Source organism: Balaenoptera physalus (assembly GCF_965194825.1).
Source record: "Balaenoptera physalus genome assembly, chromosome: 4".
NCBI lineage: Eukaryota > Metazoa > Chordata > Mammalia > Artiodactyla > Balaenopteridae > Balaenoptera > Balaenoptera physalus.
In genome coordinates, this window is record NC_138891.1 from 138,698,145 (window position 1) to 138,836,203 (window position 138,059).

The following is a 138,059-nucleotide window of genomic DNA, read 5'->3' on the forward strand; positions in this document are numbered from 1 at the left end:
AAAATACTTGCAAATCATATACCTGAAAAGAGACTTATATGCCAAATATACAAAGAACTCTCACAGCTCAATAGTAAAAAGACAAATAATCAAATTAATAATTGGTAAAAGATCAGCATAGATATTTCTCCAAAGATGATATATCAATACAAATGGCCAATAAACACATGAAAAGATGCTCAATACCATTAGTAATTAGGAAAATTAGAATCAAAATCACAAGATACCACTTCACACCCACTAGGATGACTATAATAAAAATGGTGGACAATTACAGGCAGTGACGAGGATGTGGAGAAGTTGGAACCTTGTGCATTACTGGTGGGAATGTAAAGTGGTGCAGATGCTTTAGAAAACATTTTGCAGTTCCCCTAAAGGTTAACCACAGAGCCATCATATCCTGCAATTCTATTCCTAGATGTATATCTAAGAGAAATAAAAACATATGTCCATACAAAACCTTGTACATGAATGTTCACAGCAGAATTTTTTCTTAATAGCGAAAAAGTGAAAACAGTTCAAATGTCTGTTAACTGATGAATGAATAAACCCAATGTGGTGTGTCTATACAATGGAATATTATTTTGCAATAAACAGTAATAAGGTACTAGGGAGATCAGCCAAGATGGTACAGTAGAAAGACCCTGAGCTCACCTCCTCTCATGGGCACGCCAAAATTACAACTATTTACAGAACAGTCATTGACGAAAAAGACCTGAACCTACCAGAGAAGATCTTCTACAGCTAAAGATATTAAGAGGAACCACAACAAGATGGGTGGGAGGGGCAGAGTTGCAATACAGTCAGGTCCCATACCCTGGGGTGGGTGACCCACAAACGTGAGAATAATTACAATTGCAGAGGTCCTCCTAAGGGAGTGAGGGGTCTGAGCCCCACAGTGGGCTCCGCGGCTCCTATGCTGGGAAAATGAGCCCCCAGAACGTTTGGCTTTGAAGGCCAGCAGGGCTTGCTTTCAGGAGTCCCAGAGGGCTGGGGGAATGGAGACTCCTCTCTTAGAGGGCACACACAAAAGCTCACACTCCAGAGGTCCAAGGCGGAAGCAGTATTCTGAAAGGAGCCTGGGTCAGACCCACCTGCTGATCTCAGAGAACCTCCCAGAGAGGCGGGAGGCAAGTGGAGCTCACCCTGTGGACACGGACACAGGCAGCAGCAGTCTGCGGAGCTCTTGCTGCCGCACGGATACTGCTGCTGCCAAGCGTCATTTCGCAATCCTCCCTCTAGCTTGTTAGCCTCAGAACCCAGCCCCGCCCCCGCCCAACAGCCTGTGAGACCTGTGACACCTCAGGCCAAGCAACTAACTGGGCGGGGACACGGCCCCACCCACCAGCAGACAGGCTGCCTTAAGTCCCCCTGACCCCACAGCCACCCCTGGACATACAGCCCTGCTCACCAGGGGGCGCAGAACCTGGCCCCATAAACCAGTGTGCAGGCACTACACTTGGGACCCCCCAGGACACAGCTCCACCTACCAAGGCACCAGCCCCAGAATCTCTGGCCTCTGCACCAGCGATCCTGCTCTAGCCTTGGGATGAGCCTTACCCACCAGCAGGCGGACAACAGCCCAGGACAAACACAGCCCCACAGACTGCAGACCCAGCCTGCCCACCAGCAGGATGGCACCAGCCCTGGGGCTGGCTGGGCCCTGGACCCACCACTGGCAGGCTAACACGAGCTTCAGGACACTCCAGATCCTGCAGCCAGCTGTTATCAGGGACTGGCCCCACATACCAGCAGTCCAGCATCAGCTGTGGAAGCCCTGGGCCCTGCAGCCAGACTCTAGACCAGCTCTGCCTGCCAGTGGACTAGTGCTAGCCCCAGCACCTGCCTCACCCACCAGAGGGCGAGCACCAGCCCTGGGCTCTCCTGGACCCCACCTGTGCCCACCAGTGAGCCAGTGCTAGTCCCGAGGCCTCCCGGGGTTCTGCAGCCAGCTGATTTATTACACTGCCCTGCCAACCAGTGGCCAGCAGCCTCTGCACAAGACAGGGCCTACAGCCAACCAGACCGGGGGCCAAGCAAGCCTACCAGATGACCCACAGTCATCAATCTGCCACAACAGGCCCCACACAGCCCACAGAGGGGTCACCCCTAGAGCATACAGCTCAGGTGACCAGAGGGGAGTGCCCTGCTGGGACGCACAGGATGTCGCCTACAAAAGGCCACTTCTACAAGGCTGGGAAACATAACCAACTCACCAGATACATAAAAATAAAAACAGCAAGTTAGGCAAAATTAGGAGACAGAGGAACATATTCCAAGCAAAGAAGCAAGATAAAATCCCAGAAGAACTAAGTGAAGTGGAGACAGGTAATCTACCCAAGAAAGAGGTCAGGGTAATGATCAGAAAGATGAGTAAAGAACTCTGGAGAAGAATGGATACACAAGGTGAGAAGTTAGAAGTTTTTAACAGAGTTGGAAAATATAAAGAACAAACAAACAGAAATGAACAATAACGGAAATCAATAATATAGTAGAAGGCATCAACAGTAGACTAAATTATAGAGGAACAGATCAGTGAACTGGAACACAAAGTAGTGCAAATCAATGCTGCTGAACAGAAAAACAATAAAAGAATGAAAAGAAATGAGGACAGTTTAAGAGACCGTTGGGACAACATCAACATACTACTACTTGCATTATAGGGTTCCCAGAAGAAGAGACAGAGAAAGGGACTGAGTACATATTTAAAGACATAATAGCTGAAAACTTCCCTAATCTGGAAAAGGAAATAGTCATCCAATCAAGGAAGTGCAGAGCATCCCCAAAAAGATTAATCCAAAGAGGAACACACTGTAACATATTGTAATTAAAATGGCAAAAATGAAAGATAGAGAATATTAAAAGCAGCAAGGGAAAAGCAACAAGTTACATAGAAGGGAGCTCCCATAAGGCTATCAATCAGCAGACTTTTCAAAGGAAACTCTGCAGGCCAGAGTGGAGTGTGGCATGATATATTTAAAATGATAAAAGGGAAAAACCTACAAACAAGAATACTCTACCCAGCAAGGCTTTCATTCAGAGTTGATGGAGATATCAAAAGTTTTACAGACAAGCAAAAGCTAAAAAAGAGTTCACCACCACCAAACCAGCTTTACAAAAATGTTAGAGCGACTTCTCTAAGCAAAAAAGAAAAGGTCACAACTAGAAATGTGAACATTACAAAAGGAAAAATCTCATTGGTAAAGGCAAATATGCAGTAAAGGTAGTAAATCATCCATGCACAAAGCTAGTAGGGAAGGTTAAAAGACAAATGTAATAAAATCATCTATATCCACAATAGGCAGTTAAGGGATACACAAAATAATTATATGTAAAATATGATGTCAAAAACAGTAATTGTGAGGGGAGAAGAGTACAAATGCAGGGTTGTTAAAATGCACTGCAATTCAGAGATCAGCAAATTAAAGCAATCACATACATATATAGATTGCTATATATAAACATCATGGTAACCACAAACCAAAAATAATAGATATGCACACAAAAAAGAGAAAAGAATCCAAACATAACACTAGAGATAGTCATCAAATCACAAGAGAAGAAAACAAAAGAACAAGAAAGGAACAAAAAAGGCCTACAAAACAACTCCAAGACAATTTAAAAAAACTGCAATAAGAACATAAATATCAATAATTACTTTAAATGTTAAATGGGCAAAATTCTCCAATCAAAAGACATATAGTGGCTGAATGGATACAAAAATAAGACCCATATATACGCTGCCTACAAGAGACTCATTTCAAATCTAAAGACATACACAGACTGAAAGTAAGGGGATGGAAAAAGGTATTCCATGCAAATGGAAATCAAAAGAAAGTTGGGGTAGCAATACTTTTTTAAAAATACATTTATTTATTTATTTATTTATTTATGGCTTCTCTTGTCATGGAGCACAGGCTCTAGGCACACGGGCTCAGTAGTTGTGGCTCATGGGCTCTAGAACACAGGCTCAGTAGTTGTGGCGCATGGACTTAGTTGCTCTGTGGCATGTGGGATCTTCCTGGACCAGGGATCAAACCCATGTCCCCTGCATTGGCAGGCGGATTCTTAACCACTGTGCCACCAGGGAAGTCCCAATACTTATATCAGTCAAAACAGACTGATAGAGACAAAGAAGGACATTACATAATGATCAAGGGATCAATCCAAGAAGAAGATATAACAATTGTTAACAATTGTTTATTAACAATTGTTAATAAATACACACAAACACACACCCACCCACCCAACATAGGCCACAGCAGTGGTCAGAAAAGAAAAAGAAATAAAAGGAATACAAATTGGAAAGGAAGAAATAAAACTGTCACTGTTTGCTGGTAACATGATATTATACCTAGAAAATCCTAAAGATGCCTCCAAAAAACTACTAGAGCTCATCAATGAATTCAGTAAAGTTGCAGGATATAAAATTAACATAAAGAAATCTGTTGCATTTCTATACACTAACAACAAACTATCTGAAAGAGAAATTAAAGAAACAATCCCATTTACAATCACATTAAAAAGAATAAAATACCTAGGAAAGAGCCTACCTAAGGAAGTAAAAGACCTATACTCAGGAAACTATAAGACATTGATGAAAGAAACTGAAGATGAAACAGATAAAAAGATATACGATGCTCATGGATTTGAAGAATTAATATTGTTAAAATGATCATACTACCCAAGGCAATCTACAGATTCAGTGTAATCTCTATCAAAATACCAATGGCATGTTTCACAGAACTAGAACAAATAAATTTAAAAATTTTATGGAAACACAAAAGATACTGAATAGCCAAAACAATCTTGAGAAAGAAGAACAGAAGAATCATGCTTCCTGACTTAAGACTATCCTACAAAGCTACAGTATTCAGAAACAGTATGGTACTGACACAAAAACAGACACATAGCTCAATGGAATGGAATAGAAAGCCCAGAAATAAACCTACTCACTTATGGTCAATTAATATACAACAAAGGAGGCAAGAATATACAATGGAGAAAAGACAATCTCTTCAATAAGTGGTGCTGGGAAAACTGGACAGCTACATGTGAAAGAATAAAATGAGGACATTTTCTAATACTACATACAAAAATAAACTCAAAATGGATTAAAGACCTAAATGTAAGATCTGAAACCATAAAACTCCTAGAAAACATAGGCAAACACTCTTTGACATAAGTCATAGCAATATTTTTTTGGATCTGTCCCCTAAGGCAAAGAAAAAAAAGCAAAAATAAACAAATGGGGCCTAATTAAACTTAAAAGCTTTTGCACAGCCAAGGAAACCAATAAAATGAAAATACAATGTACTGAATGGGAGTATATATTTGCAAATTATATGACTAATAAGGCGATAATATCCAACATACATAAATGGCTCATACAACTCAACATGAAAAAAACAAACAACCTCATTAAAAAAATGGACATAAGACCTGAATAGACATTTTTTCCAAATAAGACATACAGACAGCCAACAAGCACATGAAAAGATGCTCAATGTCATTAATCATCAGAGAAATGCAAATCAAAACTACAATGAGATATTACCTCACACCTGTCAGAATGGTTGTTATCAAAAAGACAATAAATAACAAGTATTGGTGAGGGTGTGGAGAAAACAACAATGAGGTATCACCTCACATCTATCAGAATGGCTATCATCAAAAAGTCTACAAATAACAAAAGTTGTAGAGGATGTGGAGAAAAGGGAACCCTCGTACACTGTTGATGGGAATGTAAATTGGTGCAACCACTATGGAAATCAGAATGGAGGTTCCTCAAAAAATTAAAAATAGAACTGCCATACAATCCAGCAATTTCCCTCCTGGGTGTTTATCCAAAGTAAACAAAAACACTAATTCAAAAAGATATATATGCCCCTATATTCATTGCAGCATTTACAAAAGCCAAGATATGGAAGCAAATAAGTACCCATCTATACATGGATGGATAAAGAAGATGTGGTGTGTGTATATATATACACACACACACATATATACGAACAATGGAATATTATTCAGCCATAAAAAAGAATGAATTGTTACCATCTGCAACAACATGGATGGACTTAGAGGGTATTATGCTTAGTGAAATAAGTCAGAGAAACACAAATACTGTATGTTAATCACTTATATGTACAATCTAAAAAGTAAAACTAGTGAATATAACAAAAAAGAAAAAAGACTCACAGATATAGAGAACAAACTAGTAGTTACCAGTGGGGAGAGGGAAATGGGGAGCGGCAAAAGAGGGGCAGGGGATTAAGAGGTACAAACTACTATGCATAAAATAAATAAGCTAGAATATAAAGCTTGATATATTATATGGCACAGGGAACACAGCCAATATTTTATAATACCTATAAATGGAGTATAACCTTTAAAAATTGTGAATCAATGTGTTGTCTATATACCTTAAACCTACATAATATTGTAAATCAGCTATACCTCAATAAAATCAGCCAACTTATAAAATAACATTAAAATGACTAATGAAAAAATAATATCTACTTTACAAGCTTCTGATAATGACAACATGAAATAAGCTATGTAAAGTTTATAGCATAAGACACCTGGCACATAATAAGTACTCAATAAAGTTATTAAACTTATTGTGGTAGAAGATTTTTCTAACTTCCATGTAGGCTATTCAAATATAAATAAAAGCTGCCATGGAATATATTTATATCCATATTCTAGAATGGATTTAGGTCTGCACGCCCAGGAATGCAGGCAGTTCATTTCCACTTGATAGTCCAAACAAAAACATCTGGCTCTGGTATCTGAAAGAAACTGCATGAATTTTTTTTTAAGTTAAGAGTGTTCTACTTGTAGATCACAAACGCTTATCTCCAGCTTTTTACTCTATAAAGAAAATGCATGTGTGAACTAACCATTTGGAATCCTCTCATAAAAGATGGTTGTTACCCACTAATTAAAAATACATCTAAACTATTAGGTATAAAATAAGCTACAAGGATATATTGTACAACACAGGGAATATAGCCAATATTTTATAATAATTATAAATGGAGTATAACCTTTAAAAATTGTGAATCACTATATTATACACCTGTAACTTGTATAATATGGTACATCAACTACACTTCAATAAAAATTTTTTTTAAATTAACAACCTATTGAGTGACAACTTAAGACTCTACAGTTTTTTAAATTCAAGTACTTTATGTATTCCTATGTATATATTCAAACACTATATAAATAAAATGCAGTAATATACATATATACATATATTACTGCATTTAATTCTCATGATGTTCTTATGAATAAGCAGTATCAGTGGTCCCATTTTACAAATGAGGAAACTGTGGCTTATGGAATTCAGTTATCTTGCTTAGGGTTACACAAGAAATAAGTATCTCAGTGCCCTAGTTCTTAGTACAATGCCTCACATATAAAACTATTTAATAAATAATTGTGGAATTAATGACTGTTAGAGTAAATTAATTTTAAAAATACATCTAAAAATGTAAAAAAAAAAAGAAAAACACTAATGAGGGAGGTGGAGGGAAAGAAAGGCCAAGACAGAAGGAGCACGAGGCGGCTAAGGGGCTGGTCCAGGCATGGCCGCTAGGAGGAGACTAAGAGGCGGCACTGCACTTGACAGCCAGCATGCCAAGACGTCAGCAGAGGCAGAAGTAGATGTGAGAGAGAGAGAGACTCAGAGAGACTGAGAGCCAAAGAGGGCAAGAGACTGGACTCTAAGAGACCCCTGTACTGACAGCTCCATGCAGTTCAGAACCAGAATGACTATGGCTGAACCCGGGCTCATGGTGACACGGCAAAGCACTGATACTAACCTCTTATTCACAATGTCCCAACAGGTATCAGTGTTAGGGTACCAGAAAGAACCAAAACCAAAGCCCTGCTCTAGACTCTGTGGAAAGACTTACTGTCTTGCTGTGGAAAAAACTGTAAAACCCCACGTTGTCACGTGGTAGTGCATTTGTATGTGGTGCACAGACAGGCATAAAGTGTGCACCTGTCCTTTGGCTGGTTGTGGGAACTCAGTAATTCATTTCTAGGTTTGTTGAGGATTTGTCAGTAGCTGCCTCAAATGCAATGAGCGTATGGATGGCTCATCTTAAAAAGGAATTCCCCATTTCAGGAATGTCAGTTTAATGATTCCTTACTTTGTAGCCTTTTTGCTCCTTGAGGGTAGTTTTTTGGTGAAGCTCAGTGTCATTCACTGGGAAACAGCTTGATTGATTCTTACTTTGTGAACTGCCATTTTAAACCAGGGAAAAACTACAGTTATCTTCATATGAGTTAGAACTAAGCTGGGATGGATATACTGAGATTGGACTGACTCAAACTTCAAACGTCTCATCATTTCCCTTCCCAACTGCTTCTCTTTAGTTTTCTTGGACAACTTTGGAAAGTAACTATGGGACTGAATAAATCTTAAAATATGCTACCCCCCCCCCAAATAAAGCAGTTATGAGGTAGTGACAAACGTTGCAATGCAAATGAACCTTAAATACATTATGCTAAGTGAAAGAAGCCAGTCACAAAAGACCACACAATGTATGATTCCATTCACATGAAATACCCAGAATACACAAACCTGTGGAGAAAGTAAATTAGTGGTTGCTTGGGGCTGAAGAGGAAGGGACTGACTGCTAATGGCTTCAGGCTTTCTTTTTAGAGTGAAGGAAATAATCTAAACTTAGATTTTGGTGATGGTTCCACATCTCTGTGAGTATACTAAAACTACTGAATTGCATACTTTACATGGGTAAATTTTATGGTCCATGAATTATATTTCAATAAAGATGTTAACAAATAGACATCTTTTGGGTATGATATAATCTATATGACTCTGTGCTTTTCTATACGTTTGAAATTTCCAAAATAAAAGGTTAAAATAATATATACCTTATGGCATCCATCAAGATGATCCTCAATAGAGTTGGTACTTGACCTTTGACCTTTTTTCACCTTCATCCTTTCTCCCATTCTGATGCCTGGAATGCAGATGTGATGGCTGGAGCTAGCTGCTATTATCTTAGAGCGTGAAGACAAGGGTCACACCCTAGAAAAGGCATCACAGTGAGCTGGAAGTAGCCTGGATCTCTAAGAACATCTTGGCTCTGAGCTGCTATACCAGCTCTGGACTACCTACCTGTGGACATTTATACGAGTCCTGTTTAAGCCACTCTTCACTTTGGGTCTCCCTTACTCACAGCTAAACCTAATCCTAACTGATAACGCCATATTTTTATATTAGGGCTATGCTGGTTTCATAAAATAAATTAGAAGGCTTTTCATCCTTCTCTATATCCTGCAAAAGGTTAAATAACAGAGTAACTATCTAATCTTTAAAGCTTTGATAGAAACCTGCTGTAAAGCCATCTAGGGCCTGGCACCTTTTCAGTGATACTTCTTTGGCAGTTTTTTCAATTTCTTCCATAGGCTACCATTTTATTCTGGTACCCCATCTTTTCTGGAGTCACTCTGCATTTTACCGACATTTGCAAATTAGCAGGAAATGCACATACTGTAATATTATAATTCTTATCAGGTTCCTTTTAATATGAAATTCTTCCTAGTGTTACATATTTTTCTCCCTTCACTTCATTTTGTTCTATTAAAGATCAGCCAGTTGAATTAGGCTTTTCAAAGTATAAACTTGTGGACTTATTTATAAATTTCCAGTGTTTTAAATTTCATATCAATATCAATTGGTTCCTGCTTTTATCATGATTATTTCCTATTTATTTTGCTTATCTAGAGTTTTAATGTGAATGCCTAACTCATTAGTTTTCATTCTCTCTGGTATAATAAAAACATTTAAGGCTATGAATTTTCCTCTGACTGCAGCACTGGCCATAGTACAAAGCTCTTGCTAAATAGTATACTCATTTTCATTAAATCTAAAAGGGTCCATAAATGAAGTTTTAGTTTCCTCTTTGAAGAATGTTATAAAATTTACATGTGGTTATACTGAATTTGATTTTCCTTTTAGTATCAATTTCTAATTTTATTGCATTATGGTAGAGTATGTGGCTTGGGCAATTTCTACATGTTAACATTTTACTGAGTTTTTTTCTTTGTGGCAAGGACGTATCATTGATTTTTGCAAATTTTCCATGGATTGAAAAGTATGTATTTTCTGTAAAATATAAAGGAACATGGTGGTGAACATTTTAGGAAGTAAATACTCAATTCTTAAACTTGTCTGCTCTTTCACTGTACTGGGTTTTGAATTTGAGTTTTCTTAATATATACTGATGTTGAAGCTATTTTAAAACAAAAATGAGTATTTAAGAATTTTATTTTTCTGCTCTTTTCTACCACTTTTCCACAGCTAAGTCTGAGCACACCCCTTTCTTGGTGTATCCAGCAGCAGTAGGTCTGGGTTGCTGGCCCAGCCTCCCCCAGGTGGCTGCTAATCTGAAGACAGAAAAGCTCCTCCCACTTCTGTCACATAAGACCCAGAGGCTGTGGTCTTAAAACTCTAATCCTTGATCGAGATGGGAGACAGTGATCACAATCCCCTGTCATGGGGCCCTTGCTGAACAAACCTCATCTCTCAGAAATCCTTTTCTCTGGAGCTGCTTCTTCGTGGACCTTCACGGAGCCTCCTGCCACTACTGGACTTTGTCAAGGGAACCAAACAGAGGCCTCTTTTGGAGAAAGGACAGTTGATCCAGATGACAAGCAACCAAACATTCTAGTGTTATCTCAGCCCTTGGTCTTCAATAAGCAGATGCTCCCCCAAATCTGATGAGTCTTGAAGAAGCAGGCACAAATTATGTCTTTGTGTCTTTCCATCAACCACAATCCCCTCATCTTTAAATGGGGATAAGAGTTCCCTCCTCATAGTGTTGCTACACAATTAATTAAGATAATACATGCATGGCACTCAGCACAGGGTCTGATCCAGAATAACAATGAACGCTCAGAGCTCCTGCTCTCGTTAGACGCACAGACATGGCCGGTATCTATCAACACTCCAGCAACTGCAAACCATCTGCGTGGAGCCCCCTGAGTGGGAGCGGCCCAGCCCTCAGGGAGGGCGGCCTCACTTGAGAAAGCAGTTCCTGCAGGTTTCAAGGATGTGTGGGAACCAGCACCAGACAACAGTAGCACCCTACTCGCCAGCCTGTGGCATCTCTCCTCCCAGAGCACAGGATGAAAGGGCTGCGTCACAGCTGTCATCACAGAATTTATCTTGGCATTGACACTTCTCCCAGGAAAACCTAACCAAATCTTTTAGATCTCTAGAACAGTTAGTGACAGTGAAAACCAGCCTGTTTTCCTTCCACTCTGGTCAAGGAGGTTTTACTGGGTAGGGCTGGGTCAGCTGGGTCCTGGGGTGGCTGGATGAGACCAGCAACAGCTCCGGGGAGTGCTGGTCTACACCCGCCCTGGTGTTTGACCAGCTGGGCCCGGGCAAGGTCCTGGACCCCTAAGAATCTTGATGCAGAGGGTGGGCATGAAGATGAAGGAGTATTTCTTCATCCTACATGCGTGTGGACCTCGGGCTGTACGAGAGGCACGGGTGGGACTGGACCCTACGTCACAAGCTCCAGGGCAGGAAAGGGCAGGGCTGCTGCAGCCCAGACACCTGGCAATCCCGTGCTCTGAAGATGACCCATTCCTTTCCCTCTCTGGTGACCGTGACACAGGCGGGAGGACAGCTGTTCTGCTCACATGTTCCTTGTGCTCGGCACGGTCTAGGTGGGGAGCAGGCCTGTTCCCGGCCAGCCGCGGGAAGGGGCCCAGGTCCTCCCTGTCACATGACCACACCCCACTGCAAAGGAGTTGGAAGTCAGTCCCCAGTAAAGTGGGCATGGCTCCACGGAAATGCAACTCTATTTCTGAACTTGGAAGGGAATCAGAGGGGGGGCTGTGGAAGCACTGGTGATCTGCCACAGCCCAAAGCGCCGCCGGCAGGTGGGGGTAGTCTTACCCCAAAGGTTTTAAAGGTTAATTCAGACTCAGGCTTGGGAATTATGGGCCTCAACGAAGAAGGCAGAAATGACACCAGGGACCCTCCTCCCTCCAGCTACCGGAGCAGGTGGGCTCGGGACATGAGCTCTGGGTGAAGTCAGGCACGATATTTTGGCTTCTTTTTTGAACGCTTTATTTCTGACTGACCTCTCACCTTTCCTGTGGAACTCACGATGTGGCTGAGAACCAGAGCGAGGCCCCATTTCCGCTGGAGCTCCAAGAGCCAGAGGTGCTCCTGCCTAACCCGGCATTTCCCAAAAAAATGTACTGTTTTAGGTTCACGGCCTCTTTCCTTCACCTCCCCTTGCCCCTGCTGTAACGGGAGAACCTGACAACGGACACCCCCAGCTCCAGCCAGGGCAGTAGTGGGACTGCTGCTGCCCAAGACACCCAAACGTCCAAGTTTTCCTTAATAACTGATGGTGGAAGTGCCCGTCCAAGAAGGGCAAGGAAATGGCCCTCGCCCGGGCCCCTCGAGGTTGAACAAAATGATAAAGGCGGCCGGGCTGCTGGCAGCTCTTCAGGTGATAGTTATTCCCTCAGGAGAGGAAGGCCAGGCAGCGTGCACAGTGCGCGGCTTACTTCTGAGGTTAATTGTGGGCCCAGAGAAACAACAGCAGGATGTGAAGGAAGAAATGTGTTGCAACAGACCCACCCTACACTGCAAGTCCCCACAGGAGGCGAAGGAGAAAATGGCTTCAGGCCAAACTACCTCCCCCCACCCCACCAACGCAGGTCCCTCAGGTGGGATGGAGGTGGGCCAAGTTCATCAGGTCCAGGTCCTGCCCAGCACAGAGGGGTCTTCACTGCTGGCCTGGGCCCGGGTCCCCTGCCACTCAGAACCCAGGCAACAACGACGGGCATGGACACGTGTTTTTATCCCCGACAGAACCTCGCACTTAAACGGACTCTGGGAAGACGGCAGCAGGCAACTTCCCACCAGGTCCTGAGACTCAGAAATACTCCAGCACCAGCCGTGGTCACCAGATCCCCTCACTCCCGGGAGGGCAAAGCACACTTTCCCCAGGTCCCCAGAAGTTCTGAAGTTATCACAACAAATGTTATAAAAGAGAACAGGGTGGGAAACACTCTGCGCATCTGCAGCGGGCACCACGGCGCCCTCCTTGGCGGGCGTCCGCCAACGTCATGAGCAACCAGCACGCCTGTCGCCACCCTGCGGGGTCGGGGAGCTGTCGGGAGCCCTGGCCACAACCGTCGGCCAGACAGGCGGTCTCCTTTGTCCCTGACCTCACTTTCCAGCAAAGTTCAGACTCTGTTACAACTGTGCTCTGAACCTAAAAAGGAGCAGGTTAGTCAGGAGTCACAGGAAATTTACTGTCTGGGATACAATCTTGCCAACGCCATGAAGAAATCCTGACGAATTTCAAAGGGAAGCTCTGACTAGAGGGGCCTCGAGGGAATGAGGAAGAAGGGTCAGACTCATTTCTGATACAGAACCATCAAGAAAGCAAGTTCGGTGCCGCCGGCTTCGGCTCCCGTAGGTCGGCACGGCTGCATTTCCACCTGTTCCCGGCTACACCCTGCAGAGCTTCAGCGGGAAGTTCTCTGTGATGAGGTGCTCAGGGTGAAGCAGCACAACGATGTTAACCTCGAACTCTGGGAAGAGAAAGGACAGGCTTTATGCCCACCGGCCCTGAGCAGCGGGAACCAAACACCAACCTCGCCACGGGCGCGGCGAGCTCTCGACAGAGAGGGAGCACCGGGGGCTGTGTGGGTTTGCACGTACATCACCCCAAGCGTCCGGGAGAGTCAGTGTAGACGGCCACACTGGTGGGACTGCCTAAGTAAGCTGGTCTTCTCACCTTGGAACATGCTGTAAGGCCTCAGCTTCCCCAAACACTCTCCTTGTCCTTCGTCTTTACTACAGAGAATCTTCTAGAATCCTGTCAATTCACGTGTACTCTTTGGCTTTATTTTTACATTTCCTACAGTTCTTAATGGAAGACTGGACTCCAAACTGGCCCGCCGCTGTCTGGGGACACGTCTCCCAGCCCAGGCAAGAAACAATGTTCAGAAACAGCAAGCAGTCTAACTGTAGTTCCTTTGGATACTGGTTGATTTCCCTACAACACCTGTTCAAACATTCCTCTTTTACCTTTCAGCAAACAGGAGTCTTCTCCCCAGCTCTCCAGCTGCTAAGCATTAGCTTACTGACAGAAAGAGGGGTGCGTGAGGAGGGAGCCCCCGAAGAGAGTCCAGCCGGGGTCCCTCCCCAGCATGAAGAGCGAGGCGGGCAGCACCGCAGCGCAGGGCTCAGCTGGGGAAGGGGCTGGGGTCAGCTCGTCCAGGACCCCGCCTGCGGCCCAAGGACAACGTCCCCGTGTGTGGCTGTCACCGTCGCCCAGTATCAGCCGGGGCAGGAGCTGTGCACCAGCAGCATGCACCCTGTCCCTTCCCTCTTTCCTCGATGACGGTCCCACACCGGAACAGCCCCTGGCCCTGCCCTGCACCGTCCCTCCCCAGGTCCTCTAACCACCTCGCTGTCCTCCCTGGGGGGGGGGGGCACCGTGAGCTGGGCCGGAGGACGCCGCGGGCCTGGCCGTGCACACGAAGGCCCCTGCGGTCAAGGTGAAGGGGCACACCCAGATGGGCGCCTAATGCGGGACGCGGGGCTCACCCCGCCCGCACCCGAGACCCGGAGCCTGACCTCGCCAGCCACGCGACGGCAACCCCAGGGCTACGAGAGGCTGCGGTGCTCAATGACCGTGGGCCACCTCCTCCCTGTGGGACCCCCCCAGCTGACGGGGCGGCCACTGTGCAAGCCCCCGAACAGACGAAACAGGAGCCACGAGGACAAAAGCATCAGTGATGTCCTGGCTGATGGACTGAGGGCGTTATTTCTATGGAAGAATCACAGGCACCTCATTATTAAATCTTATGTGGACACTTAGTAAGTCTGACAAATATAACACACAGAAAATAGAGGTGCCTAATGCATAGCATAGCAGAAAAAAATAATTTTTGGACCTTCTTTGAAGTTTAGGTAGGAAAACCAAGTTGAGAAATCAACAGACAAGCTCCTCCTCAACCTCAAATCAAAGTACAGCCGACCTCTGAACAACGCCAGCCCTGCACACAGTTGACCATCCGCATGGAGTTTATAGGCTGCCCCTTAGTCAGCAGTTCCTCCACAGCTGTGGTTCTGCATCTGCAGATTCAGCCAGCCACGGCTCATGTAGCGCTGCAGTGTATGCCCCCGAGAAAACACCCGTTTCAGAGCACGGTGGGCAGCGCGGCAGGGAGCACCTGGTGCCAGGGCGCACTCCCGGTGGGACGCGCGGGGCTGGCACGCGGCTGTGGCCGGGAGGATCCGGGTGGCTGCAGGCACTGACTCTGCGCTCGAGGCCCTGGTGCCTCTGGATTGTGCACAGTGGGCATATACTACCTATTCAATAACCATACACGGTTTCTGAGGGAAAACGTGGTACCTTGTTAGCTCGGGTCAAGTTTGACCCTATGTCATCTTTCAGCCGACCGTGCTGTGCTTTTCCGTATTCGGTGAACAGCTGGGTCTGTCGCCCTCTTTCCTATTGACAAGGGCGTCCTGACCCCATTATGTTCTCGCTACAACACAACGTTTCAGATAAAGCACTCGAGGGCTCCACTGGTATTAGACTGTGCTTCTAGCCGGCCGGGCCGGCGCTGCTCCGGGGCTCACGCTCACACGAGGGCACAGAAAGGTCCGAGCAGCACCCCGCGATGCCAGGTGTGACCACCTTTCCCTCTCGTAAAACAAACAGCATACACTCAACTTCGGTGATGAAACTCTACTTACTTCAATTTTGTTTTGGCTGTACCATGCAGCTCGCGGAATCTTAGTTCCCAGACCAGGGACTGAACCTGGGCCACGGCAGTGAAAGTGCCAAGTCCTAACCACTGGACCGGCAGGGAATTCCCTCTACTTTCTTCAATTTTAAATTACATTATTTGTAATTATTTAAAGTAAAATCACAGTCTAATTTAAAAAAAAAAAAAAAAAAGATTGTCTCTGGACTAGTAATGATGTATGTTAGAAGATTTAGGGGGAATATGACATTAAGAAAACACATTGGCCTTTGGGACTATGTTCCCATTTCTCAATGAAACGGGTATAAAAACAATCATTTACCAAAAGCTCCTTATTCTATCTATTCACCAGTGAGCCTGCGCATGACACAGAGCCCGGGGACACTTCTGAGGTCTTTCGGTCAGTCTGCAGAAGGTCGTGTCAGCCAGGGCAGAGGCCCGAGGGTCCATCCTGCTGTGTCTCTGTGGTGGGGAGTAAGCTCTCCACTGAACTTCGTAAGCATGAGCATTTTATTAGGATGAATGCACCATCAAAATACTTTATCAGAATACTTAAAACCATGGAAAGGTGCATAATATAAAGTGAAGGGAGGAAAAGCAGGATAGAAAACTGCATCTGTCACGTGATTCAGATCTTGTGGTCAAAATATCTACCCACGCATTCATGGAAAACGACCGACACACCCTCAGCTGCTGGAGCTAAAGCCCGCGGGAAGACTACCGTTCACACTGGTCTGTCTCAGGTCTTGCGTCTCCGTCAGATGCCAGCCCAGCAGGGAGCCGACCTGACCTCCTCATGCGCCTGGCCGGCTGGTCCCTGGCTTAGTGTCCTTCACAGAGCTCGTGGTCACCTACCCGGCCCACGCTGTCTCCCTGGGGGTGGCGACACAAGTTCCTCGGCGCCGGGACTGCTCACCAGGGACCCTCAGCGCCACACAGCTGCTCTGCCTGCGTTTTTGTTGAGTGACTGAAGGACTGGGTGCTCTGGGCTGCATCTGACCCCAGCGGACCAGCAGGCCCGTCCCCTCTGGTGGCTGCACCCCTCCTGGGGGCACCCCAAGGGCAGCACACGTACCCACTTTGAAGTTGGTGGTCTCCAGTGTCGGGCAGGTGAAGAGCCGGGGGAAGACCATGTATATGGGCACAGAGAGGCCCCGACAAACGTCCCCGTCGGCGATCTGAATGTTCTGAATCTCTGTGGCATCGCGGGCATACCCTTCTGCACAGCCTGGAGCAGGGAGAAAGCGTCACGCGGTCAGAACACAGCAAACGTCCAGACAGGCTGAGCCACAGGCCCTGCGTGAGTCTAGGAGAACCTGCATCAGCCCACTCACCTGCTCTCCCCCCGTCTCTGCAGGATCCTGGAGTCCTCCCTCCCTCCACATCCCACGCTCCTCAAACGTACGTTTCTTGGAGTCGAGAGGCGAGCTCGTGGCTAAGGGCTAGCGGCAGCGGGGGTGGGGAGGATGGAGGGGGAAGAACGGGAGACGGGGACAGGGTGGGGATCTTACCGCAGGTCTCCACGCGCACCAGCTGCAGCTCGATGCTTTTGATGGCGGCCTCCGAGCTCTCCACCACCAGCTCTCCCGTTAGCGGCTGTGTGATAACACAGTTGGTCGAGTTGAGATGTCCTCTGATGAGAAATTTGGGGAGCAAGGCTCTCTAAAACAAGACAAAAGCAGACACATCAGGAGTGGGAGGCGCCAGGAGAAGTCACTCAAGTCACTTTGGTATAAATAAAAACTGAAAACAGGGTCAGGTAACTTTTATAAAATCCACTGGGACCCTGGTTTACAAAATGGGAAAAAAGGTACAACAGTACTTACATTTTCTGTCAACTTGAGTAACAGACTGAATTATTCAACAGCTATCTACAGACGTAAGGCACCTGACGTTGCTGGCACAGAATGACCAGCTCTCTCACGGAAGCATCCTGATTGCCTAGGTCAGGTCTGGGACGCTCCTGCTCACCAAGGACACGACATAAAAATGTCTAAAGAAGTTGCTGATAGTGTTTAAGGACAACCAGTCACCAAAAGGAAAAAAAGAGGTTTTAAAAAGATAATCAATTTTCAAATGTTCCCAATTATGCAATTTTGAAAAACCAAGACATTAACTTTATTTCAAGGAAATTTAAAGAGAACAATTTTCTTCAATGCTTGACTAAAAAACCTATGAACCTTTTCTCTTCGGACAGAGGAAAATGGTCATGGGTGAGTGACGATGCCACGGGAAAAACAGAACTGAAGAGTTAGAGACATCTGTCCTAGCAGTCTTTCCTATGGCTGTGTCCCAGTTACTGCAGATAATTCAGAGTTTAGAACACCACTGTCCAACAGAAACATAATGGAAGCCACAAATGTGAAGCAACTGTGTAATTTAAAATTTTCGAGTAGCCACATTAAAAAAGTAAAAGGAGGGCTTCCCTGGTGGCGCAGTGGTTGAGAGTCTGCCTGCCAATGCAGGGGACACGGGTTCGAGCCCTGGTCTGGGAAGATCCCACGTGCCGCGGAGCAACTAGGCCCGTGAGCCACAATTACTGAGCCTGCGTGTCTGGAGCCTGTGCTCCACAACAAGAGAGGCCACGATGGTGAGAGGCCCGCGCACCGCGATGAGGAGTGGCCCCCGCTTGCCGCAACGAGAGAAAGCCCTCGCACAGAAACAAAGACCCAATGCAGCCATAAAAAAAAAAAAAAAAAAAAAAAGTAAAAGGAAACAGGTAAAATTAATCAATATATCCAAAATATTATCAATTGCACACATAATCAGTAGTTTACAGTTATGAGTGATGTTTTACATTCTCTTTTTCATTCCGATTTTTTGAAACCCAGTCAGTACCTCCCCCTGAAGCTCATCTCGATCCGACCAGCCCCACCTCAAGGGTCAGTGGTCATGCGTGGCTGGTGCCCTGTACTGGAGGTCAAGAGCAAGGGCGCTCTGTACCTGGTGGCTCCCAAAGGCAAAGAACTCTAAAAAAGTCTTGATTCAAGACAGAATTCTAAAAAACACTAAAAGAGGCTATTTGTTTAGAAAAAGGAAAAGCAGTAGCAGTTCCCAGTAAAATTCTCTTAGGCAACTGCAAGTTTCCAATCAAGGTTCAAATTCCTGAGAAGAAAATGTGACTGGCCTACTGGGGTCACTGCTCCAGAAACCAGAGAAGGGAGAGATGTTCAATGGACTTTCTGAAAGGCTCCCCATGACACACCCCCGCCTCAGCTGTGCCTCCCTCGAGATGAAGCCAATAATCCTCCCAAATTGGCCTTTGACCCGACCCCAGTCAGGAGGGTCCAGGGAGCAGAATGCAGGGTTAGGGTAGGGAGGAAAAGCCACGTCCACAAAAGACAAGTGACCAGGGGCCCAGCTGAGAAACCAGGGGCTGCGGCCCCCGTGACAGGCAGAGGCGGCCCTGGGGCTCAGGGGAGGGGGTCTCTGACCACAGTGCAGTAAAACTGGGAGAAGACAGTAAAAAATTATAAACATATACCCTCTCTTTTAAAAACCATCCTTCTGCTAAGTAGTTACTGAATTTAAAAAGAAATTAAAGTTGAAAATACAGACTATTTCAGGTAGAGACAAAAATTTCCTCTTGCTGATGACTTGATAGCCAAGTAAAGAACAGGTGGGCGACTGTCTGTCAGTGGGATCTGGTTACTAAGAAAGCCTCCCTGGCACTGGCGTGTAAGGAACACGTTACCTCTTTGACATTCTGTAAGGTTTCAGGTGTGACAGTGAAGTCCACGGGACTCGGAGTCAGTTTCCCCTTCTGAGGCTACAAGAGGAGGAGAAACCAAAATCAGTAGAGAGTCCACAGGTCAGACTTGCCTCTCCCCATTTAAGGAAACACAAGGTAGCATCGTGAACCAGGAAGACCTTGGCGCTAAGAGGCAGGATGCTTGGATTCTAAACACAGTTCTGCCAAGAAACAAGGAAGGCTGTGTGCTGTCCAAGGTCCTCATCCCTGTGACTCAGTTTCCTCATCTGTAAGATGAGGGGACAGGCTTCTTAGTCTCTAAGGTCCCTTTCAGGTCCAGAATTTAAAAACAGAGCAGTGTTGTTGGGAGACATTTATTTTGAACCTCTTTCTGAGAATAAAAGCCACTGAATCGGCACCGTGACCCTGTGCAGTGCTGTTACTGGCCCTGGTTCCACTTCACAGATGACAGTGAGGCACAGAGGGCTCAAGTGGTGGCTCAAGTATGGGGCAGAGCTGAGAGCCAAACCCAGGCAGCCCGGCTCCAAGGCCGGTGCTGTTAGCCACTCAGCTGTACAACTGTCTACCAGGAAGAATCACACCTATAACATAAGTAATTATATGTTAACATAATTAATTGCATGTTGCCGTAATTAGTTAACAAGGATCATCTCCGCATTACAGAAGAGCAGAATCCATCAATACAGCCAAGCTTCACGGGGCCTGCCCAGTGTCTTTTACTCATGGGCTGGGGCCAAAAGGCCACTGACGCCCAGATGGCAGCGGAGCTGTGGAGGAGAAAGGGCACCGACCAATTTGCCAAGTTCACTCACTCACCAGCAGCTTATTCTAGGAAATATTCTTCTTGAATATATCCTTTTTACTAATAGGTTCATGAACATATTCTTTAGGGAATAATATATTCTTCCTCACAGTATATAAAGGAATATTTAACTTCATGTACTACAGGTCACAGCATGGTTTGGCTTCTAGTGAAATCAGTCACGAAGACTCTTGAAGGCCGAGTGCGGGTGAACGCCCAGGAGCAGGGAGGAAGCCCGAGCTGGCCTATAAGTGGGCTCTGCGGTCATCAGTGGGCAGGGGGCCAGGGTCTGCGGGCCCAGCTCTGGGCGGGGGGCTGGATTTGGGCTCATTCTTCTTCACAAAGTTGGAGGCGCTTTTTATTTAGCACATAAAATGGTATGTGACTTTTTTAGGGGATTATCTACATGAGAAAAAGTTTTTTTGCTTCACTTTGAAAACCCTTGATGGAAAAAAGGAAAATATCCATCTAAATCAAGTTAACTTCCAAAAAGGATAAATATTTTCATCATATTTTACATAAAATACTGAATCGCTGAAAGAAATACTTAACGCTATGATTATTAAAAATTTATAAACAGGGAAACTACAAATATTGGAAATCCTAAAAAGTCACAAAAATGATGCAAGTGCATCAGTGATTTTGCCGATCTTATGCACATGAAACCTGTCTTACATTTTCACTTAATCATCACTAAAAGATACCCATGGACATTTCATAATAGTGTAAAAGGCCCTGCCCCAAAGGACCTGGAGAGGCTGAGACACAGAGGAATCCAGGGCCGTGGGCATGACTACTCACCACCACGTGTCACCTGCAGCACTGGCACGTGAGAGGGATCTTTAAGGACACTTTGTCACTGCAAAGTACTAGCAGAAGGTGTCGGGAGAGGCTCCCCAGCCCGGCCCGAGCATCCCTGCACGTTCTTGCTGCACAAGCCGAGAATGCAAGGCCCTGGCCTTCTTTCCCTGGGCTGGGCCATTTCTCCCAGCTGTTCGCTGAAGCTGCCTTGAGGGACGAGGTGATGTCTCCCTCCAGGACAGAGAGCAGGCTTGCTCACTGCCTGCTGTAACAAAGGCGGATTCCCCAGCTCGGGGCTCCGCAGCTGCGGCGCAAAACCCCTCAGGTGCAGCACCCCTTTGGGCCCGTGGCATCACCCCACAGGGCTCTGGCCCAGGGGAATGACACACATGCTGACACCGGCCACGCCGGGAGAAATACAGTCCCATCTCTAACCCAGGAGTCCCGAGTCTCTCCCCAGCATGCACGAAACACTACCAGGCTAACTTATTGCTTGTAAGTGGGGTCCAGTCCCAGACCCCACAGAAGATTCCTACTACTGAGCCCAGAGCCCCCGAGTGCAGCTTACAGCAGAGTGAACGATGAATTCACAGGTCTTGGTCAAGTCCTTGGCCAGCAGGGACCGCCTCATGTCACAGCGCAGGGTATACTGGAGGGAAAGGCAGAGGAGGATACATCCTTTTAGATGGTTTGCTTTCATCTTGGAATTACTTACAAAGAGGCAAGTCAGTCAACATATTTTAGGGAAACTTTGTCCAATTAATGTGTTATATGAAATTAATATACATAATAGGGGGAGTTAATGCTCAGAACAAAAACACTGCTATTAAAAAAACACTTTAAGGTTATTCCTCAGCCCATTCTCACGCTGTAGCTGGACCCCCTGCAACACAGGTGCAGAGTCTCACCTGGGACACAGGGAAGACCAGAGAGGCAGAGCAGGAAGAGCAGGCCTGCAGGAGCAGAAGCTCGCTCTCTTCCGGTCGCCGGCCTTACTGGGTGAGCCCAGACAAGTAACACAACCTCTCTGAGCTTCCGCTTCCTGCTCGCTAACACTACCTTAGTGAGGCCCCAACGAGGTAGCGTGTGATAAGCCAAGGCCCGGCACACAGCAGCTCTGGGTAAAACGGCGCTGTTTTGTAGTAAGGATGAGAAAACACAGGCAGCAGGACTGCAAAACCCTGGACGGCATCTAGACTTCACAGGCCCACCTGGGAGACGTGGGTCAGCCCCCAGGTCGCTCTCACTCGCTGGGTTCTCTGCGTGGGCAGCACCGCGCTGGGCGCCGGGGCAAGGGCAGAGCTGCGCGCCACGTGGGGAAGAGAAGCAGTGCTAGTGACAGGGCTCAGAGTCCTGAGCTCGGGCCTCCAGGGCATCTCAAAATGAGCTCTTCCTCACAGGAGGAAAAAAGAGGGGAAAGTCTTTGCAAAATTGTCATTTTAGAAAACTCAAACGTATGCAAACGTAAAGAGAAGCGTATAAGGAAGCCCCAGAGTCCGTTAGCCAGCTTCCCCAATGGCCAGTCCTGTTCCTCCCCTCGGCCCTCCCCCATCTGCCAGCACAGACGTATCCTGCGAGCAAGAGAACGTGGACAGCAAAGGGACAGAGCATCACGCTTGCTTTGAACTTGGCCGTATTCAGCTCCTCTGCTGTCCCTGTGCCGCCCTTCTAACTAGCCACTGCCGGTGCACCTGCTGCGATGGGCCCTGAGCCGAAAGCTCGGCTGCACCTGAGACTGTTCCTTCACAGCCCTGTCCGCGAGAGACTGTGCGGTAACCAACTTCTACAGCACGATCACCGTCTTAATGTTAATCTTAAACAAAAAGTCACAGAACGTATGTTTGATAAAGTGAGCTGTTGTTTTAATCATCCGAGAAAAACATTAAAATAATTTGTAGAACTGGAACTATATGCACAGTTGAGACAAGAAGCTACAACTATTATGACTAATCTGTCCACGTTAAACAAGAAGCTGCTATGTATTCAAGGTACTCCTGGGAGATTAAAACATTAAAGAAAAAAAAAAATCATCCTTTGTCTGCAAGGGCCTTCATATATATATACAGAGATATAGATATAGATATTCGCTATCGAGATTTCAATCTGGTCTCCCCAACCAGGCAAGCTCAGTGAGGGCTGTGCCATATATGTATATGCTATGTTTGTGTGTATAATGCACAATATATACATGCACATATGCATGTCCACTGTCTTTCTCCTGTACAGCCCACACACTGCCTAGAATGGGCAGCATTTTATTCGGGTTTTGGATGGTCTCCCCGATCGTTTTCCCAATGGGAACGTCCCTTCCTCATTTTCAGTCTCAGGGCTTTGGGCGGGGCTGATTTCTCCCCATCCCACGGGGGTGTGGAAGTGACCAGAAAGGCAGGACTGCTGCTGGGCCACGGGAAACAGTCCCTTCTGCTGGGGCTGCCAGGCCAGGAGAGTGTAAGCCTGCGGCCGCCGGCCAACAGCCAGCTTCGCCCCCGAGAACACCGAGCTGGGGGCCAACCGGTGTCCGTCCTGGCCTAGACGGTCCACTGGAATTGAGAGTTCCATGATCCAATACCCCTTTTTTGGCTAAGCCAGTTTGAGCTGGATTTCTATAACTTGCAGATGAGAGAGTGTGAGTAATGGGCACCAACTTTTGGTCACTGAAGGTTTTTAAGTGTGAAAGCAATAATTAGTAATATAAGGCAGCTGATGGTAAGTGGGGGGAAGGGGAGAAAGATGGAGAAAAGAGGAAAAACACTGAGGTTATGTTTTAGGAATTGTGTTAAGTTCTTAAATTTTTTTTCTTTTTTTTTTGGCCACACAGCACAGCTTGTGGGATCTTAGTTCCCGGACCAGGGATGGAACCCGTGGGCCCTGCAGTGGAGGCGTGGAGTCCTGACCACCGGACTGCCAGGGAAGTCCCACGTTAAGTTCTTTCACATGTACTTTCTCAATTAATTCTGATAATACAAATCAAATGTAAGAACTGCTGACAAAATATAAGGCTAGTCACCATTGATTCATTTATTTAATCATTCAGAAAATATTTACTTGGCATGTTCTAGGCGCCAGGCACTACGCTAAGTACTTCACACCAAGGCCTCATCAACCCCCCAGGAAGAGGGGTCATGAAGGCTGCCTGGAGTCACAGAGGTGGGATCTGAATTTATACCTGCCTGCCTGCCGCTGAAACCCATGCTCTGAATCTTTACGCAATACTGTAACTCCAGCCCAGATCTGTCTGCTGCAAAGCCCTGGATCTTTTCGCTCTATCATGATCCTTCCCAGTTATTAAGGAGTGATCTACATGGTGTGAGCTACAGGCGGTCAGAGGGGGTCAGGAGGGTCAGACTTGAGCAGGGCTCCAAGAGGAGGTGCAAGATTCGATCTTTTGTTTTTTTTTTACGGATGCGCAGCACGCAGGATCTTAGTCCCCCCCGACCGGGGATCGAACCCGCGCCCCCTGCAGTGGAAGTGCGGAGTCCTAACCACTGGGCTGCCAGGGAACTCTCAAGATTTGATTTTTTCGACTGTCAGTAAACACAGGACAGGAACGAGGAAAGAAAACGCGTGTCAACAGATTTAAAGCAGACTCCTAGAAAGGATATTTCTACTGTAAACAAGGAGGATGAGCATCTCTGTCATTTAATTCTGAATACACAATTTCAACAGACATGTTGGTACTGCTGTGTTTTGTGTTTTAGAGTATAAAACCTTGCTAGTATGGCCACAAGAGCAAAACAACCATAATAAAACTTCCCCGTGATTTAAACAACCTTTAAAGGAAAAAGTGGCTGCACAGAGGACGACCAGAAAGGCTGACAGCCTCCTGTGCGCTCTATCTACTCATAAGGATGAGAGATGGAGGCAACGTGGCTGAGAAGAAGGATCAGAGCAAACAGGATCAAGCCCTGTAAGAAGTTACAAGGAAACCAGCCCCTGCAAGTTGGCAATTTAATACTGGCTACATTTTAAATCCTTTATTCTGTCTTATGATTTTTCCTGTTTTTACATTATGTTACTATAACACAATTCAGAGGATAAACGTAAAATGTCTTTGCACCCGTATAATTTGAGAAAGATGTCATTAGGGCTGAACAACAACATGTTCTATCCCAAGTCACGCACCCGGGACTCTTCACGGGAAGCTCGATAAGCGATGGCACTGAGAAGGCGACGCCCCGTGTGGCACCTCTCTGCAGGGCACCTGCTCCACTGTCCAACAAGGAGGCTAGAAAAAGCACCATCTAGAGACTGAGTGAATGAGTGAACTGACGAATGAAAAAGAGATCAAGAAGCTATAATCCTAGTTTCTCTCAAGAAGTATATTTCTCGAAAGAAGCAATGACAATTTGAATAAGAGCTGAGAATTTGATGATATTGGGGAATTTTTATTCATTCTGATAGGTGTGAAAATAGTTAACTGGGATTATGTAGAAGAATGTCCCTATTTTTTGTTGATAGATATTGAAGTATTTTGAAATGAATTGTCAAGATTCTGTAACTAACTTTGAAATGATTCAGAAAAAAAATACAGATGAAACAAGGTGGCAAAATTCTAATAAATGTTGAATCTAGTGGTAAGTGTAAGGTGACAAGCTCTTATAAATCTGAGGTTGAGAAGACATCTCTACGTTTTCAGAAATGTATGAGATATTTGGGGAGGTGCAGAATTCCAAGTTGTAGCATTCTGAGGTTAACCCTCAAAGTGGTAAAATGTGATGACCAAAATAAAGGGGGTTGGGGTGATTATTCACCTTACTAAAGAATTAACCACATGTTAACTCTTCTTCTGCATTTTAACTAGTTTCCAACTTACACACAGCTACACAGGAACCCAAGTTTTGTATGTATATCTGTCTGGTTTCTTGGCAATATTTGGAAAAGCGTGAGATTTCCAATTTTATTTTAAACAAATTAATCTTTTAACAAGAATGATAAGCACAGGAAAAGAAAGTGGCAAGTAAGAAGTATGACCACAGAAAATCTGATGTTATTCTATTCAGTTTCTAATGAATATATGCTTCTTTTACTAAATAAGCAGCATCAAAGAACTACTGTGTGGGTAAAGCAGGTTGATGCTGATTCTGGCAAGAGAATAAAAATAATTTTGAAAATGCAACGTTTGAGATATTTTCAGTCTTGCTAAAAAGTAAAAAGGCAATATTTTCTTCCATGGTGAAAGTATTCCCAACCTAGAAAGCTGGTCAGAGGATGCGGGTCTCTACAGCAGCGATCTGTATGTCTATGCGAGGGGTCTCCTTTGAACCTAGACACTTTACTGTTACTTCTTATGAGCTGCCCAAAGCCTTCAGTATATTTATTGCCTGAAACAGGTGCACCGATAACAAAGGATTAGAAAAGTTTTTCTTTACAGAAAGGTATTTATTGCGATAGAGTACATCATACTACATGAGTTTCTTCTTGACCGATCTCTTAGGCCATACATAAAACTCACATACAGACAAATCTTTGGTTGAACTCTCACAAGTGTTTGGAGGATTTTTATTTTAAAAGTGCTATATTTTAAGCAGGGGAATGGTCTCTACCAAGACCAAATTATCAGCTAAAAATTAATAAATCAAAAAATTTCCTAACTGCCAGCCCTCTTGTACATACATAAGACAAAATACTTTTGTCTCATCCAGCAGGGGAACCGCTGCAAGGCTGATATCACAAAAGTACCTTTCTTTCTGCTGAATAAAGGAAAGGCTCTCTTTCTCTCGCTCTGAGTCATGACTCCAAACTGCGCCTGAGACAACAATAGGGACTGTGAAAGAACCCTGAACCAGCGGAGGTAGACGGGAAGTCATAAATCCACTTCCCCCTCATTTACAAGGTTTGTTCAATAAAGAATACAAGCCTATGTCAGAGCGGGAGCCTTTGGGTATGAAACAAAGAGATATTTATACGTATAAAATAGACGAGTTAGTGCGGGTGCCAGAGAGAAGTGAGAGCATGTCTACTACCAACAATAAAAGCACCCCTCACAGTATCAGTGTGGCCTGAACAGAGCCCCAAAGAAACAACGGAATTTTGGAAAGAAGCTACAGCTTGGGTCCTCCTAGATCCCCATCAAAGATAATGATCATACATAAAATATGTTCTGCAGGGCAAAGTGAGAAATCAATACAGAATATACATGGGAGGGCTCAGCAATAAATACAGTATTAAATTCTTGGGTCCAACTATGAACTTTCAGTGAAAGAAAGACCAAGCTGTTTTGCAGAAGAAAAGTTGTGAAGTCAGCTACACAGGATGAGGAAACTCTCACCTGAATGTTGACAAACACGCCGTGGTAAGTCTCATACAGAACTCTGTTACCCTTCACGTGCAGAGGAAATTCAAAAGGAATTTCTGTTTTGCCACTGGGAAATTTTCCTGGTTTCACCATTTCAATGGTACTGTTGATAATCTGGATGGGCTGTAAAGAAAACCCAAGTCAGTCCATCAACAAGCACTTCTGGATGCACTTTCTTTCACGTTACTGTGTCTATTAAATAATCTCCTGAGACACCACACCCCAGCCCTCGGCCGCTACCATCCTGGTGCCCTGTCAGCGGTGAGTCGGCCCAAGATCTCTGGTTCATTTGCAGGATTGGATGCTTAGGTGTTTGGTGCACAGTAGGAAGTGAACTGATATACTTTCCTCCCTTATTGCGAAATATATCAGTTGACTGTCCTAACGACCCTTCCGGCGGGCACCTCCACCTTCAGAGTGAAGCAGACGTGCACGGCACTTGGCAAGGTGCGGGGCCCTCGTGCAGCCCTGGGCACCCGTGCAGGCCTCCTCGGCTGGGCCCTGGGAGGGAAACAGTACTCACACTCGGAACCTGCCTAAAAGGCAGGTGTTGCACCTTACTTAGTTAAGGTACTCTAAGCCATTGATTTACAATCACTTTGAGAAAATCCACAGCTTCTGAAGTGAGTCTCTAAATGTCGATGGAAGAAAATAAGAAAACTGTGGAAAAACCTGGGAAGGCCCTGAATCTGAATACTCTTAATGAACCTTTCTTTCCTCTCAACTCTTTCCCCCTCAAAACTTAAAGAGTTAATAATGTCCTTCAGGAAAAGGAAACTATAAGTATAGAAAAAAGAGTTCACTTTCTAGAACACAGAACTTTAAGTGACAGAAAAGAATGGCTCTACCTGCATCTTACCTGAATGCCATATCCAACAGCAGCTGGATTAAAATAACAGTTAAAAAAACAGTTTTGTTTTAGGAAGGTAAGTGCCAGAAGGCCCAGGCACAACTTCTCAGAGAGCTCTGCTCTCTTTAATGGCTGAAATTAGTCCCCCCTAAAGTTCCCCTAATCCTATCTAATGGGAATAAAAACAAGCAGACTTTCAATAACAGAATATATTCAAAATCAAAACATCTGAATGTTTTTTCAGTTTGATTAGTAAATAGTAAAAGTATGACTACCACCATTCCTTGCAAAATAGCGACAAATAACGAGCCAGACAGCAAGTGAAAAGCACCACAGACATTTGAAAAACGAACTAAAAACGTGCAACGCAAGCATTCTTACCTTAACAGAATTATAGAATGCTTCGAACACACCCACACTCTTGGCGCTGAGTTGGAGGTTCACGGTTCCTTCCACTGTCAAGGAGACTCCCTGGTGCTGGACCGAATCCTTCCCAGATACGACCACCACCCCGGAGAGCATTTCCTGGGGGAGGGGAGACAGCCACCCAACACGTTAGCACGGCTCCTTCATCCACCTGGTTTACTAGCAAAGTCAGCCTCCGTAACCATCAATTTGTTCAAAGATGCAGACACTCATTGAGTGCTTATCACAGACCAGATGCCTGGATGCCAGGATGGGGAAGGGCCAGCCCTGGGGGGTCCCGGGGGTTCGGGGCGAGGAATCTCATCCCATCACCGCCTTCCAGACACACCTTCGTTCCCGCTGGAGAATCCAAACAAATGTCTGATTTCAAAAGGGCAAAGAGAAGGGCCTGGGGGAATGGCAGATTCACAGACCATTACACAGGGGCGTGTATGATGATCTCCTCAGAAGGAATATAACACAATAAGACCCTTTTCTTTAGGTTCTTTCTCAATTATGCTGACTAAGATGATAACACACTGTCAAACGCATGAGTAACTGAGCACGGCTGCTGGCCGGGTGTCCTCTGCCCAGAGAGCCTCGTGGGGGGCCTGGAGGTCGTGGACATACCACCTGACGGCCACACGGCCCTTCACTAAGCCCCCAGCCCCTCTGTGTCCTGCTTCCCGCTGGTGGACAGTCGAGCCCAGATTTCCCTGGTTCATGAATCATTTAAGAAAGACTTCACAACAGAGCATCCATTCACTTCTCTGGAGATAATCACTGAGTCACAGAATATGGACATTAACTACATTCTTCCTGTCACCGTGGACTTGATGGTCTCAAGTTGCGACTGGGGTTTGCGTGGAGCAGGAAGTTGAGGAGATTAACTAGCACCCACCAAAGGAAATCCACAATAAATACAAAACAATGTGTTTCTGAAATGACCTCGAGAAACGGTTTGTGACTGTTCTCAAATGGTAATGTGATGGCAGAACTGTTGACAAAAAGACGAAAAAAAGAAAAACAACAAAAATTAAAAATGGCCCCACAGATCAAAGCATTAAAAAAATCTGTCCTCCTGGCGTTTAAATCTGTTTACCTTTTATTTTCTCTAGTCATCTGGTGAAAAAACTATCACCAAGTTCTCACATTATGTGAAATTTTGGGAGCGGGGACTATTCTATGTCCCTTAAATATGCTAAGTATTTTGGCTTTGTTTCCCATTCCCCATCCTAAAACCCTGAAGTCTAAATTAAACAAACACTCTCAGCTCCCTTTTAAGCAGAAATCAAGGGGTAGAACTCATTTTGTTCTTAACATAAGAAGCTCATAAGAGAATTTAAATGAAAACCCTTCTGAAATACTAATTTTACTTTTAAATTTAATTAAAATTAATTCTATTAATTTTTGTACAACCTAAATGAAATATAGAAATTTAATTTTTAAGAATTTAAATCCACTAGTATATTTTAAGAAATATGCTTTACTAGTATGTCCCAGAATTAAAATCAGAGAAAACAATTTCATGAACTTTATCAATTAAACAACACAATAGTACTTGGTTCTGCTTCTATTTAATCGTAACGTATTCAGTTAATCTCATGGGAACAGGATCTGGGCTGACCACTGAATACCATATTATAACCACGACATCAATAGAACTGTTTCCTTCCTTAATCCCTATGGCATAAGAAGGAAAAAGCAGTGAAGTACCCTGGAAATTAGCAGAGTAAATATTTTATGATTCTTTTGTCATTCCTTGATTTCAATTAAGAAATATAGTAGGGAGAATAAAAAATTAATATAATATTTGCAGATAAATTAGGCATTCTAACAATACACAGGTCCATTCAATTCCTACCAACATAAGAAAGATAAAGAATTAGTCCAAGTACAACCCATGGAGCCAAGAATTTTAAAACAGATATTTCAACAAAGAGTTAAGACCCATGGTAAGAAGACGACTGACACTTTTTTGTTTTTTTTAAATTGAGGTATAATGGACATACAACACTGTATTTGTTTTAGGTGTACCAGACAATTCTTGGTTAATTCTGGTGAGAGAGGAGAGAATAATGTGTATAACTGAAATTAAGGAGAACCCAAGACCTCACCAAGAACTTCCCGCTCAGACTTCCACCTAGAAGGCTCAACAGGGAGAAAAGAAGATCAGGGCCGTGGAGAGCGAGGGTACCTCGCTGGTACCGTGACGTGATAAGTGGGGGTCCCTCACTGAGGGCCATGATTTCAAAGAGGAGCCCCTCCTGGACGTAAGGATGACAATGACCCCCGGAAACAATGTACAGTGTGTGCTGATTTTCGGGGAGAGAAGAGCCATGGCTTTTGTCACATCAGCAAGGAGGCCCTTGCCCTGAGAAAGGTTAAGGAACACAGAGAGACGCAGGCCCCGCACTCGTGTGCGTGCAGCCGACATGAGGAGACAGATGCCCGCCCGTGTGGCCCTCAGAGGGGACCCGCAGACGCCACGCTCCCACCAGCATCGGGAGAAGCCGGGCCCTGGGGCGGGGGGGGGGGGGGGGGTGCGTCCCGCGCGGCGCCCGCGGCCAGCCCGCAGCAGGGGGGCTCCAGGCTCTGCCGGAGGAGCCGAGTCCAGAGCAAGGCCTGGAACCCGGCACCAGAGCCAAACCAGATGCGGCGGCGCCCAAAGGCTCCGGGTCTCCCCGGTTGACGGGCCGCAGGCTTTCTCCGCAGAAGCCACCGCCGAGGCTTCCCGAGGGGGCTGAGAGGCTGCGGCTTGTAATTTTGTATTCTCTAAACGGAAGAGGCCGCTAGCGAACTCCACAGCTCTTTTCTTCTTTGTTCTCGGGAATCCAATGCCAAACCCACAATTAGGGCTCTGGGCTGCAGGACGGCGGCGTCGAGTCAGCAACGCCCCCGCCGGCCTCCTGGAAATCACCCAGAAGAACACGACACAAAACCACAAACGCCATTCTCGGTGAAGCAAGGAGACGGCTAAGTGCCGTGAAATAGGTGAAGACGAGCAGGGGCCGCGCAGTCAAAAGCCGCTTCTGGAAGGTGACGGGCACCTGGGAGGGAGCCTCGTGACGCCCCACGCGGCAAGCAGGAGACGCGACCCGCCCCCCAGCTGCTTCTCACCTACGGGGGGGCGGGGGTAAAGGTTAGAGAGACTCACACGTCAAACCTCAGCCCACGCGGTCCAGGAATAAATCATCTGCAAGAAGGAGGCGTTGAGAGAACCAGCAGAGGTGCTTGGACACACAAAGCGCAGACCACGTGGCTCTTCTACGTACAGGAACTCCACAGGGTAAAGGCCAGTCACTTCCACGGCCGCACCTGTGCGACCTCATCTCTAAGCCCTCCCCCAAGCCACTCCTCTCCACCCTCCTGGCCCCTCATCCAGCCTCGGGACGCGTGCACACACTCCCCCCCCACCTGGATGCTCTTCTTCCAGAACCCACATGGCTCGTGACAAAGACCCTCTCCTTGACCAAACTCTACTCAGCCTCTCTTGAGCTCTTTTTCAACTAGGCCTCAGCTTTTGATTTCCGTGTTCCTGTCTGCATTGTCCGATTGTAGCAAGAATTCTGCTAAGCCAGTTTAACCATCCTCCATATCCATCACCCTCAACACCTGACCAGGTTCCTCATTCTCCACCTCTCCTGGCCCCGGGGAGTGGCTGATGGACCTGGCCTGCCTTCAGCAAGAACCCTGTGAGCTGGTTTATTCCTTCACCCTCCTGATGTTTCTTCTCAGTAATTTTCCATCCAGCGACCCCCCCACCACTCTGCTCCCTGGCGATAATTCCCACTTGCCCACACAGCACTCAGAGTCGAGCCTCTTTTCCCCTCTGCAAGACCCCACTGCAGTGGTCCCTACATCTATCGCAACAGTTCCCCCCTGAATAAAGTCTGCTTTACCATCTTCAACAAGGGCCATGGATAATTTTTCTCTCACACTCGCTCCCTCCTCTCCATCAAGTTGGTGCTCAAATGACAGCATCTTCATGAGGACTCCCCGACCACTCCTATTAAAACTGCACTACCCCCTTTCCAACACTCACTTATCCCCCCCTCCCTAACTTTGCTCTGCAGCACTTGTCGCCTTCTAAAATACTCCGTAAGTGCTTATCTATTTTACTTATCATCTGTACTCCTGGAATGTAAACTCCACAAGGGTAGAGTGACAGCAAGAGCAGGCACTCGATGTTTACTGAACGAATAAATGACCACCCACCAGAAAAAAACAGCACCATCAAGCAGATGGAAACTCTGAACATGCATTTCACCGTGAATTTTTAAATGTAATGATGCAATTGCTTCTATGAGGGATGAACACAAGACAGAGCTACGAGAGTTCAGGGATAAGACGGTGAGAAAAAGATTAAAAAATATAAGAAAAGCTCAGAAAAGAAGTGGAAGGAAAAAATAAAACAAAACCATCACAGAAAAGAAGGTGAAACTGAAAGGGGCTCAAAATTTTCTCAGAAATGAGAAAATTCAAACAAATCTTGTGAAAATTTAAGAAAGAATTAAAAAGAATCACCAGAGAAAAAGATAAATACAAGAGACCATGAGGAACATCCAACATATGCACAATGAAGTTCCCAAATAAGAAAACTGAAATAATGGAACACAACATATTTACTGATGTAATTTTTAAATACTGAAAAAGCAAATGGATTAGGAACGGTTAAGAAAAAGATAGACTCTAGTAAAACTATTCTACTTAAAAAAAGAAAGAATCCTTTAGGAGTCAGGCAAAAGAAAAGTCACTTACGAGAGGGGGAAAAGCAGACTTCTTCACAGCAAAATACAATTCAAAATGAAAGTACAGCAATACTCATTACAATGCTCAAGGAAACAAAGTGTGATGATACTAGGGTTTTATACGTACCTAAACAGTTGCTCACATATAAAAGAAGTAGTAAATGTGCAAAAACAAACAAAACCCCAAGGAGCACTGCATAAAAAGCCTTCTTGAGGAACTGATTAGATAGCGAACTATAACTCTTCAAGAGAAACCCTGCATCAAAAGAACCAACTGTGGGGACTGGATCCATTCAACTGAAACAATAAGACTAAGAGGTACGTGATGATCATGGTGAGAGAGCAGAGTGCAAAATACACGTCCTGACACTGCAGAAACTACTTAAATAACACCAGGTGGGCAACTAAGGGGCTAGAAAGTGGGAGGCAGTACAATGTACGCGGTTTCCTTGTCCTTGACAGCTAGGGTTTAAAAACGCATCATTGAAACCATGCTCTCCAATACGGTAGCCACTAGCCATATGTGGCTATTTAAACTTAAATTTATATTAATTAATATTAAGGAAAATTTAAAGTTCAGGTCCTCAGTTGCCCTAGCTACATTTCAACTGCTTGCAAGCCACATTATGGCTAGCGGCTATCACAACGGACAGGGCAGATAAACAGCACATTCACATCTTCACAGAGAGTTCTACTGCACGGTGCTGATTTAAAGTTAATAAATCAAATAATGTTGTACAAATAAAGTTAACAAGTTGAACACCAATAAAGGTAATATTTGTAAATAACTAAGATCAGTTGGTAGAAGAGAAGGGAGAAGAAGAGGAACTATACTAATTTCATCATTGTTCATAGAAGATAATTAATAAATAACATCTAAAAGAGAAGATTTAGGGTACAATAAAAAGCAGTAAGGATAAGAATTATAATAAAACTCCAAATTATTAGAAGATCATACAAACAACATAAAGCAAGTAAGACTGTAGAGAGGCAGATGTTCTAAAAGCTACTTAAAAAACAATACCCCAGGGCTTCCCTGGTGGCGCAGTGGTTGAGAATCTGCCTGCCAATGCAGGGGACATGGGTTCGAGCCCTGGTCTGGGAGGATCCCACATGCCGCGGAGCAACTAGGCCCGTGAGCCACAACTACTGAGCCTGCGCGTCTGGAGCCTGTGCTCCGCAACAAGAGAGGCCGCGACAGTGAGAGGCTCGCGCACCGCGATGAAGAGTGGCCCCCGCTTGCCACAGCTAGAGAAAGCCCTCGCACAGAAACGAAGACCCAACACAGCCATAAATAAATAAATTTAAAAAAAAAAGAAAAAGAAATAACTGGCAGTGGAAAAAAAAAAAAAAAAGAAAGTCCTTTAAAAAAAACAAACAAACAAAAAAAACAATACCCCAAGGACTTCCCTGGTGGCACAGTGGTTAAGACTCTGTGCTCCCAATGCAGAGGGCCCGGGTTCAATCCCTGGTCAGGGAACTAGATCCCACACGCATGCCGCAACTAAGGAGCTGGCGAGCTGCAACTAAGGAGCCTGCCTGCCGCAATTAAGACCTAGTGCAGCCAAATAAATAAATAAAATAAATATTTTTTTAAAATGTTAAAAAAAAACCAATCCCTCAAATGATAACATAGCACCAGTGGCAGAATTAATGCCAAACATGTTATATTAATAAACAGGCTAAATTAATACCTATTAAAAAACAGACGTTCAGATTTTATCTCACAGCAAAACCCAATTTTATGTTGTACGACAAAGGAGCACCTAAAAACGGCAGGGGTGAGGGTGGATTTCGAAAGGTTGAGGAAGAAAGGATAAGCAAAGGTATATGAAGCAAATGGAAGAAATAAATCGCGGGCTGTAATCTTAATATCAGACAAGGCTGAGTTCTGAGAAAGAAGGATTAAATCAGACAAAGAAGGGCACTGTATGATTTTAAAGGGTACAGCCCACAGGAGAGACATGCGGCATCACTATCTGTGGATCAAATAACACAGCATCAACACTAAGAGCAAAAACCACAGGGGATACAAGGAGAAAATTGAGTAAAACACATTCATTGTGGGAAATGTTAATTTACCCCCCTTAGCCAGGATGGAAAAGAGGACAAAAAGAAGAAAAGATATAAGCACCTTAGTTACACATCAATAAAGTATAACTAATTGAACTCAATATACAACATGCTGACCTCCACACCCTGAATGGAGTAAGTCCAACAGGTCTTTCTTTAGGGAAAAAAATAGCAAAGCAAATTATTAATCTAATGGAGAAATAAAAAATATCAAAGATATAGCAGTAATTAAAATAAGAATAAAAGAACACATTGTTCAATTGCATATAAGTAAATTTGAAAAGTTGGTAAAGTGAATTACTTTTCTAGGAAAATGTAATTTACCCAAACTAAGTCCAAAAGAGACAGGAAAGCTAAGCAAATAAATCACCATAGAAAAATCAGAGAAATTTATACATAAGCCCCCCCCAAAGCACCAGGCCCAGAGACTTTCACAGATCATTTCCAAATGTGTAAAGTACAGAAAATTCCAATGTTAAACTACTCCAAAACACAGAAAAGTAAAGAATTTCTTTTTTTTTTTTTAAAGAATTTCTTTTAAAAAATAAAGCAAATATATCAGTGACACCACAGTAAGACAATATCTATACACACAACACACCCATACAAAAAGAAAACTAGATTTTTCTCACTTATAAATACCAGTGCAAAAGCCCTATATAAGATATTAGCAATACAATCCAGTAGCAACTTAAAGGAATATTACACCATAAGTATGTGGGATTTAGTCCAGGAATGTATGGATAGCTCAACTGTTGAGGAAAACTACTAATACAACTCACTATTAATAGCTCTCTAGAGAAAAATCGTATAGTCATCTCCATAGATGCTAAAAAGTCACTTGCTAAAATTAATATCCATTCTTGATAAAATTCTTATTAGTAAAATAAGAATAGAAGGATATTTCCTTACCCAGAAGCCAGCATCAAACTTAATGGGAAATGAAATACACTGCATTTAAGTCAGGAATAAAACAAGGATGACCACTATCATCACTATTAACGTACTATATGTACTAGTTAATGCGATGAAACCAGAGAAAGAAGTATGAACTGAAATGGAAGCAAAATTATCATTATTTGTAGATGACATGATTGCATGTCTGAAAGAACCCAAGAGAATTTACTGAAAACTATCAACATGAAGAGAATTTCACGAAGGAAGATAGCTGGGTACAAAATTAATATACAGAAATCAATAAGGCAACATGTACACAACAACAATCAATGAGAAGATACACTGGAAGAAAATACTTTCTTTTTAAAACCAACAAAAAGTTAAAACATTATAAATCAATTTAACAGGAAATGTCTAAAACCCTTAGAAGATGAAAACTTAAAACACAGTTGAAGGGCACAAAAGAAACAAATGGAAAGCCACACCATGTTTTTACACCCTTTATGTGTCTACTTTCAGTCTATAAAGGTAACATAATCCAAAGAAAACAACATCAGAATTGTTTTTTCTTTTTTAGAGGTGGGCTGGGGTGAGACAGACTAGACAAGCTGATTTTAAAACTCATCTGGAATAATAAATAAATTTTGAAATGAGGAGAAATGAGGGGGACTAGCCCTATGAGATATTATAACACCTCAATAACTTACAAAGTGTAGTGCAGGGCATGTACAGGCTGAAAGATCAATGGAACGAGGGAAACTCCAGAAATAAACCCAGATATATGGGAATTTAATAGATGATAAAGGAAGCATTTTAAATCCAGATGGAAAAGTTGGAATATTCACTAAATAATACTGGAAAATCAGCCAGAGATCTGGGGGGAAAAACTGTCCAGAAAAACTGGCAAAAAAAAAAATTAAGTTGGACCCATACTGCAAACCTTTGCAGGTAAAAAGTTCTAAATGCATCAAAGACTTAAATGTAAAAACTGAATAACCAAAATTTTAGAACCACAGAGAATGATTTTTATCATATCAAAGTGGGGAAGGCCTTTCTAAGAATGACTCAAAACTCTGAATAATAAATGACTACAAATACAACCAAAAATAGTTCGTTACATAAAAGTGATTACAAGCAACATCACTTATATGAATGATAAACTAGAAAAATAATGCAACTTAATATAACAGGTAAAAGGCTAATTTCTCTAATATTTTAAGAACTCCTAAAAAATAAACAAAACAAAAACCACCTAACAACCTAACAGCAAAATTGAATGATATGAAAACAGGTCACAGAAAAGGAAAAGCAAATTGCTCCTAAGCCCATGAAAAAATGCTCAATATCAATGATAACATGAGAAATGAGAATTAAAACTATCCTAAGTACCATTTTCCACCTATCAGATTTGCAAAGATCAAAATATATGATCATAGTATGGTAGGGGAGGGGGCAACAGGCACTCTCATACATTGCTGAGGGTAGCTGAGAATACCACACTCTTGTACGGGCCATTTGGCAAAGCCGAAAACATTTTACAAACACCTGGGCCCAGCAATACCACTTTTAGGAATTTTCCTCAAAGACATTTGCACGTTGAAATGATTATGAACAGTAGTTACTCATTGCAACATTGTTTGTAATAACAAAAGAATGTAAACAACCTAAATTCCAACAATAAGAAAATGGTGTTTTTTCCCTTTAATATCTTGGAGATATTCATATTAGTACATATATGTTCTTTTTTTTTTAAAGGCTGCATGTTGCACCATTGTGAAAAATGGGGAGAAAAAGAACATTTATATATATTTACTTGTATATGCACAAAATAACTTTGGCAGAAATGACAAGAAATCGAGAGCTTTTAGTTGCCCCATAGGAGAGGACCTTGATGGACAAAGGAGGGCAGACGCATCCATTCTGGAACTCATGAGTTTTAAACCACCTGCACTGATGTTAACTGGTAACATAACATATCAATTTTAAAATAAGATCAATCCCAGACTGGGTGACCTCTAAGTGTAAAAATGTACAAAGTTCTAGCCCCTTAAATGTTGATGACCCAAGGGCACAGTGGTCTTCCTCAGGAAAAGATCTAAAGATTGTACGCTAGAAAGTCCCATTCTCCGGATTACCTCTTACTTTGGACTTGAACAAAACTGCGAGCGAAGTAAAAGTCCCTGAGTTAATGCCTCAGCCGCTCTCTCTCTAATATTTTCCTTTCTGATGGTCCCAAGCAGCATGAGGAGCCTCGACAGCCACTGTTGTCCCCAGGAGTCCTCTGAGTCTCTGAACAAGTCCTTCCTTCCTAACGTTTCAGCGATACTCTTAGAACCGCCTGGGATTCTTATACCACGTTGGTCTAGAGATCCTGTACCCCAAGAGTGAGTTGCCCTTTCATCTACAGACAGTGAATCAAATGTGTTAAGCAGTTCACTAACAAAAAAAATCACAAGGTAAATCACTGAGCTAGGTGGGAAAACACAAGTGGACTTTTGCTTGTTGAAAGACTCTAGTCCTTCTTAGGGGCACTGAGAGACCCATTTTGGTTGGAAAAGGGAAATCAGACCCATTGGGGAGATTTCAACTTCTTAGGTGTCCCCATCTCCATTTTTCTGTAAAACAACTGCTTTCCATCTTGTTTTAAAACAGAATAAACAATCACCAGATATTTCTCCACATATTAAGTAATGGGCCAATACTGTGTGGTGTTTACTAAGGTTCTAGAAAGGAGAATTTTGAAGAGATGCATCATCTCCAATCTATCATTAAAACCAAGACAATGCTGTTGAGCAATCCCATTCCTAGATTTTACTCAAATGAAATCGAAGATTATGTTCACACAAAAATCTATATGCAAATATTTCTTGTAACTTCACTCATCATCACCCAAGTGTCCTTCAACTGGTGAATGGAGGAACAGTGGTACATCCATGAAAGAGAAGACAACTCAGCAATAAAAAGGAACAAACTACTGACACACACAGCAACTTGAATGAGTCTCAAAGGCATTATGCTAAGTGGTAAGGCCAGATTCAAAAGGCTGCGTGTCGTATAACCGTATTTATGTCACGTATGTGACCTTCTGCAAAAGGCCAACTATAGGGATTAAAACCAGATCAGTGCTTGCCTGAGGCTGGGGCGGGTGTGGGGGAAGAGGCTGAGTACAGAGGACACGAGGGAATTTGGGGGAGTGCCAGAACTGTTCCATATCTTGACTGTGATGGCAGCTAAGGTCTCAGAGAAACTTGCAATGAAAAGAGCAATCTATAGTATGTGATATACCTCAATTAAGAAACTCACAAAGATAATCAAGTATAGAAAGGAACACAGTTATCCTACCTTGTTGACAACAAGGTCATATTCTTAAAGTGATTAATATTTAAGTAAAAATCAAGCAGTTCATTAGCGATGGAACTGTAACAAAATACTAAGATACTAATTTGTGTGGCTTACATACACTTACTGCCAAAACAGTAGAAATAATATAATCATTCAGTCAACATATATTTTTAGCATGTGTACCATGCATCAGATACTGTTCCAGGCACCAGGGACAAGGCAGTGAACAAAAGAGGTAAAGCCCTTGTTCTCAGTGGGCTTACATTTTAGTACTGCATTCTGATGGCGTACTAATATGATAAAACAAAGCAGGTTTCTTCTATGTCAGTACAGTACAAGTATAGGTCTGAATACTCAGTAAAATGGGCTGACAAAAATCACAGCTATTGTCTGATGGAGCCACCTTTGAAATTTCTAGTTCTGAAATTTTCTTGAGAGTCTGGAAAAGAAACCTGAGCCCTTGAATAAAAGTTTAGATGAAAGGGGCAAAATGAGATTGCCAATACTAGTCAGAAAAGTAAAAATTAATAAGAGTAAGTAAATATGAGATCTTTAGCGCAAGAACATTAAAATCGAATCTTGGTGTGCTGTATGGTTTCAGGTGTTAGATACTACATATTAACAAAATTATGAGTTAATACAGATGACTAGATTTTAGATTTCAATAACATTAAAACTCACAGAAACTTTATAGTGTTGATACTCGTTTGGCACTATCGGCCTAAGTGAATGCAAAGACTCCAGACTATAAACCCAAGAGTTTAGGGGAGCTCTGACCGCAGAGGCGTCTGGGAGATGGCCTGATTACAGGCCAAAGTAATGACCGTGGAATACAGGCAGATGGCCAGAGAAAATGCTCTGAGTAGCCAGCCCAACACTTACATAACGAACCACCACCACCAAACTGAATACCAGTCAGAGGGAACTCAAGTATGAGTGAGACCGACAGTGCATCATCCAAATCCAAGGCACAGGCAAACTCCAGGAACAGAGGGCGAGAGGTGAGCCCTGAAGCAAACCAGGCCACGCCAAGGGCTGCTGAAAGCAGGAGCTCACAGAAGAGCTCAGGGCAGTCACGTGCTGCCCAGCACAGGTGCAGCCTCCCTGCTTCAGGCTGGCCCGGCAGCTCCCAGGGCCACCGCCCGGGGCCACCGTTCCATCCCGCAGCAGAGGCTGGGAGTGTGGAGCGTTAGTCCTGGGAAATGCATACAGAGCAGTGAAGGGGGGACAGAGAATATCACTTCTCATCTGATACTCCCTCCTATTACTTGAATGTTCTCAGCAAGTTAAAAGAAAACTTTTTTTAATGTACAAAACAAATATAAACTCTTTTGAAATATCCAAAACAAATGGACACTATTGTATCTTTTTTTAATTTTTAAAAAGTTTTTTTCCTGATTATTATTGAAGAGGGGAATTTCTGCCCATCTACCCCTTACTTTTCTCACTGATGGGACTTGTGCTCCTTTCCCAAAGATTATGATCTGCATTTTAGAGTAATGGTCTTAAACGATCTCTTCTGATGAAACAAAGGAAGGGCCAGTTTTTGGTTGACGTCATGCCTAGTGTGTGACAGTACAACTGTAAGCCTAAGTAAGAATATCATCATGGTGGGACAGGGTAGTGAGGATTAATGGAACCCAGTCGTCATTAGAAAGCATGAGTGCCAATGTCATACAACACAAGAACCTGCCAACAGCTGGGAGGACAGCTGGTGTAACCCTTCCAGTTCCTCAGGGGCAAGCTCTTTCTGGGCATCAGAAATCCAAGGCCAGAATAGATTAATTAGGTACAGGTTCCCATCAAGAGTTAAAGGCTACCTACAATCTCAGGACGAGCTTAAACACCAGGGAGAACAGTGAAGGACAGACTCCATCAGCTTCTGCTGGGTCTACTGGCCCGAGAACCCCAGGTGAGCAGGTTTCAAGGAGGAAACTGGCAGAAGCCTAACCAAGGATGGTCAGTCCATGGGTAACCTTGGTACTCATGGATGGTGGGTCTATGATCTGTATGGAGTTAGAAGGCTACCTTTTTCTGACTTAAATCCTCCAATAAATAAAAGCAAAATGTTTTAAGCCTGGTTACATGCACTGTTATATCAAAAAGTTATCAGAGCCTGTAAGTTTTGGCATAAAATCAAATAAAATGGGATGATATGAAAAACTTCAACCTTGTTGGCTCTGGCTAGTCATTACATCCTACAACTAGTAGTTAGTTTCAGTTAGTTTCAGATGTGTGCAGACGCCTCAGCAGCCACTTTGGGATTTGAGAAAGATTCAGGGAGGGCAGAGTGGGGGGATTACTTCAAATGAAAAAGTTCTGCTTTTATCTGCTTATAAAATGAACTATTTTAATGGATATTATATTTATTAAGATTAATATTTCAGAATGCTAACTGATAAGATTTCATTTAATAAAAGAGTCTCATTGCTTAGAATTGCGGCGGGAAGGAGTGGAATCTTTATTCTAAACAATGTTGTTCATTTTCTTGAGCTGTTTATGAGGAAACATTCACTGTAGTTTGTGAAATGAAGGATAAGATATAGTTTCCATCACCTTTAGAAAGGCTCCATTTCTCTGAGCCTGAATTTTCTCCTGCCTACGAGTGAGAGAGTAGACTGTCTCTTCAAAACAGACAATAAAAGACAAAGGAAATCCTTGTAAAAATTTTTTACTGAAATATAGTTAATTTACAGTATCATGTTAGTTTCAGGTGTACAGCAAAGTGATTCAGTTACACATATATATAAATATTCTTTTTTTACATTCTTTTCCATTATAGGTTATTACAAGACACTGAGTATGGTTCCCTGTGCTACACAATAGGTCCTTGTTGGTTATCTATTTTACATATAGTAGTGTGTATATTTGAATCCCAAACTCCTAATTTATCCCTCCACCCCTCCCCTTTGGTAACCGTAAGTTTGTTTTCTATGTCTATGAGTCTATTTCTGTTTTGTAAATAAGTTCATTTGTATCATTTGTTTAGATTCCACATATAAGCAATATCATATGATATTTGTCTTTGTCTGGCTTACTTCACTTAGTATGATAATCTCTAGGTCCATCCATGTTGCTGCAAATGGCATTACTTCATTCTTTTTCATGGCTGAGTAATATTCCATTGTGTGTGTGTATCTCACATCTTCTTTATCCATTCACCTGTTGATGGACACTTAGATTGCTTCCATGTCCTGGCAATTGTAAATAATGCTACAATGAACATGGGGAGCATGTGTCTTTTTGAATTATGTTTTTCTCTGGATATATGCTCAGGATTGGGATTGCAGGATCATATGGTAGCTCTGTTTTCAGTTTTTTAAGGAACCTCTATACTGTTCTCCGTAGTGGCTATACCAGTTTACATTCCCACCAACAGTGTAGGACGGTTCCTTTTTCTCCACACTCCCTCCAGCATGTGTAGACTTTTTGATGATGGCCATTCTGACTGGTGTGAGGTGGTACCTCATCGTAGTTTTGATGTGCATTTCTCTAATAACTAGTGATGTTGAGCACCTTTTCATGTGCCTTTTGGCCACCTGGTCTTATTTGGAGAAATGTCTTTTTAGATCTCCTGCCCATTTTTTGATTGGGTTGTTTGTTTTTCTGATATTGAGCTGTACGAGCTGCTTGTATACTTTGGAGACTAATCTCTTGTCAGTTGCATCATTTGCAAATATTTTCTCCCAGTCTGTAGGTTATCTTTTTGTTTATGGTTTCTTTTGCTGTGCAAAAGCTTTTAAGTTTAATTAGGTCCCATTTATTTATTTTTGTTTTTATTTCCTTTACTCTAGGAGATGGATCCAAAAAGATACTGTTGCAATTTATGTCAGAGAGTGTTCTATGTTTTCCTCTAGGAGTTTTATAGTAGCCGGTCTTACATTTAGGTCTTTAATCCATTTTGAGTTTATTTTTGTATATGGTGTTAGAGAATGTTCTAATTTCATTCTCTTACGTGTAGCTTTCCAGTTTTCCCAACACCTCTTATTGAAAAGACTGTGCTTTCTCTATTGTATGTTCTTGCCTTCTTTGTCATAGATTAATTTTTAAAAAAATAAATTTATTTATTTTATTTATTTTTGGCGGTGTTGGGTCTTCATTGCTGCACGCAGGCTTTCTCTAGTTGTAGCGAGCGGGGGTTACTCTTCATTGCGGTGCGCGGGCTTCTCATTGCAGTGGCTTCTCTTGTTGCAGAGCATGTGCTCTAGGCACGCGGGCTTCAGTAGTTGTGGCACGTGGGCTCAGTAGCTGTGGCTCGTGGGCTCCAGAGCACAGGCTCAGTAGTTGTGGCGCACGGGCTTAGCTGCTCTGTGGCATGTGGGATCTTCCTGGACCAGGGCTCAAACCCGTGTCCCCTGCATTGGCAGGTGGATTCTTAACCACTGCGCAACCAGGGAAGCCCTGTCGTAGATTAATTGACCATAGGTGCGTGGGTTTATTTCTGGGCTTCCTATCCTGTTCCATTGATCTATATTTCTGTTTTTGTGCCAGTACCATACTGTTTTGATTACTGTAGCTTTGTAGCATAGTCGACGGCAGGGAGCCTGATTCCTCCAGCTCTTGTTTTTCTTTCTCAAGATTGCTTTGGCTATTCAGGGTCTTTTGCGTTTCCATACAAACTTTAAAATTTTTTGTTCTATTTCTGTGAAAAATGCCATTGGTAATTTGATAGAAATTGCACTGAATCTGTAGATTGCCTTGGGTAGTATGGTCACTTTGACAATATTGATTCTTCCAATCCAAGAACATGGTATATCTTTCTACCTGTTCCTTTTATCTTCAATTTCTTTCTTCAGCGTCTTATAGTTTTTGGAGTACAAGTCTTTTGCTTCCTTAGGTAGTTTATTCCTAGGTATTTTATTGTTTTTGATGGAATGGTAAAAGGGATTGTTTCCTTAATTTCTCTTTCTGAACTTTCATTGTTAATGTACAAAAATACAACAGATTTCTGTGTGTTAATTCTGCATCCTGCAACTTTACTGAATTCATTGATGAGCTCAAGTAGTTTTCTGGTAGTGTCTTTATGATTTTCTGTGTATAGTATCATGTCATCTGCAAACAGTGAGTTTTACTTCTTCTTTTCCAATTTGGATTCCTTTTATTTCTTTTCCTTCTGATTGCTGTGGCTAGGACTTCCAAAACTATCTTGAATAAAAGTGGAGAGAGTGGACATCCTTGTCTTGTTCCTGATCTTAGAGGAAATGTTTTCAGCTTTTCACCAGTGAGTATGATGTAAGCTGTGCTTTATCATATACGGCCTTTATTATGTTGAGGTAGGCTCCTTCTATGCCCGCTTTCTGGAGAGTTTTTGAATCTTACCAAAAGCTTTTTCTACATCTATTGAGATGATCATGTGGTTTTCATTCTTCAATTTGTTAATGTGGTGTATCACAGTGATTGATTTGTGGATACTGAAAAATCCTTGCATCCCTGGGATAAATCCCAACTGATCATGCATGGTGTCTGATCCTTTTAATGTATTGTTGGATTCGGTTTGCTAGTATTTTGTTGAGGATTTTGCGTCTATGTTCATCAGTGATAGTGGCCTGTAATTTTCTTTTTTGCGTGGTATCTTTATCTGGTTTTGGTATCAAGGTGATGGTGGACTCATAGATTGAAAGTGTTCCTTCCTCTGCAATTTTTTGGAATAGTTTCAGAAGGATAAGTGTTAACTCTTCTCTACATGTTTGCTAGAATTCTCCTGTGAAGCCATCTGGTCCTGGACTTTTGTTTTTTGGGAGTTTTTAAATCACAGATTCAATTTCAGTACTTGTAATTGGTCTGTTCATATTTTCTATTTCTTCCTGGTTCAGTCTTGGGAAACTGTACCTTTCTAAGAAATGGATAAAGCAATCTTTTAAAGAGCTTCTCACCATATAAATGTGCCCAGAAAGTCCTGTGTGCAAGTAGAGGACAGTAGTTGAAATTGATAGGCATTCTTCACTTCACAAAAGTATTTTACAAAAAATTGTACCTTTACCTGACTGTGCCTATATGGAAAAGTATCTGAAAAGAGCCAGGACCCCAAGGCCAGAGAGCAACAGTGTACAGCTCGCTGGGTCTACCACCCCACGCAGGAGTTCAGACAGGCCTAAAGCAAGTCACTGCATGAACTGACCTCTCCCTAAACCCTCCATCCAAACAGGCCAAAGTTTATTTCTGAGCTTTGGAACGTTGTGCTTTTCTTGTTGGCATAATACCATCAGTTGTTGATTTGCTAATAATGCTCTTCTGCAACAGTCTGGGCTTCATGTGCTCACTGGGAGGGGAAGCAGGTCAGCCCACTTGGCCGATGGCTAACGAGTAAGTCTGTTCTCCCAAAAGAAGTCGAAGCCTAGAACCCTAACTGGGGGAGGGGGTGGTGTCACAGATTTGTCTGGTAAATGAAGTGCATTTACAGATAACAACTGCCGATTAAAATCTTTGAATGAAATGAAGACATATTCAGAGCGAGGGGGTTAAAAATTCCCAAAGTGGAGCTGAGATGAAAAAGGAAAGCAAATAGAAAACTGGCTTCAACTTACAACTTTTCTGGAACCTGCCTGTGCTAAGAGGGCAGATGACAATCCAAGAGGCCTGGAGAGCACACGGGGGCAGAGGTGCAGGGAGAGTGACAGGAGTGAGAGGGGGCCAAGGATGGATGTCAGGGAGGATATCAGAGAGTCTGGTTGGCTGAGCCCGGAGGATGGTGGGGAGGGAGAGGGCGCCGGTTTTAGAGTCGCAGGGCCAGGGAGGGGGAGGTAAGCAGGACAGTAGCAATTAAGCTCCTGGCAAGTTGAGAGCGGGGACCCTCTCTAAGGAGGGTCGCCTAGACTGGACATGTGTAGAAGAGAGCAGCTGGGCTCTGCCAAGTCAGGCTGGGGCAGCAGTGGGGAGGGGGTCAGAGAGGTGGAATGACGGGATGAGACGGGTGCTGCAGACTCCCCAGCCTGCGAGCAGCACAGCGAGCAGCTCAGCGCTGGGGGACAACCACTGCAGGGGTGGGTGGCGTCAAAGACTGCAGGCTTCGGCCCACGGAGAGGGCACTGCGGGCTGCACAGGCTGAACCCAGGACCACACAAGGCCAGAGGTCTGGACTGTGGTCTCGGCATCAAGAAGAAGGCGGAGGAAAACCCAACCACCCTGCCAGAGTCAGAGCAGCCTGCAGGGGGAGGGGAGTGTCAAGGGTGTCCCTGACATGCTGAGACTTGTCCCGAGTCTAGACATGGACACGCCCACAGGGGCCAGGCAGGCGTCACTAATGCTCAGGCCAGGACAGAATCTGCTGCAACAAACACCAAACGGAGAACTAACGAACACTCTGACTGCATCCCAGGGTTCAAACGGCATTGGACGACTCTGAAAATACTTCTCATGCATTATATAAGGGTTGGGCTATGACTGAGGGGACAAGCCTTTTCAGGAGTATTAGATAATTAGTGAGAAAAAACACCCACTTAAGGTTCAGATGACTGCGTTCCTTAATGGGTTCATACCTCCCACAAAGTTACCTTGAGATCCCTCCTAGCTCAAAGTTCTACCCTAAGAATTTGCACCAGCATTCAACTATAACTGACCGTTCATGTATCAAGAATCCAGCAGAACAAAGTAGAACAGTTAGGCTGCTTTTTTTCATACCATTCTAACTTTGCAATTTTTCTTCATAATAGTGAACTGGCATATAAAGGATTTTTCCTCTTTAAACTTTTCTTTTTTTAAACAAGAAATTACATGAAAGTCAAACAAGACAAAACGCAAACCTAGAAGTTCTTGTGGTAACAGTAATCAGCCCACCGTGCATAAATCCTTTATCACTGTAACCTGGCTATGCTGGACAGTAAATCTCCCGTTTATACTTTTCACGACCATAATATATAAGTGTCATTTTCGTGAGTACATGTGCCAGGATTTCAGAATGTAAAACATTCTGAATTTATAAAAACAAATGAACTATATTTACATTGCAAAAAGATTTACCGTAGGGTTCTTTTAGCCAATAAGCTCTAGTACATTGAAAATATAATGTAATTTAGAATGCATTTGAGTCAAACTTTTGGTTCAAGAACACATCTACTGCACCAAGCAAAGAAGTACATGACAAAGCCCAAGCCACACCCAGCCTGCAGTGCCCAAAATGCTGTCATCTCTATATGCTCTCCTGGGTCCCTGGCCTCCATTCTCCAAGTTCACCATGGGAAGACATCCAGCAATCTGTACAGCATCTGATAAGCCCTTACTATCTGTAAGGTGCATCATTTGTAAGGTGCATGAACAACATGATTAACATCAAGGCAGACAGAGCAATTCTAAGTGCAAACTGAGATCGTGGAAAAGCGTAAGGATACCACCACCTACCATTTGACCCCTACTTCAGGTCAAACCTATAGTAAATGTCTTGAAACTTTCTCTCGTTTAATTCTCGCAACAAAGCCTCTGAGCAGGTATCAGCCCCATCCTCCGGATGAGAATTAAGACCTGGAGAAGGCACACAGAGTTCCAGGCTTGGGAATAAAAAGACGTGATTCCAAATATTCACTCTTACATCAATGCCTTTGACATGTCACTGAATTCTCTGAGCCTCAGTCTTCTCATGCATAAAATGGGAGAGAAATGCCATCTCTTCAGTATTTGTGAGGATTAAAGCAGTCTGTGTGTTGGAAAGGGCTGTACTGGTACCATGTTATCATAAAACAGTAACAGTTAAGTGTTCTCTTCCTCAAAATTTCCAGGAATTTTCCCTGGAAATACTGAAGCAGGGAATTTTTTTTCACATTCCTGATTGCCCTGTATCATATATGGGGCTTTGGAAACACGAATTAACTTTCTGGATTCAATGAGTCGTCTCAGGGAGAAGGTGGCATTGCTCAAGCTCTGAGGAAGGTCTCCTGTCTCTGAGCTGTGCAAATTGTGACAAAGACTCTGGGGAATCAAATTTTGGACAATTTTCTATTTCTGAGTTAGAAGATAACCATATATACAGGAATTCTGAAGTCCCTGTTCCCACATTTATTTGAACCATTCTCTTATGAATGACCATCCTAGGGACTTCCCTGGTGGCGCAGTGGTTAAGAATCTGCCCGCCAAAGCACGGGACACGGGTTCGAGCCCTGGTCCAGAAAGATCCCACATGCCATGGAGCAACTAAGCCCGTGTGCCACAACTGCTGAGCCTGTGCTCTAGAGCCCATAAGCCACAACTACTGAGCCTGTGTGCCACAACTACTGAGCCCGTGTGCCACAACTACTGAAGCATGCGCGCCTAAAGCCCATGCCCCGCAACGAGAAGCCACCGCAATGAGACGCCCGTGCAGCGCAACGAAGAGTAGCCACCACTCACCGCAACTAGGGAAAGCCCATGTGCAGCAATGAAGACCCAACACAGCCAAAAATAAATAAATAAACTTATTTAAAGAAAAAGAATGACCGTCCTAAAGCAAATACAAGTAATGGGGGGGGGGGGCGGTCATGTGTAGCTGTGGGGATACATCAAAATAAGAATCTTACCAGCATCTGTCTAGAATTTATGTCTAGAATATTATTTATAATTACAAAGCAAAATCTGTACTATACCTATAAGACAATAGTTTTCCTTTTCTGATCAATGCATTCATAAAACCATTAGTCACAAATTTTGCTTAAAGTCTATGTTTTAAGTCTTCAACTATCATTTAATAAAGTTTCTGAGCACCTACCAAGTGGCAGGTTCTGAAAGGTCTAGGAATACAAATATAAACAAATTATTTTAGTTACGCCAACTCAGAGAACAAATTAATTACAACACAAGTTAATTAGTGCAATGATTGCGGTATATATAAAGTATGCTGGTAACCCATTATAGGTCACTATAGTTACAGAAAACAATCCCGTGTTAGTCTTTCTTTTCTCTGACCACTGGAATTTCCTGGCATTCTTTTTCATCACAACCTCACTTTCTGGTTAAAGTTACTTTTCTCATAAGGACTTTTCTAAAATTTAAATATTAAATTTGGGAATTACTATAAGCCTCTAGTGAGAGTTTTTATAACAGAAATTAGAACACACACTTCTAAGCAACACGTATGTCAAAGAAAAAGATCATAATGGAAACTAGAAGAAATTTAAGTTAACAATCATAAAAATACTATGAATCAAATAAGAGGGACAGGGCAGTGGAGCTTTTTTTTGGGGTCTTCCCACATTCCCACAGAACGTGAGGCTGCTAAACCATGAAGCCGCGGCACCATCTTTTGGAACAGCACCTTCTGCCAGCATCCAGGCAGTGATTCGACTTCTTCCAATCTCTCCCTCTCTCCTGGTCCCCTGCTCCTTTCCTGTAGAACCTGGGTGGGATTTCAAGGGTGTCTGCTTTATAATAATTCACCAACCTATTAAAAACAAAAACTTACAGGATGCAACTAAAGTTGTACTTAGAGAAAAGTGTCTGCATTTTAAAAAGATAGCTACCATTTAGTAAGCTAAACAGCCAATTTATGAAGCTAAAAAACGAAAACAGGGACTTCCCTGGTGGTCCAGTGGTTACGACTCTGCGTTTCCACTGCAAGGGGCATGCGTTCAATCCCTAGTCAGGGAACTAAGACCCTGCATGCTGCAAGGCTTGGCCAAAACAAAAAAACAAACAAAAAAACTGAAAACAAACAAACAAAAAACACAGGAGAAGAGCAGAATAAACCTAAGGCAAAGAAAATAAATATTCTGGGAAGAGAATATAGCAAAGTCACTTAAAAAAAAAAATCACAAAAAGAAAATTACAGACCAATATCACTGATGAATATAGATGCAAAAATCCTCAACAAAATACTAGCAAACAGAATCCAACAACACATTAAAAGGATCATACACCACGATCAAGTGGGATTTATCCCAGGGATGCAAGGATTCTTCAATATATGCAAATCAATCAATGTGATACACCACAGTAACAAATTGAAGAATAAAAACCATATGATCATCTCAATAGACGCAGAAAAAGCTTTCGACAAAATTCAACACCCATTTATGATAAAAACTCTCCAGAAAGTGGGCGTAGAGGGAACCTACCTCAACATAATAAAGGCCATATACGACAAACCCGCAGCAAACATCATTGTCAACGGTGAAAAACTGAAAGAATTTCCTCTAAGATCAGGAACGAGACAAGGATGTCCACTCTCACCACTATTATTCAACATAGTTTTGGAAGTTCTAGCCTCGGCAATCAGAGAAGAAAAAGAAATAAAACGAATACAAATTGAAAATGAAGAAGTAAAACTGTCACTGTTTGCAGACGACATGATACTATACATAGAGAATCCTAAAACTGCCACCAGAAAACTACCAGAGCTGATCAATGAATTTGGTAAAGTTTCAGGATACAAAATTAATGCACAGAAATCTCTTGCATTCCTATACACTAACGATGAAAAATATGAAAGAGAAATTATGAAAACACTCCCATTTACCACTGCAACAAAAAGAATAAAATACCTAGGAATAAACCTACCTAGGGAGACAAAAGACCTGTATGCAGAAAACTATAAGACACTGATGAAAGAAATTAAAGATGATACCAACAGATGGAGAGATATACCATGTTCTTGGATTGGAAGAATCAATATTGTGAAAATGACTATACTACCCAAAGCAACCTATAGACTCAATGCAATCCCCATCAAATTACCAATGGCATTTTTTACGGAACTAGAACAAATCCTCTTAAAATTTGTATGGAGACACAAAAGACCCCGAATAGCCAAAGCAGTCTTGAGGGAAAAAAACGGAGCTGGAGGAATCAGACTCCCTGACTTCAGACTATACTACAAAGCTACAGTAATCAAGACAATATGGTACTGGCACAAAAACAGAAACATAGATCAATGGAACAAGATAGAAAGCCCAGAGATAAACCCACGCACCTATGGTCAACTAATCTATGACAAAGGAGGCAAAGATATACAATGGAGAAAAGACAGCCTCTTCAATAAGTGGTGCTGGGAAAACTGGACAGCTACATGTAAAAGGATGAAATTAGAATACTCTCTAACACCATACACAAAAATAAACTCAAAATGGATTCGAGACCTAAATGTAAGACAGGACACTATAAAACTCTTGCAGGAAAACACAGGAAGAACACTCTTTGACATAAATCACAGCAAGATCTTTTTTGATCCACCTCCTAGAGTAATGGAAATAGAAACAAAAATAAACAAATGGGACCTAATGAAACTTCAAAGCTTTTGCACAGCAAAGGAAACCATAAACAAGACGAAAAGACAACCCTCAGAATGGGAGAGAATATTTGCAAACGAATCAACGGACAAAGGATTAATCTCCAAAATACATAAACAGCTCATGCAGCTCAATATTAAAGAAACAAACAACCCAATCCAAAAATGGGCAGAAGACCTAAATAGACTTTTCTCCAAAGAAGATATACAGATGGCCAACAAACACATGAAAAGATGCTCAACATCACTAATTATTAGAGAAATGCAAATCAAAACTACAATGAGGTATCACCTCACACCAGTCAGAATGGGCATCATCAGAAAATCTACAAACAACAAATGCTGGAGAGGGTGTGGAGAAAAGGGAACCCTCTTGCACTGTTGGTGGGAATGTAAACTGATACAGCCACTATGGAGAACAATATGGGGGTTCCTTAAAAAACTAAAAATAGAATTACCATATGATCCAGCAATCCCACTACTGGGCATATACCCAGAGAAAACCATAATTCAAAAAGACACATGCACCCCAATGTTCACTGCAGCACTATTTACAATAGCCAGGTCATGGAAGCAACCTAAATGCCCATCGACAGACAAATGGATAAAGCAGATGTGGTACATATATACAATGGAATATTACTCAGCCATAAAAAGGAACGAAATTGGGTCATTTGTTTAGACGTGGATGGATCTAGAGACTGTCATACAGAATGAAGTAAGCCAGAAAGAGAAAAACAAATATCGTATATTAACGCATGTATGTGGAACCTAGAAAAATGGTACAGATGAACCGGTTTGCAGGGCAGAAGTTGAGACACAGATGTAGAGGACAAACGTATGGACACCAAGGGGGGAAAACCACGGTGGGGTGGGGATGGTGGTGTGCTGAATTGGGAGATTGGGAGTGACATGTATACAATGATGTGTATAAAATTGATGACTGATTAAAAAAAAAACAAAAACACACTGTCAAGTGGGGGAGGGGCGTGAAGGAACAGAAGGGAACGTGGCCAGTGCTTTCCCCATCCACTTAGGCACCGGGGAGCCTCTTGGGCTCCTGGGCCTAAGCCTCTGCCCTGGGAGCCTCCCTCCTGCCAGGCAGAACCCGAGCTCCACCCCTGCACCCCTACCCGGGGCCCCACCCCTACACGCGGAGACCCCCGCTAATGTGCGGGGCCTAAACCCCACCCACACACCCCCACCAGGGCCCCACCTCCAAACTCTGGAAGCCCACACTCCAGAAGCCCTGCTTCCCACAGGCTGCCTCTCCCTTCCACGCAGGCCCTAAGCAGAGGCCCTGCCCCACGCTCGAACGTCAACCCCCACCTGCCTAGGCCCCGTCCCACCTTAAACCCCGCCCCTGCCTAAGTTCCACCCCCCGATCCCCCCACCCCCGCCTAAACTCTGCCCCCATAACCAAGGCTTTTTTCTTTTCTTTTCTTTTTTCCTCTTTTAGATCAGGGTTCTATTTTACCTTGTTGATTCATTGTTGTTGATTCTTTTATATTTTTATTCTCTCTAATAAGTCTTTTATTTTTCTAATTTTATTTTATTCTTTATACTTTGTTAGTGATCTATCTCTCCTTTTGGCTTGTTCCCCCCCCACCTTTTTTTCTTTTTTCTGCTGGGGTTTTATTTTACCTTGTTGCAATTGTTTCAACTATAGTTTTATTTTTCCTAATATATTTTTTATCTTTCTAATTTTATTTTGTTCTTTATTCTTTGATATCGTACTGCTCCTTTTTTCCTTTCTTTCTTCCTTTTTTTTTTTTTTTAACCACGCCACAAAGCTTGCAGGATCTTGGTTCCCAGGCCTGAGGTCAGGCCTGAGCTCCTGTGGTGGGAGCTCTGAGTCCAAACCACTGGACTAACAGCAAACCTCAGACCCCAGAGAATATCAATTGGAGTGAGGCCTCCTGGAAGTGCTCATCTCAGCACCAAGACCCAGCTCTATCTAACTGCCTGCAAACTCCAGTGCTGGACGTCTCAGGCCAAACCAGTAAGACAAGAATACAGCACCACCCATCAAAAAAAAAAAGAAACGACAAAAATACGTTACAGAAGAAGGAGCAAGGTAAAAACCTTCAAGACCAAATAAATGAAGATGAAATAGGCAACCTACCTGAAAAAGAACTCAGAGTAATGATAGTAAAGATAATCCAAAATCTCGGAAACAGAATGGAGAAAATACAAAAAACATTTAACAAAGATCTAGAAGAAAGAAAGCACAAACAAACAGTGATGAACAACACAACTACTGAAATTAAAAATATTCTAGAAGGAATCAATAACAGAATAACTGAGGCAGAAAAACGGATAAGTGAGCTGAAGATAAAATGGTGGAAATAACTGCCAGGAAGCAAAATAAAGAAAAAAGAATGAAAAGAATTGAGGACAGTCTCAGAGACCTCTGGGACAAAATTAAACACACCAACATTCGAATTATAGGGGTCCCAGAAAAAGAAGAAAAAAAAAAGGTCTGAGAAAATATTTGAAGAGATGATAGTCGAAAACTTCCCTAACATGGGAAAGGAAATAGTCAATCAAGTCCAGGAAGCACAGAGAGTACCATACAGGATAAACCCAAAGAGAAACACGCCGAGGCACAAATTAATCAAACTAGCAAAAATTAAATACAAAGAAAAATATTAAAAGCAGCGAGGAAAAAGCAACAAATAACAAACAAGGGAATCCCCATAAGGTTAACAGCTGAGTTTTCAGCAGAAACTCTGCAAGCAAGACGGGAGTGGCAAGACATATTTAAAGTGATGAAAGGGAAAAACCTACAACCAAGATTACTCTACCCAGCAAGGATCTCATTCAGATTCAATGGAGAAATTAAAACCTTTAAAGATAAGCAAAGGTAAGAGAATTCAGCACCACCAAATTAGCTTTACAACAAACGCTAAAGGAACTTCTCTAGGCAGGAAACACAAGAGAAGGAAAAGACCTACAAAAACAAACACAAAACAATTAAGAAAATGGTAATAGGAACATACATATCAATAATTAACTTAAAGGTAAATGGATTAAATGCTCCAACCAAAAGACATAGCCTGACGGAATGGATACAAAAACAAGACCTGTACATATGCTGTCTACAAGAGACCCACTTCAGACCTAGCAAACACGTACAGACTGAAAGTGAGGGGATGGAAAAAGATATTCCATGCAAATGGAAATCAAAAGAAAGCTGGAGTAGCAATTCTCACATCAGACAAAATAGACTTTAAAATAAAGACTACTACAAGAGACAAAGAAGGATGCTACATCATGATCAAGGGATCAATCCAAGAGGAAGATATAACAATTGTAGATACTTATGCACCCAACATAGGAGCACCTCAATACATAAGGTAAATGCTAACAGCCATAAAAGGGGAAATCGACAGTAACACAATCATAGTAGGGGACTTTAACACCCCACTTTCACCAATGGACAGATCATCCAAAATGAAAATAAATAAGGAAACACAAGCTTTAAATGATACATTACACAAGATGGACTTAATTGATATTTATAGGACATTCCATCCAAAAGCAACAGAATACACTTTCTTTTCAAGTGTTCATGGAACATTCTCCAAGGTAGATCATATCCTGGGTCACAAATCAAGCCTTGGTAAATTTAAGAAAATTGAAATCATATCAAGTATCTTTTCCGACCACGACGCTGAGACTAGATATCAATTACAGGAAAAAATCTGTAAAAAATACAAACACATGTTGGCTAAACAATATGCTACTAAATAACCAAGAGATCACTGAAGAAATCAAAGAGGAAATCAAAAAATACCTAGAAACAAATGACAATGAAAACACGACGACCCAAAACCTGTGGGATGCAGCAAAAGCAGTTCTAAGAGGGAAGTTTACAGCAATACAATCCTACCTCAAGAAACGAGAAAAATCTCAAATAAACAACCTAACCTTACACCTAAAGCAATTCGAGAAAGAAGAATTAAAAAAACCCCAAAGTTAGCAGAAGGAAAGAAATCATAAAGATCAGATCAGAAATAAATGAAAAAGAAATGAAGGAAACAATAACAAAGATCAATAAAACTAAAAGCTGGTTCTTTGAGAAGATAAACAAAATTGATAAACCATTAGCCAGACTCACCACGAAAAAAGGGAGAAGACTCAAATCAACAGACTTAGAAATGAAAAAGGAGAAGTTACAACTGACACTGCAGAAATACAAAGGATCATGAAAAATCACTACAAGCAACTATATACCAATAAAATGGACAACCTGGAAGAAATGGACAAATTCTTAGAAAAGCAGAACCTTCTGAGACTGAACCAGGAAGAAATAGAAAATATAAATGGACTAATCACAAGCCATGAAATTGAAACTGTAATGAAAAATCTTCCAACAAACAAAAGCCCAGGACCAGATGGCTTCACAGGCGAATTCTATCAAACATTTAGAGAAGAGCTAACACCTATCCTTCTCAAACTCTTCCAAAATATAGCAGAGGGAGAAACACTCCCAAACTCATTCTATGAGGGACCATCACCCTGATACCAAAACCAGACAAAGTAGTCACAAAAACAGAAAACTACAGGCCAATATCTCTGATGAACATAGATGCAAAAATCCTTAACAAAATACTAGCAAACAGAATCCAACAGCACATTAAAAGGATCATACACTATAATAAAGTGGGGTTTATCCTAGGAATGCAAGGATTCTTCAATATATGCAAATCAATGTGATACACCATATTAGCAAGTTGAAGCATAAAAACCATAGGATAATCTCAATAGATGCAGAAAAGTTTGTGACAAAATTCAACACCCATTTATGATAAAAACTCTCCAGAAACTAGGCATAGAGGGAACCCATCTCAACATAATAAAAGCCATATATGACAAACCCACAGCCAACATTATTCTCAATGGTGAAAAACTGAAACCACTCCCTCTAAGATCAGGAACAAGGCAAGGTTGCCCACTCTCCCCACTATTATTCAACATAGGTTTGGAAGTTTTAGCCACAGCAATCAGAGAAGAAAAAGAAATAAAAGGAATCCAAATCAGAAAAGAAGTAAAACTGTCACTGTTTGCAGATGACATGATACTATATATAGAGAATCCTAAAGATGCTACCAGAAAACTACTAGAGCTAATCAATGAATCTGGTAGAGTAGCAGGATACAAAATGAATGCACAGAAATCTCTTGCATTCCTATATATGCAAGAGATTTTTCATTCTTCATTCCTGATGAAAAATCTGAAAGAGAAATTAAGGAAACACTCCCATTCACCACTGCAACAAAACGAATAAAATACCTAGGAATAAACCTACCTAGGGAGACAAAAGACCTGTATGCAGAAAACTATTGCTGAACTAAGACACTGATGAAAGGAATTAAAGATGGCACAACCAAATGGAGAGATATACCATGTTCTTAGATTGGAAGAATCAATATTGTGAAAATGACTATACTACCAAAAGCAATCTACAGATTCAATGCAATCCCTATCAAATTACCAATGACATTTTTCACAGAACTACAAGAAAAAATTTCACAATTTGTATGGAAACACAAAAGACCCCGAATAGCCAAAACAATCTTGAGAAAGAAAAACGGAACTGGAGGAATCAGGCTCCTGTACTTCAGACTATACCACAAAGCTACAGTAATCAAGACAGTATGGTACTGGCACAAAACCATAAATATAGATCAACGGGACAGGATAGAAAGCCCAGAGATAAACCCACGCACAGATGGTCATCTTATCTTTGATAAAGGAGGCAAGAGTATACAATGGAGAAAAGACAGCCTCTTCAATAAGTGGTGCTGGGAAAACTGGACAGCTACATGTAAAAGAATGAAATTAGAACACTCCCTAACACCATACACAAAAATAAACTCAAAATGGATTGAAGACCTAAATGTAAGGCCAGACACTATAAAACTCTGAGAGGAAAACATAGGCAGAACACTCTATGACATAAATCACAGCAAGATCCTTTTTGACCCAGCTCCTAGAGAAATGGAAATAAAAACAAACAAATGGGACCTAATGAAACTTAAAAGCTTTTGCATAGCAAAGGAAACTATAAAAAAGACGAAAAGACAACCCTCAGAATGGGAGAAAATATTTGCAAATGAAGCAACTGACAAAGGATTAAGCTCCAAAATATACAAGCAGCTCATGCAGCTCAATATCTAAAAAACAAACAACCCAATCCAAAAATGGGCAGAACACCTAAATAGACATTTCTCCAAAGAAGATATACAGATGGCCAACAAACACATGAAAGGATGCTCAACATCACTAATCATTAGAGAAATGCAAATCAAAACTACAATGAGGTATCACCTCACACCAGTTAGAATGGCCATCATCAAAAAATCTACAAACAATAAATGCTGGAGAGGGTGTGGAGAAAAGGGAACCCTCTCGCACTGTTGGTGGGAATGTAAATTGATACAGCCACTATGGAAAACAGTATGGAGATTTCTTAAAAAACTAAAAATAGAACTACCATACAACCCAGCAATCCCACTACTGGGCATATACCCTGAGAAATCCATAATTCAAAAAGAGTCATGTAGGACTTCCCTGGTGGCAGAGTGGTTAAGAAACTGCCTGCTAATGTAGGGGACACGGGTTCGAGCCCTGATCCGGGAAGATCCCACATGCCGCGGAGCAACTAAGCCCATGAGCCACAACTACTAAGCCTGCTCTCTAGAGCCCGTGTGCCACAACGACTGAGCCCATGTGCCACAACTACTGAAGCCTGCACGCCTAGAGCCCATGCTCTGCAAAAAGGGAAGCCACCACAATGAGAAGCCTGCGCACCATAACGAAGAGTAGCCCCCGCTCGCTGCAACTAGAGGAAGCTCGCGTGCGGCAATGAAGACCCAATGCGGCCAAAGATAAATAAATAAATATATATATATTTTTTAAAAAAAGAGTCGTGTACCATAGTTTTCACTGCAGCTCTATTTACAATAGCCAGGACATGGAAGCAACCTAAGTGTCCATCGACAGATGAATGGACAAAGAAGATGTGGCACATATATACAATGGAATATTACTCAGCCATGAAAAGAAATGAAATTGAGTTATTTGTAGTGAGGTGGATGGACCTAGAGACTGTCATACGGAGTGAAGTCAGGAAGAGAAAAATAAATACCGTATGCTAACACATATATATGGAATCTAAAAATAAATGGTTCTGAAGACCCTAGGGGCAGGACAGGAATAAAGACACAGACGTAGAGAATTGACTTGAGGATACGGCGAGGGGCAAGGGTAAGTTGGGACAAAATGAGAGAGTGGCATGGACATATATACACTACCAAATGTGAAATAGCTAGCTAGTGGGAAGCAGCCGCATGGCACAGGGAGATCAGCTCAGTGCTTTGTGACCACCTAGAGGGGTGGGATAGGGAGGGTGGGAGGGAGGAGATATGGGGACATATGTATATGTATAGCTGATTCACTTTGTTATAAAGCAGAAACTAACACAACACTGTAAAGCAATTATACGCCAATAAAGATGTAAAAAAAAAAAAACATTAAAAACAAATCACTGTCAAATGAGATGAGCATGAGCCGCAGTGAAAGGCGGGGAAATAGAGTGAAAGAAGCCATTTCCTGGACTCAGACTGCGCCACAAACGTCTACCAGCTCCTGCTCACTTTGCTCGCACTGTCTGTTCCTTCCGATGGAAACAAACAGTGCCAGGTGGGGAGGGAGGCCCCGGCCCCGCACACAGCTTTCAAAAGTAGGCTGGAGCCTCACTTCCTCAATGAAGTTCCAGAAGGGCCCTCCCCCACCCCCAAACGACTACACCTTACTCTGAGCTCCCTCACACACCAGAGATGCACCCACTCGAGCACAAGTACGTTAGCACCTTTTGTTTTCTCTTTACCTACTTCTCTCCAGAACTGTAAGGAGATTCAGACACTGGCTGAATAAATCTGTTTTGATTAAATAACAGTCTGAAAAGAATGAGTTGATGAAGATGTGGTGATATGGAAAGGTATCCAAGGTAAGGATATACCGTTCAGCAAAAAGAACAAGTTTTGTGTATGTCTGCGTACGTGTCAGCGTACACGTGCAACTATTACTCACAGGAAATGTCTGGAATAGTACATAAACTGTCAGCAGATACGTCCAGGGACAGAAAAAGGGGTCAGAAAAAGGAAGAACTTGACTTTTCACTTTCCAGCCTTCTGTAAAATGTTATGTTTATATTTTTAAAAATTATTCAACTGTGATTTTTTTAAAAAAACACCACCACTTTGAATGAGCATCTTTTTCTAGGAAAAAACGCAAATGACAATTTTAAACCCAAGAATAACTTAGGGGGCTTCCCTGGTGGCGCAGTGGTTGAGAGTCCGCCTGCCAATGCAGGGGACACGGGTTCGAGCCCTGGTCTGGGAGGATCCCACGTGCCGCGGAGCAACTAGGCCCGTGAGCCACAACTACTGAGCCTGCGCGTCTGGAGCCTGTGCTCCGCAACAGGAGAGGCCGCGATAGTGAGAGGCCCGCGCACCGCGATGAAGAGTGGCCCCCGCTTGCCGCAACTGGAGAGAGCCCTCGCACAGAAACGAAGACCCAACACAGCTATAAACAAATAAATTAAAAAAAAAAAAAAGAATAACTTAGGTTCTCTGGTGTCCACAGAATCAAAACCATTTTCAAATGCTTCCACAACAACTAAGATACTGAAAAGCACAGGAACAGACTTGGCTGCACACGTTCCGAGGAGTCTCGTCACAGCAGCTTTTTAACTGAAATATTACAATGCTATTCATAGCACTCCTAGGAAACTAATAACTACTATTCCTACATAAAAAGCTCCTCCATTTCGCACAAAAATGGGCGCTCTAGGGCGGAGGTGTAATAAGAGTGTTGGCTGGACACGCTTTGCAATCTGATGAGCTGCGTTGGAATCCAGGCTGGGTGATCTGGGGCAAGTTCCTTAACTTGTCTAGGCCTCAGTTTCCTCGTTAGTAAAATGGGAGGGATGCTGCCAGGCTCACAAAGCCCTACACCAGTGTTTCCCGAGTCCCTCAGGTGGAACATAAGACTGTCGGTACATGGACAAACATGTTTCACTTGAATGACAAGCACTTAAAACCTGAGAACACAGGTGGCAGCCACCTCGAGCAAACCAGGACAATTACAGGTGCTGCGCTCTGGCAGGCCCATGGATGAGTCCGGGCTATAGCAACCGAATCTTTACCAATGCTGTTGAGATGTACTGAGAAAACTGAAAACTTGTATTTATTAGTCCCACCTGCCGCCAGCTGAGAGTGGAGAGGGTGAGAAAGACAGGACCCCCCTTGTACAACCATGGTGCAAGCTGGGCTTGAGACACGCGCTGTCTGCGGGCACTGAGACCTCGGAGGGTCCTTCCCTCTGGGGCTCCGGGAGCAGCCGACAGAGCTGGTTGCCTCCTCTGCCCATCCTTAACCACAGATGACGGAGTCCACCCAACACATGAGTCACGGCACGTGTTTCCAGGTGTATATTTTTGTCCAGTGATTAGATTTATTCATTTAATGACTTTTTTTGGCTTTAGAAAATATACAGTTGACCCTTGGACAACATGTGTTTACACTGTGTGGGCCCACGGTGGATTTTTTTCAATAAATATATTGGAAAAAGTTTTTGAGATTTGTGACGATTTGAAAAAAACTCACAAGAAAAACCATATAGCCTAGAAACATGGAAAAAATTAAGAAAAAGTTAGGTATGTCACGAATGCATAAAATATATGCAGATACTAGTCTATCTTTCCAAAGGCATAAGGTGAGTGAGTGATACTTAATATAAAATTAATGTGTAAGTTTTCTTACTGTTTCACAACTTTGCTTTCAAGCAATTACATTTCCATACAGTATGCCTCTGTGTAACTGAAGAAACTGTGTATCAGCCTATCATAACAGATAAGTTTTTTTAATGTAACAATGTTTCCAATACTGTATTGTGAATATGACTGTAATATTGTATGTGATAACAATTTTTTAATGATGCATTCATCGGTGTATAGGCTAGGCTACCACCAAGCAAACATACTGCCGCTCATTCATTATCAGGGCATGAACTGCTACACCTGTAAATAAATGTGAATTTATTTTTCATATTATCTCTTGATTTTTGATGTCTAGTGTTAGTAATACATATAGCATCTACAGTGTTTTGCATCATATAAGACAATATTGATGTAGGTACTGACAGATGAGTCACCTTGTAAAGAGACAAACTATGGTATTGATAAATACAGTACAATACTCTGTAAATGTATTTTTTCTTCCTTACAATTTTCTAAATAACATTTCCTTTTCTCTAGCTTACTTTATTGTAAGCATACAGTATATAATACATATAACACACAAAGTATGTGTTAACAGTGTATGTTATTGGTAAGGCTTCTGGTCAACAGTAGTCTATTGGTAGTCAAGTTTGGGGGGAGTCAAAAGTGGAACATAGATTTTCGACTGCACATGGGGTTGGCACCTCTGATCCTTGCGTTGTTCAAGGGTCAACTGTACACAGCAACCCTCTATTTAGGAGAAGTTACACAGGGTTTTCTTTCACAATAGCCATATGAGGTCTCCTTTTAAAATGCATTTAGTGTAAAATACATTAAGTGTAAAAGTGAAGACTGGGAAATACTGTCATAAGCCAACAGGTGAAGATTCTGTTCCTAATCCTGGCATGAAGGGATGTGGGCCGGATGGGCAGAGCTAATACCCCCTTCCACCCTGCCACCCACAAGGAGTGGTCCTGGCTGCGTTAAGACTTCCAGCTGGGTCAAATGGATGATTCCATCTCTTCAACTGTTTCGAATGTACTTTTCATTACTGGTACCATATATTAAACCACAGAAAACATTCCAGCATCTCAGCTGCTATAACATCTTTGAATGGAATCTGCTAACTTCTGAATGAAAATAATAAGTATTAAAGTTAAGTGTACATATCGCCTGTCACTGCCTCCCTCAATTCTTATTTTGATATTTTCCAAGCTACAAAAAAGTTATGAGAATACAAAGTAGAGGAAAAATTGGAACTGTCACACACCACTAGTGGAGTGTGAAGTTGTGCAGGTGCTTTGGAAAACAGTTTGGTAGGTCTTCAAAAAACTATACATAAAGTTACCATATCACCCAGCAAATCCACTCCTAGGTATATATCCAAGAGAAACGCAAACATATGTTCACACAAAAACTTGTACTAGAATGCTCATAGTAGCATTATTCATAACAGTCAAAAAGTGAAAACAACCCAAATGTCCATCAACAGATGAATGGACACATAAAATGTGACATATCCATACAACAGAATACTATTTAGCCATTAAAACAAATGAGGAACTGATACATGCTGCAACATGCATGAACATTGAACACATTATGCTAAGTGAAAGAAGCCAATCACAAAAGGCCACACACTGTATGATCCCATATACACGAAAGGTCCTAATTAGGCAAATCCACTGAGACAGAAAGTAGATCTGTGATTGCCAGGGGCTAAGAGGGAGAGGGAATGAGGAATGACTACTCATGGGTACAGGGTTTCTTTTGGGGGTGATAAAAATGTTCTAAAATTAGATGGTGGTGATGGTTGCACAACCCTGAATATATTAAAACCACTGAATTGTACACTTGAAAAGGGTGAATTTTATGGTATTAGATCTCAATAAAGAATACAAAGTAGACCCATATAACTTTCAACTAGAGTCACCAATTATTAATATTTTGGCACATTTGCTTTCTTTCTCCTCACATGTGCACACACACACAATATGGCTGGACCACTTAAAATTTAGTTATTGTGACACTTCACTCCTAAGCACTTCAGCATGTGGAGTATTCTCCCACATAACCAAAATATGAATATCACACTGGGGAAAACTAACACCAAAACAAAACTCATATTTAACATACAGCCCATATTCAAATTTATCAAAAATTAGGTACTGTATTTGGTTTTCAAATTCATCTCTTGAATCTAAAAAAATTCTTTTTAATGACACTGACATATTTGAAGAATCCAGGCCAATTACTGTACAGAATGTTTCTCAATATGAATATGCCTGTTTCCTTATGAACTAAGGGAAGTTAAGCATTTTTGGCAGGAAGGCTACATAGGTGAGTTGTATCCTTCTCAGTTTTTCATGGCAGAACCCTCTATTATTATGCCAGAACATGTCAATTTCATTAGTGGTGACAGTGATGGAAAGGTGGTATTCATTGTTGGTCTTGGTTAGGATGGTGACTATCAGATTCCTCCACTATAAAGGTAACTTTTCCCCTCTGTAATTAATAATCTGGAGATGACCAATTGAATCTGTGTAAGTATTAGGTTTCCACAAATATCTTGCACCGAAAGGCTTTAGCGTCCCTTTTGAGAGCTCCCTGCATTCACGTGACCAACCACTACTCTCAATTTTATTCCACAGAGTGTGAGAGCTGGCTGTGATTTCAACCCTGGCTGCACATCAGAATCACTGGTGTCTCTGGGTGTGAGACCCCAATTAGCGTATTTTTAAATTCCCCTGAGTGATGGATTCTGATGTACAGCAAGGGTTGAGATTCCCCGAGTTAGAGGTAAAGGAACCTTGCATCCTCATTTGGCAAATAAGGAAACTGACGCCCTAAGAGGTTAAGTAGCCAGTGGCACAAAACTTGTTAACGGCATAGTTAACATTATTTTGGACTTGCATTTTAATATGCTATTCCTTCTGTACCTTATGAAAACAACAAAACCAGAGAAATGAATAACTTTTGTATGGTGTTAAAGCTGAGCACGGCCTAAAGTGCGTATTTCTGCTTCCAAGGTTAATTCTGCCTTTCTGGCCTTAGACCTTTGCACTGAACTTAGAAATGAGGAACGGGGCGTTTGGTCATCAAGCTCCTCCGCCCTCAGTGCACATGGCGACAACTCAAGCCCGGGGGCCCAAGGCCGAGCTGGATGTTCAAGGGGCCCGACGGTTAGCGCTGCAGCCCTGGGGCCAGCCTCTCGGCCCTGCATGCCTCCCCAACCGCGGCGGCGACGCCGGCGGGGGCCGCTCTCAGAGCAGCCAGCCGCTAAAGCGAGACGCACCTGGCAGGGATGCACCTGGTTGGTCCGCACCTGACCGGGACTTACCTGGAGGTGCGCCCTGCCCCGCCCAGGAAAACCCAGAAGTATGCGGGACCTGGGAGACAACAGAACCTGCAGGCACACCCACCCCTACTTACCCCGGCGTGATAAACCTTGTTCGCTCTTTTAACCTTAATGTCCAGAGCGGTCCCCATCTCGAATACTCCGTTTCGGGAACCACTTCCTGCCGCGCGTGACCCAAGGGAAAGGAGGGCACCACCCCCCTCCGTCCGGGGTCCCGCCCTTTTCTTCTCTCCACCAGCAGTTGCGACACGTGACCCCGCGCCTGACGCCTGTTCGACTCCCCCGCCTTCCTCCTTCCGGTGCAGGGGCGGGCCTTAGCGCTTGCCGAAGAATGTCAGTCTTCGCCCCGCCGGCCAGGAAGGGCGGGACAGGATTAACCCCACCCCTTCCGTAAAGATAGTCGTTAACACCGGAAATACCCTTCTGCTCGCCCATTTACTAGAGGGAGGGGGAAACTCGGCTCTCCCAGCGTGCCCCGCGGCAGGGGGCGGTGTCAGGGACGCGTTGCGGGCGCAGCCCGTACCTAGAGGCTGAGGCTCCCGTCAGGCTGTGCGGTGCAAAGAGGCGTTGCGCTGTTGAGTTGGCTTTAAGGCGGTGATAACTGGGGGCTGCCTTCCCTTCCAATCCCTTCCTCTCGTCGTCTCTCGTCCTCCCTCGCTTTCTTTCGGGGGCTCTGAAGACGGAGGCCTTGTGTCCGTCCTCGGCTAGGCAGTTCTCCTTGCCCGTTCCGCGGCCCCGCGCTCCCTGCCTGCAAAAGCGTGGATTGGCGGGCGGCTCGGCCGCCCCGCCCCCGCCGCCGGGCCGGGGGCCAAGGTCTCGGGGAGCGCGGGTGACCTCGCCCAGCCTCGCAGGGCCGCGGGGGCTTGTGGGTACTCCCCCGGCGCGCGCCCTGGAATGGGGTGTTGAATATTCATATTCGTGCGCAGAATGTGGGGAGGCGCGGCTCGCAGGCCCTGGGTCCCGGCAGTGCATGGAAATGAAAACCTCAAAGCAGAAACGGTCCTACCTAGTGTTCCTTTTATTCCCAGCAAGAGCTGACTAGACACAAGGAGTACATTGCTTTGTGGGAGGATTGCCTCCAGACAGGGCAGCAGTACGGTGCTAGGCAACATGCTACGTTGATTGAAATAAAATCCCTTGTCAATGTTTTAAACAAGAACTTTTCTAATAAGCAGAGAGGTAAATTTTCATTGTTTTGGTAGCTGACTTAATACAGTGCTTTTTGTTTATTTAAAATTCTTTGATTCTGATATTTGTTTTTTTAAGTGCGTTACTTTTAGGATTACATGAGAATTTTTCCGTAAAACGGTATCCTGAATTAGTATCACGAGTGCCTCTCTTGGGAATGTAAGGTACTTTACAGGACAACAGTGATGGTGCTATAGCTACAATTGCTTTTGAAGGTTGATACATTGGTGTTTCCCAATATTCAGTTTTCAGTTCCTCTGTGCCCTCGGGGCTTCGTCTCGGTCTTGGATACCTTCCTGACAGCTCAAACTCAGCAATTCTAAAACAGTTCATTAGGGACTTAATAATCACTGTCTAGTCTTATTTGCAATTCAAGACGTGGATCCCTCTCCACCAGACTCACCCATCATTTCCAAATGGTAAAATGTCAATCTCAGTAGACAAAGCAGGGAGACAGGAAAAGAAACACCTTACAAGGAACCACATTCCAGACTTGTTTGCTTCAGCAAACCTGCTTTATACTTATTTTGTAACAGAACATTTCTTGTTCGTTGAGGACAAGTGTGCTGTATTTCACTCATCTATGTAGGTTGCACACAATCTTTCTGGAATGCTGGTGCACTGCAAAGAGCTTTAGTTCCGGCAGTTATAAGTGTAAACAGTTTGTTGACCCTCTCCGTGTGATGGCTTCCAAACATAAGAACAGTCCATTTTTCTCCAATCGCTGCTCTTTTGAATCTTTTCTATCCCTTCACCACACCTTAGGTGATACTGTTCTGGTCAATTCAGTTACTAAAACTCAGACCCTGTCAGAGTGTTGATCTCATGGCTTGAGTGGGGTCCTAGATTCTTAGGGTGCTAAGGTACAAGTCATGGTTCTGGCTCTCAGACACTTCCTCAACATCCTCTTGAAGGCCTGGCTTCTTCTGTGTTGAGGCAAGTTTCTCTTAACTGGCCACTGCTAGAGTTCTCTCTTAGTTGATCCCTGCTTCTCTGGATAACTGGCTCTTGTTTGAAACTCCTTTCATGGGGTACATATGGGAAGACCTGATGGGCCTTGTCCTCTCCATATGTTTTCATGGAAGATCTACCTTCAGCTTGATCTTTTCCATCACCCCACTGACAGCACCCAGCAGTATACCACGTCTTCTGGGTGAGGGTCCAGCAAGAAAGCTGGAGACGAATTATCTTCCACAGAGTCCACCTGACTCTTGAGAAACACGCACCCTTGCCGCACAAAAGGGCCAGACTGGAGGCTGCCCGCGGCCTCTGCTCTCCACTCTGCCATCTCTCTTCCATCTTCTTGCTCCCTCCTGAAACACAGACAGGAGTAAATCAGCAAGAATGCTGACTAGACAGGTTTGCAGGTAGGAAATGGAACACCAGTCTCTCCTTCCAGTAGGCCCTAGAATAGCGGAGAGATTATCGTACAGCTTCCCCACTACATCACTTCCCACCAGAAGCACTCCCCAAAGCCAACTACCTCCTTTCATTCCTTCGCCTGCCTTCCGATATAGACTGAGAGGGAGAGGATTGAGAAAGTATTCCGTGGAAGCAGGGCTAGATCTGCAGCTTTTATTAATCCGTGGGGAAAGTGTCTGTCTCCAATTGTGGCATCTTTGTTAGAAGATGGGATACTATATTGTTTTCAGCCTTGAGCTTAGTGCTTGTTCTGGGACAAGAGGAGAGGCCCCACTAAACATCTTTTAGTGGATGCTGTGATGCTCTGTTCAGACCTTCTTTCAGGACTGAAGGACATGTTCCCTGACCTACTCAGAGTATTGCTCTCAGCAGTTCTCAGTTAAGTCACTCTTCAAAATTTGCCCTCAGCTAAGAAAACTGCTTTGCCCAAAGGCATGGTCCCTTGGGGGGGGGGGGGCCGGGGGGGAGAGGGGGCGGGGACAGACTAGTCAGTTTAGGATATGAAGACCTCTTTCCCTCACCACAGTTTGGGACAGTTCCAGCTCCAAAGCTCCCTATATTAGTATCTACTGTGCATAACAAGTTACCCCAACAGTTAATAAAGTGGGTAAGACCTTAGGAGCAGCTTCACTGTGTCGTTCTGGCTCAAGGTCTCAGGTAGTTGCAGTCAAGATGTTAGGGCCACAGTCATCCAAAGCCTTGACTAAGGCTGGGAGATCCCAGATGGCTCCCTCCCGTGACTGTTGGCTGGAGGCCTCAGTTCCTCATCATGTGGGACTCTCCAAAGGCTGCTTTTTTTTTTAAATCAATTTTTATTGGAGTATAGTTGCTTTATAATGTTGTGTTAGTTTCTACTGTACAGCAAAGTAAATCAGCTATACATATACATATATCTCCTCTTTTTTGGATTTCCTTCCCATTTAGGTCACCACAGAGCACTGAGTAGTTTCCTGTGCTATACAGCAGGCTCTCATTAGTTATCTATTTTATACATAGTATCAATGGTGTATATATGTCAATCCTAATCTCCCAATTCATCCCACCTCCCCCCTCTTCCCCCCTTGGTGTCCATATATTTGTTCTCTACGTCTGTATCTCTACTTCTGTTTTGCAAATAAGATCATCTATACCATTTTCTAGATTCCACATATATGCGTTAATATACGATATTTGTTTTTCTCTTTCTGACTTACTTCACTCTGTATGACAGTCCACAGGCTGCTTGAGAGTCCTCACAGCATGGCAGCTAACTTCTCCCAGAACAGGCAATCCCACAGGGAGAGCAAACAGGGAGCTACAGTGCCTTGTGTGGCCTGACTTCTCACATTCACTTTTCTTCTGTTCATTAGAAGAGAGTCACTAAATCCAACCCATACTTGAAGGAAGGGGAATCTGGCTCTACCCTTAGAAGGGGGCATCAAAAAATTTGTGGACATATTTTAAACCACTTAGTTCCCATTGGATGGGGAGCCTTTGTTGTAACTGCATGACAGTTCAACTTCTCCCTCTGCCCAACCCAACCCTGGTTCTTCACCCTATCCCTCCACACCTGTTGCTCACCCCCTAATATGCTTCCTGAACATTAATCTCCATCCTGAGCCTGCTTCCTGCAACAATCCTGTCACGCTAGCTTCCTGACTTAACTTCTCTGAGCCTCAGTTTTCTTCATCTGTAAAGTGATCTCACAATACCTTCGTTAGAGGGAAGTTAATAGGATTCATAACAGCTCATATATCTATCAAGTACTTATTGTGGGCCAGGCACTGTTCTAAGCACTTTAAATGTTTTGATTTATTCCATCTTCATAACAGTCTTACGATACAAGTACAAGTACTGTTTACTCACTTCGTAAAAGGGAAAAACTGAGGCACTGGAAGACCATGTAGCGACCAAGTGGCAGCCACCCAGTTTGATTCCAGAGCTCACATATGCAATCACCAATCACCGTGCCACAAATGTGTGCTCAACAAAGGCCTGGGGTTATAGCAGAGAGGCACAGGATCTTAATGAAAAGACTGAGCAAAGGACTGCCAATCAAATGTGAAGAGCAAGCAGGGGTACAATGTTACAGTCAAAGGTGATTTTAAAGAAAGGACTAGGGGGTCGTTTATCAATTGATAGTGAAGACTATTAAAACTATGGCAGAATTTTATAGTGTATTAGTTTACTAGTGCAGCTGTAACAAAATACAGTACTACAAATTGGGTGGCTTAAAACAACAGAAATTGTTCTTTCACGTTAGGTTCTGGAGGCTGGAAGTCTTAAAACAAGGTGTTGGCAGGATCGGCTCCTTCCTAGGGCCATGAGGGAAGGATCAGTTCCAGGCCTCTCTCCTTGGCTTGCAGACCGCTGTCTTCTCCCTGTGTCCCTTCACATTGTCTTCTTTTTCTGTCTCTTGACTTTCACAGGGCGTTCTCCCTTGTATGTGTATATGTCTCCAAATTCTTCCTTTTTGTAGAGACACCAGTCTTATTGTATTAGGGCCTACACTAATGACCTCATTGTAACTCCATTAACTCTGTAAAGACCCTATTTCCAAATTCTGTCACATTCTGAGGTGCTGGGGGTTAGATCTTCAACATATGAATTTGGTGGGGACACAATTCAACCTGTAACATATAGTAACAAAATATATACAACAAAAATATTCAGGCATATAAAGATAAATAGGTACAGTAAGTAAAAGATTTTAACACAACACAGTGTATCAGAGATCAAGTAGATAAAAAACAAAGACATAGAGGATTTCAACAAAATAACTAAGAGGAGCAATTAGCAAATAAGATGGAATTACAGGGAATTCACTTTTTCGAGTGTCCATGATGCATTTATAAGCATTGATTGTACACTAGGCCACAAAGACACTCTCAAATTCAATTAACTAGGTATAGTACAGAAACTTTAACCACCAAAACTTTGATCACTTGGAGATTAAGACATACTTTCCCAAATACATTAGGTCAAGGAGTAAATAAAAATACAATAACCAGCTAAAAAAAAACAAGGTAAGAATGCTTCATATCAAAACCTATGGGATACAGCCAAAGGAAGAAAAATTATTAGAAAAAGAGTTTGAAAATTTATTTTAAAAATTCTTTAATGCAGCAACGAAGACCCAATGCAGCCCCCCCCCCACAAAAAAAAATTGTTTGAAAATTTGGCCGGAGTAAAATGATATGAAATCAGGGATTTGCTATAAAATAACTCCAGGACGAGGGGGAGCAGCAGGAAGAAGGGAGGAGTTGTGACTGGGCAGGATGATTGTTGAAACAGATGTTGGTAATTACTGAAGCTGGGTGATGGGAACATGGAGCTTTATTATACCATCTCTCTGCTCTGTATGTATCTTTGAATTCCATAGTAGAAGACAAGATAAATATATGCAGTGGGATAATATTTTTAAACAATTAGCTGAAGTATTTTTTATGCCCTGTAATTCCTAGTAGGGCCCTCCAACATTCCTCACATCAAATTTATACCCTGAATCAAAAAATGTGTGATAAAGAGCACTTTTCCAAAGATATGAAATGTGTCTGGTCTAGAGGAAGGGGTATGAACAGAGAATGGAGCAAAAAAGACCCTGGGGTGAGGTCTGGCTATCTGTCCTCTGAAGTCAACAGCCCACTTGGAGATGGGGATGGACAGGGCTGCAGAAAATGATGGAAAACTCAGAGAGGCTGAGTGAGCATGAAGGAGCAGCAGATGAGCAGATCCAGCCAGAGTGCGTTGTGGGCTGGGTGGAGAGAGCTCAAGCTTACTCTAGAAGCCCTCTAGCGTGGTGTTGCCTTTGCTGAAATGGACTGCAAATTACTGCAGCTGGGTCGCTGGCCAAGACACATGGCATTTTCTTTTCTTTTTTTTTTTTTTTTAAATTTTTATTGGAATGTAATTGATTTACAGTGTTGTGTTAGTTTCAGGTGTACAGCAAAGTGAATCAGATATACATATACATATATCCACTCTTTTTTAGATTCTTTTCCTGTATAGGTCATTACAGAGTAATGAGAAGAGTTCCCTGTGCTATATAGTAGGTCCTTATTAGTTATCTATTTTATATACAGTAGTGTGCACATGTCAAGTCCAGTCTCCCAATTTATCCCTCCTCCCCTTCCACCCTTAACCATAAGTTTGTTTTCTACATCTGTGACTCTATTTCTGTTTTGTAAATGAGTTCATTTGTACCATTTTTTTAGATTCCACATGTAAGCGATATCGTATATTTGTCTTTCTCTGTCTGACTTACTTCACTCAGTATGACAATCTCTAGGTCCATCCATGTTGCTGCAAATGGCATTATTTTATTCTTTTTTATGGCTGAGTAACATTCCATTGTATATATGTACCACATCTTCTGTATCCATTCCTCTGTTGATGGATATTTAGGTTGCTTCCATGTCCTGGCTATTGTAAATAGTGCTGCAATGAACATTGGGGTGCATCTATCTTTTTAAATTATGGTCTTCTCTGGATATATAACCAGGAGTGGGATTGCTGGATCATATGGTAGTTCTATTTTTAGTTTTTTAAGGAACCTCTATACTGTTCCCCATAGTGGCTGTATCAATTTACATTCCTACCAACAGTGTAGGAGGGTTCCCTTTTCTCCACACCCTCTCCAGCATTTATTGTTTGTAGATTTTTTTGATGACGGCCATTCTGACCAGTGTGTGGTGATATCTAATTGTAGCTTTGATTTGCATTTCTCTAATAATTAGTGATGTTGAGCATCTTTTCATGTGCTTTTTGGCCATCTGTATATCTTCTTTGAAGAAATGTCTATTTAGATATTCTGTCCATTTCTTGATTGGATTGTTTGTGTTTTTTGATATTGAGCTACATGAGCTCTTTGTATATTTTGGAGATTAATCCCTTGTCAGTTGCTTCATTTGTAAATATTTTCTCCCATTCTGAGGGTTGTCTTTTCATTTTGTTTATGGTTTCCTTTGCTGTGCAAAAACTTTTAAGTTTAATCAGGTCCCATTTGTTTATTTTTGTTTTTATTTTCATTACTCTAGGAGGTGGATCAAAAAAGATCTTGCTGTGATTTATGTCAGACAGTGTTCTCCCCTATGTTTTCCTCTAAGAGTTTTATAGTATCCAGCCTTACATTTAGGTCCATTTTGAGTTTATTTTTGTATATGGCATGAGGGAGTGTTCTAATTTCATTCTTTTACATGCAGCTGTCCAGTTTTCCCAGCACCACTTATTGAAGAGACTGTCTTTTCTCCATTGTATATTCTTGCCTCCTTTGTCATAGATTAGGTGACCATAGGTGCAGGGGTTTATCTCTGGACTTTCTATCCTGTTCCATTGATCTATATTTCTGTTTTTGTGGTACATGGCATTTTTGAGCCACACGACTTTCCCATCCCAGCCAAGAAGGAGAATGGGGATGTGAAAAGAGAAGGTAATATACTATCAGTTGAGTTCCAACTGAACAGTAAGATTGATTTTTTTTCCCCCACCCTCAGCAGAGATGATTGCTGGAGAGCTAAACTGGGTTAATTTATAGAGAAATGAAGACTGTTACTTTTTTGGCCATTTATATGTTGTGCCTGTAAATTTTAAAACAGCTACATATACAAAAATCAATAGGCATTTCTATTTAACAGTAATAACCAGTTAGAAAATAAAATGAAAATGGGGATTGTATTCTAAATAGCAATAAAAATCTAAAATACTTGGAGTAATTTGAATGTAACATATGCTTGAGTTACATGAATAAAGCTATAAGGCTGAATTAAGATATATGAATTATGAAAAATGGAGAGATGGACAGTATTTCTGAATAGAATATCTAAATACTTTAAAATGCCCAGTCTTATAAAATTAATTTTTAGGCTTCATTAAATCCCCTAAATATAATTTTTAATGAGGAAATTTAATGAAAGTATGTTAAAATTCTTCTGAAAACATAATGAATGCTAAAAAATGATGTATCTTTTAAAAAAGTTAATTGCAGGGAAAAGAGTCCTACTTAGCACAAAGTAGAGCTATAAGAGTTAAAAGCACATCATTCTGGCATAAGATCAGTTGGACAGGATAGCTCAGGACACCAATATATTAGTCTATAAGATTTTAATATATGATAAACGAGTTATCACAAATCTGTAGAAAACAGAGGATTATTCAGCAAATGATATTAGACTAAATGACTTGATAGTTAGAAGAAAAATTCATTTAGATTTTGCTATCTCACCATAAGCTCTCCTATCCCCTCCTCCCGCCAAAAATTAGTTGGATTAAGAGTTCAGGAAATGACAAAACAGGGAATTCCCTGGCAGTCCAGTGGTTAGGACTTGGCTCTTTCACTGCTGGGCCCAGGTTCAATCCCTGGTCAGGGAACTAAGATCCTGCAAGCTGTGCAGTACAGCCAAAAAATTAATAATAATAATAAAAGGAAATGATAAAACAAGTTAGGCATAGACTTTTTTTTTTATACAGTTGTTTTAAATGTTTATTTTATTTTATTTTTGGCTGCGTTGGGTCTTCATTGCTGTGCGTGGGCTTCTCATTGTGGTGGCTTCTCTTGTTGTGGAGCACGGGCTCTAGGTGCGCGGGCTTCAGTAGTTGTGGTGAGCAGGCTCAGTAGTTGTGGCTCGTGGGCTCTAGAGCACAGGCTCAGTAGTTGTGGTGCACGGGCTTAGTTGCTCCACGGCATGTGGGATCTTCCCAGACGAGGGCTCGAACCCGTATCCCCTGCATCGGCAGGTGGATTCTCAACCTCTACACCACAAGGGAAGTCCCATGGACTTTTTTTTAATGTGAAAAACCTGTATGAGAAAAGCTATTAATGTCTTGCAAAAGACTTAAAAGCAGATTTGAATGGAAGGAAGAGCATATCATGTTCATGGATAGGAAGGTTCAATGTCATCAAAGTGTTAATTCTCCCCTACTTAATTTATAACTTTAAGCATGCCAATAACAATACCATCTTCTCTTTATTCCTGGAGCCAGGCTAATTGATTATGAAGTTTATTTGTAATAATAAATAAGCAAGAATAGCCAGAAAAAGTCCCAACAAGGAATGAGCAAGTGGGAAGGAGAGGCCTAGGCCATATTTTACAGATATTCGCACATGTGACTCACTTTAACCAATAGCATGAGGTGAGAATTCCAGGCCTGAGCCTTGAAAGGCCTGGCAACTTCTGCTTTTGCACTTTGGGAGCTCTGAGAACCATATAAGGAGTCCCAAGGCCCTGGTGAAGAGACCATGTTGAGGGGCTACAAGGAGCCCCCAGGCTCTAAGACCAGCCTTCCTGCCATTCCCCCAAGGGCTCCACAGGTGCATGAAGCCATCTTGAATGTTCCACCCCCACTGCCATCTGACTACAGTCACATGAATGACACAAAGTAAGACCAGCAGAAGAACCACTCAGCTGAGCCTGTCAGCCCACAGAACTGTGACAAATAATAAAATGCTATTATTTTAAGCCACTAAGTTTTGAGATGGTTTGTGATACAGTAATAGGCGACCAAATCATGTTTAACTTCAATAAGGAGGAAAGACAGAACAGTGTTGGGGAGACAGGGGGGGAAGGTAAACTTCTCTGAATGTACCACAGAATGCCATAGAATTTTGACTTTGGGACCATGTAAATGTTTTAGTTCAGTAAAAAAAACAAAAAAACAACATAAAAACCCCCCCCACATTTTGGTTAAAAAAAAATTAAGCCACACAGAAGAGCTAGAAAATATAATTGAATTTTTTAAACTTTGATATGGTGAGAATAGATATGGAAAGATTTTCTAACTAGAGGTTGACTGATAAGAAAATATCACAAAGGGAAAAAAGATACATGAAGGGAGAAAACCCATAATAAAAAGGAAAGAACATATTGGGAAAGATATGTAACAAATATTATGGCAAAGATCGTATCTTGATTATAGAGATTGTATTAGTTTTCTAAAGCTGTGTAACAGATTACCACAAATTTAGGGATTTGAAACAACACCCATTTACTAGCTCACAGTTCTGTCAGTCATTAAGTTTTGGTGGGCTCAACTGGATCTCTGCTTAGAGTCACTCAAGGTTGAAATTCAAGTGTCTGCTAGGCTGAGCTATTATCTTGAGGCTCTGGAAGCATCTATGTCCAGGCTCGTTCAGGTTACAGGCAGAATTCAGTTCCTTGTGGTTGGAGGACTATGAGCAGGGACCATCTCAGATCTTGGCGATCTCTCTCCGGTCCTTGCATGGGGACCCCTCCATCCTGGAAGCCAGTAACAGTGCATTGAATCCTTCTCATGCTTTGAATCTCTTTGAACTCCGTTTCTGCTACTAGCCAGAGAAAACTTTTTGCTTTTAAAGGGCTTGTGATATTCATTTAGGCCCACCTGGACAATCTCCCTATTTTAAGGTTAACCGTATAATCCTGGGAGAGATATTTCATCGTATTCACAGCTTCTACCCACACTCAAAAGGGATGAAATTATACAAGGGTGAAGGTCATTGGGGGATCATTCTTAAGATTTTGACTGTCAAATCTATAAGAAAAACTTTAAAATGCCGGATATGAATAACATTTGCAAAAGAGGAAATTAAGTAGTAAGCAGACATATGCAAAAATGTTTAACTTAAAAGAAAAAAAAAAACCCAAAGAAATGCTAGTAAGAATCTTCCATTTCAGAGACTAATTTAGCAAAAAATACTCAATATTGGCAGATAAGAGGTGAAACAAACATCTTCATTCATTTATAATAGTAATGTGAATGGTACGACAAAGGTAGAAAAAGATTTGGCAATATATACTGAAGTTTCTTAAATGTTAATATTCTTTGACCCAGTAATTTGACTGTTGTAAATCTATCTAAACAATATAATCCTAAATTTGGAAAAAAAAAAAAAACTTAAACATCACAGTATTCACAGCAAATTATTATTCATGAAAAATTGGAAACAACCTACTTGACAAAACAGTCATGGTTTGGTAAACTATACCTTCAAATCAGTGAGAAATTATCAGCCACTAAAAACATGGTTATGCTTAAAGAAATAAAAGAAGACCTAAATTGATGGAGAAATATCCCATGTTTATTGAGTATAAGACTCAATATTATTAAGATGTCCATTCTTCCACTCAGTGCGATCCCATTTAGCAACCTCAGTAACGTTTTTGGTAAAAATGGACAAACTAATTTAAAAATTACACGATAATGCAAAGAACTCAAAATAGCCAACATAGTTTTGAAAAAGAAGAACAAAGTTGGAGGATTTATATTGTCTAACAAACAACCTTATTAATAAATGGTCAAGAGATTTCAGTAGGCACTTCACAAGAGAAAAAAATATGAATAGCCAATAAACACACTTAAAGATGATCAGCATCATTAACTATTATGGAAATGCAAATTAAAATTATGCTGAGATATACTACACACCACTAGCATAGCTAAAATGAAAGCGTTTGACTATAAAAGTATCGGTGAGGTTGTGGAGGAACTGGGACCCTCATTTGCTGATGGGAATGCAAAATGAAACAATCATTTTGTAAAACAGTTTGGCAGTTTCTTGTAAAGTTAAACATACCCTTATGATATGGCTTAGCATGATCACTCCTAGGTGTTTACCTGGAAAATGAACACCTATGTCTACACAAAGACTTGTAGTTGCATGCTCATAGTAGCATTATTGATAATAGACAAAAACTGGAAACAACCCAAATATTCATCAAGTGGTGAATGGACAAACAAATAGCAGTATATCCACACAATGGATCACTACTTATCAATACAAAAAACAAGCTATTGGGACTTCCCTGGTGGTGCAGTCGTTAGGAGTCCACCTGCCAATGCAAGGGACATGGGTTGTTCGATCCCTGGCCTGGGAGGATCCCACAGGCTGTGGAGCAACTAAGCCCATGCGCCACAACTATTGAGCCTGCGCTCTAGAGTCCGAGAGCCACAACTACTGAGCCTGGGTGCCACAACTACTGAAGCCCGTGCGCTCTAGGGTCCATGCTCCACAACAAGAGAAGCCACCACAATAAGCAGCCTGCGTGCTGCAATGAATAGCCCCCGCTCGCTGCAACTAGAGAAAGCCCATGCAGCAACAAAGTCCCAACGCAGCCAAAAATTAAAAAAACAAAACAGAAAAAGACTACACAATATTACAAGAAAAAGACAAAACAACAACAACTAAAAAACAAGCTACTGATACATACAACAGCATGGATGAATCTCAAGACACGCTGAGCAGAAGAAGCCAGCCATAAGACTACATACTTAATATAAGTTCCAAGCAGGCAAAACTAATCAATAGTGACATAAAATGGATCAGTGGACACCTGTGAGGAGGTTGGGGGAGGGACTACAGACAGTCAGGAGGGTACTTTTTAAGATGAAGGCAATAATCTATATCTTGAGTGAGAGTTAGTTACACAGTTTATCCATTTGTTAAAACTCATCAAACTGTGTATATATATGGTGGGTGTGGCTTATTTTATATAAATTATATTTGCATAAGTTGACTTCAAAAGTCATACAGTTACACAGATCATATTCTAACATAGAAAATGGTTGTGCTAAAATAAAAATTAAAAAAGAATGCAGAATTTTAGCTATAATATGATTACAGCTGTGAAAAACAGGCAAACAAAAAAATACATGCAACATAAGTCTCTAAGTTAAACAAACAAACAAAAAAGCACAGAAATCCTAGCAGAAAAAGAAATGCCCCCAAAATATTAACAGTGTCTGTACTGGGGTGATTAGGACTGAGTACCTTTTGTTCTTTTTTAGTTCTTTTCATAAACATGCATTATTTAAAAAATATTTGCCATCAAATTTAAAGTATTTACTATTAAATTTTAAAAAATAGTTACCATTAAATTTGAGAAGCGGAAAAAGGAATTGATAAGGGCAGAGTCAGCATTCTTTCAACTGCAAGAGCCAGAAACTGACTTAAATGATCCTAAGCCAAACACAGGTATGTTGGCTTTTGTAATTGAAAGGCAAGATGGAGTTAAGTTATACACAAGATTAATTTACTCATTTCTGGATAGTCTTCCTTAGAGAAGATCCTTACCATTTATGGGGGAGACATCTAAAATCTCTCTCAAATAGGCAAATTGAGGAATACTACACCATAAACACTTTTGGTATTAAAAAAGCTGTAAGGAAAGGAAAACTTGTTAAGACCATATATTTTATCTCCTACATTAATTTCATTCCCACAGCCTTCCAATAATTCAAATTGTGTAAAGTTAACATTTGGCGCCAAGCTTCTCCTTTCCTGGTTTGTTATTTTCTTTCCACTTACCTACCTGAAGTAGAGTGTCTGTTTACCATGTCAACTACCAAGGAGATATTGCTGATGCACCAACTGTAAACTTCATACAGTGTTTCAACAATGGACCATCAGGCCCTGAGAGTTAGTGTACTGGAGTTATCCAAAATTCTACAGTGTGAATCCACTAAGAAAAGAATAGAACAAGCTGATGTCTTGTAAAAGATTTTCATGAGGAAAATCACTGAAGTTAACTTGATTTCCTGCCGTTGCTCATGAATGCCTAAGGACCTGTCAGGGATGGAGGTTCTCCAGGTTTAAATATGGCAGTGGCCAGGTCCCCACTCCAGCTCCTGTATCCACTACAGGAGTGTGGTGTGCTGGTCTCCTCCACAGACTACTGGGTTTTCCTGGAATTCCAGGCAGGCCAGGTGGCAAGGAGATATCAGGTGCTACCACAGCCTTGTAGGTAAGTTCCACCTTTTGGTTCACCCTCTCTGACCCTAACTGAGCAGGCCAATGGCTGCCTCCCAAGGAGCTCATCCTCCAGATGAGTTATCCTTTGTTCTGTCTCGGTTATGGTGCCATCGGTTTATGATTTTTTACAGTTTTTTTTCCCTGTAATTGATTTCTAATCTCATAGCATTGTGGTCGGAAAAGATGCTTGATATGATTTCAATTCTCTTAAGTTTACCTAGGCTTGATTTGTGACCCAAGATGTGATCTAGCCTGGAGAATGTTCCAGGTGCACTTGAGAAGAAAGTGTATTCTGCTGCTTTCAGATAGAATGTCCTATACATATCAATTAAGTCTATCTGGTCTAATGTGTCATTTAAGGCTTGTGCTTCCTTATTAATTTTCTGTCTGGATGATCTGTCCATTGGTGTAAGTGGGGTGTTAAAGTCCCCCACTATTATTGTCTTACTGTCGATCTCCCCTTTTATGGCTGTTAGCATTTGCCTTGTATATTGAGGTGCTCCTATGTTGGGTGCATATATATTTACAATTGTTATATCTTGCCCCATTGGTTTATTTTCTCCATCATCATGGAGCTCTTCTTGGTTTTCCTGGGTAGTTTCCATACTAATCCTAAACTGAGAACAAAATGTTTTGTTAGATACTCTCTGCTAAATACACACCAAAACTGAAAATAGGTAAGGATCTGGAATAAAAGAAATGCTAGATAACTCTGCGGAGCTCCACTTTTAAAATTCCAATTTTAAAATTATAAATCCACATGATCCTAGCACTAGTGCAAAAGGCCAAGGATATAACTTTCAGGAAGACTGGTAGTCCGCTGTCCTGGAGCTATCTACTAAACTGAACAAGCATGTTTGCCAGGCACCCTGAAGGCACTTATGATTCAAAATTCATAATCATATGAGAGAGATTGATGGGTAGATAGATATGTGATAAAGCAAATCTAGCCAAGTGTTAATTCTAGAATCTAGGTGGTAAATGCCTGTTCACTGTACAATTTTTTCAGTTCCTCTCTATGTTTGAAAGTTTTAAAATAAAAGTTGGGGTGAAAATGGAAGTAGAGATACAATTTACAGGGAACATATATTACTCTTCCTTTTGGTGAGTTGTCTCACATCTATTTACTGGGTGCCAGCTATGAATTATGCTAAATCCTGAAGACAGATTTGGTCTTCCCTTCATGTAGTTTACAGCCTAGAAAGGAAGAGAGATGGTTGAACAAATAATTCCAGTAGAATGTGAAGAATTATTGTAGGGCTCACTCCGATGACCTCGTGTTACCTAATTATCTCTGTAAAGACCCTATTTCCAAATAAAGGCACATTCTGAGTACTAAGGGTTAGGACTCTAACATGTCTCTTTTGGAGGGACACAATGCAACCTCTAACATGAGGTGATCAGCTTCGCATTTTAGAAAGAGCCTTCTGACTGCAATGTGTGCAGCGTACATTGGGGAGGAACATCACACAAAGCATCTCAGGAGATGTCTGTAGTAATCTTAGCAAGAGACATTAGTAACGAGACAATGATGCTAGTAATAATGTAGGATGGAAAGAAGTGGGCCAATGGAGACAGTTTAGGAGCTGGTCCCGATGGGAGCTCACACAGGAGCTGGGAGCGTGAGAAGGGGGGTTCTCCCTATGCCTGAGGCGTTCAGGGTCCCACGTCTCACCCAAACCCGCATTCCCAGCAGGTATGACCATGTGGCCTCTGTGAAACTTGCAGTCATCACAGGGAAGAGTGCCCACTTCCTGGCTCTCCAGGCCCTGGAGCTTCCCTTGCACTCTGAGATGCCACGCCCCCATTCAGTAAGAGCGCAAATGATCCATTCACTGCTAATCACTAGATCATTCAGCAAGTTGCTGAAGGGGAAACTCCTGTTTACTTCTGGAACCATCAAACTTCCAGTTCATGTTCTTCCCTGGAAGGTATTTATGCGACCGTCTCTGATTTTTTTTTAAGGGAACATTGATGTCTGGGTGCTACACAAAGGATGCCTGTTACATTGCTCCAAAGATCTGCATGAGACTAGAAGCAACAAGGCAAAAACTGTCTTCCTTCTGGAACTGAGCACACCTGCATGTGAATTAAATTCACTCTCTGAAAATGTCCATGTAATCTTAGAGGTTTAGTCAGAAACTAGGAGGGAATGCTAGATGCCCCCAGTACATGTCCTCCCCTTCCTCTGGAGTAGTAAAAACTCCATTTTTTTTCCCAGCTGTGTATGTCGTTGCCCAGAAGAATTTGTACAAGGGTGTCTCCATCACCCTTGTAACTAGGTGTGGCCACGTGACTACGTTCTGGCCAAAGGGATGTTAGTGGAAGCCACGTGTGCTACTCCTGGGAAGTATCTTTAAAGAGAAGGTGCAAATCCTTCTTTTCCCCCTTCCTCCCACCGCTGGTTAGAACTTGGGATGTGTTGGTTACAGTTTGAGAAGTCCTCTTGGACCCTGAGATGGAGACTTCTTGCTGAGAATGCAAGAGGGACAGTTTAGAAAGAGTCTGAGCTCTTCATGACCATGGACCCTCCATCCTGGCCCTGACTGCCTACATTTATGTGTGAGAGAAGGAAACTTCTTTCTTGCTGTAGTAGACAGAATAATACCCCCTCTCCCCCCAAAAAAGATGTCTACATCCAAATCCCTGGAAACTGTGAATGTGTTACCTTACAAAGAGACTTTGCAGCTGTGATTAAGTCAAGGATCTTGAAAGAGGGAGATTATCCTGGACTATCCAGGTGGGCTCAAGTTAATTAAAGGGGTCCTTAGAAGAGGAACGTCAGAGACAGGAAAAGGGGATGCAGTGATGGAAGCAGCAAAGGTTGGAGTGATGCACCTTGAAAATGGAAAGAAGAGCCATAAGCCAAAGAATGCAGGTTCTAGAATGCCTCTAGAAACCGGAAAAGGCAAGGAGACAGAGTCTTCCCTGGAGCCTCCAGAAGGAACTTAGCTCTGATGAACCTTGATTTTAGTTGCAAAAGACTCATTTCAGACTTCTGAGCTCTAGAACTGTAACAGAATAAATGTGTGTTATTTTAAGCCACTAAGTATGCGGTAATTTGTTATAGCAGCCACAGGAAACTAATACACTTGCTTAAGTGCCTGTTATCTTGTGCTTTCTAACACTGGCAGCTGATCTGGTCATAACTAATACAGAGTTGGGTATCCAGAAATAGGAAGACGCACATGGCAGAACCTAAGTTGCAGCACTGCGGTAGCAACTGGACGGTGAGGGCTCAGATATTGCAGGGAGGAAAAATGACAACCATTACTAGGAAAAATGACATTTGGTGGCATGTTTCCAGTATTACTTTAGAAAGCATACTACCTGCTGACCAAGGCTGCACACTGGGAAAAATGATTGAAAAAAATCAGAATTTGGAGCACACTGGGCTGCCTCCTTCCACTTTCTGCAAAGTCCAAGAGAGAGGTGAACTTGGGGGGAAAGTCAGCCAGTCTGTAAACAAGGAATATTATTGTGTCAAGGAAGCCCTCTCTGCCTGGAGTCTACGATTTGATTTGACTGATAAACTGATAATCTGGGGTCTGCCTCCATACCCCAAGCAAAGGCAGCCCGCAAAGATGGCTTTACTGAGGTTTCCAAGTTTTACAAATGGCTTCCTATTTCAATTTTTCTGCCCGATGGTGAGAGCCGGTGCAGAGGTAAACCTTAGTGTAAGGGTGTTTTACTCCCCCAACCGAGCCCATCATTTCATATGTCCTCAAGGTATTAAGCTGAAGGGAAGCATAGTGCCCAATAGCTAAAAGACCAAAGTCTTCAGGCAAAAACTGTCCAGGCTAGTATTTGGGCTCTGGTTAATTGAACACGGAATAGAGTTGCCAAATAAAACACAGGATGCCCAGGTACATTTGAATTTCAGATAAACCATGAATAATTTTTTAGGGAAAATATGTCTCAAATATTTTAATTCTAGAGTATTTTTCATTGTTTATCTGAAATTTAGGTTTAACTGGGAATCCTGTGTTTTCTGTTTTGTTAATTTGCTCAGTCTGGCAACCCTAAAATGGAACAGACCAGAAACAAACAGATCAGAAGCCTACTAAATTTGTGAGGGTATTCATTATAACTGTTAAGGAAACCAGAAACTGTCTTGCAAACGCAGGTGACTCAGCAATCCGTAAAGCAACTCCTAGGACCCCGTATCTGTTCAGCTCCTGAGAAGTGTATTCCCTCTAATGCTTACTTCTGATGTGGTTTTTGAAGATAAGGGACAGGGAAGTCCTCCTGCCGGGCAGGGCCAGAAGGATAACAAGAAGAGACTTTGGGGGCTTCCCTGGTGGCGCAGTGGTTGAGAATCCGCCTGCCAATGCAGGGGAGACGGGTTCGAGCCCTGGTCTGGGAAGATCCCACATGCCGCGGAGCAACTGGGCCCGTGAGCCACAACTACTGAGCCTGCGCATCTGGAGCCTGTGCTCCGCAACAAGAGAGGCCGCGACAGTGAGAGGCCCGCGCCCCGCGATGAAGAGCGGCCCCCGCTCGCCGCAACTAGAGAAAGCCCTCGCACAGAAACGAAGACCCAACACAGCCAAAAATAAATAAATAAATTAATTAATTAAAAAAAAAAAAGAAGAGACTTTGGTCCAGAGCAGAGGGTATTCAGATGGGCTGACCAAGGAATCTACTCTGCTGGCAGAGGGGGTTCTCACCACTCCTGTTCCCACACGATTTGATCACTGCTATGGGCCAAGGACTTCCAGGTGTTTCCCATGAACCCCTTTTCCAAATGGGAGGTTTTACTGTAACTAGCTTTTCCTACTGCATGACCGTATATTGCTCATTTTGAAGCAGATAACTTTTCTTTTAGTTTGTGGGTTTCCAGACCACAAAGAGTCCCTTGGACCGATGGAGAGCTCTGTATACCACCCACAGCGCAGGTCTCTGAGCAGGAGGGACGTTGGAATCGCTGCTCTTGGGAAAGGTATACATCTGTATACGTGTGGGAAGAAAGAAGTGTATAGATATATGGGCAGAAGGGCAAGTTTGCTTTTGTGGCAGTTTTCCTTCCTCTTCCAACATCCTCCCCTTCTTCTAGAGCAGAATATCTTTTTCTGCAGCATGCTGGGATGTCACAACTAAGTTATAAGTTTATTCAGATATTGGTACCCTCACTTTCAGGGCAGATGAGTAAGTCCTCGAGCACATACAGCCTTTGGCCACAAACAGCCTGTCCTTTTGCTCCACTGGGCCATCACCAGGAAACGGTTGGGGTGCCATGAAATTAGAGACAGCATAATCCACGTAAAACCACTCTCACTTCTGAGACCAATTACAAGTTTGGGGGAGTCTCAAAAGCACCCTCAGATTCAATAATTCATTGGAGAGTCTCACAGAACTCACTGAAAACTGTTCTACCCATGGCTATCGTTTTTTACAGCAAAAGGATAGAGTTTAAAATCTGCCAAGGGAAGCAGCGCACAGGGCTGGGTCCAGGAAGGCGGCCAACATGGAGCTTCCACTGTCCTCTCCCTGTGTAGTCATGGATAGCGTTACTCTCCGGGCATCAATGTATGACAACACATGTGGAACATTGCCACCCAGGAAAGCCCACCCAAATTTCGAGGCCAGGGTTTTTATTGGGGCTCCATCATGTAGTAATGCTGACTTATCAGATGGCTGATCTCAGCCCCAAGCCCCTCTTGAAGCTGAACTAATACCCAAAGCTCCCTGCCTAAATCATCCTAAGTTACATAGACTTTCTGCCATGGCCAGCCCACAGCCTAAACAAAGACACATCTATTGAGCATGGCGACCTATCAGAAGCGGATGGCAAAGGTCAGTCCTCTCTGTGGGCAAGGTTAAATTCTTCACTACACAGATACACTCTTCTACAATAATAGAACCCCAATTCTTTTTCTCTCTTTTCGTTTTCAGCCGCGCCACGCGGCATGTGAGATCTTAGTACCTGCAGTGGAAGTGCGAAGCCTTAATCACTAGACTGCCAGGGAAGTCCCAGAACCCCAATTCTTAACTGAGCACGAGGCACCCAGAATCCAGAATCCCAACCTCCTGTGTGTCTAGTTGTGACTGTGTGACTAAATTCTAGGCAATGGGATGTAAGTGGAGGTGGTATTTGTCACTTCTGAAAAGTGTCCTTAAATGGAGACCATTTCTCCGCCCCTCTCTTTCTTCTTGCTGCCTAGGTGGGGCTACAGGAGCTGTCTTGGCCCATAAGGTAAAGCCTCATGTTGAGGATGGTGAGCAACAAGGTGGAAGGAACCTGGGTTCCTGTTGATTGAGGCACCCTTCATACGGCTGTTAAGAGAAAACATTAAATTATGTTTAAGCCAGTGTTACTTTAGATTTTCTGTCATTTGCAGCAGGATCTAATTTCAACATTTACTTGAAACTTACTTTCATACTGCTTACATCCAGGTTTGCAAAACTCTTTGCTCATCACTCACTGGATTCCATCTTTAATCCAACTCACCCACAGGCTGTCAGATGCTCCCCGGTCATTTCCTCTCTGTGGTAACTCTTGCCCCTCTAGGACACTGGCCCTTATCCCAAGCCTTTATCACATCCAGGCACTTCACTTTCCATTTTCAGCTGAGGCATGAGGACAAGAAAGTGATATTTTCTGATTATAGAATCATCATATTTTCCATGGCTAATTGACTGACTGACTTAACACCTAAACTTTATATTTAAACTTACAGGTCAATTTTCTTGATACACCTTTTAAAAATTGAAGAACAGATATTTGCTTAATCAGAATGAAGATTTATAAACCTTTCTAAAACCTAATATTTGAATCTTATCCACATTTTATCAAAATGTAGCAGTGTTCCCTATGCCCAGTTGCTTTGCATCATGTACACAGAAGGATACAGGAATATACAAGGATACAGCAGGATAAACACTAAAGTTTTAATTTTTATGATTTGGTGTTTTGTCATCCATTGTTCTTCATAAAGACTTCGTCGCAGCTTTTGCAGGCATCTAAAAAGTTAATCATTGAAACATAAAGGATGGGAGTTCCCTAGTGGCCTAGTGGTTAGGATTCCAGGCTTTCACTGCTGTGGCCCGCGTTCAATCTCTCATCGGGGAACTGAGATCCCACAAGCCGTGCGGCGCAGCCAAAAAACAAACAAACAAACAGAACCAACCAAATAAACAAAAGAAAATAAAGGATGAACAAATACTACTTCTTAGATTATGAAGACAGGGATTTTATCCTTCCCTTATTTAAGAACAGCAGGACACTGGGACATCGTGCAATCTCTGTCACCTTCTTCATGGTCTACCAGTCTTGAAACTGGGGGCGGGCAGAGTGACACAAACCCAAAAGCCTCACTTCTAATTTGCCTACATTAATGACCTGATTTTCTCATTTTCATGGTAGAAGGAGATATGTGTATATCTGAAATATAAAAGTTAATTTTCTCATTACTGCCCAGTCAAAATCAATATTTAAAACTTCAATATGTATCAATGATGTGATTCTTACTTTGCTCCATTACAAACTCAAGGACAGAGAAGATGTATAACACCTGAAGAATGGAAAAGTCATAAAGCCTTAGGAAGGTTACCTAATAACCTTAGGAAGGTTGTCTAATAATAATTATTAGACAAGGACTTGACAGGGATTTGTGCCTTCAGTGAAAAAGGCCTCATGGAATCTTCTTGCTGAAAGGAACCTAAGGACTTAATGACATGAGTTTCCTCCAGATGAAATAACCAAGGCCCCAGCGAGATCAAAGTAGATGCCAAAGGTCACCTTGCTAATAAGCAGCAAAGCTGGAATCAGCACCCAAGTTGTTCTCAACATCCTATGTGTCCTCTGTGATGGTTACAGAAGTTTCATATCATCAAGGTTAAGATGAAAGAGCTTCTCCTAAGCTGCAGACATGTTTAGATGCACCCTCAGAAAACAACTGGATCCACTTAACCTGTGCTCTTCTGATTGGAAAGAAACTTGTATTCTGGTGAAGCAAAATTTCTGTCTCCAGAATAATACAAAAACTATTTTCCTGCCGAACCAAATCAAACCAAACCAAAGAAAGAACATGTTGATGTCCAAAGTTCATCAGCAACACAAATCAGCTAAGGAATAACACTGAAGTTATATCTCCTCTTGTAAGTTGTTCACTCCTTGACGATGAGAGTCACTCAACTTTGTATCTCCTACCCCACTTAGCACATTGTTGGTGCTGAAATTTCTGTTTAATGAATGAAGTATATAAATCATTGCTTTGTTGCCCTAGCATTGTACCCCTTTCAAAAGAAGCACTTAGTAAATATGTGTCTAATTTCCTGTGCTGTCAGAAATATTGTTTAATCATACTGTTAAAAATAAAGACCTCCAGGGCCGACTGAACTAAATTCTCCAAACCACTAGATGCTCTTTCCTCTTTGGGCCACTCAGCTGTGCAGCCGGAAATGGATCGTGGTGAGAGAGCTGCAGCTCTTCCTCAAATACCCCGGAATGTTGGCTATGTCAGAAAGTGTTTGGAGAATGCCTCGGAAGCTGAGAGAATATTTCCAAAGCAATATACACACAAAGATATTTGAACCAGAGAATATGCACTCGAAAATAGATGCATGGGGCACATCCATAGAATATCAAGTTTTTACCAGGTTTAGGAGCTGCAGCCCATTACTGTGAACCCAAGAATTAAGGTAACTATAAAACATGTGTTTGCACTCAGACATGTAGTTTTACATTGATCTTCTTACAGTAAAATATGTATAAGATTGTGATCAAACTCATAGGCATATTATAAGTGATAAGACCTGATAAAGGACACTAGCATGTTTCAGGAAAAAAACCTGTAGAAATAATTATATCTTTTTAAAAAGACATACAATGATTTTTCACTGAAAACTAGGTATCTTTAGTTGAAATCTGGGAACACAGCTGAGTGTTGGACCCACACTAGGAAAAACATCCTCTCATATTCTCTGCCAATTCACACAATCAAAAGGATGTGCAGGTTTCCTCAACCGACAACACAGAGACAGGTAGGAATTGTCTAGGTTTGGAGTTTCTAGTCCTGAGAAGATTCCCACCATATCAATGTGAAAACATGCTGTTTCAGAGAGTTGAGAGCAAATCAAGACATTGAAGGGAATCGACCCTGTGGAATACTACTCAGCAATAAAAAGGAACAAACTACTGATCTACACAACAGCCTGGATGGATCTCAGAAACTTTTCACTAAGTGAAAGTTGTCAGACACAAAGACTGCATACTGAAAGATTCCACTTATGTGAAATTTCTAGCAAACACAAAATTATAGAGACAGTGTAGATCGGCAGTTGCCCGAGGCTACGGGTGGGAGCAGGGAGCAGACAGGCAAAGGTAGCTTTTCAGATGGATGGAAGTGTTAGAAAAACTGGATTGCAGTGATGGTTCATAAATGTATAAATTCACTAAAACTCACCAACCATACCCTTATAAGAGTGATGTTTAAATTGTACTTCAATAAAGCTGTTTTTGTAAAAAGGAGATATTAAAAAAGATGATTCTTTCAGGGCCAGCCTGTTGCACAAACAGGTTGCCTCACCTGTAATATTCATGGTAGCCACTGTACTTTCCAAATGTGAGAGGATCTCTCCAAAGGGGGTGCTTTGACATACACATCTAGATACTGTTATATCAAATCAGGTTTCCAAAATTAGAATGTACAATTTCTAAGCATAATTTTTATTATATTAGTGTATTCACAGTACCAATGCCACGTTCAAGAATGTTAGTACGTTAAATTGAGGGAAACAAACAAAAAGCTTCCCTGATTTGGGGGAATGGTGTTATGACTGGGATCCCAGCTTCACGGGCTTTTCTGGAAACAGGCAGCTGTTTAGGGCAGCTCCCAGGGCAGGAGGAAAGGTATTTAGGGTGTAGACTTAAATGCCTTCACTAACAACTGTGGTATGCTGGCTACACTCATCCCTACCACCACAGAAATGTGGGGCAATTATATCAGGAAAATTCATCCTGTTCAAAGGGCAAAGAATGGAACATTCTGGGGTCAACTTGACTGGTGTTTCTGTCCACAGCAAGTGGTTCTCATACTTGGGTGTGCATCAAAAATCTCCTCGCTTGTTAAGAAGTCAGGTTCCTGGGCAGGGGCCTAAGGCTGCCAAACTGGGCGTCTGGGAAGGAAGGCCAGAGTCTGACTCTTTAATGAGCCCCCAGGGGATTTTTATGCTGATGGTCCTCAAAACACAGGTTAAGGAACACTGAAGAAAGAGAAGAAAAGAAAAGAAGAGAAGGGAAAAGAAGAGAAAAGGGAGGGAGGAAGGAAGGAGGGGAAAGCGGGAAAGAAAAAGAAAGAGGGAAAGAAAGAAAGGAAGGGAGGAAGGAGGGAGGGAGGGAAGGAGGAAAGAAAGAAGGGAGGGAGGGAGGGAGGGAAAAAGAAAGAAGGGAGGGAGGGAGGGAGGGAAAAAGAAAGGAAAGAAGGCAGGCAGGAAGGAAGGGAGGGAGGGGAATAAGGAGTGCCCCATGAAGGAGGTGAAGATGAAGATGAAGATGAAGATGAAGCAGGTAAAGGCCTTGCTGCCTAGGTACCTCCGCTGAGTTTAAAGTCCTTCTAAACCACCAGCTGTGTTTCATCTCCACATCTTACACTGTGCCCTCTTTACCTGTCTCTTAGCCCTGCTTTCAGGTCGAGGAGTCTCACCTGTGTTGGACTGGAGACAAATAGTAGTTAAAGCATTTTCTCTTTCATGCCCCCCACCGACCCCCATGGGACAAGACTGAACTAGAGGCAGACTAAGCCTTTGCTCACTGACCGGCAGGGTGGTCTTCACCTTGGGATCCCTGGAGAGGAAACTGCAGGGGATTCTTTGTTCTGAAACGTTGCTGACGGGGAGGGAAGCAAGAGTCGACTGGGTTTGACGACCCAGCCCGGAACAGAACCCTTCCCCTGGGGAGGACACCTGTTGTCACGTGGGGAGAGAGGAATGCCCTCCTGCCTGCACACAGTGGTCCACGTGGGTCCCTTAGCTCTAGAGATGCTTCTGCTTTCCATCCTCCTTGGCAACAACCCAGCCCGTGGAGAGTGGCCCTTGGCTATCTCTGGGAGAGTCTGCCCACCCACCAGACCACATGGGTAAGCCATGTTTACAAACATGATAGCCATGTTTGTAACATGTGACCCACTGCCTCAGTAACTGGTGATTGGACCAAGAATGGACACTTTACCCAAACTGGCCCAATCGGAGCCCCTTTTCCTGGAAACTTGCAATTATAACTAAGATATTCCCATCTCAATGCGGGCTGGTTTCTCATACAGAGAAGGAGGAAAACTCAAGAACTTTAGCATTGCTTTTTTCTACTCATGAGGAAGGAGCAGCCTAGAAATCTAGGAGGGAGAAAGGAGAGTTGTGTGATGAAGAGGACACCCCTGGGGTGACTGCATTCATTTCCCAGTTCAGTCCCTTCTGGGGCCCAGCTGACCTCCTGAGCTTCATTCAGTCCCCTGAGATGCTCCAGTACTACTGGAATAAAGGGTCCTTCTATGGTTCTTTAATCCAGCTCTGCCCTGCATTCACAGTCCTCACGAATCCAGGTGCGATCATATTTCCCTTTGGCCATCGCTGTCTTTAACTCACATCCCTTCCTTCTGCAGACAGGAAGGCAGACCACATTGTCTTCCTGATGGTGCAAAATGAGAGCTTTCCTCAAAAACTGATGTGGTTTGAATTACTGACTATAATATGCTGACTGTATTTGAAATTATGAAATAATAATTAATTTTTAGGTGCAAAAATGGAACTATGAATATGTTTCATTTAAAAAACCGTCCTTGGGCTTCCCTGGTGGTGCAGTGGTTGAGAGTCTGCCTGCTAGTGCAGGGGGCACGGGTTCCAGCCCTGGTCTGGGAGGATCCCACATGCCGCAGAGTGACTGGGCCCGTGAGCCACAGCTGCTGAGCCTGCGCGTCTGCAGCCTGTGCTCCGCGACAAGAGAGGCCACAATAGTGAGAGGCCCGTGCACCGCGATGAAGAGTGGCCCCCGCTTGCCACAACTGGAGAAAGTCCTCGCGCGGAAGCAAAGACCCAACACAGCCAAGAATAAATAAATTAATTAAAAACAAAACAAAACAAAACAAAAAAAAACCGTCCTTGTCTTTAGAGTTACATATTGAAATATTGATGCTTGAAATGATATGATGTCAGGATTTGCTTCTAAACAATCCCACAGGGCAGGAAGTGGGTGAGGGTACAGATGAAACAAAGTTGACTTTGAGCTGATAATTGTTGAATCTGGGTGACTGGGGTTCATTGTACGAGTCTGTCTACTTTTCTATATGTTTAAAATTTTCCATAAAAAGAAATTCTAAAAACACCAATGGGAAGTTTTTCAGGGGATTACCTCTGAAATAACACAAAACTATCAACGTTCAAAAGTAGGAAGAAGCTTTTTAAATTAGAGATCTAAACGTGTCACTCCAAAGGCAGTCACCCCTAATGGGAGTGGGTCTCAAGCACCGTTCAGCTAGTGTGTGAATAAAAACACACCAGGTGTGTGTGTCCCCCCTTCCCTTGAATGGAAATAGCAACTTTGAGTTTGTGTTCAATTCATCTCTGATGATGCAATCCAAAATAAAATATCCAAAGATCTATAGCGTTTTTATATTAAAAAAACTACACACTTGACTATATACTTAGTGGTTTTTATTTTATTAAAAATTATTTGGTAGATTTAAAAGAAACATTATCCCAAAGTAGAATATTTTCCAAATAGGTTGAAAGCATGTGTGCAAGAAAATAAAGCATCTTGGATGCTCTCCAGTAGCTCCAAAAGGCTTCATGTATCTATGCATACCTTCTTATTTAGAGCAGTGAGTAGGAGGTGGAGGTGGAGGATGCTTGTTGAGTATTCCAGAGCATCTGATTTCATTCTTTACATATTCACTATGGTTAAGAGTGGTCTTTTCCGGGGGTGTGGATTTGCGGAGAAGTATTTAAAGTTTAAGTTGTGATTGTCCATTTCACCTCCATCCCTACCCATTTTCAAGGTGGCCAAAGTCAGTTCTCTGTAGGAAAACCCAAGGGGACCATCTGTTCCTTGTATGACCCATTGCTGTCCTGATTATATGGATGCTTTCGCGCTGTAGACACATTTTTGGATGTCCGCCTGAGGCCAGGAGCCCCAACTGCCCTTTTAGTATCTGCATGTCCATTTCTTTCCATTGGTCTTTTCCTCCATCAGCTTTATTTGCTCCTTCTATCCATTCAGGTTTACTTTGATCGGACTGTGCAACACTCCACTCCTGACTGGTTTTCTACTGTAGGCTTTTGTTCTTGTAGCACACGTGTACTCAGAGCAATTCATCCTACTGCCTTAGTTATGGCTCCTCTGGTTCCAAGCACTGAAGACCCACTCTACCTCATGGAAATAGGAGTTCATTGCAAGGACAGTTTTGTTTTTTGTTTTTTTCTTTAATTAATTAATTTATTTATTTATTTTTGGCTGTGTTGGGTCTTCGTTTCTGTGAAAGGGCTTCCTCTAGTTGCGGCAAGCGGGGGCCACTCTTCATCGCGGTATGCGGGCCGCTCACTATCGCGGCCTCTCTTGTTGCGGAGCACAGGCTCCAGACGCGCAGGCTCAGTAGCTGTGGCTCACGGGCCTAGTTGCTCCGCGGCATGTGGGATCTTCCCAGACCAGGGCTCGAACCCGTGTCCCCTGCATTGGCAGGCAGATTCTCAACCACTACGCCACCAGGCAAGCCCGCAAGGACAGTTTTGATCAAAACATACAGGGATCAAAAAAAGGAAAAAAAAACCCAACCAAACCCATTTCTACACTCAAGAGCTTGATGACTGCCTTCATTGCATCTCCAGGTGTTCATGAATTGAATGAGACTAAAGGTTTAGAATCATAAAGACAGCACCTAAAAATCTCCTTGTTAATATGAAATATTTATACCACCAAAATAAAGCTAATAATATAGCTGAGTCAATGAACCAGTTAATAGTTGACATCAGTTTTCCATGGAGCCATATTCTTTCACAGCGAGGGTGCTATTAACAAGAAATAAAAACACAGATGAGGCCTCACATCAATACATCCCCAACCCAGGCTAAATTTTAATTACGTTGCGTACTTCAGACCATAAAATAATATTTAATTTAAAATATTTTAAAGAAAAATGCAAAGGTCTTTCAAACTACAATTTCTTCTATGGATTGTACTTCTATAGATATGACTGACTATGAAATAAAGTATCATATCATATCATATAATTGTTTAAGACTAACACGGTAAAATTGCTTACGGTCAGGCATAAGAATTTAGTTCAACCTATTTAGTATGTTTGGACTATAACTTCGTATATTATATAAAGGACTTTTGAATATTTTTGTCCAGTACCCTCGGGAAGAAATATATTTTATACAGCAATACAGTAAACCCTGAATTAAAAGTTATCCAAAACAATATTTAACTTTTCCCGTAAATATTCTGATATTTTCTATTATGTTCTCTGTCTCTCTCTCTGTTTTGTTTCTTTTTGGCTGCACCGCATGGCATGCGGAACTTCCCCAACCGGACTAGACCACCAGGGAAGTCCTCTCTCTCTTTTTTTTTAAAAGGTGTTGTTATGAGCCACAAAGCTGATTTCACAAACCACTTATGCAAAGTGGCCTGAAGTTGGGAAAACATCGCTTTATTAACAAATAATGACATAGAGTATTTAGTGATAACAAACATCCATGTAGTCACTGCATGGATTTGAAAAATCCTAACATTTTGCTGTATCCACTTTAGATTATTTTTTAAATTAAAATATTGTAGCTGGAATCAAAGGCCTCTTTGTACCCCTCTCAGGTCCAGTGCATCTTCTGCCTTCCCGGGAGCAAGAACTATTCTGAATTTGGTGATTGTTGTCCCCATGGCAGGTTTTTATGTAATTACTACAAATGCATGGATCCATAGCAATATGTAACATTGATTTCCATGTTCATGAATTTAAAACAAATGTTATATTATGCTGCAACTTATTTTCTTTCCTATTATTGTTTTTAGGTTTCATCCATGCTGATGTAGTGTTCTAGTTCATTTAACTGCTATTATATTCTACTGTATGAATATCCTTGTGCCCTTTTGTCCCTCCCACCCTCCCAAAACTTTTTGAGACATTGATTAAGAGAATGGAATTATCAAAGTAGAATCTGATTTACATAAACAGGTCAGAGAAACCACCTGCTTTTCCAAACCCCTGTCTCATATATGTGAGGATCACCATCAGGCACACAGAATTACCAGGACTATATTTTCTTTTTTAAAAAATGTATTGACTGGGCTTCCCTGGTGGCGCAGTGGTTGAGAATCTGCCTGCCAATGCAGGGGACACGGGTTCGAGCCCTGGTCTGGGAAGATCCCACATGCCACGGAGCAACTGGGCCCGTGAGCCACAATTACTGAGCCTGCACGTCTGGAGCCTGTGCTCCGCAACAAGAGAGGCCGCGATAGTGAGAGGCCCGCGCACCGTGATGAAGAGTGGTCCCCACTTGCCGCAACTAGAGAAAGCCCTTGCACAGAAACGAAGACCCAACACAGCCATAAAAAAAAAAAAAAAAAAAGTCGTCAAAAACAAAATGTATTGACTTATAACTCACATACCATAAAATTCACCCCTTTAAAGTAAAAATAAAACAAAACAAAATAAAATAAAATTTAGTGTAAGTTCATAAAGTTGTGTAAACATTGCAACTATCGAATTCCAGAACATTTTTGTCATCCCCAAAGAGAAACTCTGCATCCAGTAGCTGTCAGCCCCAATCCGTTCTCCTTCCAGCCCCTGGCAACCACAAGTCGCTTTCTGTTTCTGTGGATTTGCCTATTCTGAACATTTCATATAAATGGAATCATACAAATATGGCCTTTTTGACTGACCAGCTTTTCTCATTTACCATAACGTTTTCAAGGTTCATCCATGCTGTAGCTTGTATTAGTACTCATTCCTTTTTATGGCCAATTAATATTCCACTGTATGGATATACCACATTTTGTTTATCCACTCATCAGTTGATGAATTTGGATTGTTTTCACCTTTTAGCTATTATGCATAATGCTGCTATCAATATTTGTGTATAAGTCTTTATGCGGACATATTGTTTTCACTTCTCTTGGCTGTCTGCCTAGGAATGGAATGGTTAGGTCATATGGCAACTCTATGTTTAACTTTTTGAAGAAATGCCGGACTGTTTTACAAAGCAACTGCTGCATTTTACACTACCAAGAGCAAAGTATGAGGGTTACAATTTCTCCAGACCCTTGCCAACACTTGACATTACCTGCCTTTTTTTTATAACCATCCCAATGATGTGAAGTGGTATTTCATTGTGGTTGTGGTTTTGATTTGTATTTACCTAGTGACTAATGATGTCATGCATCTTTTCATATGTTTACTGGCTATTTGTATATCTTCTTTGGAGAATGTCTATTCAAGTCCTTTTCTCATTTAAAAAAAATGGATTATTTAATTTTTTATTATTGAGTTGTAAGATTTCTTTACATGTTCTATATACAAGTCCCTTATTGGCTATATGATTTGCAGGTATTTTTTTCGAATCCTGTGGGTTGTCTTTTGACTCTCTTGATAATGTTCTTGGAAGCACAAAAGTTTTTAATTTTGATGAAGTCCAATTTCTCTATTTTTTCTTTTGTTGCTGGTGCTTTTGGTATGGTATCTAAGGATCCATTGTCAAATCTAAGATCATAAATATTTACTCCTATGGTTTCTTCTAAATGTTTTGTAATTTAGCTCTTACATTCAGGTCTTTGATCCATTTTGAGTTAATTTTTGTCTGTGGTGTGAGGTAGGGCTCTAACTTCATTCTTTTGCATGTGGCTACCTAGAGTCCCAGCACTATTTGTTGAAAAGACTATTCTTTTCTCATGCAATTGTTTTGGCACTTTTGTCAAAAATCAACTGACTTTAAATGTATGCTCTATTTCCAAACCCACTATAGCCTACAGCTGTACCTTGGTATCTGCGGGAGATTGGTTCCAGGACTCCTCTGCAGATACCAAAATCCAAGGATGTTCACATCCCTTAGTGGGCCCTCCATATCCTCAGTTTCCAAATTCGAGGATTCAACCAATCAGGGATCCTGCACTAAGCTTATGATCCTCGGGTTGGTTGAATTCGTGAATGTGGGCCCCACGTATATGAAGGGTGGTCTGTATTTCAATGAGACTTGGGCCTCCTCTGGCTAATAAACCAGCTTATTAGGGGGAAGAGAAGACAATCAAAACCAGAGGCAACATACACTGCCCTGTGAACCACTAGGAGAAAAGTGCTATCAGTACGACCATTTCACAGGTAAGAGGCTCAGGGTGAAGAAATAGTAGCTGTCGACGGAGCGGCGCGTTGCACCCAGCGCTGCCTTCTTGCAAAGCTGGGGTTTGTAACTCCTTTCCCAGGCTGCCTTCCCTCTCGAGGTCTAGGAGGACAGTAATAGAGAAAGCAGCTCACTTGGGTTGAACACTTTGTGCGCGCCATTCCTCACTTTGGGAGGCCCGTTGATTGGTGGGAAATGTTTCCGTACCCACTGTGCGAAGGAAGAAAACAGGCTCCCAGCGCGGAGAGTTCTCCTTCCCCAGCCCCTCGCCAGCCTCCACGCTCCATCTCTTTCCCCTCGCACGCCCACACTCACCTTCTTGAGCGTTTGCCTTCTTGGGTGCGATAACGCGACCACCCTTCCTTGGGCTCAGTTGCCCCACCGCCGAGGTTCCGCTGTCTGCCTGCCTCTGCGCCTGGAATTCGCGCCGCGCCTGCGCAGAGTCCAGGCAGGCACCGGAAGAGGCGGGGCCGTTGATTTTCGTCTTTTAAAGTCATACTTGGCAAAGTAAAAAAAATTTTTATTTTTATTTTTTTATTGAACTACAGTTGATTTACAATGCTGTGTAAATTTCTGCTGTACAGCAAAGTGATTCAGTTATACATACATACATTCCTTTTTTTTTTTTTTTTTTAATAACTTTATTTATTTATTTTTCGCTGTGTTGGGTCTTCATTTCTGTGCGAGGGCTTTCTCTAGTTGTGGCGAGTGGGGGCCACTCTTCATCGCGGTGCGCGGGCCTCTCACTGTCGCGGCCTCTCTTGTCGCGGAGCACAGGCTCCAGACGCGCAGGCTCAGTAGTTGTGGCTCACGGGCCTAGTTGCTCCGTGGCATGTGGGGTCTTCCCAGACCAGGGCTCGAACCCGTGTCCCCTGCATTGGCAGGCAGATTCTCAACCACTGCGCCACCAGGGAAGCCCTACATTCCTTTTTTAATATTCTTTTCCATTATGGTTTATCATAGGATACTGCATATAGGTCTCTGTGCTATACAGTAGGACCTTGTTGTTTATCCAGTCCACATATAATAGCTTCCATCTGCTAATCCCAACCTCCCACTCCAGCCCTCCCTCAACCCCCTCCCCCTTGGCAACCGCAAGTCTGTTCTCTATGTCCGTGAGTCTGTTTCTGTCTCCTAGATAGGTTCATTTGTGTCATAGTTTAGATTCCACATATAAGTGATAGGCAAAGTAAAAACTTAATAGCCATATACCAATCCACACAATCTGGTCAGTATATTTTACTGGTCTCTAAAGCAGAAAAGTTTGGAAAATGCTAGTCTAAATATCTCATGGTTATATGGGATTTCTTATCGTGATGTTAGATATTACTTATCTGTTGCTTATATTTAATTTCTAAACTTAATGAACAGTCAGAAAAAATGTGTGGATATGTATCATGTACACATATAGATGGAAAATCTGCAACTACCACCAAATAGAAGTCAGGACCACAATGACTACTTCGCCTCGGGAATGTAGTATGGTAAACTCCCACTTCCTCCATCCTTTGTGCTATTAGTGTTGTATATTTTACTTCTACATATATTTTTAATTCCACACTACATTGTTATTATTATTGTGCTAGAGCATACATTCTTGTCATGTGGGGTAATTAGATAATGCCTAAAAATGTTGCTTAGGAGGGTTATAATGAAAACCTTGAGAATCACTGCTCTCGGCAGTCAGTTATCTTTTAATGAAAATTTAATTATAGAGGAAAATCATATTTAACTCATAAACGCATATTTACCATTTCCAGTGCTTTTTATTCTTTTGTGTGGACCGAAGTTTCCATCTGGTGTCATTTACCTTCAGCCTGAAGAACTTTCTTTCTTCGATATTTTAGTGCAGGTCTGCTGGTGACAAATTTGGTCAGCTTTTACTTGTCTGAAAAAGTTTTATTTCACCTTCATTGGGGGGGTGGTGTGTATTTTTGCTGGATGTAGAATTCTAAGTTGACAGTTTCTTTTAATATTTAAAGATGCCTTCCAATTGCCTCTGGCTTTTCTAGTTTCTGACAAGAAGTCTACTGTAGTATTATCTTCTGACTTTTTCTTTTTTCCTCTGGCTACATTTAAGATACTCCCTCTATCGGCCAAGATATGGAAGTAATCTAAGTATCCATCAACAGATACATGAATAAAGAAGATATGTACAAACACACACACACACACACACACACACACACACACACACACACACAATGGAATACTACTCAGCCATAAAAAAGTATGAAATAATGCCATTTGCAGCAACATGGATGGACCTAGAGATGATCATTATTAAGTGAAGTAAATCAGACAGAAAAAAACTAAATATCATATGATATCACTTATATGTGGAATCTAAAAAAATGATACAAATGAACTTATTTACAGAACAGAAACAGACTCACAGACATAGAAAACAAACTTATGGTTATCAAAGGGGAAAGGGGGGGGGGTGAAGGGATAAATTAGGAAGTTGTGAGTAACATATACACAATACTATATATAAAATAGATAAACAACAGGGACCTACTGTATAGCACAGGGAACTATACTTAATATTTTGTAAAACCTATATGGGAAAAGAATCTGCAAAAGAATATATATATTCAGATATATATATATATTCAGATATTTGTATATCTGAATCACTTTGCTGTACATCTGAAACTAACAAAACATTGTGAATCAACTATACTTCAATTTAAAAAAAAGATATTCCCTCTATCATTTATTTTTAGTGATTAGATTTTGATACATTTGAATTGGTTTGTGTGTGTGTGTGTGTGTGTAAGTGAATTCTGTTTGGAGGTCATTGAACTTTTGGGGTCTATGTGTTTATAGTTTTCAAATTTGGAAAAATTTTCAGCCATTATCTTTTCAAATGTATTTTCTGCTTCCTACTCATTCCTTGCTTTTTGGGTCTCCAATTAAATGTGTGTTAAATCAGTCTATATTTCCTGTAGATTATAAAACCTCTTTATTTTCCCCGTCTTTCTCTCTATGTATTTTATTTTAGAGGGATTCTATTTCTATGCCTTCAAGTTCTCTGATATTTTCATATGCAGTGTCTAATTTTGTGTTAGTCCAAACCAGTGAAAAGTTAATTTCATATATTGCATTTCCATCTCTAGAAGTTTCATTTGTTTCTTTTTTATTTCTCACTTCATTATACACATTTATTCATTAAATTCTTAAATATAGTTATATTACTTGTTTTATTGTCCTTGTCTCCTAGTTCCGTCATATCCGTCATTACTGAGTGCCTCCCACTGCCTGATTTTTCTCCCGGTTATAGTCACACCTCCCTTGCATATCTAGCATTTTTCAATTGAATGGTGGACACTGTGTGTGTCACAAAGCAGAGTGTCTGGATTGAGTTTTCATCTTTTAAAGACTGTTTCAGCTGGCAGTTAGTTTACTTGAGGCTATCAGTTCTATAGTAGCCTCATTCCAGGACTCCTTCAGACCCTACACTGACCATTACTCCTCTTGGGTCTCCACTGAATGTTGCCCTTATTTCTACTCTGGCTGGACAGATGGAAATGTCTTCCTGCTCTGTGTGTGCTCTGGGTGTTACTTAGATTACAATTCTCTGGTCACTCTTTGTGGAGCTTCATGGGGATTCACTCTCCCCATGTGCAGTCGAGTACTCAGCAAAGACTCAGTGGCGCCTCCACACAGGTTGCAGGAGTTCTTTCTCTGCACAGTGCCTTCCTTTCCAGAACTCTTTCCTGGCTTCAGCCTTCCTGAACTATAATCTCTGTTTCCTTCAACTCAGCAAGGCTATCCTAACTTGCCTTACCCCCTTCTCTGCACCACAGCTCAGAACAAGTTTGTCTTCTTTCTCCACGGGCTCACAATTCTGCACTGTCTGTTGTGCGATATCTGACAGCATTTGGTTTATATATGTTTTAAAGTTTTCTAGTCATTTATGGGGGAATGGGAAAGCTAAACTGGCACCATTTACTCCATCATGGCAGAAAGCAGAAGTCTTATAGATTTTGATATACCATTTTAAAAAATCATAATTTATACAACACAGGGAATAAATCCAATATTTTATAATAATTTTTATTTTATTTTTATTTTTTGGCCACGCCACCCAGCTTGTGGGATCTTAGTTCCCTGATCAGGGATTGAACCCGGGGCCCTCAGCAGTGAACGTGCCAAGTCCTAACCACTGGACCCCCAGGGAATTCCCTACAATAACTTTAAATAGAGTATAATCTGTAAAATTTTGAATCACTATGTTGTAAACCGGAAACTAATATTTTATAAATCAACTATACTTCAATTAAAAAAATAAAAATAATAATAAAATAAGAAGCATGATTTAAATAATCATTCAGGGACTTCCCTGGTGGTGCACTGGTTAAGAATCCGCCTGCCAATGCAGAGGACATGGGTTCGAGCCCTGGTCTGGGAAGATCCCACATGCCACAGAGCAACTAAGCCCGTGCGCCACAACTACTGAGCCTGCATGCCACAACTACTGAAGCCCGTGTGCCTAGGGCCCGTGCTCCGCAACAAGAAGCCACTGCAATGAGAAGCCCGTGCACTGCAACGAAGAGTAGCCCCTGTTCGCTGCAACTAGAGTAAGCCCGCGTGCAGCAACAAAGACTCACGCAGCCAAAAATAAATAAATAAATAAATTTAAAAAAATCATTCAGTTTACAAGATTTTCTAATTTCCCTTGGAATTTCTTTTTTTGATCTATCTTTTAGAAATGTGTTGCTTAATTTCCAACATATGGGGATGCTCTGTTTACCTTTTTGTTACTGATGTCTAGGTAAGTTTCACTAGGGCCAGGGCGCATTCTCTTTATAATTACTAACCTTTGAAATTTGTTGAGATTTGCTTTATGCTCAGCATATTGTCATTTTTGATAAAGATATTGTGAACACTTCAGAAGAATGGATATTTTGTACTTAGTGTTATATATATATATATATATATATATATATATATATATATATATATATATACACACACACACACACGTGTATACGAATATGTATGTATATACAAATCATGCAAATAAACTGATGTAATTAACTTATGTGGATCACTGTATATATATTTGCATCATTTGCATTGTTCAAATCATCTATATTGTTACTAATTTATTATTTATGTCACAGATTGTATTTTCCAAAGATAGCTGCAAAAATATCTTCCATCCCACAGGGTATTCAACAATGTGTCCTGGCTACTCTTCCCATCCAGAGATGAGGTCTATCACTCCCTTTGAATCTAGTGGGTTTGGGATGACTTCAACAAAAGAGTATGGGAAAAATTTAACTGTATGACTTCCAAGGCTAGGCCATAAGTGGTGATTTAGTTTCTGTCTTGTTTGCTGGCACACTCGTGCTAAGATCCCTGAGCTGCTTCTGAAGAAGGGCTGCGTCCCAGGCCACTGTGCCATGGGGACATCAAGCCAAGGGGAAAGACAACATGCAGATGATCTGCTCAGCAGTCCTAGTCTTCTGAGCTTTACCAGACGTATAAGTGAGTGGGTCTTCAGATGACTCCAGCTCTTAGTCTCTGAATCCCTCTAGCCTTAACATCTTCCCAGCGGAGGCCTCAGACATCATGAGGAAGACACAGCCATCGTTACTGTGCCCCATCTGAATTTCTGGCCCACAAAATCTATTAGCGTAACAAGATTGTTGTTTTAAGCTGCTAAGTTTTGGGCTCATTTGTTAGACAGCAATAGTAACTGGAACAGAAATGTAGGGTCTGGAATTGGGGTGCTACCCATAACAAAAAACCTAAAACAGCCAGCATGGGCCTTAGGACCAGCACTGGGCAGAAGCTGGAAAGGCCCATGAGGAGATCATTAGTATAAACTTGAAGTCCCTTGAGGAGATATTGCTGTAGGTGGGAGACCAGGGAGGACATTATTAGTGGAGGATTAAAAAAAGGCAACCCTTTTTATGTTGCTATGCTGCAACCCTTTTTATGTAACTTCATGCTATGAAGTTTGGCACACCTATACCCTGTGGTGATATAGGAAACAGAAAATACATCTCATAAACTGAATGGATTTGTCTAAGGAGCTATCTGGGCAAAATATTTAAAGTGCCAAGTATTTTTACTTGGTCACAAATGATAGGATACAGATAGAGAGCAAAAAAGTTTTCAAGAAAATTTTTAAAAACTATAAAGGAGCCAGGATTATCAGAGCTTAAGAATAAAACTGTTTCTTATTCCAGTCTGAGCAAAAGATTCTCAAAGGCAGAAAGATAATTTAAAAAGATACATGCACCCTTATGTTCATAGCAGCACTATTCACAATAGCCAAGACATGGAAACAACCATCAACAGATGAATGGATAAAGAAGATGTGGTACATATATACAATGGAGTACTACCCAGCCATAAAAAAGAACGAAATAATGTCATCTGCAGCAACATGGATGCAACTAGACATTATCATACTAAGTGAAATAAGTCAGAAAGAGAAAAACAAATGCCATATGATATCACTTATATGTGGAATCTAAAATATGACAGAAATGAACCTATCTAGGAAACAGAAACAGACTCATGGACATAGAGAACAGACTTGTTGTTGCCAAGGGGGAAGGGGGTGGGGGAGGGATGGACTGGGAGTTTGGGATTAGCAGACACAAACTATTATATATAAAATGGATAAACAAGGTCCTACTGTATAGCACAGGGAACCATATTCAATATCCTGTGATAAACCATATGGAAAAAAATATGAAAAAGAATGTATATACTTGTATAACTGAGTCACTTTGCTGTACAGCAGTAATTAACACATTGTAATTCAACTATACTTCAATAAAAAATAAATTTAAAAAAGAATGTATATATATAAAAAATTTTAAATTGAAATAAATTAAAAAAGGAAGAATCTCAGGGCAGATATTAAATATAGGATTTTGTCAGGAAAACATCTCAAAATTTAGCTGTGATTTTATTAAATTCCCAATTGACCAGACTGCCTAAGGATTTAATCTTATGCCTAAATCAGTGTTTGTTTACAAATTAAAGCTCAATTTTAAAAATTAATGTTTTTTAAATCAAAGTTGTTAAATGTTTCCAAATTATGTTACTCATTTTTGTGTATGTACAAAAAATTTCTAGAGGCATACACACTGACATGTAAACAAAGGATGTCTCTGGGATATAGGATGAAGAATATAGGAAGGGGAAACTTTTCTTTATATATTCTGTATTTTTAAATTTTTTTCAGTGAGAATGTATTAATTTTATAAAGGTTAATTTAAAATCCTTAATGAATGTAGTAACATGTGTGGTTTTATGTTCCTGCCTCACCTGAACCTACCAAGTATAGTTTAACTTTTATTTCATGAATTGACACCTTATGCTCTTTATAGTTTCATTATTTGCTCAATAAAATGTATAGATATGTGACTGGACTGAATCTATTCTGATGTGCAACATAATATCACAGTATTTTTTGCAACCAAACCCTTTACATAATGTTTATTGATTTCCTATTTGTTTCTCTTCTAAACGTAGCATGAGTTGTTTTTTAAAAGAGAATGTAGGGACTTCCTTGGTTGCGCAGTGGTTAAGAATCCTCCTGCCAATGCAGAGGACACAGGTTCGAGCCCTGGTCCTGCAAGATCCCACATGCCGTGGAGCAGCTAAGCCCATGTACCACAACTACTGAGCCTGCGCTCTAGGGCCCGCATGCTGCAACTACTGAGCCCACGTGCCACAACTACTGAAGCCCGAGCGCCTAAAGCCTGTGCTCTGCAAGAGAAGCCACTGCAATGAGAAGCCTGCACACCGCATAGAAGAGTAGCCCCGGCTCGCAGCAACGAAGACCCAACGCAGCCAAAAAAAATAAAATAAATAAAATGAATAATTAAATTAAAAGTTTTAAAAAAATAAAAGAGAATGTAAAAATTTCCCAATAAAGTCGTGAGAACATGAAGGTGTCCTCTACTACGGGCATTATTTGAAATCATTTTGAAAGTTCCAACCAGTGCAAAAGGAGAAAATATATAAGAAGAGAAAACAAATGGTTATTTGTGGGTCATAGTGTTATCTACTCAGAAAATCTGAAAGAATAAACTAAAAATCTATTGGAACTAGCAGTAGAGGTCATTAAGGTAACCAATCCCTAGATAAATACATCCCCATACCAACTACTAAGAGAAAAAAATGCTTTACTTCATTAAAGATGTTTGTCTATACTAGCAGCAACTAACTAGAAAATATTCTCAAAAGGAAAGAAAAAAATCCATTCCCAATAGCAACAAAAAGCTAAAATATAGTAAAACAACAAATGTTTGCAACCTCTATGAAGAAAACTGAACATTACCAGAAGACATTCAGAATATATAACCAAGGTATTTCTGTACTTGAATACGAGGGTTACATTTATTTTTATTTTTATTTTTATTTTTATAGTGAATACAGAGAGATGTCAGAGGAGCTAGTTAGAGTAGCAAGTATTAAATTTATTTATTTATTTATTTATGGCTGTGTTGGGTCTTTGTTTCTGTGCGAGGGCTTTCTCTAGCTGTGGCAAGCGGGGGCCAATCTTCATCGCGGTGCGCGGGCCTCTCACTGTCGCAGCCTCTCTTGTTGTGGAGCACAGGCTCCAGACGCGCAGGCTCAGTAATTGTGGCTCACGGGCCCAGTTGCTCCGTGGCATGTGGGATCTTCCCAGACCAGGGCTCGAACCCGTATCCCCTGCATTGGCAGGCAGACTCTCAACCACTGGGCCACCAGGGAAGCCCCACGAGGGTTACATTTATTGAACACTTATGTGGCAGGCACTGTACTACTCACTTTATATGCGTTATCACATTTAATTCTCATAATAGCCCTATGACATGGGTACTATTATCATCTCTGCTTTAAAGATAAAGAAACTGAAGATTCACGAGATGAACTGACTTGCCAAAGCAGAGAAGCTGTCTTTGTCTAGTGCCTGTTTAACCATCATTGTCTCATGTTCCCATGTCATTTCTCCCCAAATGGTCATAGAGTCAATGCAATTCCAAGCAAAATCTTAAGAAGTTTTTTTTTTTTTTGGCTGCACCGCGCAGCTTGTGGGGTCTTAGCTCCCCAACCAGGGACTGAACCTGGGCCCTCCTCAGTGAGAGCGCAGAGCCCTAACCACTGGACTGCCAGGGAATTCCCAAGAGGAAGTTTTTTGAAACTTAAAACTTAATCTGGAAGAGTAAATGTTAAAAACTTCTAAGACTTCTTTGAAAAGAACACTAATGAGGAAGAAATTGCTCTAGTAGTTCTCAAAATGGACTACCAAAATAGTGTCATTAAAATAGTGTAACAGAGGCAGAGAAACAAACTTATGTATTGACTTGATAATGTTGGTATTTCAACTTGGGGGTAAAGTAAATTCAATAAGTGGTATGGGGATAATTGGATATCTAGCTGGGAACTGTGTAGAATAGACAGCTTCTTCAAAAATAATAAATAAAATGAAATTAAAGTGAATTAAAATTCTAAACAAAGTAATAAGAGTACCAACAGAAAATATAGGAGAATACACATAAGGATAGTCTTTCTAAGTGAGACGTTAAACCCAGAGACAAGAAAGAAAAAAATGTGACTGACTGGATGACATTATCATTTCTGGCTAAGAAAAAAAGCTCAACTTCCCTTCTGAACAGGAAAATGCAAATAAAAACAAGATACCACTTTCTCTCTTGTCAGGCTAACAATTTTTTAAATGGTACTATTTAGTATCAGAGATGGCATGGAGAAAACCCCTCTTTGTTGGTAGAAATGTTAACTGGCACAGCACTTTTCGAGGACAAACTGACATTTCTATCCAAAAATTTTTTTATTTTTTATTTTTTTTATTGACATATATTTGATAGACAATATTGCATTAGTTTCTGCTGTACAGCAAAGTGATTCGGTTATACATATGTATACATTCTTTTTCATTATGATTTATCACAGGATATTGAATATGGTTCCCTGTGCTTATACAGTAAGACCTTGTTGTTTATTCAAATTTTAATACTCAGTCCCCTTCACCAAACGAGCACACATTTAGGATGGTAGATTGACTATAGATAAGAATACTATACTGATGTATAGGGCAAAAAGAGAAACCTCTCTCTTACCTCATTCCAAAAGAGTTTTAAAATATATGTATATATATATATATATATATATATTTTTAATATTTATTTATTTATTTTGGCTGCGCTGGGTCTTATTTGTGGCACGCAGGACCTTTGTTGTGGCATGCGGGCTTCTTAGTTGCGGAATGCAAACTCTTAGTTGCGGCATGCATGTGGGATCTAGTTCCCCGACCAGGGATCGAACCCGGGCCTCCTGCATTGGGAGTACAGAGTCTTACCCACTGGACCACCAGGGAAGTCCCTATATTTTTAAGTATTTGTTTTTATTTATTTATTTATGGCTGTGTTGGGTCTTCGTTTCTGTGCGAGGGCTTTCTCTAGTTGCGGCGAGCGGGGGCCACTCTTCATCGCAGTGCGCGGGCCTCTCCCTATCGCGGCCTCTCTTGCTGCGGAGCACAGGCTCCAGACGCGCAGGCTCAGTAATTGTGGCTCACGGGCCCAGCTGCTCCGCGGTACATGGGATCTTCCCAGACCAGGGCTCGAACCCATGTCCCCTGCATTGGCAGGCAGATTCTCAACCACTGCGCCACCAGGGAAGCCCTAAAATAGATATATTTTGATAAGATGTGATAAGACTCACATCTGTCATACCTTTGTGAGAGACTGACTCTTTTATCAATGTACAATAGTCATTTATCTCTTTGTCAATGTGCTCTGTCATCAAATTATATTTAATCTTTTATTAATATTGCCACCTATATTTCTTTTTAGTTTGCATTTGCCTTTGATCACCCCTTATTTTCAATTTTTTTTTGTTAGTATGTGTCTTATGAATATGATATTACTGCATTAAAAATTTTTTTAATAAACTTTATTTTTTAGAACAGCAAAATTTAGCAGAAAGTAGAGAGAATTCCCACATACCTCCTGCCTCTGCACATGCTTAGCCTCCCAGCCATCAACAGCCTGCACCAGAGGGCTACATTTGTTACAACATGATGAACTTATACATGTTAATATCACTCAAAGTCCAGAGTTTACCATAGGGTTCACTCTTGTGTTGCACATTCTGTGGGTTTTGACAAAAGTGTAATGACATATACCATCATTACAGTATCATACAGAAGAGTTTCACTGCCCTAAAAATCCTCTGTTCTCCATCTGTTTATCTTTCCCTCTCTCCTAACCCCTGAAAATCACGGATTTTTTTTTTTTATTTTAATGTCTCCATGGTTTTACCTTCTCCAGAATGTCATGTAGTTGGAATCATACAGTAAATAGCCTTTTCAGGTTGGTTTCTTTCATTTGGTCACTCAGTTTGAGAATACTTTTTTTTAAAACAATTTTAATTGTGGTAAAATATGCATAATGTAGCATCTACCATCATAACCATTTTTAATTGTACAATTCAGTAGTGCCAAGTACATTCATATTATATATATATATTTTTTTGTTTTGTTTTGTTTTTTTTTTTTTTTTTTGGCTGCATTGGGTCTTCATTGCTGCACATGAGCTTTTCTCTAGTTGCAGTGTGTGGGCTTTTCATTGCGGTGGCTTCTCTTGTTGCGGAGCACGGGCTCTAGGCATGTGGGCTTCAGTAGTTGCAGCATGCGGGCTCAGTAGTTGTGGCTCTCGGGCTCTAGAGCGCAGGCTCAGTAGTTGTGGCACATGGGCTTAGTTGCTCCGTGGCATGTGGGATCTTCCCAGAACCCGTGTCCCCTGCATTGGCAGGCAGATTCTTAACCACTGTGCCACCAGGGAAGTCCCACATTCACATTATTGTACAAGCAATCTCCAGAACTTTATCATCCTACAAAACTGAAACTCTATATCCATGAAACAAGAATTCTTCATTTTCCCCTCCCCCCAGCTCCTGGCAGCCACCACTCTACTCTCTGTTTCTATAAATTTGACTGCTCTAGACACCTCATATGAGTGGAATCCTACAGTATTTTTTTTAAATGTCTGGATTATTTCACTTAGCATAATATGTTTGAGGTTCATGCATGTTGTAGCCTGTGTCAGAATTTCTTTTTAAGGCTGAGTTATATTCCATTGCACATATAGACCATATTTTGTTTATCCATTCATCCATTGATGGACACTTGAGTTGCTTCCATCTTTTTGTTATTGTGAATAGTGCTGCTATGAACATGGGTGTGCAAATAACTCTTTGAGACCCTGTTTTCAATTCTTTAGCATATATATGTGAAATAAAATTCATATTTTATGGCACGACAAGAAAAATTTAAACAGGAAAAAACTTTCTCTGCCCTTTGGCCTCCTCTCTCCCCTCTACTGTGAGTTGTGTATCTGCATTATGCTTTGACCAAACCTCCCTATTAGCAGAAATACCTGCTCGGCCATAACGAGCAACATTCTCTTAGTACCAACAAGACAATACCTTAAAGGATAACATTCCTTCTTAATCTTGTAAGGGGCCACTATGAACCATGACAGACTACTCGCTAGATTGTGTAAACTGTCAATAATATGTCATTTAATGTACAGCTCTCTGTCTCAGAAAACTTACGTAACTGTACATTGGCCCCTAACCGACAGAAAAGTTCTCAGAGCTTTCTGAGAGGCCGTTCCCAGGTTATAATCCTCAATTTGGCTCAAATAAAAATTTCCACTTCTTTCTTAGATCAACTGATTGATTTTTTGTCAACAATACCCAGAAGTGGAATTGTTGGATCATATGATAATTGCATTTTTAATTTTTTAAGGAACCTCCATAATGTTTTACATAGTTGCTGTACCATTTTACATTCCCAATAACAGTGCACAAGTGTTCTAATTTCTCCTCATCTTCACTGTGACATCGTAATTTATAAGAAATATATATTTGGTATTCGTCCACCTTTTCTGGCACAGAACTAAAATCTTTAGAACTTCCTAAGTGATGAGAGCAGTATAGGGGTCTTTTGTTAAGCTAATGAGGTGACTTTTGGACTCCACCTAAGGATGGGGGCTGGTTGCCAGTGGAGTCAACCCGGTGATTAGAGGGTTGGAACTTTCAGTTTCACTGCCCCCAACCCCATCTCCACTGGGGAAGGGAGAAGGCCTGGAGGTTGGATAGATTGCCAATGGCCAATGATTCAATCAATCATGCTTGTATAATGAAGCTTCCATAAAAACCCAAATGGATGGAGTTTGGAGAGCTTCCAGGTTGGTGAACATGTGGAGATTTGGGGAGAGTGGCGTACTCAGAGAGAACATGAATGCTCCGAGCCCTTTCCCCATACCTTGCCCTAAGCATCTCTCTTTCTTCTGGCTGTTCCCAAGTTATATTGTTTTATAATAAACAAGTGATCAAGTAAGTAAAATGTTTCTCTGAGTTCTGTGAGCTACTTTAGCAAATTAATGGAACCCAAGGAGGGGCGTGTTGGAACCTCCCATCTACTTAGCCAGTGGGTCAGAAACAGAGGTGACAACCTGGACTTGCAATTGGTGTCTGAACTGGGGTGGCAATCAATCTTGTGAGACTGAACCCTTAACCTGTGGGAGTGATGCTGTCTCTGGGTAAATACTGTCAGAACTGAGTTAATTGCTTGGTGGTCATGGTGGAACCAACTTCTCCCCTCCCCTGTTGGAATTGGATGCAGATCATTTCACTCACCAACACTTGTTATTTTCTTTTTCTTTCTTTTTTTTTTTTAATTTTAATGTGTGTGGAATCTTTCCCTTAAATAGTGAGTTTAACCCATTTGCATTTAATATAGTTAATGATTCCTTATATCTTATTTTATGTTTTTATGTAAATATACTGCTTTCTTTAACTTTTCTATTTTTTATTGGATACATTAAATTTTCTTTTTTTATCTCTCCCCTCCCACCATCCATAGTTTGGGAAGTTATGCATGCTATTCCTATTCCTCTGTTGACAGCCCTTAATTTTTAAATCCTTATTAAAAGCTCATATTTACTGAATGCTTACTATATTCCAGTCCCTCCGCAGATCTTTTTATATTGATTATTTCATTTAATTCTTACAATAACTCTATGAGGTTGTTTCTAATTTTTAAACAAATTTTTTTATTTTAGAGTACTTTTGGATTTATAGAAAAATGGCAAAGACAGTACAGAGAATTCCTGTATACTCCATACTCAGTTTCCCTTATTATTAATATTTTCCATTAATATAGCACATTTGTCAAAATTAATGAGATAATATTGATACATTTTATTAAATTAAGTTCATACTTTTATTCATATTGTAAGCAGATAGAGTAGGGGGTCCCGGGGAAAGAGAACCAGGCAAGCATGGCTTTCTTGACAGAAGAGAAGCCATTTTTGGCCTAAGCCATTTTGTGATCTAAGCCTGGCCACAGTGCTTTCCCTTGAACAGGATCAGTAATGAATGATCTTAAGGGAAATGAGAGAAGGCAGGAACTATGGAAAAGTAGTCAATAAACAATAGTTCAGGGACTTCCCTGGTGGTCCAGTGGCTCAGACTCCATGGCGTGCTCCCAATGCAGGGGGCCCGGGTTCGATCCCTGGTCAGGGAACTGGATCCCACGTGCCGTAACTAAAGATCCCGCACGTCGCAATGAAGATCCCGCGCGCCGCAACTAAGACCGGTGCAGCCAAATAAATAAATTTAAAAAAACCCAATAGTTCAGTGATTAGAACAGAGTCGTATTTCCTCCTCAAGGGGTATACGTAACAACCTGATACATACCTTTGAGGTCTGTAGGAGCTAAGGCCTGCATCCAGGTGGAGGATGGAAGGCTGATGTTGACCTTTTCTGACTTCAAACTACTAAAACTTGGACTCTGTGGTCCTTTGCCCCAATTCTATGCTGGATTCTCCTCTGCTCAAGCCCCTTCATGAATATGCATGTGCCCTTAGCTTAAATCCTCCCCAACTTTGCTGTTTAGGGAGACACTGCTTTGGGGAAGATCCCCGGTGTGCTCCTTACTTGCTGCAAATAATAATAAATCCTTCCTTTTCCTGATCTTTGCCTTGGTTGTGTCTTTTGGCTCAACACCCACCAATAGGCAAACCCAGGTTCTGGGTAACACTATTTCTTTAATTTTTGTCAAATGTCCTTTATCTGGTCCAGGATACATTACATTTAATTGTCATGTCTTCTTAGTCTCCTCTTGGCTGTGACAGTTTCTCAGCCTTTCCTTGTTTTTGATGACCTTGACCATTTTGAGGAGATGGCCCTTAAATTTAATAAAACCTTTTAAACATGCCTTTCTATAAGCATTTAGAATGAATCAGTATAACTTTTTCCTCTGGAGCAAGGTAAGATCTTAAGCATCTCATGTTTGTAGCAATACTATGAAATTTTAGTTTTAGTTTATCATTAACTTTCTTTTTACATTTTTCTGTTTTATTTCTTAAAAATCCTTTCTTAAATGTCTTAACATTAAGATTTAAGTATAAATTTTACTAGCATTTTTTTTTTCACCACTTTTATATGTTTTGAATTTCCTTATCTTTCTTGGATTCTTGTTTTTGCCTGAAGGAAAATTTTTCAGGAAAAATGAATGGGTGATAAACTTTCTGAGTCCTACATATTCATGTTTTTTTATCTGCAAAATGAAGATAATAATACCTATCCTGTAAATTGTTGAAGATTAAGTGAGGCAAGAGTTAAGCTTTTAGCAACGTCTGGCACCTTAGAAGCAAACAATTAATGTTAGCTTTTGTTACTATTGCAGTGAGCATGGATTATTTTGTATTATAAAGAAAAATATACACAGACATATGCAAATGAGGAAGTTAGTGGCAAGGAAAGTTATAATAAAGAAAGAGGTTTGATAGAGCAATAGAGTAGGTGACGCAACCCCTGTGATAAGCATGATAAGTATGGAAAAAGCCTCATCATTTTTGCCAACCACTTTAACCTGGGTTATGCTGTCAACTATAGTCCAGAAAGCCACGTGGGTGTTCAAAGCCACACAGCCCATCTGTCCCCCTCAGAGGTCACTGGAGTTTATCAGCTGTTGTGTACCCTTAGCATAAGTCAGGAGGGTTCTGGGGAAATGTCTTTCCAGTTACAAGGACTGACAATTTAGTTCAAAGATTAATAAACACAAAATAACACTTGAGAAGCATATGTCATGTCAAATGCAGAATGTGTCTTCCAGAGGGAGGAAAAAAGCATCAGAGAATTCTTTATACAAACCAAAATTTCTTCAATTGATTCTTTGTTATTCATGAGCAAGGAGAGAGAACAAATTGTTATGCCTGACACCAGATTTCAGGACTGGAATTTTGTAGTGTGATTCATGTAGCTATATTTAATATTTGCAGAGTCACAGAGTAACTTCTGTTGGAGCCCAGAGACGCCTTCACCCTGGGGATCCCTTCTCTTCCAGGGCTCTGCTTAGAGACCCTTATAGGATGGTCTTGGTACAGCATAGAAATTCATTGCCCCCTTCAATGGCTGTCCAGTGATTCCATCAAGATCAATGCTTGCAAAACACTTCTAGGTCTTTTGTATTAACTTAAGAATGTGTTGCCCTTATAAAGATAAAGTGTTTACCTCTCTTGATCTGTTAAAGGTCTGTGACCAGTCTGGAATTTTTAATACCAGGGCCTCTGGTAGTTTCCTGTGCTCAGTGGGTGGAATCCTGGAACGGGAGATATACACAGAAAAAGAGAAAAGAAGTCAGATTTTAAAAAATGTGTGGGTTTGTGATCATTAGGGTAGGATATTGTGCTTAAATCTTCTTATGATGTACTTGTAAATGTTGATGGAATAATATTTAAATAACAAAAGACATGGCTTCATCAATTGGTACTTTAAAAGCTTTCACAGGAAAGAGATAAAGGATAATGTGGCTAATAAAGGAAATGCTGATAAAGTATTAAAAAGAACAGAACACTTTTGATGGCTTCACACTCCAAATGGAAGCCTGGGAAATAAGCGAACACAAAATAAAACAGCTGGGTGGACTCAAAGAAAATAAGAAAGTTTCCCACCCACTCCCCCCACCACCGTACGTTCCTCCAAATAGAAACTAAGAGGAAAAATAAAATTGCTCCAAATTATTATAGGGGAACATTTAAGAATTCTAATACTGTAAATAGACATTCAGGCTGAGTTTTCCATGCAAAGCTAGAACAAGAAATAAATCCTTAGGTATCAACTAAGAGACTAATACCGCAATAAGAATATTTTCACAGGTTTAAAGTAAATCACTAAAAAGAAAAAATTGCAGAAACAACATAATGAAGACATTTTGTCAGATGTCACATATGACAACACATATACATACCTGGCTTTTTCTGAGATTGAATGAGATATAAAGTACTTTGAAACTGTAAAACGTTATTCAAATGTACGGCAATATTAGGGTTATGTGGGAAAATAAAAGCATCAGAACTCTTCTTCCTGCTGCCATTTCCCATTCCTTACATTTACCTTAAAATGCAAGAGTTTATTTCTACCTTGACGGGCTGCCTAGTGTAAAATGGGACACAAAATCTGGCTTTTCCTTATTCTCTTATTGTTCAGTTGTGAAAAGATTTGTTTTCCTGGTTGTCATTTAAAAATTGTTTTGGAGAAGTTCAAACAGATATAAAGTTAGAAAGAATCCTATCACGAAGCCCATGTACCCATCCCTCAGCTTCAACGCTTATTAGCTTTTGCCCAGTCTTATTCCATATATAACCCCCCCACACTCCCCCAACTCAGACTATTTTGAAGCAAACGCCAGACAGCATTATCATGTCAGTCAGAATTCCTAAAAGATTAAAAACTTTTCAAAGAAAACGTGAACCTTAACATCATGATGGAGGCTTAAAATAAGAGCAATTCTTTAATTTCGTCCCAAACCAGTCATTTCCTTCATTGTCCTGTAATTTTTTTTAACAAGTTGTTTGGATCAGGATCCAAAAAAGGCCCATTCGTTGTGGTTGATTGATGTATTTCTTAAGACTTAAAATCTATGGGGGCTACACAACATTGTAAATCAACTATACCCCAATAAAAATTTTTAAAAAATATCTATGAGTGCTGCCATTATCTCCCCCGCCCCGCTTCCTACAGGTATGACCTAGGACTCAGCATTCCACCCTCTGCCTGAAAAAGGGCTCTACCTCTGAGTACCGTCCTCTTCCCTTCTCTCCAGAATTCAAAGACTCTGAGGATCTAGCAAAGACGTTAGGATCTAGGAGTGAATGAGAAAACTGTTTTAAAAAACCCCTCCAACATTTACTTGTCTTTACTCCTTAACGAGAGCCTGTACTGATCACTGGTATAAGAAATGTGGGAGACATTCTAGGGGAAATTTCTGTGTAAATGTAGAGTGGTATTGTTGGTAATGTTATCATTGCAGAATGTTTTAGAGGGGAGAGCTTTACACAGGAGGTACAAGCAAAATTGAACCATGAGCAATGTTATTACCTTCAGGGCATCCTTAACTTAAAGCAGATAATTATTCACAGGCTGAGAAACCTCTGGGACAAGAAGCCATGGCTATAAGCCAAGAGAGAAAAAATTGAATATTTCCTTAATACCCATTTAAGAGAGGGAAACAATTAGGGAGTAGATCATTTAAGTAAAGGAAGATGGGGAAACACCATCAAGTCGGTATCCAGCCAGTTATTCAATAGGATGATGGTACAAATCATCATGCAACAAATATCGTCTCTTGCTTACCCCAAAGTTTCAGGAATTGGCTCATTGAGTTTTTAGCAGTAAAGAATTGGAGAGGTGAGTCAATCTACGCCTCCCACCTCTGTCCTTCTCACAAATGAGAAAATGGCAGCCTAGGGGGGCTATGAGATTTGCCTCAAGTTGACCCACTTAACTGCAGAGTTGGGGGAGAGGCAGGCCACCTGATGCCCAGTCCAGGGCTCTCTCCATCTCTTCTGCCTTCCTTCCATCAGGTTTTGAGAGAGAATTTACAAAGTGTTTGCAGCAATTTGAAGGAAATAACACCAGCACTGAAGGTGCCTGAGCTCACCAACAGTCTTGAATCTGAAGATTCCCCTGTAGGGGAGGAAGGCCTTTCCCCCCACCTTCCTAGGTTTGATAGCTGGGCCTTTGAAATAAACAGATAGCAGGCAGATTGTAAGCAGCAAAGCTGTACACACTTATTTATTTTTAATATTATGTGCATGGGGCATCACAAGAAAAAAGTGAATACTCAGTAAATTGGTGTGATTTGAGCTTAAATACCATCAACAGGATAAGGGGAGGGAGGATGTAGCCAACTTAGGCAAGAGCAAATGATTTTCAGGAGAGAGGAAGGGGCCCTTAGAGGAACAGATGGGAGATATGATAGTTTCTGAGGACGTTTGGGTGTGGTGTTGACTTTTGGTCTCTTCTCCTGGGATAACGGTCAGTCTTCCCTGCTGATGACACTTCTGGGGGGGGCACTTATGACATTTGAGTTTCTTTAGGAGAATCTGACTTTAGGCAGATGAGGGGAGTTCAGAGAAATCTCCCCACGTGAGCTGTCTTTCCAGTGGCTTCAGCTCAAAATAATCAATATCCCAAAGCAACATATTTTGGGGTGGTGTGTCCTGAACTCCTTCACTATTTAGTAAATATTTGTTGAGTACTTCTATGTTACAAGGATACTTGGAGGTTTCTTTTGCTTTTAACATCAGGCTTGTTTCTCAAAGTTCATGCCTCACACCTTATCATCAGATAGATTACTCTGGAAGGCAGGGGGTTTCTGTCATCCACTTTAGCACTCGTATTTGCATCATTGCCCCTTATTTGCTCTTCTCTGCACCATCCCCTACTGCCTCTTCTCCCCATCACAACCAAGGATCAACTTGTTTTGTTTGTTTGTTTTGTTTAGTTTTTGGCTGAGCCACGTGGCATGCAGTATCTTAGTTCCCTGACCAGGGATGGAACCCGTGCCCCTGCAGTGGAAGTGCAGAGTCCTAACCACTGGACTGCCAGGGAAGTCCCCAGGATCAACCTGTTTTCTACAGAGGGTGGTCACGTTTGGCTGGCAGGAAGGTAAAAAGAGACACCCACTGGGTGTGCAGACGGCTATCTGCCCGTGAGCTCTTTCTTTTCTGCTCACTTCAGAATCGTTGTTTGAAAGGTACCTTTCATTATCAACTTGGTCCAACCCCTTCTTTTTATAGATAAGAACACTGGAGCCTAGAGAGGCGGCCGTCTGGCTCAAGGTCGCCTGTAGCGTCAATGGCAGATCCGGGCCCAGAAGCCAGGCCTCCGCATTTCTCTGTCTTTGCATCTTGCTTTATCACACCGGAGAATCAAATCTATTCAGCTACTAAGGGATTTGTGCAGAAACAACTTCCATTTGTGGTTGAGATAACCGACACAAGAATTTTCAGTAACAGAATTTCTTGGGTAGATGAGGGGAAAAAAATCCCCACTGGGACAAGTTTAAAATGAAAAGCTGTGAAAACTATGCCTCTCTGAGAAAAGGTGTTTAACCTGCTTCCTGGAGTGACTTGTGTTGGGAACACTTAGTAAGCACATGCTGACCCAATTAACACAGGGAAGGCATCAAACTCCAGCTGAAGGAGACCTAAGAGAGAAGGAGTTGTCTTTTTCGTAAATGTACACAAATACCATCTTCATTTTTTCCGTTTTACTTCGTGTATTAAAGTAATATATGCCCATAGGAACAGTTTCAATAGGAAACTTAATCTAATCATGAGGAAAAACCTAGATGTGAGCCATTTTATAAGATAACTAGAGTTCTGTCTTCAAAAAAGACAGTGTCATAAAGAACAGAAAAGTCCTAGTGGGGCAGGGAACATTCTATCATTTAAAAGTCCAAAGAGATAAACCATCCAAATGCAAACTCTGCAATGTGATTAAATCCTGGCTGGAAAAAAAAGATATACAAACAACACTTGGGGGACTATCAAGGAAATTTGACTGTGGATTGTCTATCAATCCACAGAGGGGATCATTGTTAATTTCCTTAGATGTGATGATGATATTCTGTGTATGGAGGAGAATGTCCTTTTTCTCAGGAGACACCAGCTGGAGTATTTATGAATGAAGCTTTGTGATGTTTTCAACTCACTTCAAGTGGTGCAGAAAAAAATGAGGGAGCGATAAAGCGAACGTGGAATCCAGGTTAAGAGTATATGGATGCTACTTATTGTAGTATTCTTTAACTTTTATATAGATTTGAAAAATTTCAAGATAAAAGTCAGAGATAAAATTCTAATGGGGAAAAATCTCACTACAAAAAAATGTGGTCTCCTGTTTCTGCCCACTTCCTGCTTCCCAGGATATCTGCTTTCAACGTATTTAGTTGCTTATTCTGGTATGTACCTCCAAATGTAAAAATAAATGCAGATACTGCTATTTCCTGAGTCTACAATTTTAGATTTATCTAATAACTTTCTAGTATAGTAGGTGACACTTGTAGCTCTTTTGTGGTGAGATCCATATTTGACCTTTTCACTCATGACTAAATGACGTAAGGCCATATACTGATTAACAAGTGAGTATATAATGATGACAGTTCCTGATTTGTAAAAACGACCTGTTTTTAATTTGACTTAATTGCTTTCTTTCTTCAGTTGCTTTGCTCTTTATGAACTATTGTTAAGTGTTTTCTCACCTAAAGATAACAGCTCTGTAAGATCCCACTCAAAGCCATTTCCCCACACATCATCTGTAGTAGTTCCATTTTCTTTCTGAGGACACCTGATGTGGAACTCTGAGCACCTGTTTGGCTCTGGACTGTGTGCTCCTCAGGTTTGCTGCTCTGCAGCTAAATGGGACTTTCCTTCACCACCACCCTGCGAATTCCCACAGCATCTCTCTTGTGTTGCATCCCAGATTCCTGGATCCCATGGTTTTGTTTCTTCCTTATCTTATAGATATCTGTGTTTTGTTGAGAAGTTGAATTCCATTCCAACTCCTGACCCCTTGTAACCTTTTTCTCTCTAAAAATTCTTGGGATATCTCCTTCCATCTGATGTCCTGACATTGCAGCATGGTGTTCTTTGATGTTAGTCTTTTTCTATTCATCACGCTGGACACTCAGTGGAATTTTTCATTTGGAGACTTGTGTTCTTCACTTCTGGGAAAATTTATTGAACTATTTATTTACTAATTTCCTTCCTTTCATTTTCTCTCGTCTATCTTTCTGGGACTCCTGTCAGCCAGATTGGAGCTTCCACATTGAGCTTCTAATTTTCTTACTTTTTCTTCTCCTGTGGAACATATTCTTTTCCTTCTACTTTCAGAGAGATATCTTTCAGCTCTTTTACTATTTTTTCTTTTTTGCTATCACATGTATTTATATCTATCGTATTTTCAGTTTTCAAGGACTCTTTCTTTTTCTCCAATTAGTTCCCTTTTAAGCATCCTATTGTTTTTTTTTTTTTAAAGGAATTCCTTTATTTTTATTTTATTTATTTATTTTTGGCTGTGTTGGGTCTTTGTTTCTGTGCAAGGGCTTTCTCTAGTTGCGGCAAGTGGGGGCCACTCTTCATCGCAGTTAGCGGGCCTCTCACTATTGCGGCCTCTCTTGTTGTGGAGCACAGGCTCCAGACGCGCAGGCTCAGTAGTTGTGGCTCACGGGCCTAGTTGCTCCGCGGCATGTGGGATCTTCCCAGACCAGGGTTCGAACCCATGTCCCCTGCATTGCCAGGCAGACTCTCAACCACTGCGCCACCAGGGAAACCCCTAAGCATCCTATTCTTGATTCATGGCTACAATATTTCTCTTATTTTTCTGATATATATTATTATTATATTTTTTTTTGGCTGCACCACGTGGCTTGTGGGATCTTAGTTCCCTGACCAAGGATTGAACCTGGGCCTTCAACAGTTAGAGCACGGAGCCCTAACCTCTGGACTGCCAGGGAATTCCCCATCTGATGATAGATTTTTAATTAAGATTTTAAAAAATTTTTAATTTTAATTTTTTATTGAAGCATGGTTGATTTACAATATATAGCATTTCCCATCTTATACAATATATCCTTGTTGCTTATTTATTTTACACAGAGTAGTTTGTATCTCTTAATGGCCTACTCTTGTTTACCCCTCCCTCTTTCCCTCTCCCCACTGGTAACCACTAATTTGTTCTCTATATCTGTGAGTCTGTTTCTGTTTTGTTATATTCAATTGTTTGCTTTATTTTTTATATTCCACATATGAGTGACAACATAGAGTATTTGTTGTTCTCTGTTTGACTTATTTCACTTAGCATAATACCCTCCAGGTCCATCCACGTTGTTGCAAATGGCAGAATTTCATTCTTCTTTATGGCTGAGATATATTTCACTGTATATATATGTACCACATCTTTATCCATTCATCAGTTGATGGACACTTAGGTTGATTCCATATCTTGGCTATTATAAATAAAGCTGCTATGAACATTGGGGTGCATGTATCTTCTCAAATTAATGTTTTCATTTTCTTCAGTTATATACCCAGGAGTAGGATTGCTGGGTCATATGGTAGTTCTATTTTTAGTTTTTTTTGCGGAAACTCCATACTCTTTTTCCATAGTGGCTGCATCAGTTTACATTCCCACCAACAGTGTACTAGGCTTCCCTTTTCTATACATCCTCACCAACATTTGTTATTTGCAGACGTTTTGATGACAGCCATTTTGACAGGTGTGACTGATAGCTCATTGTGGTTTTGATTTGCATTTCTCTGACGATTAGCAATGTTGATCATCTTTTCATGTGCCTGTTGGCCATCTATATATATGCTTTGGAAAAATGTCTATTCATGTCTTCTGCCCATTTTTTAATTGAGCTCTTTGTTTTTTGATATTGAGTTGTATGAGCTGTTTATATATTTTGGATATTAACTCCTTATCGGTCATATCATTTGCAAATATTTTCTCCCTTTCATTAATTTGTCTTTTTGTTTTGTCAATGGTTTCCTTTGCTGTGCAAAAGCTTTTAAGTTTAATGAAGTCTCATTTGTTTATTTTTGCTTTTGTTTCTTTTGCCTTAGGGGACAGATCCAAAAAATATTACTATGATTTATGCCAAAGAGTGTTCTGTCTATGTTCTCTTCTAGGAATTTTATGATTTTAGGGCTTATATTTAGGTCTTTAATTCATTTTGAGTTTATTTTTGTATCTGGTGTGAGAAAATGTTCTCATTTCATTCATTCTTTTACATGTAGCTGTACAGTTTTCCCAGCCCTACTTATTGAAGAGACTGTCTTTTCTCCATTGTATAGTCCTGCCTCCTTTGTTGTATTTTAACTGACTATTAGTGGGTTTATTTATGGACTGTCTACCCTGTTGCATTGATCTATGTGTTTGTTTTTGTGCCAGTATCATACAGTTTTTTTTGTTTTTTGTTTTTTTGACTGCGTTGGGTCTTCATTGTTGCATGTGGGCTTCTTCTAGTTGCAGTGAGTGGGGGCTACTCTTCGTTGTGGTGCGCAGGCTTCTCACTGCGGTGGCTTCTCTTGTTGCGGAGCACGGGCTCTAGGTGCACGGGCTTCAGTAGTTGTGACACTTGGGCTCAGTAGTTGTGGCTCATGGGATTGGTTGCTCCACAGCATGTGGAATCTTCCCAGACCAGGGCTCCAACCCGTGTCCCCTGCAATGGCAAGCAAATTCTTTTTTTATAAATTTATTTATTTTATTTATTTCATTTTTGGCTGTGTTGGGTCTTCACTGCTGCGCGCGGGCTTTCTCTAGTTGCTGTGAGCGGTGGCTACTTTTCATTGCAGTGCGTGGGCTTCTCATTGTGGTGGCTTCTCTTGTTGCAGAGCATGGGCTCTAGGTGCACAGGCTTCAGTAGTTGTGGCTCGCAGGTTCTAGAGCACAGGCTCAGAAGTTGTGGTGTATGGGCTTAGTTGCTCCGCGGCATGTGGGATCTTCCTGGACCAGGGCTGGAACCCGTGTCCCCTGCATTGGCAGGCGGATTCTTAACCACCGCACCACCAGGGAAACACCCATACTGTTTCGATTACTGTTGCTTTGCAGTATAGTCTGAAGTCAGGGAGGGTGATACTTCCAGCTTTGTTCTTTTTTCTCAAGATTGCTTTGGCAGGGTGGGGAGGGATAAATTAGGAGTTTGGGATTAACAGGCACACACTACTATATATAAAATAGATAATCAACAAGGCTCTACTGTATAGCACAGGGAACCATACTCAATATTTTCAAATAACCTATAAGGGGAAAGAATCTGAAAAAAATAGATATATATGTATGTATAATTGAATAACTTTGCTGTACACCTGAAACTAACACAACATTGTAAATCAGCTATACTTCTACAAAAATAAATTAATTAGTTAAAAAAAATTGCTCTGGCAATTTGGGGTCTTTTGTGGCTCCATTGTTCTAGTTATGTAAAAGAATGTCACGGGTATTTTGACAGGGATTGCATTAAATCTGTAGATTGCCTTGCATATTATGGACATTTCAACAATATAAATTATTCCAATCCATGAACTTGGAATATCTTTCCAGTTCTTTGTATCATCTTCAGTTGCTTTCATCATTGTTTTATAGTTTTCAGAGTATAGGTCCTTCTCCTCCTTGTTACATTTATTCCTAGGTATTTTAGTCTTTTTGGTGTAATTTTAAACAGGATTGTTTTCTTGCTTTCTCTTTCTTTTTTCTTTTTAAAAAATATTTATTTATTTATTTATTTGGCTGCAGGTGGGCTCCTTAGTTGCTGCTCCAGGGCTCCTTAGCTGCTACATGTTAGCTCCTTAGTTGCGGCATGCATGCGGGATCTAGTTCCCTGACCAGGGATCTAACCTGGGCCCCCTGCGTTGGGAGCATGGAGTCTTATCCACTGTGCCACCAGGGAAGTTCTTGCTTTCTCTTTCTGATAGTTCATTATTAGCGTTTAGAAAAGCAACGGATTTTTGTTCATTGATAAAGTATCCTGCAATTTTACTGAATTCATTTATTAGATCTAATAGTTTTTTGGTGGAGACTTTGGGATTTTCTATATACCGTATTATGTTGGGGCTTCTCTGGTGGCACAGTGGTTAAGAATCCGCCTGCCAATGCAGGGGACACAGGTTCAAGCCCTGGTCCAGAAAGATCCCACATGACGCGGAGCAACTAAACCCGTGCGCCACAACTACTGAGGCTGTGTTCTAGAGCCTGCAAGCCACCACTACTGAAGTCCGTGCTCCTAGAGCCCGTGCTCTGCAACAAGAGAAGCCACCACAATGAGAAGCCCACACAATGCAACAAAGAGTAGCCCCCACTCGCCACAACCAGAGAAGAACCCACGTGCAGTAACAAAGACCCAACACAGCCAAAAATAAAATAAATAAATACATTATCATGTCATCTGCAAATAGTGACAATTTTACTTCTTCCCTTCCAATTTGGATGCTTTTATTTCATTTTCTTTTCTGATTGCTGTGACTAGGACTTCCAATACTATGTTGAATAAAAGTGGCAAGAGTAGACATCCTTGTCCTGTTCCTCATTTTAAAGGAAAGGCATTCAGATTTTCACCATTGAGTATCATGTTAGCTATGGGTTTGTTACAAATGGCCTTTATTATATTGAAATATATTCTTTCTATACCACCTTTGATGAGAGTTCTTTATTATGAATGGATGTTGAATTTTGTCAAATGTCTTTTCTGCATCTATTAAGTTGATCGTGTGATTTTTATCCTTCCTTTTGTTAATGTGGTGTATCACATTGATTGATTTGCGTATGTTGAACCATCCTTGTGATGCTAGAATAAATTCAACTTAATCATGGTGTATGATCCTTTTTTTATATATTGTTGAATTTGGTTTCCTAGTATTTTGTTGAGGATATTTGCATCTATATTCATCAGAGATACTGGCTTGTAATTTTCCTTTTTTTGTAGAGTCTTTGTCTGGTTTTGGTATCAGGGTAATGGTGGCCTCAGAGAATGAATTTGGGATTGTTATCTCTTCTTCAATTTATTGGAATAGTTTGAGAAGGTTAGGTATTAGCTCTTCTTTATATGTTTAGTAGAATTCCCCTGTGAAGCCATCCAGTATTGGACTTCGGTTTGCTGAAAGTTTTTTTATTATTATTTTTTTAAATTACAAGTTCAATTTCACTACAACTGATTGGTCTGTTCAGATTGTGTATTTCTTCCTCATTCAGCCTTGGAAGGTTACATGTTTCTAGAAATTCATCCATTTCTTTTAGGTTGTCCAATTTGTTGGCATATAACTGTTTGTAATATTCTTATGATTTTTTGTATCTTTGTGATATCATTTGTTATTTCTCCTCTTTTATTTCTTATTTTGTTTATTTGGGTTCTCTCTCTTTTTTTCTTGATGAGCCTAGCTAAGGATTTATCAATTTTATTTATCTTTTCACAAAACTAGTTCTTGGTTTCATTGATTTTTTTCTTTTTTTCTTGGTTTCTTTTTTATTTATTTTCTCTCTGATCTTTATTATTTCTTTCTGCTGATTTTGGGCTTTGTTTTCCTTTTATTAATTCCTTTAGAGGATAGATTATGTTGTTTGTTTGAGATATTTCTTATTTCTTGAGGAAGGCTTCTATTGCTATAAACTTCTCTCTTAGAACTGCTTTTGCTGAATCTCATAGATTATGAAAAGTTGTGTTTCCATTTTCATTTGTGTTGAGGTATTTTCTGATTTCCTCTTTGATTTCTTTATTGAACCATCGGATTTTTAGTAACACGTTAATTAGTCTCCATATGTTTCAGTCTTTCTCATTTTTTAATAATTGACTTCTAGTTTCGTACCACTGTGGTCAGAAAAATGCTTGATGTACTTTCTATCCTGTCTAAATTTGTTGAGACTTGTTTTGCAGCCTAGCATGTGATCTTTCCTGGAGAATGTTTCATGTACACTTGAAAAGAATGTGTAGGACTTCCCTGGTGGTGCAGTGGTTAAGAATCTGCCTGCCAATGCAGGGGACACGGGTTCAATCCCTGGTCCGGAAAGATCCCACATGCTGGGGAGCAACGAAGCCCGTGCGCCACAACTACTGTGCCTGTCCTCTAGAGCCTGTAAGCCACAACTACTGAGCCCATGCACTCAGAGTCCATGCTCCACAACAAGAGAAGCTACCACAATGAGAAGTCTGCACGATGCAACAAAGAGTAACCCTCGCTTGCCTCAACTAGAGAAAGCCCATGTGCAGCAACAAAGACCCAACACAGCCAAAAATAAATAAAATTAAATCTTTAAAAAAAAAAAAAGCTTAAAGTTTAAAAAAAATTAAAAAGAATGTGTATTCTGCTGTTTTGGGATGAAATGACCTGTAGTTATCTATTAAGTTCTTCTGGTCTAATGTGTCATTTAAGACTACTATTTCCTTATTCATTTTCTGTCTGGATGATCTGTCCATTGCTATAAGTGGGTGTTAAAGTCCCCTATTATTATTGTATTATTGTCAATTTCTCCTTTTATGTCTATTAATATTTGCTTTATATATTTAGGTGCTCCTGTATTAGGTCCATATATGTTAATGAGTGTTATATTCTCTTGTATTGATCCCTTTATCATTATCTAATGCTCTTCTTTGTCTTATAGACTTTGTTTTAAAGTCTATTTCATCTGATATGGGTATTGCTACCCCCACTTTCTTATAATTTCCATTGGCATGAAATATCTTTTTCCATCCCCTCACTTTCACTCTGTGCGCGTCTTCAGCTCTGAAGTGAGTCTGTTGTTAGCAGTAAATAGATGGGTCATTTTAATTCCATCAGCCATTCTATATCTTTTGATTGGAGCATTTAGTCCATTGACATTTAAAGTGATTATTGACAGGTATGTACTTATTGCCGTATAGTTACTTGTTTTCTGGTTGTTTTTTATAGTTCTTCTCTGTTTTTTCCTTCTTCTTTTAGTTTAGTCCCTTGTGGTTTGATGATTTTCTTTAGTGGTATACTTGTGTTCCTTTCTCTCTTGTTTTTATGTATCTATTGTAGGTTTTTGTTTTGTGGTTACCATGGGGTTCATATATGTTGACCTAAAACTATATCAACTTGTTTTAAATAGGTAGTCATTTAAGATCAAACACATTCTGAAAAATTTACATTTTTTACCCCCTCCTCCACTTCTTGTGTTTTTGATGTCATATTTTACATCTTCATGTTTGCCCCTTTATTAGTTATTATAGTTATAGTTGATTTTACAGTTTTTTGTCTTTTAATCTTTGTCCTAGCATATTTAAGTGGTTGATCCTCTGCCTTTACTGTATATTTGCCACTTTGATTTTTTAAAAAATACTCAATAAAAGTAGTAGATGGGTACTTCCACAATATGATGAACTTAAATCTCTACCTATATGCAACACGAAGCTTAATGGAGAATGCTCAAAGCATTGCCATCCAAGTCAGGGCAAGATAAAGATGTCCTGTATCATAACTATTACTTGACAGTTTTTTGAGGGTCCTATTTATGCAAATTTTTTTTGCAGATTATATGATTGTTTACAGAGGAAGCCCAAGAGAATCAAAAGAAAAAGTATCATGAAGAATAAAAGAATTCTGTGAGGTGGTCAGGTAAAATTTTAATATAAGGAAATCGGTAGCCTTCCTGTATACAAAAGATAACTTAGCTCAAAGTGGTTGCTATCAAATGCTTTTTCAAAATCTATAGAAATGGTCAATTATTTTTCTCTTTTAATATTTTAATACTGTGAATTATTTTAATAGATTTTAAAATGTTGACACACCCTTTAATTCCTTGGTCATTGTAATAGTCATGCAAGGTTTTATTTAGAATTCTTGTGCTGTCAGTCTTAAAAGGTATTTCTTTGTAGTTTTCTTGTTTATGCTATCATAGTTGGGTTTTTGTTTTACATTAAGCTAATATCACACACACAAAAAAAGACTTGAGATTTCCTTCATTTTATAATCTAACAATTTGGATAGAATTGAGTTATCCACTCCTTTAGGGTTTATTTGATTGAATCCCATGGTTAAACCTCTTGGCATTTTTCCTGAGAGGATTTGTCTGTTTTGGTTTCCTTTCTCTTATTAATTAACAAATAAACCTTTCTGAGTCACTGAGTTTTAGGTATGTCTCCTGTAGACAGTTTGGCTTAGTGATCCAAACTGAGAATATTTTTTCCGTAGATATCACACTGTTGACTCCATACTATAAGCATACTATAAGAAATTAGTATATTTTCACTTCATTCATCTCCCCTGTTCCTTCCACCATGTAATTCTACTTAAGTACAAGATTTTTAAAACATGTTTACTTTTATATATTTAAATATGCTTATACCTCATTTAATAGGTTTAAATGATGTTATCTTTTTATCTCTGGTTATAAAAAAATTTAAAAAACCTAGTTTCCATCTTCTTTCCACATTGCCCACACTTAGTTTCTAAGTTATTTCACTTCTATAGTCTTAAGATTTTTAGTGTTATTATTCAGTTTGTTATATACAATCTCTCTGTTATATTCTTAAATGGATTTAATGCTCATTAATGCTTTGTATGTGGTTCTGCTATCTCTTGGTTGGCTGAAGTTCATTCTGTGTAATTTCTTTAAACAGCACTCATGGGAATTACAGATCTAGGTGTAAAATTCTTAGGTTATGCATACTTTCCTTGAGAATGCTAGGAATGCTCATGGAATGTTACTGTGGAAAAGTCTGAGGTTAGATAGATACAGATATATATATATATATATATATATTCACCACCTGAGGACAACTCCAGTTTATGCTATTGTACCAATATAATGATGAATAATGCCCACCCACTTTCACTCACAAGTGTCCCAGTTAGGACAACAAATTATATGGTCACTCTACATATAGATAACATGATATTTTTACAGGATGTCTAAAGAATTATTTATCTTTGAAGACCAGAAACTTTAGAGATTATGTCTTCATAATTATCTTTTTTTGTGAGTTTTTTTCTGGAACAAGGTATTCCTTATAATCTGAAGGTTGAATTTCTCTTTTGTTTTTGGAAAGTTGTCTTGAATTATATCTTTAAATATTTCTCTACACTCCCTCCTCCCTTGTTTTTTTGTTTTTTCTAATGGTATGAAGGTTATGCAGGTTGGATCTTCTTTGTCTTCCATATGTAAAACATATTCTCTCTAATCCTTTTAAAATACTTATTCTTTTTTATTTCATTTTTTTCTTGCTTTTCTCTTTCTTATTCTCTATATGCTTTATTATATTTTTCATAGTGTTCATTCTCTTTTGTGTTGCTTTTAATTGGACCTTCACTTCTAGGATTACTTTTTCAATTTCTTTTCTAAGCTTTCATTTCTTTGGCTTGTATGGACACTTCCCTGAGCTCTTACATGTCTATTTGTGTTTTTGTATCACAGAGGAAACAGCCTAATTAGGCTTTTGTAATTCAGTTTCATCTGTTCAGAACCAATTTCACCTACTCTGTCACAATTTTCATCTGCTCCATGGCAATATTTTTCTATTTAATGTTTCATATTTTCCTTTTTTTTCTTTTCATCATGTACTTATGGCACTATAATTACATAGATTCTATTTTAATTCAGTTTTAAATTGTGAATTTTGCTTAAATAAACAGAAGTTTTTATGGACAACAAATTTCAGAAGGTTTAGATGGAGGAGGAGCCAGAGTTATGTTCCTGAATATTAGACAAAGTGCTGTGTGCCTGAATGTACTCTTTCAGCCTTTACTTCTCCAAAGCATCAAAGATCAGCTCTGCATTGCTGTTCACAATGCTGAGTCTCTCTGCTACACCATCCTCACCAACAAGATGGCTCCTACAAATTATATGACTTTTCCATGTGATTCTTTATTCAGTACCACACTCCTTGCTTATCAAGAATCTGTGTCCATTTAAACTATTAAAATCACAAAATGATGACACTGGAAAAAAAATCGAGGAAATACAATGCAGTTATACGTTTCTTTGATTTACCCAAAATAAATTAGTAAAAGGAAAAAAAGAAAAAGAAAGAAAGGGACAAGGAACAGACGGCATAAGTGCAAACAAATAGCAAGATGGAGGCATAAATTCAGTCATATCAGACATTAAATTAAAATGGATCAAATTATAATTCAAAGGCAAAGATCGTCAGGCTCAATAAGAAAAGATCCAATTGTATACTATTCACAGAGTTACACTTTAAATATAAAGGCAGAGTTAGGCTGAAAGTGTAAAGATGGAAAATTACATACTCTGTAAACATTAGCTAAATAAGGTTGGTCTGGCAAATTAATATCACAAAAAAGGTGGAAAGGCAAGAAGTTCTAGTGGTGATGAAGAGGGACATTTCACAATATAAAAGGTGAATTCAATAGGAAGACATAAGAATCACAAAAGTATGTGTATCTAATAACATAGCTTCTAGATATAAAAAGCAAAATTTGACAGAAATTAAAGAGCAACAAACAAATCCACATTCACAATAAAGACAAATCTACAATCACCTCTCTCAATAACTAATAGAACAGACAAAACAATCAGTAGGAACACAGATTTCAATGGCATTAATAGTCAAGTTGACCCAATTGATGTTTATAAAACACTTCACCTAACAATTGCAGAATACACACTATTTTCAAGTGCACATGAAATATTCACCAAAATAGACTATACATTGAGTGACAGAGCAAGTCTTAAAAAATTTCAAAGAATTGAAATCACACTGAAAATATTCTCTTACTATAGTGGAATTAAAGTTGAAATCAATAACAAAAACTAACTAGTTATCTGTAAATATTAAGCCACACATTCTTAAATAACCCATGTGTTAAAGAAAAAGCACAATGGATTAGAAATATCTTGACTTGAAATGATAATTAAAATATAATCCATCAACATGTGTGGGGTATAGCCAGAGCAGGGCTGGACAGGGAAATATATTGTTCTAATGTGCAAACTAGAAGACAAGGTGAAAGCTAATTACCTAAACTTCAATCTGAAAAGGCTTAGAAAAATAAGAGCAAATTTAACCAAAAGTAAGTAGCAGGAAAGAAATACTTTTAAAAAGGCCCTAAATCAATGAAATGGAAAAACAGAACTGCAATAGACAAGAATCAACACGACCACGAATCCACATGACCAATCTTTTTTAAAAGATTAAAAAAATAATATAATGTTTAGAAGACTGATGAATAAAAATGAGTGAAAACACAAGTTATCAATACCAGTCATGAAAACTTAGATATCACCACAGATCCTACAGATAAGAAAAGGATAATAGGAGGAAATTAAGAGCAACTTTATGTCAATAAATTTGACAGGTTAGATAAAATGGAGAAATTATTTGAAAAAATCAATTTATCAAAAACTGATACCAGAAGGAGTATAATATCTGAGTATTCTCATATCGTTTAAAGAAATGGAATCTGTTGTTAAAAACAGTCCCTCTACAAAAACTTCAGTCCCACCTGACTTCACTGGTAAATTCTTTTGAAAATTTAATTAAGAAATGATACCAATCTTATAAAACTCTTTCACAGGAAGGAGAAAAGGGGAATATTTCCTCACTCATTTTATGAGGTCAGCATAACGTTGAGAACAGAACCTGATGAGAACATTGTAAGAGAGTTACAGACTGATATCTCTGATGAACACAAAAATCTTAAACAAAAAATTAGCTATTATTAACAAACAATCACTAGCAAAATAAAGGAGGAAAGCCATACGATCCTCTCAGTAGATTCAGAAAAGTCACTCAGTGGAATTCAACACCTGTTCATCACAAAAACACTCAGTAAAGTAGGAATAGAAGGAAACTTCCTGCATTTGATAAAAGTGTCTGAAAAGCCTATGGCTAATATATGAAATTCTGAATCGTGAAATACTGAGTGCTTTTCCCTCTAGGATCAGGTGAGACAAAAATGTTTGCTATCACCACTTATATTCAACATTATACTGAGGTTCAAGTATGTACAATCATGGGAAAAAAGAAATAAAAAGCACCCAGTTTGAAAATGAAGAAGTAAAAGTATTATTTACAGATAAGAAGTTGTGTACACAGAAGATCTAAAGGAATTTACAATCTATTAAAACTAATTAATGAATTAAGCAAAACTCTGGGATACATGGTCAATATACAAAAATCAATTCTTTCCATATGTTTGCCACAAATTAATCAGAAAATGAAATGGTAGGGTTAGAAAACTGTTTTAAGGAGCCACTCAAACATAACTGAGGACACTTACTTGCCCTTATTCCTTGCTAAAGCCTGTATTGATCACTGGTGTAAGAAACATGAAAGATACTCTAGCAAAACTTTCTGTATAAATGTAAAGTGGTATTGTTGGTAATGTTATCATTGCAGATTGTTTTCTAGGGGAGAACTTTACACAGGAAGTACAAGCAAAATTGAACCATGAGCAAAGTATGTTATTACCTTCAGGACATCCTTAACTTAAACCAGATAATTATTCACAGGCTCAGAAACCTCTGGGACAAGAAGCCATGGCTATAAGCCAAGAGAGAAAAAATTGGATATTTCCTTAATACCCATTGAAGAGAGGAAAAGCAATAGGAGAGTAGATCATTTAAGTAAAGGAAGATGGGGAAGCACCATCAAGTTGGTATCCAGCCAATTATTCAATCAGATGATAGTATAAATCATGCAACAAATATTCTCTTGCTTACCCCAACGTTTCAGGAATTGGCTCATTGAGTTTTTAGCAGTAACGAATTGGAGAGGTGAGTCAATCTACACCTCCCACCTCTGTCCTTCTCACAGATGAGAAAATGGCAGCCTAGGGGGGCTATGAGATTTGCCTCAAGTTGACCCACTTAACTGCAGAGTCGGGGGAGAGGCAGGCCACCTGATGCCCAGTCCAGGGCTCTCTCCATCTCTTCTGCCTTCCTTCCATCAGGTTTTGAGAGAGAATTTACAAAGTGTTTGCAGCAATTTGAAGGAAATAACACCAGCACTAAAGGTGGCCCGAGATCACCTACAGTCTTGAACCTGGAGGCTCCCCTGTAGGGGTGGAAGGACTTTCTCCCCACCTTCCTAGGTTCGATAGCTGGGCCTTTGAAATAAACTGACAGCAGGCAGATTGAAGAAAAAAAGCATAAAAGAAATGCCAGCTCCACCGTTTTGTAGTATTCTTAAGGCACTAAAATGCCAGGATATTAAAGTAGAATAGCCAGGAGTTAATTCTTCCATCATACCCGTGACGTCGTATTAGAGTATATTTTCTGATCAATGGATCTCCAAAGGGACTGGAATTATTTGCCCTGGAGAGAGAAAAGCAAGTATGATATGCTGTTCACAACTTTGTGTATTAAAGGGTGTGCTTTTTTTTTTTTTTTAAAAAGGCGGTCTAGACAGTGAGTATTCAAACATAAGTAAATGGAACAAAAAACCAGAGATCTCAACTTATCAAACCAGAACTCATCTTCTTCCTTAACTGGCTCTCTTAGGTGACGCTTTCATGGATCCGGCCACCATTTTTAACAAATTGAATTATAAGTTACCTACAGTGAAGTGCATTATTATTAACTGACCCCACATGCATTTGAGTGTCTGTTCTGTGTCAGATACCCTGATCAGTGCTGGGGATACAAAGATGAATCAGACTGGGTTCCAATCCTGACAGAGTCTAAGACTGGTGGAGGAGACCAACAAGGAGACAAATAAACTATAACGTGATCAGTTCTGGGGAAGAACGGAAGGAGTAGATGAACCTTGTCTGGGGGAATCCCAGGTCTGTGGCCTGAAGCTTCTCACTCTGTATATATACTCTTTTGGGTTCATCCACCATTCCAGCTTTAATCTTATGACCTTGATTGCCTGGGAGTGAGTGCACAGGAGAATTGCAGGAGGAAAAATTTGTGTAAAGATTGTTTCTCATGAAGGGGTTCAGGACACACCACCCCAAACATGTTGCTTTCGGATATTATTTTGAGCTGAAACCACTGGAAAAACTGCAAATGCAGGGAAAAGCTTTCTCTGAACTCCCCTTATCTGCCTAAAGTCAGATACTCTAAAAGAAACTCAAATGTCATAAGTGCCCCCCCCAGGAGTATCATCAGCAGGGAAGACTGACCGTTACCACAGGAGAAGAGACCAGAAGTGGACACCACACCCAGACAAACGTCCTCACAAACTATCGTATCTCCCATCTGTTCCTCTAAGGGCCCCTTCATCTTTCCTGAAAATCATTTGCTCTCCCCTAAGTTGGCTACATCCTCTCTCCCTTTCTCCTGTTGATGGTATTTAAGCTCTCAAATCACACCAATTTACTGAGCATTCACTTTTTTTCTTGTGATGCCCCATGCACATAATATTAAAAATAAATGTGTGTACACCTTTTCTGCTTACAATCTACCTGCTATCTGTTTATTTCACAGACCCAGCTATCAAACCTAGGAAGGTGGGGGGAAAGTCCTTCCTCCCCTACAGGGGAGCCTCCAGGTTCAAGGCTGTTGGTGATTCAGGCCAACAGTGCTGCTGTTATTTCCTTCAAATTGCTGCAAACACTTTGTAAATTCTCTCTCAAAACCTGATGGAAGGAAGGCAGAAGAGATGGAGAGAGCCCTGGACTGGGCATCAGGTGGCCTGTCTCTCCCCCGACTCTGCAGTTAAGTGGGTCAACTTGGGGCAAATCTCATAGCCCCCCTAGGCTGCCATTTTCTCATCTGTGAGAAGGACGGAGGTGGGAGGTGTAGATTGACTCACCTCTCCAATTCTTTACTGCTAAAAACTCAATGAGCCAATTCCTGAAACTTTGGGGTAAGCAAGAGACGATATTTGTTGCATGATGATGTATACCATCATCCTAGTGAATAACTGGCTGGATACCGACTTGGTGGTGTTTCCCCATCTTCCTTTACTTAAATGATCTACTCTCTAATTGCTTTCCTGCTCTTAAATGGGTATTAAAGAAATGTCCAATTTTTTCTTTCTTGTTGTTGGAGCTGGTGTCTATCAGAGCCCCCTCCTCCCCCGCCCCCCCCCACAAATCAATTGCTTGGACAGAGCTGGAGGTACAGAGAAAGTCTTTTGTAACATGGAATCGAAATCCAGGCATAGGAAGCAGATGAAGGAAATTTTAATGAGAAGGGAGGATATGAGAATAGTTCTCAAGAACTTAGTGAAGTAAAGAAGGAAACAAATACTTGCTTGATGCCCGCTAGGCTCCTGGTATTCTGGGCTTACTGCCACATGTTTATTTCTGAAATGAGACGTGGGAAGAGGCCTATTTTATGATATTCCCAAGATTTAGAACCTGAGTCATTAGGTTAAAAACTATAGGGACATAGGGTCTATTTTTTTCTCCTAATCACCAATAATTCATTGTAGAAAATTTGAAAAAAGGCACAAAAAAGAGAAATATCACTTATAATTGTACCACAATATGATAAATATTACAAAAATTTATTTTAATATATATAATTTTAATTACAAAATTGAAGTCATACCAAATCTACTACTTTATTTATTCTTTTATTATGTGTTCTATTTTGACATGATTTTTAAAAAATATGTCGATTTATTGGGTGTGCAGGATCTTTGTGGCGGCGTGCGGGCTCCTTTAGTTGCGGTGTGTGGGCTCATTTAGTTGCAGCATGTGGGCTCATTTAGTTGTGGCATGAGGGATCTAGTTCCCTGGCCAGGAATCGAACCCGGGCTCCCTGCATTGGGAGTACAGAGTCTTAACCACTGGGCCACCAGGGAAGTCCCTATTTTGACATGATTTGCCACATTTTTTAGTCAAGCCCCCACTGCTGGACATTTAGGTTGTTTCCAATGTTTCAACTTAAGGATGCCCTCGAGGGGAGTTGCTTGAAGGGTGGTGGGTTGGCCAGGGCAAGTGCTGAAAGAAAAGGAGACGTTTAGCCTGAGAAAAACTAGATTCAGGTGGGAAAACCACAGCTTTCTTCCAATATTTGAAGGTTGGTATTTGGAAGAGGAGTGAGACTTGGTCTTTGTGGTCCCAAAAGAGTGGGTGGAAAGTGTGAGGGGGTCAATTCATGGTGTGTACAGTTAAGGGCAGCTTCAGGAGGTAGTGAGTTTCCAGCTCATGAAGATGTTTAAACGCAGACTAAAAATCACTTACACTTACAGTAGAAAGACCTGAGAGTTTTGAAAACACAGAAGAAGTAATTTATTCATTATTTTTTGAAGGGGAAGATGTCATGGAAAAGGCTTCAAAAGCAAAAATTTGGAGGCAAATCTCTTATTATTTATTATTATTTGTATCAGGGCCCAATATTTGTATAATTACTTACAGTTCACAAAGTATTAGAAAGAATCCCCCTTTTAACATGAGAGAACAAAGTTAGGGATGCAGGCTTCTTTTTTGGTAGTAGTAGCTTTATTGACGTATAAATACATACAATAAACTACACATACCTAAAAATAAATAAATAAAATTAAATAAAATGAGAGAACAGATTCAGAGAGGTTAAGTAAGCCACCCAAGTTTCTACATCTGGGAGGTAGTGGAGCTGGACCAGAGGCTCACATTCACAGTCTCTACAACCACTCACTTTTCCACTTGCTATTATTACTCTGTTAAGGTCAGCAGTCCCTTCTTGAAAGTCCAGACTCACAGGACTTTGCCTGTGCCCTGCTTCACTGCAAGGCAATGAAAATGTCCCCAATGACTAATGTGAACAGAATGTCGCTGTACAGCTAACAGGTAAGGTCTCCTGTGTGTCCTTTCTACACCACAGCAGCGACTTCACGATTAGGGGTCTGACAGGTGAGGGCGGGGCTCCTTCCCACTCTAACATCCTAGGATTCCATGATGTCTCAGGTGCCGTCTGCTCAGGACGGGGCCCCCGTCCCTGGTGGTCTGAATGACTATACCTGCCACATTATCCCTCTGTCTCATATATACCTTCGACCCTGTCAACTCAGACCCCCGGAACACTGGGCTTTGAGCCTCCACTCTTATCTGTCTAGCTGGAAAGCACATAGCCCAGGAAATTATTCCTGTTTCTGGCATCCACCCCGAATCCTTGCCTTCCTCTTAGTCTGTTTGCGCTTGGCGCACTGAAGTGAAATGTCAGGTTCCCTTTTGGCTCCAGGAAGTTGCCCAGCATCATCTTCCGGTGAGCGACTCCCAGCTGCACTCCTGGGGGACCCTCCCCACCTGGCCTTTCTAGCAAAGCAAGTCAGCGGGTCCCATGATATTGACCCACTTCCCTGGAAACACCTCTGGGTTTATAACTCTCCCACGCAGGCTCCCTCCCAAACTGCAGGAAGCCTGCATCCACCGTGGGACAGAGAGGAAGGCCGGAAGCAGATGGCCACCCCCTTTCAAGCCAAGAGTGAAGTGGGCTTCTCTTGCTTTTAACCATTTCCCGGTTTCAGCTGTTTCGCAATTCGATGGTGACTCCATTCTTAGAAAAAACATTTACTTGGTTGTCAGTATATTTCAAGCACTGGGGGTAAAAAAAAGCCAAGTGAGGTAGATCTCTGCCCTTGAAGAGCCTCCTTTCCTCCTGGCAGATGGAAAAGGAAACCTACGGTGAAGATGCAGGAAGAGAAATGCTTTGATGAGGGAATGAGACCCTCCAAAAGAGAGAACAGTGCTCTGGGGGCCTCAGTTTGGGGGTGCCTCTGCCAAGAAGGCCTGAGGGTCAGATCATGAGAGGACTGGGTGACAAACTGAGGAGTAGGAGTCTTATCCCCAAAGCAGTGAGAGCCCTTTAGGTGTTTAGCAGGTGATATTATACTGAATTTGAGAAAGAGTCCTCTGCAGCCCTGAGGAGGAGGGGGAAGGAGGAACCAGACGAGAGGCTGGGAGGGGGCTTTTACTCTTTATGTCATTCTTTTCTGTTCTGTTGTTTGGATTTTCAAACCATAAGCTTGAATTGTTTTTATTTTTAAAATAAACAGTCATTAAATGGGATTAGTGGTTCCTTTTGTCTTAGTCTTTATACTCTTTATGTTATAGATTTAAAAAGGAAACATAATAAATAATTTTTGCTTTTAAAATTCTGGAATTGCTTTCAGACATGGGAAGGGACAGGCATGTTTGTTGACCTTCACAAATGGTTTGGCTATTTGACTCTGCCCTTAAGCTGCTAATAGTACAAGCAGACAGAAGGCTGTTATTTTTGTGTTTGGGATATAGAAGCTAAAAGACTCAGCCACACAGAGTCGCTGCCTAAACCCCTGTCCAATGAGAATGCCCTAATCTATGGCTTCTCAAACTGGAGGTACTTGGGGTGAGCTGTGGACTGTGCAGGAACACTGGTTTGAGAAACACTGATGAAATAGAACTAGCTCCACGGTGATCACTAACATTACAGTATCTCTTCAGTGGAATCTTCTTCTTCCAGCTTTGCCCTGCAACAATCTTTCCTCCAGCACTAGAGAAATTCTATCCATTTTAAGATCAGAAGAGAACATTTCCCACTTCTATAGAAATCAATGGACAGTTTCTCGTAAAGTTTCATGATTGCCAAAAACCTCACGTAGGAAAACAGGAAGGAAATAGCAGTAGATCATCATTCATTTAACAATACAAAACAAAACAGTATTTATGGTATGCCAGATATGGTGATATAAAGATGAAAATATAGGAACCTTGCCCTAAAAGCACTTATAGTTTAGACATGCAAATACAATGTAATAAAGTAATACCACTGCTATACCCACGTAACTATCTTTTGCACTGAATTGAAGCAAACATTGGAAAATAGCAGGAAATGGACATACCAAAAAACACTGTAGGAATATTAAATGATGTCCACTACATACCTACATTAAAATGCCAAGAATAGCCAAAGTTCTCCAAAACTGTTGAGCTAATGAACCATTGAAGTAAGTGGCCTTTGTAGATTTCTGGGCCTCCTACTTCATTTTTAATTCCATGTACTTAATTGTTTTTCACAGTTTCATTAGGGTATTTTTCCTCATCCTGTTAATTTCAAGGAAGGTATTATATATATATGAATCAATATGTTAAAGTGTATTTCTTTTCAAGTCTTGCCAAAATGTTGCAAAATACTGTTTCAAGATATCCCCAAACAGTGCAAATATCCAGTTTAATCCACAATTTCACGTTTTCTATTCAACCTTTATCTTGATGTCACAGAAAAAGAAAATGTTAATGATAATTCATGAAATAATACTGGTAAACATTCTTACATGTTAGGAAAGTAATGAATATTGCATGGTCCTCCTTTTAAAAAATGACAACATTAGAACCCCATCTTGGGATAAAACAACCTTGTAGGCAACCTTATGATGCTAGGATAATGGCAGCAGAGCACTTGGTCCCAGTGCCTGGTTAAGAGGAGGCAGGGACGCTGAGGCCAGTGAGGCTGAGAGCAGGAAAGAAGTCTGGGCTACATCCAAGGAGAGATGGCCACAGGTAAATTGACTGTGGTGATGAATGTCTGGTGTTGATATCATATGCTAGCTTAACAACAGCATATGGCCTGCCAGTTTTCTTTACTTCCTTTCTTCCCCCCCCACCCCGCCTCCTTTCTCCTCCTCCCCTTTCTTCCCTCTCTCCTCCACCTC

General features: G+C 41.2%; 1 protein-coding gene across 1 annotated transcript; it reads right to left on the minus strand.

Annotated features, from left to right (window-relative positions):
* Positions 1-13,302: 13,302 nt before the first annotated feature.
* VPS26C (VPS26 endosomal protein sorting factor C) lies at positions 13,303-65,853 on the minus strand. The gene is made up of 8 exons (XM_082458878.1): positions 65,130-65,853; positions 28,637-28,780; positions 27,379-27,528; positions 21,679-21,759; positions 19,490-19,564; positions 17,307-17,457; positions 16,871-17,023; positions 13,303-13,605 (listed from the first exon to the last, which is right to left on the minus strand). Exons 1-8 carry the CDS (start codon positions 65,184-65,186, stop codon positions 13,523-13,525), a joined length of 894 nt encoding a protein of 297 aa, XP_082315004.1. The 5' UTR covers positions 65,187-65,853; the 3' UTR covers positions 13,303-13,522.
* Between the last annotated feature and the right edge of the window lie 72,206 nt (positions 65,854-138,059).

What these genes read in the sequence shown, in the direction of transcription:
- VPS26C (XM_082458878.1), bottom strand. Translation starts at nt 65,186, where the DNA reads ATGGGGACCGCTCTGGACATTAAGGTTAAAAGAGCGAACAAGGTTTAT. An exon ending in ACAAGGTTTATCACGCCGGG is followed by an intron (nt 28,781 to 65,129) that starts GTAAGTAGGGGT and finishes CCCCTCCCCCAG; the next exon opens with GAAATGCTCTCCGGGGTGGT. An exon ending in CCTTACAGAATGTCAAAGAG is followed by an intron (nt 17,458 to 19,489) that starts GTAACGTGTTCC and finishes GTCTTGTTTTAG; the next exon opens with AGAGCCTTGCTCCCCAAATT.